This window comes from Amblyomma mixtum, chromosome 5 (assembly GCF_055824585.1).
Source record: "Amblyomma mixtum isolate Tamu chromosome 5, ASM5582458v1, whole genome shotgun sequence".
Classification (NCBI taxonomy): Eukaryota; Metazoa; Arthropoda; class Arachnida; order Ixodida; family Ixodidae; genus Amblyomma; species Amblyomma mixtum.
Window position 1 is genome coordinate 192,672,709 of NC_143016.1, and position 123,075 is coordinate 192,795,783.

At 48.5% G+C, this 123,075-nt stretch overlaps 1 protein-coding gene and 2 pseudogenes across 1 annotated transcript; 1 reads left to right on the forward strand and 2 right to left on the reverse strand.

Moving 5' to 3' along the window:
- Window positions 1-867: 867 nt before the first annotated feature.
- Window positions 868-76,925, reverse strand: LOC149345289 (uncharacterized). The gene is made up of 6 exons (XM_089542744.1): window positions 76,750-76,925; window positions 74,594-74,699; window positions 52,514-52,655; window positions 41,708-41,844; window positions 16,824-16,938; window positions 868-1,135 (listed from the first exon to the last, which is right to left on the reverse strand). The coding sequence occupies exons 1-6, from the start codon at window positions 76,915-76,917 to the stop codon at window positions 922-924; spliced, it is 882 nt and encodes a 293-aa protein (XP_089398870.1). The 5' UTR covers window positions 76,918-76,925; the 3' UTR covers window positions 868-921.
- A 3,955-nt stretch (window positions 76,926-80,880) lies between these two features.
- On the forward strand, window positions 80,881-82,098 carry LOC149345290 (uncharacterized; annotated as a pseudogene).
- A 5,873-nt stretch (window positions 82,099-87,971) lies between these two features.
- On the reverse strand, window positions 87,972-88,551 carry LOC149345291 (uncharacterized; annotated as a pseudogene).
- Window positions 88,552-123,075: the final 34,524 nt, after the last annotated feature.

A 123,075-nucleotide genomic window follows, 5' to 3' on the forward strand; every position in this document is an offset into this window, starting at 1 on the left:
TGTTAGCGGAAAAGGTGCCTAAACGATGAACACGCTGAAATGGGCCGTTTGGTAGCGAGTCAAGAACCTTCATTAGTGCATTGGTCAGTGTGCTTTCTGTTTCTTACCAAGTTTCTGATGAATCTGTCAGTCAATGAAAAATCAAATTATCGCGGCGTTATCTGTCCTCCATATCATCTAAGCATTTTTGTAAAAAGCTATTTTGTGAAGTTACGCTTTCAATAGATTCTTGCATGCCTGCAAACTCATGGCTGAAAGCGTCAAGAACTTTCCCTTTCTCTTCTAGTTCATCTAAACGCTTCTGAACGCTAGTTATTTTTGATTCGATGCTTTTCTGCCCAGCCTTAATGGATTTAATATCTGCGGTGAGCTCAATTTGTGTCTTCTAACTTTGTAATGAGCGGCGTGAACATCTTTGAGCAGTTGAAAAATTACGGTCATCTGTTCTGCAGGATATTCAGGGAGAGATTCAATTTCTGATAGAGATTCAGATCGTGTGGTGGGGCCGAAGTTTAGAAAAGCCATAGAAAAGCAATCACACACAGTTTCACACAGCACCCCTGGGCACGGGAACAGCAGCAAGCCGATGTCATCGCTCTTTTTAGCGTACAAGGAAAAGGTACACACCTGCATCGGAGCAAAGCGGAAATCAAAAGCCATGCTTCTTGCAACGTTCCCGTGCCCACTGAATCCGAAGACGGAGAGGCCGCAGCTTATAAATTCCTTGCGGGCGATGGTTGCAGTTGTCGATGGGGTTGACCGGCCGAAGGCGAGTGATTCCATCGGGTGCGCAGGGATGAAAGAACAACGCAACATTACTGAGAAGAAAATCGCTTGTGCTTTAACTTATGACATTGTAGGGTTTATTCACATAGTTCGAAGTGCCCAAAAAAAGAGCGGAAAAACCCTTCGGCGTTGATTTCACAATGTCAGCAGGAGAAAGCTGAAAGATAGAAATAATAAGGTTGCAGGTTTCGTAATAACACCGATCCCGACAGCGCATAGGGGATCCTCAGCGAATGCTCTCTCCAGTCGTTCGAGTGCTCGCCAGTCCGGCTTCTGCTTGCATCTCTGCACATGACTGGCGTCGCCCGCAGCACATACGCGGAATGTGTGCGCCAAGACCCTGCGAGCGCTGTTAAAACAAGGAGAGAACGGCGGTGTATTACTCTCGACTGGCGAGACTCTATTACTGACAAGAGAAAATGCAGTGGCTGAAGGCGCAATCTATTGCACAGGCCGGCGTGGCTGCGCCGCCCTGTGAGCCATGACGCGGATGAAAACATGTCTGCTGATTCTCTAGAACTGTTCGACCCCTGATAGGTAATCAACTAGGATGTGTCGAAATGAGCAGTACTTATTAACGTGTAAATATATTATGCGAGCCTTACCTCCACCGCACTGCTCACAAACCACTGGCTTGGTACTCACATACACCAGCAGTTCTAAAACAACAGGCCCAGTGCAATGGAAAGGCAGGGTGGGCATTGCGCACACGGCGCAGTGTACCGTAGAAACTCGCCCGATTCTCTTTGCTACTGCATGTGCACAGCTGTTCTCAATACTGAAGCCATTCGTCTGAGCTTTCCATAGGGCATGAAATGCTGCATAGATGTCACGGTCCGTTTCTGACAGGAGCTCGCATGGCTGCGTTGCAAGGTTTTGTCACTCCTGGCCACTTTTCCTCTCCTTAAGAGTACTCTCTGCTCTATTAATACTGACTTCTCTCAAAAATCAACACATGTGTGTAAATCCGAAAAGAATAGCCCTTGCAAAAGTAACGCCTCTTGTAGGACAGCGGCTATAATCGCGCCGTAAATGAGAGTGATTTGAAGTAAGTGCTTTGGCTTTTGACGAAACTTTTGACGAAAGCCAGCAGCATGCTGCTAGCCCCCAAAGTATGCGATAAGGATTATCCTGGAATTAAAAGAAAATAATTTCAGTGTCACACCCCACAGAAAGCAAGGTGCATCATTAGAGCAGGCCATGGCAGAAATTATTTCAATTTATCTACTATATGTGAGGCACGAATCTACTTGTATGGCCACCACAGAAAGTGTTCCGGCGTTCGGCTGCTTAACGGGACACCAAGCATGTGATCCCGGCCGCAGGAGCCGCATGTCGAGGCAGGCGATAATTAACTAGTTACTTGAACGGAAACTGAATCCAGAAATAAACCAAAGCCTTGGAACATGGCAACATGGCTTGACGTGCAGCAAAAGACACATTTTTTGCGAAGAACATTGAACCTAAGTGCAATGGGAACCTGTGGACAATTCCATGCAATTGTCATTCTCAGTAGAAAACTAATTCGCTGAACCCTTCTGGTTAAGGTCAGTTTTGTGCGGCAGAAAAAAACGCGTCCATCACCACGAATCTTTAAACTTAAGTTTATTGAAGCCTGAGGGCAATTTATTCTAATTATCGTTCTCAACAAAAACTGGTTCGCTGCCCCTTTCTGATTTTCTCACGCCTGTGCGGCAGCAACAGCCGCTTTTATCGGCCTCAACATTGAACTTAAATTAAACTGGAACCTGAGGAAACTATTGTCCAGCAATTGTTCTCAGTAAAAAATGATTTCCTGGATCTTTCTGGATACGTTGACACTTGTGGGCAGCAAAAGACGCAGTGGTCGCCACGAGTATGGAACTTAAGTTGAATGGCGGCCTGAAGAAATTCTATTCAATTATCATTCTGAGTAAAAGCTGATTCGCTGGATCTTTCTGGGTAAGCTGACGTTTGTGCGGCAGGAAAGCACGCATTTATCGCCAGGAACATTCAACTTAAGTTCCATGGGAACCTGAGGAAACTTCCATCCAGTAATCGATGTCAGTAAAAATTGATTCGCTGGATCTTTCTGGTTATGCTCACTCTTGTGCGGTAGCAAAAACCGCATTTATCGCGAGGAACACCGAACTTAAGTTTAATGGGAACCAGAGGGCAATTTCATGCAATAATCGTTCTCAATAAAAATTAAATCGCTGGATATTTCTGGTTATGGGGCCGCTTGTGGGCAGAAAAAGGCGCATTTATCACCAAGAACATTGAACTTAAGTTTATTGGGAGCCTGAGGACAATTCCAGTCTGTTATCGTTCTCAGTAGAACCTGATTCGCTGGATCTTTCTTGCTATGCTGGCGCTTGCACAGTAGCAAAAGACGCATGGGGGGAACGTAAAAGCCGTGGTAGAGCACGACAACGCACGCTGCAACATGCTCAACCCACTGCTGACATTACAGGTTTTGCTGTTCTGGCTGCCTACTGCTGAGTGCCCCTTCCCTGAAGTGCCGTCAACCGCTCACAGTGCGGAGGCGCAGTCAACGACCGTGTGCTCGGCAGTGTATTCAAGCACGGACCGAACCTAGGCCGGATACCGCTGCTCGCCTGCCAACCCAGCCTTCATCGACTTCATCAATCCCCAGACCCGCCCACGCTGCATATATACCACGACCGGCCGAATATCACCCAGGGGTACAACACCGCACGCTGCACTATGCTCAACGTGCTGCTGACATTACAGGTTGGTTACAGGAACCATTCCAATGAAAATAAAGCGAGCGACCGCTGACCTGTTTCGGTGTCTTGCCCCTATGTGATCAACTGTCGAGCGCTGTACAAATGTGTTGTGACTGTATATTATCCCAGCTGTTATCCCAATGGTGTTATACCTATCAGGTGACGTGGAGCTCAGGCCAGGGCCACCGACATTATTTGACCATTTATCCGTTCTAGACGCCCTCAAACGCCTTGAGGACGCATGAGTCATCATATCCACTGAGCTAAAGAAACTTAAGGCTAAGCAAGGCAACCACGAAAAGCTAATATCCGCGTAAACAACCTCATTTCTTTGTGGGAATTTTCTCACAAGAAGGAAACAACGGATCTGAAAATAAATGAAACTAACGAAATAAAACTTATTGACGCAAGCAATCGTATGACAACAAACAACTTCCTTTTTTTTTTGTCTTAAAGTCTGCGAAAAAGGAACTTGGGAAGAAACTGAAAAACAGGCGAGAGCCCTTTCCTCCACTGAACTCGGTGTGCAACTAGACGTAGGTAGTATAGCACGTGCACATCGACTATGAAAATACCGTACAGAAAAACAGCGCCCACTCATTAGTAAATTATCCCATTTTAAGACAAAAGAAAACATGCTGTCGTTTGGGCCCAAACTGAAAGACACGGTCTACGCAATCAGAGATTTCGCCCCTGAAACTCGTCTTCTTCGTTCAAAACTTCTTCACTTGATCTGCCCCCAAAAATGTGCTTTTAAACTGCGACTAGACAAACTGCACGTTGGAAAAAAGTGCTTTACTTACAACCCCACTACTGACACGGTGACAGAATGTACGGCACGTGTTCCCAACGCCGATGGAGCGAATGACGCGCAACGAATCATGCTCACAACAGACGTACTTCACCATATCTCGACATCCATATCACATTCACCAGCATAAGGAGCGTAATTCCAAAGTGGGACCAGCTTCTCAGCTTCATCGACGACAGTGGCGAGCACATTATCATTCTAACTGAAACCTGGTTAACTGAAGAATATCATCGATAACGAAGTGCTTCCGCTAATCTTAACTTCACCATGTACTGTCGTCATCGCAGCAACCGTCGATGGGGTAGCGTTCTAATAGCTGTAAGAAATACTTTGCCATCATCCTTAGTGCACCACGACGACGTACTAGAATTATGATGGGTTTGTGTTGTTACCCCAACAGTGAAAGCTATATTTGACGTTTGTCACACGCCACCCGATTGTGACCTATCTTTCAGCAACTCACTCTATCGTTGTATAGCATATATTAGGTATGTAATGAGACGACTCGCACAATTAGTGTGAACGGCCGGTCTTTGTTCAAGCGGTGCTGCTCAGCAGGCCAGCGTTCGCAAGCGCGCACCTATAGTGAACTAGAATACTATACGCGCACCCGAGCTTCGTCAGCTTCGTCTTCTATCTTCTTCGTCTCCTTCGTCGGCGCTAGCCGCTGGGGCAGCAAACCCCGACTCTCTTTATTACAGAAAAGGCGCCATCCTGGCGGCCTAAGGGCTCGAGACGATAGCTGGGTCGTAGTAGGGCTTCAGGCGGTCTAGGTGCTCAATTTCACGGCCGCGGTGGCGATTGTCAGACGAAGGCGTGAGGGGCTCGATCAGGTAGTTAACTGGGGATGTCTGCTGAACAACGCGATAGGGGCCTTGGTATTTGCTCAGCAGTTTTGTAGACTGCCCCGAGCTGGAGGAGGGCACCCAAAGCCAAACCAAGGATTGAGGAACATAAGACGGCGGCAGACCGGGGTAAGCGACGCGGGCGCTTTTCTGACGGTGCTGGTCGTGAGAAGTAAAGGAACGGGCCAGTTGACGGCATTCCTCGGCGTACGCAGCGGCTTGAGAGACGGTGGTGAATTCGGACGAATCGGGGCAGTAAGGGAGTATGGTGTCCATGATGGAGGAAGGCTCGCGGCCATAGAGAAGAAAATACGGGGAAAAACCAGTAGTGGCTTGCGTTGCAGAATTGTAAGCGTAAGTAACGAAACGTACAACGCGGTCCAAGTCTGAGTGATCGGCAGAAATGTACTTGGCCATCATGTCGCCGAGGGTCCGGTTAAAGCGCTCGGTCATGCCGTTGGTCTGCGGATGGTACGAAGACGTCGTGCGGTGAACGATATGACACTCCGAAGGAGGGCTTCCACGACGCCGGACAAGAAGACGCGACCCCGATCGCTGAGCAATTCCTTAGGCGCACCGTGATGAAGAATGATGTTCTGAAGTATGAAACCGGCTACTTCAGAGGCGGTCGCAGCTGGTAACGGTGCAGTTTCCGCATAGCGCGTGAGATGATCAATGGCGACGATGATCCAGCGGTGGCCGGCGGCAGTGAAGGGAAGGGGGCCATAAAGGTCAATTCCAACACGGTCAAATGGCCGGACGGGACACAGTAAAGGTTGCAGAGGAGCAGGTGAGTGCGGTGGTGGGCTCTTGCGACGCTGACATTCCAGGCAAGAGCGTATGTACTGGCGGACAAAACCGTACATGCCCCGCCAATAATACCGAAGGCGTAGGCGGGTAAAAGTTTTTAGCAGACCGGCATGACCGCATTGCGGGTCATCATGACAACTGGCACAAATGGCGGAGCGGAGATGCCTTTGAATCACGAGCAGCCATTTGCGACCATCGGGGAGGTAGTTCCGAGGTACAGCAGCTGGTCACGCACGACAAAGTGATGGGCTTGACGACGGAGCGCTCTAGAAGGGAAGCACGCTGAGCGGTTGGCTAGGAAATCCAGAAGAGAAGTAATCCAAGGATCCTGGCGCTGCTCAGAAGCCATATCAATAGAGTCAAGAGAAGGTGTGAGGCCAGAAATAGATGGTGGGTCAGGCTCAGAGGTCACAGGGGAGCGCGAGAGAGCGTCGGCGTCGGAGTGTTTACGACCGGAATGATAAATGACCCGAATGTCGTAATCTTGTAAACGGAGAGCCCAACGAGCGAGGCGGCCAGATGGATCTTTGAGTGACGACAGCCAACAAAGGGCATGGTGATTGGTAATGACATCGAACGGGCGCCCATATAAGTAAGGGCGAAATTTCGTGATCGCCCAAATAATCGCCAAACATTCTTTTTCTGTGACGGAATAATTAGTCTCCGCTTTTGTGAGCGCACGGCTGCCGTAAGCAACAACGTACTCATTGAAACCAGGTTTCCGCTGAGCTAAAACGGCACCGAGACCAATGCCGCTGGCGTCTGTGTGCAGTTCTGTAGGCGCGGAAGGGTCGAAATGGTGCAAGATCGGAGGAGAGGTGAGGAGCTGGCGCCGCGTTGCAAAAGCTTCGTCGCATGCAGGGGACCAAGCCGACAAGTAGTGGCTACCAGCGAGAAGTTGCGTCAGCGGGGCGATAACGGCAGCAAAATTCTTGATGAACCGGCAAAACTAGGAGCAAAGGCCAAGAAAGCTTCTGAGTTCTTTCAGGGATGTGGGCTTCGGGAAATCAGCAACTGCGCGGAGCTTGGCAGGGTCCGGGAGTACACCATCCTTGGACACGACGTGGCCTAGGATAGTCAGCTGTCGAGCGCCGAAGCGACACTTTTTCAAGTTTAGCTGCAGGCCAGCGTCACTGAGGCAGCGAAGAACACTCTCGAGGCGAAGAAGATGAGAAGGAAAATTCTGGGAGAAGATGACAACATCGTCCAAGTAGCAGAGGCAGGTCTGCCATTTAAGCCCACGGAGGATGTTGTCCATGATACGCTCAAAAGTGGCAGGCGCGTTGCAGAGACCGAAGGGCATCACATTAAATTCATACAGCCCATCAGGCGTGATGAAAGCTGTTTTCGGGCGATCGACGTCGGCCATCGGCACCTGCCAGTACCCAGAGCGCAGATCCAAGGAAGAAAATTACTCCGCTCCCTGCAGGCAATCCAGCGCGTCATCTATACGAGGCAGGGGGTAGACGTCCTTCCGAGTAATTTTGTTTAGCCGGCGGTAGTCTACGCAGAATCTAATGGAGCCGTCCTTTTTTTTCACGAGCACGACCGGAGAAGCCCACGGGCTGTGAGAGGGCTGGATCACGCCGTGGTGTAGCATGTCGTTCACATGCTCATCAATGATGCGGCGCTCGGCGGAGGAGACGCGGTAGGGGCGTTGGCGCAAGGGTCCATGGGTGCCAGTGTCGATATGGTGGCAAACGGCTGCTGCATGACCAACGGTGCTTGAGGGGAGTCGAAGGATGCGCGGAAGCGCTTCAGCAAAGCGATGAGCTGGGCGCGGTGGTGAGGTGGTAGAGCGGCATCGACAGAATGGGAAAACATATCCGAGGAGGACGGGTCGGCGATGTCGGCGGGAGGAGTGAGATCGTTGATGTCATGGGCGGCAGGCTCATCAAGGACAGGGGAAGCGTCGTCGAGATCGATGACACCAACCGTGCCAAGCGATTCTCCCCGAAGTAAAGTGGTAGTGAAAGGCAACGGGTTCGCGACGTACAGGGCACCACAACCACCAGAAAGTGTGAGCACGGCATGAGGGAGCATGACAGATTTTCGGTGCGCACAAAGAGGAGAGGGTGAATAAAGGACAGTAGCGTCAGAGAGGGCAGCACAAGTCAGCGGCACGAGAACAGATGAGAAAGCTGGCACGTCGACGTCGTCAGCGGCGAGAATAGGCGCTGCGGTAACAGGGGAGGCGTCCAGAAGAGCATCCCACAGCGGCGAGAAATTAATTTCAGCATGTGCACAGTCAATGATGGCGTGATGCGCGGACAGAAAGTCCCACCCGAGGATGATGTCATGAGAGGAGCGGGTGAGAACGAAGAACTCAATGGTGTAGGAGAGGCCATGGATGACGAGGCGGGCAGTGCACGCTGCCAGAGGGCGAATGGGGTCAGCGCTGGCGGTGCAAAGCGAAAGGTCCGAAAGCGGCGTCATCACTTTTTTTAGTCTGCGGCACAAGTTGCGACTAATGATGGACACGGCAGCACCAGTGTCAATGAGCGCATCAACAGTAACACCTTCAACGATCACTTCAATAACATTCGTAGGAGCGGTGATAGGGCTTGAGACGGTCGTTGACGGCGCAGTTCTTGCCTCCGGAACTGCGGCGCCTAGTTTTCCGCTTAGAGGGGTGGTGACTGGCGGCGCATAGGAGAGAGCGAACGGCGTCGAGGAGACGGCGACCGATGGCTGCGGTTGTAGGAGTCGGAGCTAGACGGGGAGGGATTCTGAGGAGGCAGAGCAGAAGAGACAGGTACGGAAGGCAACGAAACGTCGTACGTCGGCTGGCGCCCGTAGTCGTGAGAACCGGATCCGCTCGTGCGGAACCAGCGGGCCACATGACCAGCGAGACCGCAAGCATAGCATATCGGGCGGTTATCTGGGGTACGCCACGGATTCATAGGGCGGGGACCGGTACGAGGCAGACGATGGTGAGTGAGTGGCAGTGCAGGGGTGAGCTGCCGCTGAGGGTACACGGTGACAGGTGGCGAATAAGCAGGCAAAACTGGCTGAGGGCGTGGCCGGGCGACTGTTTCTGCATATGTCAGCGGTGAAGTGACCAGAGGGGGTGGATTAGTGGGCGGCAGGCCCTCAGCTACCTGCACCTGGATGACACGCTGAATAGATGGCGACAGCGATGGCGCTGGGGTGGATTGGCAGGTAACTATCGATAATTGACGAGCGACCTCCTCCCGCACAAACTGCTTGATGTGTTGAAGAAATGTCGGCTGATCGTGGGCAGGACCACCTACCGCCAAGCTGGAAAGGCTGTCGTCCGGGGAAATGGCACGTCGGGTGACATGACGCTGTTTGCGGAGCTCGTCGTAGCTTTGGCACAAAGAGACTACGTCGGAGACGGTTTGAGGATCTTTTGACACCAGCATTTGAAATGCGTCGTCCTCAATGCCTTTCAGAATGTGTCGTATTTTGTCAGTTTCGCTCATAGATGGATTGAACCGCTTACACAAGTAAACTACGTCCTCGATGTAGCTGGTGAAGTTTTCGCCGTTCTGCTGGGCACGACTGCGCAAACGTTGTTCGGCACGAAGTTTTCGGACAGTGGGGCGGCCAAAGACGTCAGTCAGGCTGGTTTTTAGAGCCGCCCAGTTAGTAAAATCCGCTTCGTGGTTGCAGAACCACAAGTTGGCGACATCGGTCAAGTAGAAGATGACGTTCGTGAGCTTAACGACGTCATCCCACTTGCTGTAAGCACTCACGCGTTCGTAGGAAGCCAACCAATCTTCTACGTCGGTATCGTCCGTGCCGATGAAGAGCGCAGGGTCGCGCTGACGGACGGCACCGGAACAGACGACAGCGGTGGGAGCGGACTGGGCCGAGGAGTCGGTCGTCGTGGTAGAGCCTGGTAGCCTGGGCATCGTGGCGTGCAGCAAGGGAAGTGCAGGCAGCACCTCCACCAAGTGTAATGAGACGACTTGCACAATTAGTTTGAACGGCCGGTGTTTGTTCAAGAGGTGCTGCTCAGCAGGCCAGCGTTCGCAAGTGCGCTCTCGAGCTTCGTCAGCTTCGTCTTCTATCGTCTTCGTCTCCTCCGTCGGCGCTAGCCGCTGGTGCAGGAAACCCCAACTCTCTGTATTACGGGTATAACGTCCCCATCTCACTTATTGTTCTGTTTGGCTGTTTTAATTTCCCCCAGATTAGCTGACCTCTACTTAGCGTACCTGGTAAATCGTAGTCCAGTGAGCCCAAGAAGTCCCTCGATCTTACCCTTGATTTCAGTCTCCATCAAGCCGACAAGAGGAAATAACACCCTTGATCTCTTCCTGACGCGCAGTTCTGAAGATTTTAAAGGCGTAGCGGCTCTCGCTGGACCCAGTGACCATACCCTTCTACAGATTTTCATATCGCCGCTGCTGATAGTTAGATGAACCTCCGAAAAGAAAATCTTCAATTACAGTAAAGCGAACTTCGATGCTATCAAATTGGAACTTTCACGTTTATATGAGCATTTTTGCGAGCGTTATCTATGAAGAACCGCTAATCATAACTCGAAATTATACAAAACAACAGTGATAAACTTATTTTGTGTTATGCCTTATGTTTCAATGAACGTTTTTTGCTACACGTATTTGTTAAAATGTGTCGCGATTACTATCCCTGATGATTGTACCCCTCCCCCCTTATGTAATACCCTCTTCCGGAGGGCCATTAGGGGTAACATGAATAAATAAATAAATAAATAAATAAATAAATAAATAAATAAATAAATAAATAAATAAATAAATAACAACGAATGGTTTGCCGTAAGCCTGATACCTTTCCTAAACAGGCAAAAGCGCCTCTATCGATCAGCAAAAAATCTAACTGACCTACTACATGGAACCGGTATGATCAGTGTACAAAAACTTATACTGAAAGCATAGCTTCTGCAAAAAATAATATAATTTCGATCTATCTACTTAGAATCCTGCAGTCGACCCCCAACAAATTCTGCCGCATCATATCCGCTAGGTTTCACTCGAACCAAATAGCGCTTATGGGAATTGGTGGAGAAACAGTAAACCATATCAGTGCGTCAGCGTTTTGAACCGCTATCTCGTCCTTGTGTTTTCCCCTGCAAACAACTTTAGCGCTATAACTTCACCAGAATCCTCACCACTGACGATGCCTATGATCCAGGTTGATGTCAATGGTATCAATAACTTTATTGCTTCCCTAAAATTGTCTTCTTCCGCAGGCTGTGGCCAGATCAATGGTAAACTACCAAAAAACACATCAATCAGCGACCTCAGCTCAGATACTATAATTAATATTTAGCCAATCTTTACAATCGAAGGAAGTTCACGATGATTGGAAAATTGCCGAAATAATCCTAGTCTTTAAATGTGGTATCCGCAAATTTGCCTCGAAGTACCGTTCTATTTCTCTAACCAGTGTGCCATCGAAACTGCTCGAACACATAATATCCACGCACCTAATGACACGTCTTGAATCTAACGACTTCTTTTATCCGCACCAGCATGGTTTTAGAAGCCACCTTTCATGTGAAACCCAGCTTGCCGAGTTCATACACGATTTGCTCGAATTCACGGATGAAAACCTTCATAGACGCTTTATTCCTAGATTATTCCAAAGCATTTGATCGCGTACCCCCATTCATTTACATCATCATCATCAGCCTTAGTACGCCCACTGCAGGGCAAAGGCCTCTCCCATGTCGCTCCAATTAACCCTGTCTTTTGCTAGTTGCCGCCACTGTATCCCCGCAAATTTCTTAATCGCATCCGCCCACCTAACTTTCTGCCGTCCCCTGCTAGGCTTGCCTTCCCTTGGAATCCACTCCGTTACCCTTAAGGACCAGCGGATCCTTACATCAAAAGCTTTCATCACTTGGGTTTCCCGTCAACCTATTGTGTTGGATCAAAAATTTTTTTTCAGGGCGCAAGGAGTTCACTTTTATAAATGAAAGCTACTCTCCTTCTTTCCAATGTGACATCGGGAGGCCCTCATGGCGCTTGCCTGTCACCACTAATATTCCTAATTTACATTAATGACCTCCCTTGCAATATAAAATCGGAATTACGGCGTTCTGCCGTAATTCCAATATTTGACTATTCAGTGGCTTCATTTTTTCGCTTTTTTGAAAGTGAAATATTTCCTCAACGTGAAGTCGAGAGTTGGACGAAATCTCCTCTGGTTGGGGCAATTGTAATACAACTTAAGAGGGCGCCAAGCAAAATAAAAATAACAGAAAACAAAAGACGATGTTTCGGCTCCTGTACGGGAGCTTTCTTCACAATGAGATGAAATAGGGAGCGCATTGGGATTAAATAAGCTTGGGCTCCGCCGCGGTGGTCCGGGGTTAATGCGCTTTGCTGCTGATCCTAAAGACGCGGATTCTATCCCGGCCGCAATGGCCGGATCTTCAATCCACTTGTCGGTCTCGGCTCGACACACGTACGCAACTCCACTGACTTCATGAAGAAGGTAAACGACATATCACTGGCCGATCACGAGCGCATGGTTTTGTTTGACGTTCAGTCACATTTGAATAGCGTTCCCGCTGTCCTGGCCATACAAATATGCTCTGCAGGCCTCGAAGCTGGCAAGCCTTTTCCACACGGGACCCCCATTGATGTTCCGGATCTCCGCCGACTCTGATAGTTCTGCCAGGACAACCCTTATTTCTTCTTACAAGGCTGTTTTTACCGACACCTGCAGGCACACCAATGGGCGTCTTTATCTCCGTGGCTGTCGCGAATCTCACTATGAAATCTGTAGAACGGCGTGCCCTTGAAACATTCCCACCACAGCGAAACATTTTTCTTAGGTATGTAGACTGCTTTCTCTTATTCGGAAAGATGCTTTGCTCGCTTTTTAGTCCCATTTCAACAACATAAAAGGAGCGATTTATTTCACCTTTGAAGAAGAGGCGAATGGTGCGTTGCCCTTCCTGGACGTATTGGTAAAACTCAACAGTGTAAATATATCATTCAGCGCATACCGGAAGCCCACCCAAACTGGAAAATACATTAACTTAAAATCTGTTCCCCTGGTCAGCCAAAAGAAATCTGCTGCACATTCTTGTTTAAAGGACAAGACCGCATATGCAGTTTTCGTGAAGACCGGACAGTGGACATTGATACTGTACGGCAAGAACTCGCGTGCAGCGGTTACCGAGCTGCTTTTGTGGCATACGTAGAAAAGCAGCCATCTAGCCTGATGCCTGAAGCATCAGGCTAGATAGCTGCCGTGTCATCCCCTGTGAAACGTGCCGCTATTTAGTAAACACCCGGAATAAGCGAAGCGTTGACGCGCATGCTGCGCGCATTCAAAGTTCACGTTACCCATATCCCGGCAAGAAAACTACGACATGCTCTGGTTAACGTCAAAGACATTCTTCCCAAAGAAAAGTCTTCGGGCGCTGTTTATAGCATCCCGTGTTCCGATTGTGACATCGATTGTGACGTCGATTGCGACATCCAGTAGTGATCATCGGCGAGACTGGTGATTTTAAAAGGCACCTAAAAGAATATTTTACCGATGTTAAAAGTCATGTAGTGCACTGTTATGCTATCGCCGAGCACTCTGTATCAACTCACCACCACATCGTCTGGTGTATAGCAAGTGCTGAAAACTGAAAAGAATCTCTTCCGTCGCCTTCCCCTCGAATCAATGATCATTCAAACGACTAATCGCGCCCTAAATCGCAAAGCTGGAAATCAACCGCAGTATATGCGTTCTCTCTGCGCCCTCTTTTCAATCGTATTTAATCTGGATGCCCAACCTATTTCATCTCTTTGTGAACAAAGCTCCCGGACGGGAGCCGAAATGTCGTTTTTGGTTTTTGTTGTTCTTCCTTTTGTTTTGCTATTTCTTCAACGTATTAGCCGATTTAGGTTACGAATCTGATAATTGGCGCATTTACCGTTTGCATATTCAGATAATATACGGTGCGGAAACAGGGCACCCACAAAGGGCGTTGTTTATAGCATCCCGTATTCCGATTGTGACATCGATTGGGACGTCGATTGCGACATCCAGTTGTGATCATCGGCGAGACTGGTGATTTTAAAAGGCACCTAAAAGAATATTTTACCGATGTTAAAAGTCATGTAGTGCACTCTTATGCTATCGCCGAACACTCTGTATCAACCGACCACCACATCGTCTGGTGTATAGCACACGTGCTGAAAACTGAAAAGAATCTCTTCCGTCGCCAAGGGATTGCACAAAGGGATAGCATCCGCTATGCGCAGTTACCCTCCTCTTTGCGGCTAAAAGAATTCAACTTCGCCGAGGAGCTGTTGGCGTTTTAGGAATCGGTGGATGCGGATGGGATCATTAGGACAGTGCGTTCTTCTTTCTTCTGTGTCCCGCTGCATGTGGTATTCCCGAGACCCCCCAAGAGGGAGGCGGCGAGAAGTGCGTTGTGAGGGAATGGCCGGCTCGCCTGAGCCACCGAATCTCCCCTTTCTTTGGACGGCTCGGCCAAGCACAAAGGCACAGGAGGATGAGTTGGCCGTTTTGCTTTTCTTGAACCAGGGCTCCAACGCCCGAAAACACAGAGCGTCAACAGATCGCGAAACGCCGCGAGAATGAATGCCGCCACTTGCTGAAACACAGTAACGGCCTGTTTAAGTTATGACGCTCGCCAGACTCTGGGAGGTACAGTCGCGGTCAAAAATACACGGCCCACGGCTCCGGCGCAAGGAGCGGCTGCGGGGCCGCACCGCGGCGCTGCTATCTCCGTCGGGCGCTCACTGCGAGGGTGCGCAGAGTGACGACAAAGCTTCGCCCTCACTCTCCCTTGGGCACGTCACACGACTGATAAATTTCAAGTGCGGCGTTCAGCTGTTTCACGGCTGAGCATGGTTGAGCTCAGTACGAAAGATTGCTCTGCAATTCGCGCTGCGTATGACTTTCGGCGCCGCGTCAGCGTCTGCTCGAATATCTCGTTTTCCCTATGTGCTGACCAGCTAAGGCAGGCGCGCATTCGGAAGAGCGCGCGACGCTTGCTGCTGCGAAGTGTCCGAGTTCAGTTCGCATTTCATATTTACGCGCGTCTCGCGTCCATGTACGCCGCGCTCTAGTGCCCGGCGCTCCGGTGGTTGGCACACGTGCGTTCAGGCTCTCAAGTGAGTGAGTGAGTGAGTGAATAAACGTTAATTGACAAAGTGTGATAAGTCCTGAGAAACGTGAGAGCAGTCCTCCGTCAAGGACCCTTGCGGCCTTCACGTGCTGCTACAATTACACAGCGGGTTATAGCCTACAATTTTTCTCTTACGGTGGCAAAATGCTTGTTGGGCGTAGGAGTTTAGGAGGTTTATAGATACAAAGCGGCTGTAGATGGCACAGGACCGGGTAAATGGAGAATTATGGAAGGGACATTTGTTTAATGGTGGGCAGAGCCAGGCTGACTATGATGAAGGTTTCTGGCACGAATTACCGTCGTTAGTTCCGGGGGTTGCTGAAAAAGCAGCAAAACCATTTAATGTTAATTTACCAACAGTGTTTCGGACCCGCATTTCTGCACGTGATCCCGCATAAAGTGCACGTCCAAGTTAGTGCGCAGTAGTGTGTGGCTACCCCTTATTAACAGCTGGAAGCTAAGAGCACATTCCTTTAAAATCGTGTATTCAAAGTTACAAAAATCAGCGCACGCTCCGGCTGCAATAGAATGCACTAATACATGATCACGAACAAAACAAGGCTTCACCGAGTTCACAGAGGGGGGTCTTGACACGACAATAACTTGTTCTGCCATATTTCTTGAGCGCCCTAATGCCCATGCACCAAGGCTCATCATTCGTGGGCGCGCAGTGCATACGAGAGCGAAGCAGTATCGAGGCGGCAATGGTCAACCGCGCGCACACCTCTTCAGTACGGCCGAGCGGCAAACGAGGCAAAGTGGAGGCGCGCTCCTTCGTACTTGTCGTCAGCCGCGAAACAGCTGAATGGCGCACTTGAAGTTCATCAGTCGTGTGACACGCCCGAAAGAGAGTGAGGGCGAAGTTTTATCGTCATCCGATGCACCCTCGCAGCAAGAGCCCGACGGAGATAGCAGCGCCGCGATGCGGCCCGACAGCCGCTCCTTGCGCCGGAGCCGTGGGCCGCGTATTTTTGACCGCGACTGTACTTCGCTGGGAAAACGAGTCGCATGTGAACGCGGTTCGGCGCTTCCGCTTGTAGGTTGCGGCGGCTCCGGCTTGTTTGTGGCCGATAACTGCCCTAATTCCGGGAGACGCCCTAATGCCCTAATTCCGGGTCCTCGGGAAACTGGCGCACGCGTGCAAATGCTATGATGTGTTTTCATGTGTTTTGTCATGTGTTTTCCAGGCGAGAGAGTTCTTGTTACTCAGTGAAAGTGTTGGGCGTGGCACGTAACCAGTGGGCCTATGTGCAATTTTTGAAGCCAGTTTGACAGTCTTTCTCCGCTATGTACGATGTATGTTTCCGCTCGTATGTTTGGAAGATGGTTCTGAACCTCACCAAAGTTGGAGGTCGTGCCATGCGGTCTGTAAGCCAATCATGTATTGAGGTTACCACGACTGGATAATGAAAAAAGGAGGGCCGGCTCCAACATTTTTCAAACCGGGCCCCGAAGCATAGAAAATTGTACTGGGCTAGGTCAGATTCTCTGCATCTTCGGCTATGCCGAGGAAGGAAGATTTCCCTGCATACAGTTCCGCTTTTCTCTGTTTAATTTGAGGTAAATCTCTTGTATATAAATTGCAGTTCAATTCCTCATTACTTCCCATCGTCGCAGGTCGCCATTACATCGTCTCTAACGGGGTACTCCTGGTGCGAGAAGGAAGACAGCCATCGTATCTTTACTGCATCCTTCCTAACTCTTTGCGCGATTAGTGGCCGATGATTTACCTGCAAGCGTCCAGTGGCTGTGCGAAAAAGTCGTCGCCGGTAGAGGCCACTCTGTTCCTCTTGAGGCAATCGAAAAACCTGGGTCCCTTCCAGCAAGGAAGACCTTCAACAATATCTGGGAAGAGAAGTAAAATGGATAATGTCTGAATAATGGCGGTGACACAACTGAAGAGAGAAGACTACAGAAAACTCCCAGCGTACTTTTGAAAGTAGAGTTAAATTTTTTATGATTTCAACACCAAACATCAAATTTTTCTTTTCAAGAAGGCAATGCTTTTGTCACCAGAGGATTGGCCGACAACCCTTAACTGATAAGGCACGTTTCCTTTCCGCAGTACATCATCTTTCCATGGTAAAACTTGAGGATGTTTGTTTCCTACGAACTGCACCGGCGGTCAGTATTTTCTCGCGACCGCATTTATGTGCACATTATGCTAGTGTCAACTACACATGCAGCACGTAAGACGAAAGTAAACATGGATGCTTTGAATGTCCCGTACCTTTCGATTCTTTTGCGCTATGGTGATTTATATGTTGCTGTACTTTCTATAGCACGCTGGGTCTTCCTGCGTGCACAACGGCGCCTATCTATTCCACGTCATAGACCTTATGGTTCCTTGCAATTTTTTGGAAAAAACCACTTTGTTTGCTCAGCGAGGCCTCACACACTACTGTACTTGCCGCTAGCTATCTTGAATATGAAACTGGTTTGATTTTGAGTGCTTGTAATAAAGTGTTGGTTATAACGACTGGATGTTGAGCAGAGCAGACGATTACTGTTATGCATTTCACACCTACCATGGACAGTCCGTTTGTTCGGAAAATAAACTTTTGAGAGTGCGTGTTGTCTAGTTCTTGCCGGGGGGGAGTCACTATTTCGTCTTTTTTGGCAATTATTTTACCACACAAGACATTCTTATAACGCTCCCCTGGGAGGATTTTCGGGCCAAAGGAACCATTTTCAAAACGGATTTAGGAAGTGGCTGCTCGGCCCAAAGAAAGCAACTCAATAGGAGCACCCATAAAAAATTGGTTCTGGCTTCAATAGTCTATGTTACGTGGTCTTAGCGAAGTCTAAGCATAACAGTGCAGCGACTATAGCCTGCAACCATAAGAGCATTAGGGCTACATGTTTTGTAAAAGAATGGTTGCCTAGAGCGCCCGAAAAACAGGTTCTTTTTAATCCAAAACTCCTTTCCTTTTACAACAGTGGTATGACAGGTGTCGACCTTTCGGATAAAACTGTCAACTGCTAAAACATCGGCATTTGGCAAAAAAACTGTGGTTGGCTGTTGACACGAAAGACTTTAAAATTGTGAACTCCTGAACAACATACTACAAATATAACATTATGTACAGCGCGAAAAATGAAACAGGGGAGCAAACACGCAAACAAACAAGCGGTGACTAACAACTGAAAATTTACTGAACTCGACTATCTTGAGAGTACTGCTACAGTGCACTCAGGCTAATGCGTACATGTGGTTTGGTTTGCTGTTTCTGTTGTTTTTGCTGTGTTTCATGTTTTGTGCCCCCGCACGTGCTGGGTTAAAGCCTTTATAAGCACGAGTATTTCCTAATTAATTTTCAGTTGTTAGTCAGCGCTTTTTGTTTGCGTGTTTCTTCCCCTGTCTTCGTTTATCGCGCTGTACATAATGTTGAACGTTCACCAATTCGCCCAGTTTTCGGTTCTGCTTAAATACACTAAATTGCTGGAGACGAGTCTGCAGACCATATTTGCTTTGGTAAGAACGTTACTCGCCACTACCTACGCCTTGACATGCAGCAACCAGCGGTTTGCAGAGATTCTGGCTCAATCGTGTCTGATGCTTCTTAGAAAATGGGAAAGCTTCCCGCGCATATAAGAATAACTGCGTTGGATGTATAGCGGGAAAATATTCATGATGGCCTGCAAGAAGCTTTATATAACCCTGCTTAAAAATCACGGGCATGTTACAAAATTCATGGGTACGGTTAAAGCGCTCATTGAGGCTATTGGTTTGCAGATGATAGCGGAGCTGGTGCGATGAATTATATTGCACTTGGTGAGCAGTGCTTTCACCACATATGACAGAAACACACAGCCTCTGCCACTCAGCAATTCGCGAGGGGCGCCGCGACGAAAAAATGAACCTCTTCAAAAGAAACCAGGCAAGTTATGAAGCTGTGGAAGCCGGAGAGGCGGTGGTTTCTGCGTACCTTTTCAAATGGTCAACTGCGGCGGTAGCCCAGCGGTTGCCCACCTCGTGAGGGGGCCGGATGGGTCTTTCAGTGCATGGTGGTCGGTCCCGACTTCAAACGGGCGGTCGTAGAGGACACGGCGGAGCTTGCTAAGAGCCCGACCTATCGCCAGCCACTCTTTTTCAGTGACCGAGTAATTAGATTCAGCCTTTGTGATGGTGCGGCTGTCATAGGCAAAGACGTATTCAACGAAGCGAAATTTGCGTTGCGCTAGTGCGGCACCGAGGCCTACCCCACTGGCGTCAGTATGGACCTCGGTAAGGGCGGTCCGGTCGAAATGGCGCAGCATCGGCGGGGCGATGGCGATATGGCGCAAGGAATCGAATGCGTCGTCACTCACTGAGGACAATTGCGAAAGGTCAGTACTGGCAGAGAGAATTTGCGTCAGAGGTGAATCAATCGAGGCAAAGTTGCGTAGCCTACGGAAGTAGGAGCGCAGACCTAGGAATCTGAGCAGTTCTTTCATAGAAGTAGGTCGAGGAAACAGCACAGCACGAAGTTTGGCCGGGTCCGGGTGGACACCGTCCTTGGAGACAACGTGCATAGAAGGGTAAGTTGGCGTGGGGCAAAATGAGACTACTTTATCAGAAGGGCCGGTCAAAAGGTGCTTCAAGCGGTAGAGGTGAGTGTCAAAATCAGGCGACAATACGACAATGTCGTCGAGGTAACCGAGACAACTCTTCCGCATTAGTCCATGCAGAATTGTATCGATCATCCTCTCAAAGGTTGCAGGAGCATTACAAAGGCCGAAAGGCATCACAGTAAATTCATATAGGAAGTCTGGGGTTACAAAGGCGGTATTGGACAGTGCGACGCAATGCACTGATTTTAATTTGCCGCTTTTCAATTCATTTCACGACAGAGGAGTAGAGCGGGGCAAGCGGAAGTGGTGACGTCATGCTGCGCAAGCGCAGCTCGTCGGCAGTTGTTGCTTGGCGGCAGATCACACTGCTTCGACGTCCTTTCGTCTGATGTGACGTCATCATCCAGTTTTCCTTGTTATTGAGCAGTTTTTACCCAAATTATAGATTTTTCGGTGATGGTAAGTGCTAAGTACTCTTAATTACACATTTTCAATCTAATTTGACACAAATGAATGAACTTAGAAACACAGTGAACAATCTCGAAGCTTATTCTCGTAGGCAGAACATTGAGATACATGGAATTAAGAAAGCAGACAAGGAGGATCTGGTATCTGAATTGAAGTCACTTGCAAACAGGTTGGAAATCCCGGAAGAAACTGTTGAATGTGTAGAAGCCGTACACAGATTGCCGGCCAGAGATGACAAAGTTCCTGTAATTCTTGTCAAATTCAAGTCAATGAGTGACCGTGAGCTCTGGCTTCGAAAGCGCTACACACTGAGTGACGAGAACATTTACATCAATGAGAACTTAACTGCCTATACTAAAAAGCTACTGTGGCTCGCTAAAAACGCTGCCAAGATAAAATCATACAAATATGCTTGGGCAAAGAATGGACACGTGTTCATGAGGAAAGTGGAGGGTTCTACTGTGATAAAGATACAGAATGAAGACGATATCAACAAACTGCAATGAACATGTGCGAACAGTTTGATTCATTTCCTGAATGGAATGAACACAGAGATCGCGTCTTCACGACGTCATGTTCAAAACCTGTACTCGACCTCGTACATGTAAATATCAGGAGCATTAGAAAGCACTGGGACCAGCTAAATGTCTACTTGTGTCAGTTATTAAAGCATTTAGACGTTGTGGTGTTAACTGAAATAAATGTAAATAAGCCAGAGGCTCTCGGGTTTATATTGCAGGGTTTTCAGTCATTCTCGCTCTGTCGTTCCTCAGGTAGAGGTGGCGGCGTCTTAGTGTTTGTTAAAGATGCATGGTTTGTTGAGGAATTAACTTGCACTTTTATGGCTGCAGAGGTTCTTGCGCTTTCTGTTAGTAATCATGATGAATCTTTTGTGGTTATTACTGTCTACCGTCCGCCTAACTCTGACCTGCAATTATTTCTTTCTGAACTTTCCTGCTTCCTGTGCAAACATTCTCAGAGTAATGTCATATTAGCGGGAGACCTTAACATTAACATTCTACAGCCAAAGAAAAGTGGTGTTGAGGATTATCTCGATTTATTAGCTGGTTATGGCATTGACAATACTATTCGTAGTTATACTCGAGAGGAATTTTCTGGTGCCCGGCTTACTCAGTCTTGTATTGATCACATTGCTGTAAGATGCCCAACATTAGACTTAATGGCTGCAGTGATACGAGAAAAAGTGGCAGATCATTATTTTCAGGCTCTTTGTTTGGTCAGCAGCGAACCTGTAACACCAATGTCGACTGTACGTACAATAACCATACTAGACGACCGACGTGTAAATGGCTTGATCCAGAACTTTGACTGGGAAAGCTTAACAATACATCATCACACGGACGCATATGATTTGCTTGTTAAGAAATTCAACGAAATTTACTCATGTTCCATGAGAGAGGTGAAGCAAAAACTAAGAAACCCTGAAAAGAAGTGGATAACAAATGACATGTTGGCGTTATCGTTTGAAAAAAGCAAGCTTTGGCAACTTTGTAAGAGTAGTCCCTCCGACACTGAGTCGCAGAAGTTGTATCGTACAGTTCGGAATAAGCTTACATCAAAGTTAAGATTTGGAAAGCGGCGGTTTTACTCTGCTGAGTTTGTAAAATGCCGCGGTAGTATGAAAAAAACGTGGGGACTTCTTCATGGCATAATGGGTAAAACTAAGAACAAAAATCTAAATACTGAATTAAGCCGTACCTTTGGCAGCGAAAGTAATCAATCTACGGCGGACTCGTTCAGCGAACAGTTTGCTACATCTGTGAAGGACTTAAAAGCACAACCGCAAGCGCCTCCGGCGCCATACAACGGTCCAAACGTATCAAACTCTGCGTACTTACCGACGGTTGATGACACTGAGTTATGGAATATTCTTCAGGTCCTCCCACTGAGCAAACCTCCTGGATACGATAAGATCAGACTACGAGATGTAAGAAATAATTACAGCAAACTAAAAATTGTGCTCCTGCATATTCTTAACGGTTGCTTCTCAACAGGGGAAATACCACAAGGTATGAAAATATCCGTTATACGGCCCATCTATAAGTCGGGCAAAAAAACTGATAAGAGGAACTACCGACCAATCGCTATATTGCCTACCATTACTATTTTAATGGAGAAAATCGTATATCAGAGCATGTTGTCGTTTTGTGACAGATTTGATATCCTAAATGGCACACAGTATGGCTTCCGGCGCGAGACTAGCACTGTAGATCTTCTAGAAGATTGTTGTGACAATATTAACATGCATATAGATAGAAATGAGATTGTCCTTGGATTGTTCTTAGACTTAACCAAAGCTTTCGACACAGTGGACCACGGAATTCTGTTGCAGAAATTAGAGAACATTGGATTTCGCGGACCTTACCTCATATTTTTCTCAAACTACCTTTCAAATCGTGTTCAGGTTGTGCGAGTCAAAGATAATTTCAGCGACTTCAAACCTCTTCTATATGGCGTGCCACAAGGCTCCGTTTTAGGACCTTTCCTTTTCAATATTTATGTAAATGACTTGGCATATCTTAGACTGAATTCGGTACTTTACCAGTACGCTGATGACACAGCGCTCCTTGTTCCGAATGAGTCGTACAACAGGGCTGCAGAGCTGCTACAAGCGGATGTTAAAAAAGTGTGTGATTGGTTTTCAGGTAACCAGATTTACATTAACAAGCAGAAAACGGCTCTGGTTTGTTTTCGAAATCCGCACAAAAAGGTCACATTAAAGGAATCTGTTATTGTGCACGGTACTTTCTGCCCTAGATGTCAATGTGTTTCACTGCCCTTGTCTGAAAGAGTCAAATATCTAGGTATTCATCTCGACGCCAACATGTCTTGGTCTTTTCATGTTGAGCATCTCATCAAACGACTCCGTGTAACTTCTATGTATCTTTACAGAATGAAATTCAATACTTCTGTTAGGTTGCGTCAGCTTGTGTTTAAGGCTATAGGAGAGTCTATATTAAGGTATGGTGTCACTGTTTATGGCTCATGTGCGTTGTCTAGAAGGAGCCAAATCGATAGATTACTACACAGAATTTCCGCAAACATTTTGTATGGCACGTCTAAGGAGACCTTAGATAGTGCTGAAAGAATGATTGCAGCTGATGTGTACTTCATTCAAGATTTATTTACACATGTAGTAATTAGTAGAAACTACTTTTCTAATAACTTTAAGCTTCCTGTGAACAAACCTAAAATACTAAGAAAAGTAGAGTCGTTTAAGCTTCCCAAGATATATACACACTATGGAAAAAGGTGCCGAATGTTCTACATCCCATTCCTTTTTAACCAGCTTCCAACAAAAATACTATCATTGCAGACTATCAAAGAGGTCAAATCACAAGTAAAATCCTGGCTAGTTACGTCTAGAACCTTTAAAACGGTACACTGACATAATAGCTCGAAACACTTTGAAGGTCTTGTTGATATGTGTTACGAAGCACGGTTGCTTTTTTGTTGTTGTTGTTGTTGTTGCATCCTCATAATCTATGTATTTAACCTACTTTTTCAGTGTGTACAAGTGTGATTGTTGTTCCTATCAATATATGTTTTTTTTCTTTTTTTTCTCTCTTTTATATTGCAAACCATGTAATTTTGTCTGTACTGAGTCTGCACTTTGTTTGATTGCCGTGGCCCGCCCACAAGCGCCCTGTCTTGCGCTTCCGCGGGCACACATACTTCCATGTGTAAATATGACAAAATAAATATGTATGTATGTATGTATGTATGTATGTATGTATGTATGTAAATCGGCGTTTTTGTGCGTATTCTGTGATGATTTTCAGTATGCTGTGACGACATCCGGTGGATGTGACGTCACATCCTTCCAGTCGCTATATCGACGTCCGCACTACATCGACGCATTTCGTTTTCTTTGTTTTTTCGCTATAATTGGCTATAATTACTTAACTAATCACTCTACAGTCATAAAACTTTGCGTCCGGGTTACCTTTTGTACCCTCTATCTGATGCTGGCATTTGTTTTCTCCCATCGTAATTAGTTGCCGCGTTATTCGTGGAAGACAGCGTTACACCGAACGTGGCCTTGGTCGCGAGTATGAGCCATAAAAGGCTTTCGCCTTAATATAAATTGAGCGGCTTAAAATCCTTAACCGGCACATGGGCTTTGAGGGAGGCTGTAGTGGAGGGCTCTGGATTAATTTAGACCGCCTAAGGTTCTTTAACGTCCGCTCACATTGCACACCATACGGGCGCCTTTTTTCTTCGCCTACATCAAACGCGGTGTCCGTATCCAGGACTGAACCATGGTTTTCCGTTGCTGACCACTGATCCACCGCGGCAGATAGCAAAAAGATGGGAATGACTGAACACCAAAGGGCAGAGCTATATACCGGACGTTTCAGTGAACACTTTCAAATATTTTGAAAAATAGGCTTTTTGGGCTAAACATATGGCTTTTGTGGAAAAGTTTTAGCAGTGCTTGCGGACACAAGAAAACAGGTGAATCGTATTAAGTATAAGCTTTTTAATAATTAAGGTTTTAACTTCTAGAGTTAGGCATCTCGCTACAAGTAGAGAATTGTAGGCGGTCTTTAGCAATAGCCATGTCTGTTTTTAGAATTTCCAAAACACGAGTACCCTGGGCGCTGTGGGTCGATTTACTTTTTCGTGTAGTTACGTCCACTGGATAGGGTGCTTTGCCTGCATGCTTTCGAAAGGGCATGTATTTTCGCTAGATGCAGCTAAATGTTTTAGAGACACAGGGGCAAGGTAATTGCGTTTTAGAAATTATAATTCCTGATATGGCTATTACTAACGACCGGCTACAATTCTCTAATTGCACCCAGTTGCCTATTTGCTATAGTTAAAAAGTTGGTTATCAGAGATTAGCTGACCACTTTCATATTAGGAGAATTCATAGGCATTCCGGGGCCCGCCAACATGCACTACAATGCAGAAAAAGCCATAGTTTCCCCCAAAACCTAGTTTTTAAAATTTTAGAAAGCTTTCCTTGAACACCTGTTATGTAAGCCTCAGACGATGGGGTTAGTGAGGTTAAGAGGACAGATGAGGCGTATACAGTACTAAGGGGCGGGCATGTACTGTGCTATCGTGGATTAGCAGACAGACGAGAATAGATGTGGGATTCCTCATCAGTCATGATATACCTGGCAACATGGAGGAGTTTTATGGTATCAACGAGAGGGTGGCAGCTATTGCAATCAGGCTTAATAAGAGGTACAAGCTGAAGGAGGTGCAGGCCTACGCGCCTACATCCAGCCATGATGACCAGATCGTTGAAAGCTTCTATGAAAATGTGGAATCGGCGATAACCAAAGTAAAATCACTCCACACTGTACTGATGGGTGACTCCAATGCGAAAACAAGGTAGGCACGAAGCAGGCTGGAGATAGATCACTATGGCATAGGTTCTAGGAATAACGGGGGAGAGTTATTAGTAGAGTTTGCAGACAGAAATAGTTTACGGATCATGAATACCTTCTTCCGCAAACGAGCAAACAGGAAGGGGATGTGGATGTGCCCCAATGATGACACTAAAAATAAAATAGACTTCATACTGTGCGCTCACCCTGGCATCGTAGAGGATGTGGAGGACCTCGGCAAGGTTCGTTGTAGTGACCGCAAAATAATTTCGATTGTAGCGATTGTAGCGACAACAGAATGGTAAGGTCTTGTTTTAGCTTAGATTTGAAGACGGAACGAAGGAGACTAGTGAAGCGGAAAGCTGTTAACGAGTTAGCGTTAACCCATTATGGAGCAAGAAAAATCTAACCCAGGAATTTTCTTCATTTTTAGCGCACAATTATCCCTTATGAGGAAAAGGAGATCACTGAAACTTTGGTTACGATTTCTTCATTCGTTCTCACGTTACACCGGCGCACTTTTTACAGTACGTTAGCTCATTCCCATAGAAGTTAAGTGTCACCGCAGTTGTTCTAATTTGCGCGGGAAGCTTTCTCCTTTTCAAAGGAGCATCAGACACGATTGAGCCAGTGTGTCTGCTAACCACTGGTTGCTGCATGCCAAGGCGTACTTAATGACTGGTAACGTTCTTACCAAAACAAAAATAGTCAGCAGAATCGCCTCTAACAGTCTAGGTAAATTGCCCAGGCGTTCACAATAGCAAATTTGAGCTTTCGTGTCAACAGCCACCCCGTCCCCTTTTTTTCCCTAATCCCGATGTAATAGCAGTCGACAGCTTCATCCATAAGGTCGACACCTGTCATAAAACTGTTGTAAAAGGAAAGGAGTTTGGAATAAAAAAGTCCTGCTTTTCTTCACTCTTGGCGACCACCCCTTAACAAAACATGTAGATATATATTGCACAGGGACATTCCATATATAGTGACTACTGTGTTGTCCTTAAACTTCAATGAAAGCACGTAACCAGCACTACTGAAGCAAGAACCAATTTTTCTTGGCTGCTTCTATTCCGTTGCTTTCTATGGGCCGAGTGCACACTTCCTGAACCCGTTTTGGCGAAAGGTTCCTGTAGCCCGAAATTCCTCAGGCCGAGAGTTACAAAAATGTCTTGACTGGTATAAAATTTGTAAAAAAAGACGGAATGGTCACTAAGCGTTGAAATCACCTCACGCATCGAACGCACAACACACGCTTCTAAATGTTTCTCTTACGAACTGAAGGACTTTCCACAGTAGGTGTGAAATGCATAAGAGTAATCTGCTCAGCAGAACATCCACTTTTTATAACCGAAACTTTATTATAACCAACAAAAGCCACTTAGATTCACACCACCGCAATATCCAGGATAGCTAGCAACAAGTGCGACAATATATGAGCCCTCGCTGAGCAGGCAAAGTTTTTGTCCGAACAACTGCACGGAAACATGAGGTCTATGACCTAGAACAGATAGGCGCCGTTGTGCACACGGGAAGACCCAGTGTACTGTAGGAAGTAGACCAGGATATAATTCATCACAGCGCGACAAAAACCCAAAGGTTCTAGACATTCAAAGCATCCATTGGTTGACTCTGTCGTTCGTGCTGCTCTATACTTTAAAGTAGCATAAAATGTACATCCTTGGAGCATCGAGAGAATTATAATTCAGCGACATCCGATGCAGTTCATGAGAAAAAATTATCCTGAAGTTTCACTACTAAAAGATGACACACTGAGGAGAGGAAACGCGCCTTCTTAGTAAAGGGGCATCGGCCGATCCCCTGGTGATCACCTACTTGGAAAGAAGAATTCAGTATTTACTGTTGAATTCACAAAAAAATTAACTGCACTTTAAAAGTACGCTGGGCGCTAATGGGTTAAGAGGGAAAGTAGAAGAATCCACGATTTCGCAGCAGAACGGATCTTGCGCTTTAAGTGAAGATGACGACCGTAATGTTGAAACAATGAACAATCGAACAATCGTCTCACAGATATCATAACGGAGTGCGCCGCAGAAGCAGGTGGGAGGATGGTTCGACAGGATACAGGCAAGCTATCTCAGGAGACTAAAGATCTGATTAAGAAGCGCCAAAGCATGAGGATGTCGAACTCCACAGACAGGATAGAACTAGCAGAGCTATCGAAGTTAATAAATAAGAGCAAGGTAGCCGACATAAGGAAGTTTAACATGGAGAAAATCGAGCATTCTGTAAGGAGCGGAGGTAGCCTAAAAGCTTTGAAGACGAAACTCCGCATAGTAAAAACCAGATATATGCGCTAAGAGACAAAGAGGACAATGTCATTAGCAATGTGGATAAGATAGTTAAAGTAGCCGGAGAGTTCTACACAAATCTATAAAGTAGCCATTGTAATCTGAATGTTACTGAGGCAGTAGAGCAAAGCAATGTGATAACCCGCCAGTAACGAAGGAAGAAGTAAAGGAGGAAGTGTTCCTGGTATGCTCACGTGGATCATGTGGTTACCAAAGCCGGTAGGGCGCTAAATTTTATACTGCGAAGTTTAAGGTTTTCGCAGCCAAACCTCAAGAAAACTGCTTTTCCCGCGTGTGTTCGACCTATCATGGAATATGCGTGTTTTGTATGGTACCCTGCACATCAGCTGTTAATTGAAAAACTCGAGAAAATTCATAGCAGAGCAGCAAGGTTCCTCTTGGGCAGGTACGGGCGAAGGAATAGTTGTACAGCAATGAAAAAAGAATTGCAATGGGAACACTCGTTTCCCGTAGAAGAAAATTTAGGCTAAAATTGCTGCACATAATAGTTCACGGAAAGAAGGGGATTGATTTTGCAAGGTATTTAAAACAGCCATTTTACGTTTCTCAACGACATGACCATTCCCGTAAAATTAGAGAGTACCGTACGAGGACGAAGTTGTTTGCAAATTCATTTTTTTGTTAAAAGAGTGCAACAGTCGAACCGGTTTTCCGAAATGCAAGTGTGCTCTGCAAGTGAAGATGTATTTTTTTCCAATCTGTAACCCCCCTGGTATAACGCCTTCGGGTAAATGCGGGGTAACTCTTGAATAAAGAATAAAGCCTTAGGAGCAATGCAAAGGGGGAAAGCAGCTGGTGAGGATCAGGTAAAATCAGATTTGTTGAAGGACAGATGAGATATTGTGCTAGAAAAACTTGCCACCGTGTATGATCTCGAGTGTACCAGGAGCTTGGAAGAACGCTAACATTGTCTTCATAAGAAAGGAGACGTCATTCATAACGTCAACATTCATAAGAAAGGAGACGTCAAGGACTTGAAGAATTGCAGACCGATCAGCTTACCGTCCGTTGCCTACAAGGTATTTGGTAAGGTAATTGCTAATAGAATCTGGACAACCTTACACTTGAATAAACTAAACGATATGGCAGGCTTTCGTAAAGGATACTCGACAACATATATTCATACTATCAATCAGGTGATAGAGAAATGCGCAGAAAATAACGAACCCTTATATATATAGTCTTCATTGATTACGAGAAAGGTTGGTTGGTTGGTTGGTTTATGGGGTTTAAAGTCCCAATGCGACTAAGGCTATGAGAGACGCCGTAGTGGAGGGCTCCGGAAATTGCGACCACCTGGGGTTCTTTAACGTGCACTGACATCGCACAGTACACGGGCCTCGAATTTCTCCTCCAAAGAAATTCAACCGCCGCGGCCGGGATTGAACCCGCGTCGTTCGGGCCAGCAGCCGAGCACCATAGCCACTGAGCCACCGCGATGCGGCAATTACGAGAAAGCATTTGACTCAGTGGAAACCTCAGCAGTCATGCAGGCATTGCGGAATCATGGTGTAGAAGAGTGTTATGCGCAAATTTTGAACATATTTCTAATGGTTGCACTGCTACCTAGTCCTCCATAAAGTCAGCAATAAAAATCCAATAAGGAAGGGTGTCAGGCAGCGAGACACGATCTCGCCAATGCTATTCACCGCCTGCTTGCAGGAGGCATTTCGGACCCTCAAAACGGGAACAGTTCAGGATAAGAGGCCATGGAGAATAACTAAGTAATTCGTGATTCGTTGATCACATTGCCTTGCTAAGCCACTCAGGACGTAACTGCAAAGCATGATCAATAATTTGGACAAGCAGAGCTGAGCTGAATGGTGGGGAGAAAAATTAACACGCAGAATACCAAAGTAATGCTCAACAGCCTAGCAAGGTAACAGCAGTTTGCATTTGGTAGCGAGGTGCTGGAAGTAGCAAGAAAATATGTCTACTTTGGGCAGGTAGTGACCGCTGATCTTGATCATGAGAGGGAAATAACTAGCAGAATAAGAGTGGTGTGGAGCGCATATGGCAGGTTCTTTCAGGTAATGAATAGAAGTTTTCCAATATTCCTCAAGAGGAAAGTATACAACAGCTGTATCTTGTCGCTACTCGCCTATGGGGCAGAAACGTGGAGGATAACAAAGAGGGTTCAGCTTAGGTTAGGGACAACGCAAAGAGCTATTGAAATAAAAATGATAGGTGCAGAGTTAAGAGATCGGAAGTGGGCGGAGTGGGTGAGGGAACAAACGGGGGTTAATGACATTCTCCTCGAAATCAAGAGGAAGAAAGGTCTTAGGCAGGGCATGTAATGCGAAGGCAAGATAACCACTGGTCCTTAAGGGTAACGGAGTGGATTCGAAGAGTGTGCAAACGTAGTAGGGGGTGGCAGAAAATTAGTTGGGCGGATGAGATTAAGAAGTTTGCGGCGATACAGTGGCCGCAACTGGCAAAGGGCAGGGTTAATTTGAGAGACTCGGTCGAGGCCTTTGCACTGCATTGAGCCTGGTCAGGCTGACGATGATCGTTGCGTTGATGATGGGGACCGGCTAAATTTTTTGCCTTCGTTGTTTTCTGCGTAGGTATAGCCATCATTGTTGCGTATTGTTGCATAGCCATCATTGTTTGATCATTGTTGCGTATGCTACGCGAGGAAAACTGAGCTACAATTTTCTCATTCGCCCACTTCATCGCGACCCCGGAACTTTCTGAACGCTTGGCAGCGTTTTCTTTTTGCCTCTTAATACTTCTTTCGCACCCTTGGAGCAGAAAAAAAGGTCTCTTTGGCGTACAGGAGTCGGCCGCTATTGGTAAAAGAGGGTGAATGACTCGCGCAATCTAAAAAGCACACTTACAACCGGGCCGACGACAGAAGCATTCCGTCTTAGGTGACCTTTATGGGTGGTTTGCGGCGCCCCTCCTCGATCATGAAAATTGGCATTACCACGCATCGTTTTTTGCTACCTAAAATATTTGTACCATCCTTCCTTGGTAATTTCGTGACCTTTTCCTGCGAGGGCTACAGGTTCTTGGCTGCTGTTGCTGACTTACCTTTATTTTGAGTTGTATCCTAATACTGAGGTGGCATTCAGGGGCCGATGGCATTCAGCATAGTGCACGGCTCGGGATAAATTTAAGCTGCTCGGTGTTTTCCAACGTGCGCTCACACCGCACGTTGGAAAACACCAAGCAGCTTAAGTTTATCCGGAGCCGTGCATTATGGCAGCCCTTCTAGCCCATGTGGAGCCGTGTGTGTGCGTGCGCTTGCGTGCGTGTTTGCGGGAGCTCCACGAATAATTCGCGAAGTTTATACGCTAGATTATTTAATAACATTCTTGATTTTTGTTTTCTTTGCATTTTTTACAACAGTAGTCCTGATCAGCAGTGGTACAAAGGTATGATGTAGCACGGTATCGCTCAATTGGAGGCTCAAATCGACAACGAAACGTGGGAGAAACTTTACTTCAGTAGCCGAATGGTTAGAGCCACAAGACTGAACTAAACCTTTTCATTCCATTCTGCAGTAAATGTGTGCCTTATTTGTAGAAAAAGGGCAGCAGGCTATTGGCATGAAAAAATCATCTGGGCAAGCGCTAAAATGTGACGCAGAGCTCAGCGCCATCTTTTTGGCAACGGGACCATGGCATGGAAACAGACTCCTCGAAAACGGAAAATGCTGGGGCACAGCTCGGCGCCAACATCTCTTCGGCAATGGGACATTGTCATGGCAAAAGACTCTGGACAAGCGGAAAATGCTGGGGGAGAGCTTGACGCCAAAACCTATTGGGGAATGGGACAATGGCGAGGAAACACACTGCGGGCGAACGGATAAATGCTGAGACAGAGTTCCGCGCCAACACTGCTGTGCAACAGGACAGTTGGGGGGCCTGACTCCGGGCAAACGGAGATGTTGATGCATAGATCGGCGACAACACACTTGGGGGACAGGACAGCGGCATAGGAACAGGCACCAGCCAAACGGAAAACGCTGAGGCACAGCACGTCAACACATTTGGTCAACAGAACAGTGGCATGGGTACACACTATGCGCAAACGAAAAATGCTGAAGCAAAGCTCGGCATCAACGTCTATCTCCTTGAAAGTGGGGCAACGTCGTCCCAACAGACTCCCGCGAAGCAGAAAATGCTTAGGAAGATCACGACGCCAACATATCTTCAGCGATTCTACAATCGAATGGCAACGGTCTCCGGGGAAAGTGGAAATGCAAAGGCAGAAATCAGCACCAACAGTCTTTGGCAACAGAACAGTGGCGTTAGAAGAGACTGCTGGCAAACCGATAAGGTCGATCAGAGATTGGCGTCATCTCTTCGGCAACGGGATAGTATCATAGAAACAGACTCCGTGCAAACAGAAAATGCTGAGACACAGCATGGCGCCAATACTCTTGAGCAACAGGATAGTGGCAAGAGAACAGATACTGTGATACCGTGGAAATGGGAAATGCTAAAGCACAGCTTGGCGCCAGCATCTCTTCGGCAGAGGGACAGTGTCATGGTAAAAGCTTCCTTAAGCGGAAAATTCTGACGCAGTGTTCGGCACCAGCATCTCTTTGGCAATAGGATGGTTTCATGGCAAGAGACTCCGAGCAGGCGGAAAATGCTGAGGCAGAGTTAGGAGCCAACATCTTTTTGTTAATAGGACGATGACATGCAAACAGACTACGGGAAGCGGCGAGTGTTCAGGCAGAGCACGGAGTCCACACTTTTGTACAACAGCCCAGTGGTATGGGTAACGACTATGCGCAAACGGAAAATGCTGAAGCACAGCTCGACTCCAACATCTACCTTCTGGGAAGTCAGACAGTGCCCTGGCAAGTGACTCCCGCGAAACAGAAACTGCTTAGGCAGATCACGGCGCCAAAAACTGTTCGGCGATTGGAAAAGGGAATGGCAACAGACTCCGAGGAAACTGGAAAGGCCAAGGCAGAGATCGGCGCCAAAGGTCTTGGACAACAGGACAGTAGCATGAGAACAGATGGCAGGAAAACCGGTACGGTGAGGCAGAGCTCGGCGCCAACATCTCTTCAGCAATGCGACAACAGTGTCTTGGCAACCCTGTCCGGGGAAGCGGAAAATTCCGACGCAGTGGTCGGCGCCAGCATCTTTTGGGCAGCGTTACAGTGGCATGGCAACAGACTGCGGGCAAAGGAAAAATGCCGAGGCAAAGTTACGCGCCAACACTCTTGTGCAAAAAGGCAGTGGCATAGGGAATGACTCTGAGCATACAGACAATGCTGAGGAAGACTGGCGCCAACACTATTGGAAAACAGGACAGTAGCATGGGTACAGACTATGGGCAAACGGTAAATACTGAGGCAAAGCTCGACCCCAGTATCTCTTCGGGAATAGGAAAGTGGCATGGAAACAGAGAACGGGCAAATGGGAAATGCTGAGCCAGAGCTTGGCGCCAACATCTCCTCGGCAATGAGACAGTGTCATGGCAACAAATTCCTGAAGCGGAAAATTCTTACGAAGAGCTTGGTACCAACATCTCTTTGGAAATAGGATGGTTTCATGGCAACAGACTCCGAGCAGGTGGAGAATGCTGAGGCATAGTTAGGAGCCAACATCTTTTGGCTAATGAGACAGTAGCATGGCAACAGACTTCGGGCAAGTGCAAAACACTGAGGCAGAGCTCCGTGCCAACACTATTGGGCATCAGGACAGTGACATGGGAACAGACTCTGGGCAAACAGAAAATGCTGAGAAAGAGCTCGGTGCCAACATCTCTTTGGCAATGGGTTAGTGTCAAGGCAAGAGACTCCAGCCAAGCGGAAGATGCCGAGGCGGTGCTTGGCGCCATCATCTTTTGGGCGATGGGACAGTGACATGGCAACAGACTCTAGGAAGCGCAAAATCCTGATTCAGAGCTCGCTCGGTGCCAACACCTCTTGGGCAATGTCACAGTGGCATGGCATCCGACTCGGGGCAAAGGGAAAATTCTGCTGCAGCGCTCGCCACTAACATTCTTGAGCAACAAGACAGTGGCACAGGAACAGACTTCAGACAACCGGGAATGCTCAGGCAGAGCACGGCGCAGACATCTCTTCGACAAAGAAACAGTGTCATGACAACAGATTCCGGGCAAGCGAAAAATTCTGATCAAGGGTTCGGCACCAACGTATTTTGGGCAATGGGGCAGTGGCATGGCAAGACACAATGGGCGAACGGATAATTTTGAGACAGACGTCGGTGCTCACACTCTTGGGCAACAGGACTGTGGCATGCGAACAGACTCCGGTCAGACAAAAAATTCTGACGCAGTACTCGGCGCGAATACTTCTTGGGCAGTGGGACAGTGGCATGGCAACAGACTCCGGACCAACGAAAAATGTTGAAGGAGAGCTCGGCGCCAACACGCTTGGGCAACAGGAAAATGGCATCGGAAAAGACTGGGCAGATGCAAAACGATGAGGCAGAGCTTGGCGCCGATATCTTTTGGGCAATGGAACAATGGAATGACAACAGACTCCGGACAAATGAAAAATGCTGAGACAGAGTCCGGCACCAAGCTCTCTTCGGCAATTGGACATTGTCATGGCAACATACACCTGGCAAGCGGAAAATCCTGAGGCAGAGCGTGGCGCCGACATATCTTGGGCAACTGGACAGTGGCGTGGCAACAGAGTCCGTGCAATGGGAAAATACTGAGTCAGAGCTTAATGAGAACATCTTTTCGGCAATGGGACATGGCATAACAACCCCCTCGGGCAAACGGGAAATATTGATGCAGAGCTCGGCGCCAACCCTCTTTGGGAACAGGACAGTTGCATGACAACAGATTCCGGGCAAACGTTAACCGTTGAGGCGGACATGGCAGCAGACTCTGGGAAAAGGGAAAGGACTGAGGCAGAGCTTTGCGCCAGTATCTTTCGGGCAATGGGACAGTGGCATGACAACCCCATTGTACAAACGTAAAATGTTGAGGCAGAGCACGGCGCGAACACTCTTTGAGAACAGCACAGTGGTATGGGAACAGACTACGGGCAAATGGAATATTCTGACCCAAAGCTAGGCGCCAACAACTCTTGGGCAATGGAACAGTGGCAAGGCAACAAACTCCGAGCAGATGGACAATGCTAAGTCAAAGCTCAGTGCCAACGTATTTCTGGCAATGGGATAGTGGCATGGCAACAGACTCCGGACAAGCGGAAAATGCTCAGGTGGAGTTTGGCGCCAATACCTCTTGGGCAGTGGGACAGTGGCATGGCAGTAGATTCCGAGCAAACAGAAAATGCTCAGGCAGAGCACGGCACCAATATCTTTTGGGCAATGGGACTGTGGCATGCCAAAAGACCCCCAAGAAACGAAAAATGCTGAGGCAGAGCTTGGTGCCAACATCTGTTGGGCAACTGGAGAGTGGCATGGCAACAGACTCCTGGCAAGCAGAAATTGCTCACGCGGAGCTCGGCACCAATACCTTTATTTTTTATTTTTCGGACTGTATTTCTTTTTATTTTTTTAGTTTTTAGTTTTATTTTTTCGGACTATAACCGTTCACATAGCGTGACACTCATGAAAAATGCATTGTCATACCACCCCTTGAGACGCGCAGAAAAGTGTCACGACTGAGCCTTTTCTTTAAAATTTTTCACACGAACGAATGCCTAACAAGAGCACTGTTCATTCCACCTACATACATTTCATCACGCGTTGATCATCCGCACAAGGTCGGCATCCCACTTTGCCGCACTACTGCTTGCTTGGCATCTTTCATTCCCAGGACGTCATCGGAGTGGAACCACCTACCTGCAGCCTTACTTACTACTAACAACATTGAAGAATTTAAAAAACGGTTGCGGGATAATTTTGTAGTAGATTAGATAAAATGGTCATTTTATTTATTTTCACGTTGCTATCCTGTATACAGCGATTTCGCCAATTTTAAACATGCATTTTCCTTATTTTTCCGCTTACTGTTGCTAACTGTGTTGTCATTGCTTTGCATTATAGCTTGTGTTATGAGTATTTCTAAATGACCTTATGCCTTAACACTACTTTGTATACTTTTGTTTCTCAAACCTAAAGTTTTTTCGCGCTTCATACTTTTTGCAATATTGTTTACTTGTATTCTCTTCACTTCGAAATATTGTGTAATGATGCTGCTAAATACGTGCGTTAGCTATTGTTTTTAAATAACCCGTTGTGTATATATTCTGTACGTATTTGTAACAGCTCACTGCCTTCTCTAATGCCCTCCAAGGGCCATGAAGGAACCTGAAATAAATAAATACCTCTTAGGCAGTGGGACAGTGGCATGGCAGTAGATTCCGAGCAAACAGAAAATGCTCAGGTCGAGCTCGGCACCAATACCTTTTGGGTAATGGGACTGTGGCATGTCAACAGACTCCCGAGAAACGAAAAATGCTGAGGCTGAGCTTGGTGCCAACATCTGTTGGGCAACCGGAGAGTGGCATGGCGGAAAATGCTCAGGTGGAGCTCGGCGCCAATACCTCTTGGACAGTGGAACAGTGGCATGGTAACAGACTTCAGACAAGCGGAAAAAGCTCAGGTGGAGCTCGGCACCAATACCTTGGACAGCAGCGATGATGGTGCTAAAGCCCTTCTACTTGCTTACGCAGTTGCTTGTGATCGACTGCAACTTCCCTGCTTTTTGCCTGGATTTGCCTGGAGGAGAACCATCGCTGCCAAATGCTGCCCGTTTCCACGGATTCTTCTATGCCGGTCATTGTCCTGCCACTCTGAACTTCGCGCCGTTGGACCATGAATGCGCGCTGCCACCGCGCTGCGACAAGCAAGACGCACCGCCACCGTCATCAACCAGCGTGCCGTGTATAAATAGTCAACCGATGCATCCGCTCGTCAGTGGGCGTGGGACAGCAGCGATGATGGTGCTGAAGCCCTTCTACTTGCTTACGCAGTTGCTTGTGATCGACTGCAACTTCCCTGCTTTTTGCCTGGATTTGCCTGGAGGAGAACCATCGCTGCCAAATGCTGCCCGTTTCCACGGATTCTTCTATGCCGGTCATTGTCCTGCCACTCTGAACTTCGCGCCGTTGGACCATGAAAGCGCGCTGCCACCTGCGCTGCGACAAGTAAGACGCACCGCCACCGTCATCAACCAGCGTGCTGTGTATAAATAGTCAACCGATGCATCCGCTCGTCAGTGGGCGTGGGACAGCAGCGATGATGGTGCTAAAGCCCTTCTACTTGCTTACGCAGTTGCTTGTGATCGACTGCAACTTCCCTGCTTTTTGCCTGGATTTGCCTGGAGGAGAACTATCGTTGCCAAATGCTGCCCGTTTCCACGGATTCTTCTATGGCGGTCATTGTCCTGCCACTCTGAACTTCGCGCCGTTGGACCATGAAAGCGCGCTGCCACCGCGCTGCGACAGGCAAGACGCACCGCCACCGTCATCAACCAGTGTGCCGTGTATAAATAGTCAACCGATGCATCCGCTCGTCAGTGGGCGTGGGACAGCAGCGATGATGGTTCTAAAGCCCTTCTACTTGCTTACGCAGGTCAGTTGCCCACTTTCACTATATTCTAAGCGTACTAGTAATCGCTGTTTACTGCTTGTTCCATGCCCACACACTTTGGGATGCACCGTTGCCGATTGTATTCATGTTGTGAAGTTGCTTTTGTTGTCAGGTGATGTAGAGTCGAACACTGGTCCTAACAAGCAAGGCCTGGGTAATGAGGATATATTAGTTGTAATTAATGACCTCAAAAAATCTATGGAATCGCGCCTTGGGGAAGTAATGGCATCTTTGAGCGAGGTAAAGGCCAGTCAAAAACAGCTAGAGGCCGGTCAAAAACAGCTAGAGGCTAGTCAAAAGCAGCTTGAAGACACGGTGTCAGACGCATTACATTGACTGGCAGCTCTCGAAGCAAAGGCAAGCGATTCTACAGCTCTTCTGGATGGGGCTGACGTGAAACACTTCGTAACTAAAGCTGTTCTTGATGAAAGCTATCTTCTGCGGACACGCCTTGATGAATTTGAAGATCAGTCTCGAAGAGATAATCTTATATTTTATGGTGTCGATGATGCAGCAGATGAAACATGGGCGGAATCTGAGCAGAAGATACGGAGACGCCTTCTGAGCTCATTTTCCCTGGAACTAACCGATGAAGGCATTGCAAGGGCACATCGCCTTGGAGCTTTCGTTCAAAAGAAATGCCGACCGATCGTCGTGAAGTTCGCGTCGTTCAAAGTTAAAGATAGCATTTGGGCTCAGAGAACAAAACTGAAGAATACAGGCGTGTCTATACAGGAGGACTTTTGCAGAGCAACTAGGCTTTCACGGAAAAAGCTCATGGACTATGGTAAAGCAAGTGGCCATAAATACAACCTGCGTTACAACAGGCTGTACGTAAACAAAAAATGCTACGTATATTCTGCCGACACAGATGCCGTATGCGAAGCTGAAGCGCCTAGCGGGCGTGCCTCTGAAAATGACGCAATAGCCCCGCCTGCATCTCCTCCGCCTGCATCAGATACGCCTGGATCAACTTCTAACTCAGGTTCGCCATAGGAAAACGCAGCCGTTCAGGCATTACCGAATCCAGATTACTCGATTCTTTTCACTAACATTCGCAGCATTTTAAATAAACAAGACTCATTGTCAGCTCTAGCCGACACGTGTTTTGCCGGTGTGATTGTCCTGACCGAAACGTGGCTGTCTGAAAAAGTTGATTCTCGGGAACTGTTCACTTGTTAAAAAAATGATAACATTTATAGATTTGATCGCTGCGAGCGTGTTGGTGGTAGTGTTTTGATTGCCGTATCAGATGAAATTGCTTCCTATAGCGTTCCCGTGAATTCTTCACTGGAATTTCTCTGCACTTGCTTACGTTTGAACCACAAGGACGTTTTATTCTGTGTATGCTATCGACCACCTAGCTCACAGCCTTGCTTCTGCGATGACCTACATGACGCCATTAATTCGGTCCTTTCTAAGTTTCCGAGGTCTCCTCTTTATATTTTTGGTGATTTGAACCTTCCCGCAATTTCATGGAACAGCCCCTCTTTTCATCTCTTACGTCCTTTGTCAGAATGTTCTGCATTCATTGAATTGTGTTCCACGTTCAACTAGATCAAATCGTTAAAGAACCAACCCGTGTTACTCAGACATCTGCCAACATACTTGATCTTGTGCTAACCACTTCTCCTGAAACTATATCTTCAATCAGCTTTCTTCCGGGCTTAAGTGACCATAGTGCAATCCACCTAATTATGCCTTCACGCTCGGCTCGCTCTCCAAAAAGATACAAGCTACTTAGGAACTACAACAAGGCGGACTTCCAAGCTATTAATGCAGAGCTCGAGCGCTTTTCCGACACCTTCTTCCCGCAGTTCTAGAGTCGTTCCATTCAAGAAAACTGGCACATATTTAAAACGAAGGTGAACGATCTCATAAATGAATATATTCCCCCTCGTCGCGTTTCCTGCTCCAAACAAGCACCGTGGTTCAGAGTATCGCTAAAGCGCCTCCTAAATAAAAAAAGCGCATTTTCCGGCAGCTGAAAAAATCAATAACTGCTGATAAGTGGCACCTATATCGTGCTGTCGCGTCACAGTACAAGCAGGCGCTGCAGAGCGCTAAGCATGTTTTTTATCATGACACACTGCCTCATTTGCTCGTTTCCAACCCACAAAAATTTTGGAACGTCGTTAATATGCGCAAAAGAAAAGAGGTCCGACTTGGCTCCATAAATAATATCCCGGTTCCCCCTCACAAGTGCTGCATTGCTTTGAACAATACATTTTTCTCATTCCTTTAGTAATTCCGTTGTGTCCACCTTACCCGATATTGCGGTTTCAGAATCTGTTAAGATGGAGCCTATAACTATCAATGATGAAGGTGTTGCCAGGCTTATTCAGAAAGGAAAGCTTGCTTCAGCTGCAGGGGTCGATGGTATTAGTTATAAGTTCTTGAAAAGTACATGTTTATATTCATCTATGATGTTGTCCGAAATTTTTACGCAGTCCATCCGCAGCGCATCACTGCCTGACGACTGGAGGATCGCCAAGGTGGTTCCAGTCCACAAGTCCGGTGACGTTCATAATCCTAATAACTACAGGCCTATTTCCTTAACATCTATTCCATGCAAACTCCTTGAACATATTATCTATTCACACCTGGTTGACTATCTGGAAGCTAATTCGTTTTTTACAGATTCACGGCATGGTTTTCGTAAGCATCATTCATGTGAAACTCAATTAATTGCATTCACTAATGACTTGATTTTCGCTCTGGACCACTCTTCTCTCATTGATTGTATATATATCGACTTTACAAAGGCTTTTGACACCGTGTCACATCAACTGTTACTTTATAAGTTAAGTAAATTAAATATTGATAATGGTATTTTAAAGTGGATTGAGTGTTTTTTAAGTAATCGAAGTCAGTATGTAAATGCTAACGATCATGACTTCCCCATTTCCCCCGTAACCTCTGGCGTTCCTCAAGGATCAGTTCTAGGACCTCTTCTTTTCCTTATCTATATTAATGATCTTCCTTCCTCAGTTACTTACAAAATAAGACTTTTCGCTGATGACTGTGTTTATATAGAGAAGTTACTAACCAAGATGATGTATGCGCTCTTCAAAATGATCTGAACATAATTGGAACTTGGTGTAATACCTGGCTTATGAAACTAAACGTTAACAAATGTAAATTAATGAGAATTACGCGCGCGACTAATCACAACATTCCGTGCTCATACTCTCTCGACGACACCCCACTGACCCAAGTTAAATAATAACAGATGATCTGTCCTGGAAGGCTTACATTGAATATATTACTAACGAGGCCAACCGCATGCTTGGCTTCATCCGTCGTAACTTTTCCCTTGCCCCTATCCCTGTGAAACTACTGCTCTACAAAACACTCGTGCGTTCAAAAATTGAGTACGCTGCTCCAGTGTGGGACTCATACAATAACTCTCTCATTGGGTTGCTTGAATCCATCCAAAATCGCTCTGCAAGGTTCATAATGTCAAATTACTCCCGCCATGCCAGTGTTTCAGAAATGAAAAGAACGCTTAGTCTTCCGGATCTTGCCATACGGCGCCGCATTTCGCGCCTCTGCACATTTCACAAAATATATTACGGCAACGAAACCTTAAAGCAGTCCTTGTTTACTCCTCCGGTGCACATATCGTCCCGCAGAGATCATCAACTAAAGGTGCACATTCCACAGTGCAGGACTGTCCAATATCTAAATTCCTTCGTCCCCAGAACAGCCTCGGACTGGAATCACCTGCCCGCCACCGTCGTCGTCATCAATGATTCTCAGAAATTCAAGGATACTGTTAATGCTTATGAATTCTAACTGTTTATTTGTTTGTTTCTTTGTATTTATTTTTTTGCCTACTCCTCTCTGTAACGCCTGAGCGGCCTTGAGAGTAATAAAATGAAATGAAATGGGACTGTGGCATGTCAACAGACTCCCGAGAAACGAAAAACGCTTACGCAGAGCTTGATGCCAACATCTGTTGGGCAACCGGAGAGTGGCATGGCAACAGACTCCTGTCAAGCAGAAAATGCTTATGTAGAGCTTGGCCCCGTTATATCTATCACGAGCAGATATCGCATCAACGGAGGTAACGCATGTGACAATTTACCATCCGGGCAGCTGATCTGGTGGCCCGCAGATGAGTTCGCAGAAGTTTGTGGTCGCATTCTGCGAACATCATTGACACAGCTCAATTGGCACTTAGCGTAGTTGCATCGTGCTATCAGTTAGCATTGCCGCCAGTTGAACGAAATAACTGTATTAAAACATTTGTGGTGACAAGGGATACCGTTGATAGCTATAAACGTCGCGTATTGCGCTTTCTACAATGAAACAAGTATCTAAACTGAAGTTTTGTGAGTACAAAACATACTTTTTGAGCGCTGCACTACCGACGAACTCGTATACTTACTAGCAAGCAGGCTTCCGTTTCTCTCGCACAAAACTTGGAGACCAGAGGAAATTGCACGCTCCCAGCTATTCAGCTCCTTAATCTCTCTGCACCTTCCAGTATGGTGCTGACGTCTGCATGCCGAGACATGATCCAGCCTGCAAGAAAGTACCAAATACGTTGGCTTGAATCCTTGTGAACGCACATGTTTATTGATGGAGCAGTGTGAACTACTTTGATGAGTCTTTATGAGTTGAACCTCTAATTAGAGTAGGTCCGTTTCGGGAAGACATTGCCGTGAAGCACTGTGATGCTTGTTTAAAAAAACGAATTTATCCTTCTTTCGGTCATGCTGCTCAAACTACCGGCATTACATCTTTCTAAAACAAGCATACACATTTTTGAATTCTTCACAATAGAAGCTTGAAAATCAGCGCTCGTCGTCCTGTAATTTCCGCGCGTTGTCTCAATTTTTGACCTGCTGTCATTACATGTAAGTATATACCAGCACGCGCTATTTGCAACATAATGATGCTCTGCTCTGAACGCAAACATAAGCAGTGAAATTGAGTTACTTCAACCCATGGCATGCCACATGGAGTCACATGTAGGTGCGCAAACTCAAAGCACCCTAGCGGTAGTCGTTGGAACCCTACGCTGTTAGTCGCGACTTTCCATTCTCATCGAATATTGCCGTAGTAGTGGCGCGTGACTGTTCGCGCGCATGCTGTGCATTTATATCTCCAGCGAAACCGGGCGCAAGACTTACACTGTACTATAAGAATGGACATATGTGGGACGGCAGGGACAGGATCCTCTCCGTATGGGTGATTTCTCGCACACGAGCGTCACCGAGACTTGAGAGCATGACTGCTGTGTGCCGCTTGTTTTATTTTTGAGGACAGCCGTCTACAGGCGCTGATTCAAAGAATTTACTTGCTTCTCTGTTGAGGAAGAAAAGTATTTTTGTCTCGTTTACTCTAGGAGTGTAAGTTTTTAATGCATTTAGGCAGTCGCATTGCAAATACGATTGGACTGTACACCGGCTCGTGAAAAGGCGGTGATAAACTCGAAAGAGCTTGCTTAACATTTCCGAGTGAACTTAATTGCTGGTGTAGCTATGCATGTGCTGCTATTTAAAACGAAACACATCAGAAGATTTCATTTATTACTTTCGCTCATCCGGCTGTAATCGTTGCCTGCGTGAGCATTCACATGAATCGTGAGAAGCGAGACCTTGAACTTTCTACAGCACACTTGTGTATAAAGCGCTAGTTGCGACATATAGACACATAGTTGACCTGACGGAAGTTCCATCTCTCAAAGGGTTCCCTTCTCCTGGCCGCCATGCATTTATGTTTGAAGTCTTTGCCTGCTGATCAGAGCAGCATTTGCACGCTGCTCTCGGTGACACAATCAAGATGATATAAAAAGGCGCGTTGCTAAAAATTGGGCACGACTTCGTCGCAGGCTAGTGTCTATGGCATCGTATTAGAGCGCGATATGATTTCAACAAGCGCCAAAAGAGGACAAAACGCGAGATACAAAGCTTTTTAGGCGAGGTTCAGTCGCGAAAGTGCTAGGGCAATTCTGCCCAACTTTATTTTACTTAACCTTTGGCTGTCTATCTGCTCCTGTCCAAATGAAAACAGTCCTATATGATACTCATAATTTTTCGTACCTGCCGGTGCTTTAATGTTTGTTCCCAGTGGCCGCGAAAAGCATCGCGCCAACTGAGTAAGCCACGAAAGTTAGGTCCAGTGCACTGTTCGTCACGGCAGCCAAGTAGGATGCATGCCTGCCGTTGACCAGACCAGGGAAGAGAAAGGGGGGCTCGTCTTGATACACAAATGAAGGAAGAAAACAGTTATTGAAAATTGAAAGCGTATGTGAAGGATTGCTTATCTTTTAATTTGTGGTGTGGATCCATAGGATTATAAAAATTAAATTGCGGTGGCGCTTCAACGTCACGCGCTATGAGGTGAAGAACTAAAGGAAGAGACGCGCAGTGGCTGAAATAAACAAGTTGGAGGTATGCGGCATTAAGCCTCAGGACATCATAACCTTCACTAAATAAATTTGCTTGCGGCTTTTGTGGAAGCAACATCTACACTGCTGACCTGGAACATGGACAGCAACGCTACGCCCCATGACGTTTCCCAAGCTCTAACGTCCCATGTCCTCTCCGTTGACAATTACGTCATCCGTCTCCCGCCCTTGTGGTCGCAGCATCCTGACGGATGTTTCTCAGAAGCCGAAGCACATTTTCGCCTGGCGAACATTAGCTCCCAGCAATCCCGGTTCGGCTGCCTTCAAGCCACGCTGCCCGCCTGGGTCCCGCTCGATGTCCGCGACATCCTGGCATGTCCTCCAGCAGCGGATGCGTAAAACCAATTGAAGGCAGCCATTCTACAACGCACTTTGCCATCCAAACGCAAGCGGCTGCAGGAGCGCCTCTCCGAGTCTAAGCTCGGTTGTCGGCGTCCATCGGAACTTCTTCGGCACATGAAGGGCCTGTTTGGCTACCGCACCGCCATTTTTGACACCCAGCTCCTTCGCGAGCTTTACCTGCTAAGTTATCCTCCTGTTCGAGTCTGCACCTTTCGCCAGTTTGACCCAGCTTCTCGCCATGAGGCGCCTCAAAACTAAATCTTACTCTCCGCAAGCCAATGGTTTGGTCGAGAGGTTACACCGTCAGCTGAAGGCGTCGATCATGGCTTACTACCTTCCGAGAACTGGGCTACTTCCTTGCCAGACGTCGTTCCGAGCCTTCGTACGGCCATCAAGGAAGAGCTCGGATGTGGCTCTTTTCATCTCATCTATGGCACATCTTTGCGTCTACCGGCTGGATTCGTGTGTCCGCCTGCCAAGAGCACCCTTTGTCCTTGTATTGCCATAACTTACGTTGAACGTCTAACCCCTCTCCTGTCCCGTATATCCGACAGACGCTCGCAAGTGCAAGCCGACCTTTGTACAGCGCTATTTCAGAGACAGCACCTACGTTTTCTTACGCGTGGATTGTGCCCATTGTGCGCTTCAGGCACCCTAAGCTGGACACCATCTCGTCGTCGCGCGGGGCGACAAAACTTGTACGCTGCGCGTCAACGTTCACGACACTATCGTCTCCCTCGGCCGCCTAAAACTTGTCCCGTCGACGACATTGTGCATCCTTCCTCAGCTGCCTCCCACTTCTATTTCCGCTTTTTCCCACCGAGACATCTTGCTGCCCTCTTTCACCTCCCCGGAAGACTGTTCGCTGGGCCGACTTCGTCTCCTGAAGGGGAGGCCCTGTGGCACTATGAGGTGAAGAAGTGATGTAAGGGACACGCAGCGGCTCGAATAAACCAGTTTTACTGCGGCTCTTCTGGAAGCAACAAGTTCTGCAAAATATTTACTCTGTTAAAGAAAATTACTCGGAAAGTAGGAGAAAAAACAACCACACGCCGCCGGTGGCATCCAAAACCACGACCTTCGAATTTCGACTTCGGTGCTCTACCAACGGAGCTCCGGCGGCGGCTAACCAGTGCTCTACTTTCGTGGGTATTTATGTTGCGTGCAGCCTAACCCTGAGAGTGTTATCAAGCGCCAGCCTCGTCCACAGCGGCGGACGTAACATATCCTGGCTTGCCGCCAGAATCACGAGGAAAGTTAGCAAATGTTGTGAGTGGAAGCTGTGCGAGAACTCTCTTCTGCTATCTATGGCATCAAAACTACCAGAGCCGAGGCGCTCGTTAAGCTATTTAGCATGCAAGGGAATAGAAATGAGAGCGCATTAGGAAACACATATTGCCACCTAGTATTTCCAGGTGGCGCATACGAAGTAGGGCGACGACGACGAAGTAGGGCTCGCGCCGTGTGGAATCTGTCGCCCAGCTTGCCTGGCTTTCCCTTTCGTGCCTGCTATTAAAGCCCCCTTCGTCAGCAAGTACGCTACAGTCTGGTGGAGGTGCTGTGTACCCGTGCAAGCCCATGCAAGAGACCCCTCCATGCAGCCGTCGCGCCAGCCCTGTACCGCTTGACACCCCGGTACATCGCTTCAGCCGGAGGATCCAAGGACTGCCTTCGGAGGTTCGACCATTAGAGAGCGGCGCTATGCCGACAGCTGCTCGTCCTCCTCTGCAAACCGCTGCTGCCGCGCCATTCCACTACACCTTGCAGACTCCGCGGATTCCCAAGACGTTCCGTGGGGAACTTTTTGAGAATGTGGAGGACGGGCTCCTTCACTTTGAACGCGTAGCTGCGTTTAACCAATGGGACGACGCAGCCAAACCCCGGAACGTTTACTTCAGCCTCGAGGATGGTGCTCGCACCCGGTTTGAAAACCGAGAGGACGTTTTAATCTCGTGGCATGAGTTTCGTCGTCGGCTGCTGGAGGCCTACACAAGCGCTGATCGTCGCGAACGAGCTGAGCGTGCGCTACAATCCAGCATCCAGCTGCCGAACGAAAGCGTTCAGATGTACGTCGAGGACATGACGCGCCTCTTTAGAAGAGCTGATCCGGCCATGTCCGAAGAAAAGAAACTCCGGCATTTGATGCGTGGCGTCAAATAACAGCTCTTCGCAGGCCTCGTGCGTAGCCCACCATCGACCGTCGCTGCATTCCTTGCCGAGGCCGTGACGATGGAAAAGGTTCTTCACCAACGTTCTGCGACTTACAACCGGCCCGTGCATGCTGCTGCAGTCACCGAATCGTTTGCCACCGCCGGGAGCCACCCTGACGATTTGCGCGAACTGATTCGCACCATCGTGCGTGAAGAGGTCCTCAAGTTTTGCAGCCCTTCGCAGTCCGCGCTTGGCTCGATTCCCGCTCTTGTTCGCGAGGAGGTGCAACAGGCGTTCAGGGGTCCTACCGTGGAAACACCACCTCTGCCGGGAGTCTACAGCCGCCCCACCTACGCCGAAGTTGCGAGACGCCCGGCTGCAGCTTCGCCACCGCCGATTCCAGTAACGCCTCCTGAACCGCTGTCCCCAGTTCCACCAGTCCCGTATTTCGACGATCGCCGAGCGCACTTGCGGAAGGCCGATGTCTGGCGCACACCTGGCAACCGGCCACTGTGCTTTCACTGCGGAGAACCAGGCCATCTCTACCGCAATTGCTCTTATCGACGCCTCGGTCTGCAGGGCTTTCGAGCCGATTCGCCCAGACCCCGGTTTGGCCACCGGCCTCCCGCCATTGTAGACTTCCTCGCGGAACAGCGACTTTCAGCCCGTGCACCGCATCAGCCGCGCTCATCTTCTCCGAGGCGCTCTTCCCCGAACTCGCACAGCTCCTCGCGAGCAGCACAGGTTCGCTCGCCGAGCCCTCGCCGGGAAAACTGAGACCAGCGACCTTCGGGGGCGAGGTCGCTGGAAGTCGCTGCGCTGAAGACCTCCCGCCACCGCCGCTACGCTCCGAGCGTGAACAGATAGCACCGTCATCTGACCAAGACAGCTCCGTTTCCTTGGACATACCTGTTTTTCTCGACGGTCACAGAGTCAGTGCATTAGTGGACACCGGGGCCGACTATTCAATTATGAGTGATAAATTCGCGACTCTTCTAAAAAAACTGCTTACGCCTTGTTCTGTAGTGCATCTCCGTACTGCCGGTGGTTATCTCGTTACTCCAAAGGGGATTTGCAAGGCTCGCGTTCAGATTCATGGATCTACGTTCGTCGTCAGTTGTGTAGTTCTGTGCAATTGCTCCCGCGATCTATTATCGGCATTGACTTTCTGCGGGAGTATGGTGCTGTCATCGACCTCCGCCAACGAATCATCACCTTTTGGACCAGTAAAGCGACCCACCTCGCTGAATCTTGCCACCGCTGTGCCGCCCTTCGTGTTTCTGCAGACAGTGTCACGTTACCGCCACGGAGCAGTGTTTTGGTTGAAGTCACCTGCACCGACTTGCATGACGCAGAAGCAGTCGCCGAGGCTAACCGTTCACTCCTGCTTACTCAAGGCATCTGCCGCGCATTGACGACTCGCTGGATAGATTACGGCGCGCTAAGTACTTCTCATACATTGACTTAAAGTGCGGCTATTGGTAAATTGAAGTGGACGAACGGGACCGCGAAAAAACCGCCTTTGTGACTCCAGATGGCGTCTATGAATTTAAATTGCTTCCTTTCGGTTTGTGCTCCGCTCCGGCTACGTTCCAATGGATGATGGACACCGTTCTCACAGGCCTCAAGTGGCAAAGCTGTTTTGTTTACTTGGACGACGTCGTAGTTTTTTCGGAAACATTTGACCAACAGCTCCAGCGCCTGCGGGCTGTCCTCGAAGCCCTCCGCTCGGCAGACCTTACCCTGAAGCCTCAGAAGTGTCATTTCGGTTACGAAGAGCTCAAATTTCTGGGTCACGTTGTGAGCGCTGAGGGAGTGCGGCCGGACCCCGAAAAGACTGCCGCCGTAGCACGTTTTCCCGTTCCGACCAACAAGAAAGCTGTCCAGCGCTTCCTGGGTCTCTGTGCGTATTATCGGCGCTTTATTGCGGACTTTTCCACGATTGCTGAGCCGTTAACGCGCCTCACCAGGAATACCACCTCCTTTGTCTGGGCCACTGAGCAACATACCGCTTTTTCTACGCTACGCCAGCGCCTTCAAACACCTCCCGTTCTTGCGCACATCGACGAAGATGCCGATACCGAGGTCCACACCGACGCCAGTAACATCGGTCTTGGCGCTGTCCTTGTTCAACACCAAGAGGGCCTTGAGAGGATTACCTCCTATGCTAGCCGTACTCTCTCCCGCGCCGAGAGCAATTACTCCACTTCTGAAAAAGAATGTCTTGCGGTCGTGTGGGCCACCATGAAGTTTCGCCCTTATCTCTACGGCCGCCCATTCAAAGTGGTCACCGATCACCACTGCCTATGCTGGCTGGCAAATTTGCGACACCCATCTGGACGCCTGGCACGCTGGAGCTTACGGCTCCAAGGAATTTGACATTACTATTGTCTACAAGTCCGGCCGCAGAAACGAAGACGCCGACACACTGTCGCGTGCACCAGTTGATCCTGGCGACGCAGCGCCCGATGGCAACAGCGGCTTCCTTGGTACGCTCACCACCTCCGACCTACTGACCCGGCAGAGGGCGGACTCGGAACTTCGACCTCTCATTGACGCCCTTGAAGCTAGCGATACGGCTATACCTCGCCACTTCTCTCGACGTCTTGGCTCCTTATGTTTGCGGCAAGGCCTCTTGTACAAGATGAACTCGAGAGGCAACGATAGACCTTACCTTCTGGTCATTCCAGCCGATCTCCGACCTGACGTTCTTTTCGCCTGCCACGATGAGCCCACATCTGGCCACTTGGGCTTTTCACGTACGCTCGCCAGAGTGCGGAACATGTATTACTGGCCGGGACTTTCTACTGATGTCAAACGCTACGTTAAAAGCTGCCGAGAATGCCAGCGCCGGAAAACGCCACCACTTAAGCCGGCGGGTTTTCTCAAGCCCGTTACTGCCCCTCGCGCTCCATTCGACTAGATCGGCATGGACCTCCTCGGCCCTTTCCCTTTGTCGCAGGGCGGCAATAAGTGGATCATAGTTGCTACCGACTATTTGACTCGCTACGCCGAGGCCAAGGCGATCCCTCGTGGCACAGCTTCAGAAGTCGCAGAGTTTTTCATGCACAACATCGTCCTGCGACATGGCGCCCCTTCGCACGTGATTACAGACAGAGGGACGGCGTTTACAGCGCAGCTAATCGACCACATCTTTCGGCTGAGCTCCACAACGCACCGAAAGACCACGGCCTACCATCCGCAGAGCAATGGCTTGACCGAACGATTGAGCAGGACCCTTGCGGACATGTTGTCCATGTACGTAGATGTCCAACACAAAACTTGGGATGAGGTCCTGCCGTATGTGACCTTCGTCTACAACACCGCCCTGCAGGAAACTACGCGCTTTACGCCGTTTCGTCTTGTGTACGGACGTGAAGTGCAGAGCATGCTTGATGCCATGCTCCCGTGCCCAGAGGATGACCAACTCACCCCAGACGCCCAACAGTTTGCCCAACGTGCTGAAGAAGCCCATCAGCTGGCCCGCGTGCACATCGGGCAACAGCAGAGCGCGGAGGCGCGCCGTTACAACCTTCGCCACCGACAGGTTGACTACAAACCCGGTGACCAAGTCTCGGTGTGGACTCCTGTTCGCCGCCAAGGCTTGTGTGAGAAACTGCTCTGCCGCTATTTTGACTCTTACAGAGTGGTAAGGCGTGTGAGTGAGGTTAACTATGAAGTGGTTCCGGGCGGTGCTGCGCAACCGCGACGCCGCCAGCCCGACTCTGACATTGTGCACATTGTGCGGCTTAAGCCGTACTATACACGGTAACGCAACCGTGCTGATGTTTTCGCGCGCTTCAGTTACGACACTTTGCTTGTTCTTTTGTTTATTTTTCTTTCACCCTTACGTCGACAGCGACAGCGCTCTTTTTTTTTCTTCATAAGGGGGGAATAATGCCACCAGGTGGTGCATACGAAGTAGGGCGACGACGACGAAGTAGGGCTCACGCCGTGTGGAATCTGTCGCCCAGCTTGCCTGGCCTTCCCTTTCGTGCCTGCTATTAAAGCCCCCTTCGTCAGCAAGTACGCTACAATATGAAGAAAGCCAGCAGTCAGCCTAACCGGGGAGCATATTGCGGAATGTTCCTATATTTTAGTGCGAAAGTACTTTTGACCTCAAAGCTTGAAAAAGCCTGTGCGGTGAAGCCTCTCAAGTTAGTAACGTGATGCGGGAAATGGCGAGAAATAAACGAGACTTTGATTGGGGGTGACCTTGGCCAATTTGGAGAAAATGGCTGGCCGTTTAGCACCGCCAAGCAGGGAATATTCTGCGAAAGCATAGTTTTTTTTTTGTTTTTTTTTTGTTTTGGGGGGGGGGGGGGGGACGGACAGCATCACCACATAGTACCTGAAAGCGCATTTGAAGTGTGCACTTGCCCAGGGGCCAGTTATGCGAACTTTTCATCGTGAATGCCAATTTACCCAATGTACGTCGCGGGCCTATCCTCCAGTGCCGTGTTTCTGCAGCAGTATTCTCAACGCCATGGCGTGTTGGTCTAGTGCGTCGTTTCTGTCACAACATTGTCCATGCCAAATCATGCAGCATACATCTCTCTGCCACTACCGCTACATGGCTCCAAACGCGAATATTAGTTTGATGCCAGTATTAGTTGTTTTGAAGAAGACGATGTGCATTTCACAGCGTGAGAGTGTGTTGCAGTTTAACTCGACACGTGTTCGGTAGCGCAGCTGATCTGCTCGGCGCCGCCACGTGTTCGAATCCCAGTCTCGAATATTTATTTATTTTATTTGGCACAAGCCTACCAAAGCCGAAAACACACAAACAACGCAAAATATTGCTCGGGGCTGACACATCAGAACCGTGCTTGCGCACTAGTAAAATAAATATTGCCGCGACTGGGTTTCGAAACCGCAGCTGCGCCGACAGATCAGCTTCGCTGGCCACTGCACGCAAGCACTATGCAATTGACCGAAGCCGATCACGCCTCGTGTTAAACTGCAGCACACTCTCGTGCTGTGCATTGCACATTGTCGTCTTCATCCACTTCCATCAATGCGGAAGTCACGAAAGGCAAGGAAACGCGCTTTCAATCACGCCTTCAGGTACGCGGGGGGGGGGGGGGGGGGGGGACCGACACCATCACCACATAGTACCTGAAAGCGCATTTGAAGTGTGCACTTGCCCAGGGGCCAGTTATGCGAACTTTTTCATCGTGAATGCCAATTTACCCAATGTACGTCGCGGGCCTATCCTCCAGTGCCGTGTTTCTGCAGCAGTATTCTCAACGCCATGGGAATACCCCGGCAATTTTAGTTTTTGCGTCGTTGATCAAGGGGGTCTAATGGCTGTCATATTTGATCACATATTCAGAAAGTACACGGAATACAACTTCATTTAGGTGGTAGAATTTGAACCCACTACCTCTGAATTTCGCGTTTGGTGCTGTACCAAGTGAGCTACGGCGGCGGCTTTCCATGCTCTACCTTCATGGCAATGTTTGCGTATAATGTAACCTTTAAAGTTCATCTCTGCGGCAATCATTTCATCGCTTTTTACTAACACCTACCGCAGATTCATTTACTATTTCCGAACCCTAAGGCCTAAGCAAGACTGAATGTCTGTATCGACGTCTGTTTAGGTACTGCCACAGTCTAATAAAATGTGTTCAATTGCTCCTACGGAGTTACCAGACACTGGAAATGTGTCATATTGTTTAAATTATTTTTTCCAGCAAGCGTTCCAAGACACCCTGATCTCGCTTCAGAGTTCAGCGCTGCCTCTTGAATTATCTTAGAACGATTTTTTCTTGCTTTGTCTTCTAAAACACCAATAGGAAATATGAGCCACATGTCATATTCCACGCCAAGCTTTCTCCGACGTAGAAAAATTGATTCCCTCTTATCAGCGGAGTAAGCGCTCGTATTCATTCCATGCCTGTATCTGATATATTTTAGCAAGGCTCACCGATTGGCCTTAGCTTGATTTCTATAAGGTTAGTTCTGACTCTGCTTGTATTTCTCGCAGGAAACGAAATAATAAATGAAATGTGCAGGAAATGGTAATCTTGGTTTTGGTTTTACGAACGTTGTCGTTCCGAAGAGACTAAGACCAGTAGGGACGCCGTAGTGGAGGGCTCCTGATAATGAACACTTACCCTAGCTAGTTTATTGCGCGCAATGTATGAAGCCTTGATTCTTTTCAGCTCATTTACTCGTGTGTATTCCCTTTATTGCCGCTGTACCCCTGTTTGTAACGCTGTGGCACTGACTGGAAAATATTTATTCTGCAAAAAAGAGCGCCTCACAAAGTTGGGTACTCACGAGCATAGTTCTTGATAAGACGTGGAAAACTGTGTCAGCCCGGGCGACGGAGCTCGCAGTCTCTCCAAAAAATCCGCCACGCCGCGCACGAGACAGTTCGCCACCTCCCGATCCTCGCACAGTCCTCCTGCTTCTCTCGGTCCTGGTTTCCGTCGCATTTTGCGTGAGAAAATAGGACATCCAAAACAGTGAGAAACACTGTTCAACGTGCTGGAAAGCAAGAGTGACAATGTTGCCGTAGTCGTACGGCGTTAGCTCATCAGTGCTCTTTCTTCTATATTGCCCCTACCGGTGTCTGCAAGCCCTCCGCCATCGGCATGAATTCCCCCGCCCTCAGCAACTCTCGCACCTCCCCCCACTGGGAGCCAGAAAGTAAAAATGCACCTAGGGCACGCAAGGCTGATGTCCTAACCAACACGTCATCGCTGCGATGGCCTAGTGGTTAAGAGCGTCCACTGCAATACGTCTCCATTGATACCTACGAACGCGGCACCTCTCACCGCGGCGGTGGCCGGAGTGGTAGTGCATCAAGTCTATTGTATTTAGTGGCGGCAAGCCGAAGAACCAAACGTGATGAAAGAAGTCGGTGCGTATTTAACTGCCCTGTGCCAGGGCTAGTAACTCGATTAAAATAACTGATTACACTATTTTAAACAATTCGCTTGGATGAAGATTGTCTCTGTTGTAATACGTGAACATCACTTGTATTACAGGCTTCAAAAGCTCAAAAGATCCGTGTTCTCAGAAAAAAAAATGACGGTCGTTTCAGTAGTTCGGCCAAATGCAAAATTATGCGCGCTAGCAGTGCGGTTTTCCCTTAGGATCTGCTGTTCAGATCCAGTGTTCCGGATGGGAGTTGTTCGGATAGCGATAACGGGTTATGTCCTTATAAGCGGAATTGGTCATGCTCTTCATTAAGAGATAGTCAATTTAAGATGCGCCATTGCTCTTGTGTACCAGGTGCTGCCGTCGGTGGTGCTTGGATTGCTTGGCTTAGAGTGCGATCCAGGTTGCCCTTCCCGACCAGCCTGTTACCATGAAATGAGCTGCCGCCTGACACGGTGAGTAGGCTCCAAGGTGTGCGCGTGTGTGTATATACTATATGCCGGAAGTTTAAGCGAGCACTTTCAAAAATTTTCAAAGATAGGATTTTTGAGGTATAAATATGGCTTTTGTGGCAGTTCACCCCTGCGCAACGATGAGGCAACAGTTAAGGAGAAGCTGGTAAGGGTGGGGGTGAAGAGGAAGGCCAATGAAACACGTCCGAAAAAAAGAAAAAAAAACAAATCAATCCTTTCACGAGCACTCCGTACACAAAAAGCAAAAAAAAAACAATAAAAAGAAAAGCGAGAGACAAGGCTAACAACCAATCCAGCACCAGAAACAAACAGCACTGAATGGCAAGTACAATGTACCGTTTGTTTCGGCCGTCCGTTTCTGGTGTTGCATTTGTTGTTAGCCCTGTCTGTCTCTTTCCGTTCTTTTTTTGAGGGCAAGAAGTGCTCATGGGTGGATGGATAAAAAACTTGTGATTTTTGCCGATGCCCTATTTTCTACTCTGTTGGGCTGCACTACACTCACCTGTGAGTGGCATTTTGCAGACTAGTGCAATTAGGTTTTTTTCTTTCTTTATTTTTTTCGGAGGCCTTTCGTTGGCATTCCTCTTCCCCCCCCCCCCATCCCTACTAGTTTCTCTTGAAATGTTTCTCCTCGTTGCGCAGAGATCAAGCGCTTCGCACTTGTTACCAAAATGCGGTAATGAGCGACACCTCCAGGGTCACTCGCCTGTCTTTCTAAGAAAGCCATGAGGCGGTGGGGGAACAGAATTTTCCCTTCCCCTCCTTTTTTTATTTTCTGTCGTTCTCTCCATAGAAAAGCCTGCATCCTCGTTAGGGGTTCGCCTTTTGAAGTTGTCAGCTATTCTCTTTTTCCTTTCTCGTATTTTTCATCCTCCACCTCCCCTCCCCCCCTCCCTCTTTGCCCCCTTTGTTTTCATTGGTGTATTATGCTATTCCTGTACCTTGCGCCTGCTTTAAAACTTGTGAGTTTCGAATGCAGCAGTACACTCGAAAAGGCTGGTCCTCCAGCCGAAACGTAGCGAATTAAATATATTTATGTTTTCCAATCACTGGTGTAATTATCTTGTAATGATCAATCAGCTGCCATGAAATATATATATATATATATATATATATATATATATATATATATATATATATATATATATATATAGGTGGCGAGAGCATGAAGTACTCTACTGCTTAAAGGAGTATATAGCGAAGTATACGCTTCGTTAGAGGAAACATATTTTTTGAACTCGACGTTTCGATTGGAAGACCGATCTTTTTCACTCTTGAGGATCGGTCTTCCGATCGAAACGTCGAGTCGAATATGTTTCCTTTAACGAAGTGTACACTTCGCTATGTGTACACTTCGTTAAAGGATCAAAAACAAGTGGCTCACCGGAGTTAAGCGAAATCAACGACACATTGCTTCTGGTTGTGTGGCGCTAATCGGAGAATTTTTTTTAAATTACGCTTAATGAGGCCGCTAGCTAAGAATAATTATGGAAATATTCTCTTGTTCACTTTATGGTCACATGCGTTCTATTATGCGGTAGAGGGGGTTCAGAAAGAAGTTCCGCAGTTTTTTGGACGAACTATCTCCTATTTGGTCATTTTTCCGGTATTTAAAGAAAGCCGGCGAAATATGGAAAAAATTGCGGACATGGCGCGAAAAAAAATTACCAAAGAAACTTTGAATATCCCACTAGATGCGAACCACAACGCTTTCGCCAAGCACACTTTAGAATTTCCAGTCGTCGCATGCGCATTCGCTCCTTGTTCTTCTGGCTTTTGGTGTTGGGGAAATCGGGCATCCACTGCCGCTTCCCCGAACCGCTTGGCGCGGAATCACTGGGCCGCTTCAGGTTCATGCGTCTCACTCACTCCACTGCAACGAGACGTCTGGCGAAGGAGCGGCAGTGCAGCTGCCACCGCCGACGCGCGCGCGCTCGTCCTACCGCTACTCTGTGACGTCACGGTTTCTATGCACAGCGACGCCCCTCACCGGCGCGTCGGTTGCTAAGGAGGGGAGAAGGTTGCGCCACTGCGCGAAGAAGAGGCCGCAGGTGGCACGTTTCCAGCGCACGGATGGACACCGCGGGTATGAGCCATAAAAGGCTTTCGCCTGAAAAGAGCATGGCGCGAGAGCGTTATTGGATTAGTGCCCATATATGCGGAATTGCCATTCTCTGAACCTCATGTGGCTGATGCTACGTACGGTGACGCGGATGCACGGATAGGCAAACCATTTAGAAGCGCTGCCAGGTCGCCTTGCCGAAACGCGCGCGTTCAAGTTGCAGTCTTCGTTCGTCGGCACATCGTTCTCAGTAAACCCGATACCACGAACGCCAGCATAGCTTCCGCGCCAAACGAACGGGCAGCAAGCCGCAAGCTTCGTGGTCAACGCGCCTTGGATGTGCCCTGCGTTGTTCGCTGCTTACCGCGTGATTCCTGCGTCCCCGCACGGCCCCACTGCGCCCTAACGAGACAAGTGGGTCGCGCGTTATCCGTCGCGCGTTATCTGTTGAGGCAGTGGCATACATTGCGAGGAGGAGGAGGTGGGAGTGGTTTTTGTGGGAGCCGCCTGATAGCGCTACTTGCGGGCCAAGCGGAAAAGAAAAGTAGCAAAAACGTACTTTGCTACTTGCCGAACTACGACTTTTGTAATTTCCATGCTCATAATTACTAATATACACCACAGTGCGTGCATCTAAAGCACCCTTCCAAGACAACACCGTATTCACTAGACACGCCCTTGTTCATTCTACACCATCAAGCTGGCGTTGCGGACCCGGACTGTACAAGGTCCTGTACATGGGCTCTGGGAGAACAATATCACAAAGATCACAGTACAACTTTTCCTTTTAGTTTTGTAAAAATAATCGCTAGAAAAACGCGCAGAATGGAACCTAACACTTGCGACAACATTTTTGTAGTAACGAGAAATTCCATTCGAGAGCTCTTCTGTGGATACAACAAACTCCGGCAGCAATCGCCTCCGCCTCTAATTCGTGCACGGTGCGCAAGAACGTGTCAGTGATGTCGCAAAAAAAAACAAACAAAAAATTTGGCAGTGGCTTAGCTCCACTATCAGAAGAGACGAGGCTTGGGCATGTTGGTATGACATACTTAAGGGAAATAAATAGCGCACAAGAGAAGACGGGACAAGCGAGGAGACACAGACAAGCGCTAACTTTCAACAGACGGTTTATTGCAAAATCGGAAGCATATATACACATGTCCAGGTAGGCAACAAAGAACATGATCGAAGATAACATGAACAAGACACACACCCCCTCGACAGCCATCTGCTTATCGTGCCAGATATGCAAGCTCTTTTTTCGACAAATTAACGGAAGGTTCACTGACACAATCCGGTCCAAAGCGCACGATGTTCGACGCTTCAACAATCTCCCTGGTAAGTTGGTCGCGGTGATGATACAAGATTACAGTATCTTCAAAAATTGGACTGCAAGGAGGGTCACAGTCACATGTCTTACAATGCAATGCCAGATGCCCGTCGACACCACCTCTGAATTTCTTCGCGTGCTCTTTTAGGCGTACGTTGAGGCATCTGCCCGTTTGCCCGATGTAGAATTTACCGCAGGACAAGGGGATCTTGTAGACTACCCCCAGCCGACAATGGACGTAGGTCTGCCTATGTCTGATAATACAGTCGGGTCTACGCATTTTGATCGGGCAACTCATTCTGCACAATCTCCCCAGCCTCTCAGGAGCCGTGAACACGACCTTAACATGAGATCGTTGACCCACCTTCTTGAGGTTGTGTGATACCTTATGCATGTAAGGTATCACCGCCAACTTTTCTTTCTCTCTTCTATCCTAAAGAAAAAGAAAAAAGTAGAAAAGTAGAAAAGTACCTTACATGCATAAGGTATCACACAACCTCAAGAAGGTGGGTCAACGGCCTCATGTTAAGGTCGTGTTCACGGCTCCTGAGAGGCTGAGGAGATTGTGCAGAATGAGTTGCCCGATCAAAATGCGTAGACCCGACTGTATTATCAGACATAGGCAGACCTACGTCCATTGTCGGCTGGGGGTAGTCTACAAGATCCCCTTGTCCTGCGGTAAATTCTACATAGGGCAAACGGGCAGATGCCTCAACGTACGCCTAAAAGAGCACGCGAAGAAAGTCAGAGGTGGTGTCGACGGGCATCTGGCATTGCATTGTAAGACATGTGACTGTGAACCTCTTTGCCGTCCAATTTTTGAAGATACTGTAATCTTGTATCATCACCGCGACCAACTTACCAGGGAGATTGTTGAAGCGTCGAACATCGTGCGCTTTGGACCGGATTGTGTCAGTGAACCTTCCGTTAATTTGTCGAAAAAAGAGCTTGCATATCTGGCACGATAAGCAGATGGCTGTCGAGGGGGTGTGTGTCTTGTTCATGTTATCTTCGATCATGTTCTTTGTTGCCTATCTGGACATCTGTATATATGCTTCCGATTTTGCAATAAACCGTCTGTTGGAAGTTAGCGCTTGTCTGTGTCTCCTCGCTTGTCCCGTCTTCTCTTGTGCGCTATTTATTTTCCTTAAGTAGCTCCACTATGCCAGGATATATAAGTAGTGTGAGGTGAGGGCGAGGTGTCCACTTCTCGGTGGACACCTGAACCAGAGGGAAGGCGCACAACTGCCCTCTTGGAACAGTGGACACCTCAGCCGTGCTTTGTGCCAGAAACGTTGTGCCGACGTTGTGCCAGAAATGCGTCACTGAAGCGATAAGCGATCGGCGTTCATTGTGTTCACTGGCGCTGGCGTTGTCAACGCTTTACACTCTGATCATTCTGCGCTTCTGAGTATGGTCTCCCATTCCTCTGATTTATTATTTCTGCCATATCCTGAGGCCCTGGGGCATCTCCATAACATGTGTTCGAGTGTAGCGGTATGCCCGCAGAACTCGCACAACTCCGCATCCTCCCTCGTGTCACCTCCTGTGCAGCTCCTCCAGAGCGGGGATGCGAAGTTTCTAGCCTCAGCCGAGCTAAGCGATCTATCAGGAGGAAGACAGATCCTTTTGCTCTTTTTTTTTCTGATTGTCTGTGCTGCCATTATTAAGGTGGAAGCCTTTAATGCCTCATCGTTGTAAGCAGGAGCTGTCGACAGAGAATGTAACGCTTTTCAGTTGGCCGAAACGGTCGTCACGTCACAGTGCGCGAATTTCAATCGGAGCCAATTGTGCTTTGGCTACTAACCATGCAACCAATTAAAGGGGTCGTATAGTGATGCTCCAAGTACGTTTGAGTTTAGTTAATTGCTTACTTAACTAATTAGTCTAATTAACCTTTCTAGTCCGACCAGATAAATAAATAAAACCAAGTAAGAAATTTGCCGAGCTTGGGAATCGAACCCCGGTCTCCGAAGTGCGAGTCGAGCACGCTTCCACTCCGCCATGCCAGCACGATGGTTTGGAATGAACTAAGGTGCGTCTAGTGAATACGGTGTCTTCGTTCACTCCCATCTTCCTCCCTTCCCGTTACGGTGAGGTTTAGGTGTCCACTGAGATATGAGAGACAGATACATTTCCTTTCCTCAGAAACCAATTCACCGACGAGCAAGGCGTAATTGTCCGCGTTTCAGATTGGTCCAAATTGTCGTCACGTCACCGCGCGCGAATTTTGACGGGTGTCCACCGAAATATGTGAGACAGTTACTGCGCAACTTCCTTTCCTCAAATACAATTTTCGACTAGTGTCTACTCAGATATGTGAGACAGTTAATGCGTAATTTCCTTTCCTCAAATACAATTTTCATTTTCTTCATTACGGCCCCTCTTTCTTCTTTCACTCACACTTCCTCCCTTCCTGTACGGTGCGGCTCAGGTGTCCACCGAGATGACAGAGAATTACAGACCATTTCCTTTCCTCAAAAAGCGTTGCGTTCGAAGGGCAACGCATCGCGCCCAACGGGTGGTGGCGTTCCTTGGACTCCGTGGCAGCGCTACAACACGCTGTCGCGTTCCACTCCTAAAGGCGAAGCTTAAGCGTCATTAATTGGCAGTTAATTATTGCACCAACAAAATGTGCAGTGAACAATCACATAGCAGAATGCAGCACTCAGGCTTTCGCCTTTCAGTACTTTAGCCGCTAAAGTTCCTGGTAATTTTTTTAAAGGTGCGGGTTTCCTCTTTAGTGCTGAATTCGTATGGGGTGTCCACGGCTCCCCGGGGTAAACAGGAGCGGGAGAGCCTGTGGGCGGCCACGTTTCCAACCAGACCTGAGTGGGCTGGGGACCAGATGATCAAAATATTGTGGACTGGGATGAAGTCTTTTAGATATTTAGCCGCCATTTCGTGGATGCATTCAGTGCCGACCGTAGCATACAGCAATACGCTACCCGCCTGGAAGCAGAAGCTGCGCGACTATACCGTTGCTACTCTTCCAGCTGCGACGCTGCCCCTCCGCGGACGCCTGCGTGCGGGCCCGGAGGGGCAAGGGTCTTATTCTTGGGGAAATAAAGTTTCTTCACTTCACCGATCATTTTAAGAAAAGGAAGGCGAGCGCGCACAGCGAGGCACACCAGCTGTGCGTAGTGACGTCACTTGCTCCTCGCGCATGTTCATTACGGTCGTGCAAGAGAGCACGCGAAACGGCGAGACTGTGAGCAATGTAGCTCACGCTACAAAAACGGTTCCCCAGATGCCTTAAAAAGAGGTGCCCTAGTCCCAGCCCCCCGGTCTTTGACCCGCCGGAACAGGTGCGTTCTGCTGTAATATTCCCGTTCGGAAGCCCGTATGAAGATGGCTAAAGTCCTGTGTAGCTTTTGAATGTTCACACGAGAGCATTGCAAAACCTGTATTATATACCAGAGCTTGCTAATATAAAGACTGCAGACTGTAGCCCTGGCGAAAATGGAGAGGTTGGTGCCTTTCCATTTCCCAGCTCTGTCATATGCGTCTTTAGTTTGCTCTTTAAAATATTCCTCGCTTTCGCGATCAGCATCCAGCGGAACGCCTAAATACTTGCCTGGGGTCCTCGCCCACGGTACGTTCACGAAATGGCCCGGTTGGGATGGCCACCATCTATGCCAGAGTCTAAGGCATTTACACCAATTAACTCCGCTACCCGTGCTCTACTGCGCATGCGCGGCAAGGAAAGGAGTAGTAGGGTCGCGGTGTATAAATTATGGTGATGCGGCGGTGGAAAAACCGCACTCTCATGGCAGCCAAGGAGAGTGCGGCCGACGCTGTGCGGGTGGCAGAAACTCGAGTCGTCGAACCCCGAGGCATATTCTGGCACAGCTGAGCTAAGCCACTGCGAATTTTTTTGGTTAAATTTCATGTGCCAAAGCCAGGCGAAAAAAAAATAATGGGTAACGTGGGGGAGTGGTTAGCGTGCTCTTCTCGCACTCCGGAGGACCTGGTTCGATTAAACAACTCGACCAATTTCCTACTCGGTTTCACTTAATGCTTCGGTGATTTTTCGCTCATGGCCAACGCCGCCGACGACGACACCGGCTTTTCTGGGACTCGGAGCCCTTAAAGCCCCGTGACAAAACTGAAAAAAAGTGAAAAAATGGCTGAGGCTTAGCTTAGGTTAAGCCTAGTCAGATGCGAAGCATATTGTCGCCGAGTTGCACATCGAGCACGCCGCTTGGCTAGACGTTCTTCACGCTCATCATCAGTCTCTGTAGCACGCCGCAACTTTTGCTTCTCATTCCAACGAGCAGCCCTGTCTCCAGGAGGCATCTCTATCCCGTGTACGCCTAGCAGAGGCAGGCGCACCCCCTTGTATACCGCCGCTCCAGCATCACGTGTTCACTACAGCGCACCTAGCGGCAGAAGCAGGAAACACATTGGTCGCGACGCCTCGCGCGACGGCGCGAGCTGGGGCAATACCTCCTAGAAAAACTTCTAGTAGGTATTGGCTGGGCCCCGCTTCTCATCTGCTGTGACGTCACGCACCACGTGGTCATCCTTGGTCACGACGCCTCGCGCGACGGCGCGAGTTGGACCCCCGTTTTTCATCTGCTGTGACGTCACGCATCACGTGGTATGACATGGAGGTCACGAAAGGTCAATGGTAACGACACCGCCGCGCTCGAGGAGCTGGGTTGGGCTATTTTAGTATGCTTCGCATAAAAAATTTGCTGGGGTTTAGCTTTGGTTAAACCTGGTAGGTTACGTAAGCGTTCATAGCGTTCCATTCGGGATCATCGCCGGTTGTAGACGATTCGGTTTCGATAGAGGCGCGGTGCACCCGTGTAGCAGCGTCTTGAGCGCGCCGCTTAGCAAGGCGCTGTTCGCGTTCTTCATCTGTCTCCGAAGCCGTTGTCGTCTCCTGGCTTCGTCAAGCCGACGTAGCTTCTCTTTCTGTTTATGAGGCGGCATAACGACGTAGCCGCAAGCGAGCGAACGCATTTTATACCCCGCCCCCCTATTCTTCAGCCTCCTCTCTGCACTCCGCAGCTGGCGAGAGCGCGGCGAGGGCAGCGCCTCCCTCTCGGCAGCAGCGCGGCTACAGCTGTAGTGCGCCGCGCCTCACGCCGCCATTCAAGGTCAAACGTGCCTCGCGGCCGCCCCGACGCAACGGGCTGAAACCTGTCGTCATATTGCTTACGCAATAAAAACCTCGATCGGTGCTTTTGTAGCGCTATCTACAACTTATCGAAATGCAATTTTATTAATTTATTGAGGTTTAACGTCCCAAAGCAACTCAGGCTTTGAGGGACGCCCCTTTGAAGGCCACCGGAAATTTCGACCACCTGGTTTTCTTTAACGTGCACTGACATCGCACAGTACACGGGCCTCTAGAATTTCGCCTTCATCGAAATTCGGCCGCCGCCGCCGGGATCGAACCCGCGTCTTTCGGGTCAGCAGCGGAGCGCCGTAACCACTGAGCCACCGCGGTGGGGTGCAAACGAAAGTGACCCGGAAGTGAATAATAAAATTTTCCATAATAAATCTAAAATAAATAATTAGTGTAATTTAAAAAAATACTAAACCGTACTTATTTCCTGTCACCTAGCGGCGGGGCGCCAGTTTTTTCAAATCCTTAGTTCAAGTTACGTTTAACACCCAGAGCCGTCGTGGTGGCTCAGTGGTCATGGTACTCGTCTGCTGACCCGAAAGACGCGGGTTCGATCCCGACCACCACGGTGGTCGAAATTTTCGGAACCCTTTTTTACGGTGTCCCTCATAGCCTTAACCCCTTTGGGACGTTAAGACCTCACAAACAGTAATTCACCCTATGTGCTTGCGTGTGTGCGTGCGCGCGTGTGCGCGTGTGCGTGCGTTTATATCCATACATTGGCAGTTTACCCAACGCCCGGTCAGCAGCCTGCCACTCATATGCTTGAGACAAACACACAGACAGGCAAACAAGCAAACACACAACGGCTGAACGCGGGCAATGCTCACTATTCCTGCTAGCACACTGAAAATGTCAGTCGATATGCGAAATCAGGCCTAACGCGCATATATGCACTACCATGATATTGCCACGTATCATTGTAGCCTCTGTTCGTTCGCGCTTAAGACCGCAGGAACGGGGCGTTATCATTTTTGTTCGTGACGCAAGACGCGACCAGACTAATCTCGATTAATCACGGCCATGAAGAACCCCATCTATGTTTTTCCAGAATACTGTCGTTGATTTTGACCTGTTGTCTGGAAGTTTCCTTTCAGGCTTTAAATTTAGCGATGCAGCGAGCGGCGCGCAATCATAGTTCGATGACTGACGAGCTAGCTGACATGCTGTTCAGTTCTTATGCGGGCTCAAGTCAGCCCAAATAAAGAGCTTCGTTTGCAAGTCTTCTTGCTGTCTTCCTGACCGCTGGACTGAGTGAGTGGGTGGGTGGGTGGGTGGGTGAGCGGGCGGGTGGGCGGGCGGGCGGGCGGGCGGGCGGGTGGATGGGTGGATGGGTGGATGGGTGGGTGGGTGGGTGGGTGGATGGATGGGTGGATGGATGGATGGATGGATGGATGGATGCAGGGATGGATGGATGGATGGATGGATGCAGGGATGGATGGATGGATGGATGGATGGATGCAGGGATGGATGGATGGATGGATGGATGCAGGGATGGATGGATGGATGGATGGATGCAGGGATGGATGGATGGATGGATGGATGGGTGGATGGATGCAGGGATGGATGGATGGATGGATGGATGCAGGGATGGATGGATGGATGGATGGATGCAGGGATGGATGGATGGATGGATGGATGGATGCAGGGATGGATGGATGGATGGATGGATGCAGGGATGGATGGATGGATGGATGGATGGATGCAGGGATGGATGGATGGATGGATGGATGGATGGATGGATGCAGGGATGGATGGATGGATGGATGGATGCAGGGATGGATGGATGGATGGATGGATGGATGCAGGGATGGATGGATGGATGGATGGATGGATGGATGGATGGATGGATGGATGGATGGATGGATGGATGGATGGATGGATGGACGGATGGATGGGTGGATGGATGGATGGATGGATGGATGGATGGATGGATGGATGGATGGATGGATGGATGGAGGGATGGAGGGATGGAGGGATGGATGGATGGATGGATGGATGGATGGATGGAGGGATGGAGGGATGGATGCAGGGCTGGATGGATGCAGGGATGGATGGATGCAGGGATGGATGGATGGATGCAGGGATGGATGGATGGATGGATGGATGGATGGATGGATGCAGGGATGGATGGATGGATGGATGGATGCAGGGATGGATGGATGGATGGATGCAGGGATGGATGGATGGATGAATGGATGGATGCAGGGATGGATGGATGGATGGATGCAGGGATGGATGGATGGATGGATGCAGGGATGGATGGATGGATGGATGCAGGGATGGATGGATGGATGCAGGGATGGATGGATGGATGGATGCAGGGATGGATGGATGGATGGATGCAGGGATGGATGGATGGATGGATGGATGCAGGGATGGATGGATGGATGGATGCAGGGATGGATGGATGGATGGATGGATGCAGGGATGGATGGATGGATGGATGCAGGGATGGATGGATGGATGGATGCAGGGATGGATTGATGGATGGATGGATGCAGGGATGGATGGATGGATGGATGGATGGATGGATGCAGGGATGGATGGATGGATGGATGGATGCAGGGATGGATGGATGGATGGATGGATGCAGGGATGGATGGATGGATGGATGCAGGAATGGATGGATGGATGGATGGATGGATGGATGCAGGAATGGATGGATGGATGGATGGATGGATGCAGGGATGGATGGATGGATGGATGCAGGGATGGATGGATGGATGCAGGGATGGATGGATGGATGGATGGATGCAGGGATGGATGGATGGATGGATGGATGCAGGGATGGATGGATGGATGGATGGATGCAGGGATGGATGGATGGATGGATGGATGGATGGATGCAGGGATGGATGGATGGATGGATGGATGCAGGGATGGATGGATGGATGGATGGATGCAGGGATGGATGGATGGATGGATGGATGGATGCAGGGATGGATGGATGGATGGATGGATGCAGGGATGGATGGATGGATGGATGCAGGGATGGATGGATGGATGGATGCAGGGATGGATGGATGGATGGATGGATGGATGCAGGGATGGATGGATGGATGGATGGATGCAGGGATGGATGCAGGGATGGATGGATGCAGGGATGGATGGATGGATGGATGGATGCAGGGATGGATGGATGGATGGATGCAGGGATGGATGGATGGATGGATGCAGGGATGGATGGATGGATGCAGGGATGGATGGATGGATGGATGGATGCAGGGATGGATGGATGGATGGATGCAGGGATGGATGGATGGATGGATGGATGGATGGATGCAGGGATGGATGGATGGATGGATGCAGGGATGGATGGATGGATGGATGCAGGGATGGATGGATGGATGGATGGATGCAGGGATGGATGGATGGATGGATGGATGGATGCAGGGATGGATGGATGGATGGATGGATGCAGGGATGGATGGATGGATGGATGCAGGGATGGATGGATGGATGGATGCAGGGATGGATGGATGGATGGATGCAGGGATGGATGGATGGATGGATGGATGCAGGGATGGATGGATGGATGGATGGATGCAGGGATGGATGGATGGATGGATGCAGGGATGGATGGATGCAGGGATGGATGGATGGATGCAGGGATGCAGGGATGCAGGGACGGATGGACGGATGGACGGATGGACGGACGGACGGATGAACGGACGGACGGACGGACGGACGGACGGACAGATGGATAGGAGCGCCCCCTTTGAAACAGGGTGGTGGCAATTGCCACCATACGCAGCTTTTTTCCCTGTATTTTTGTTTAACTATTGTGTAAATTGTCAGTAAAATTTGCCCTTTTCTTTCACTGCGGTTTCCTGCCGTCACTACAACGTGACATCTGGTGAAGGTTCTGGGTAGCCTTCCATGTTCCGGACACCCTCTGCAAGTCGTGACGCCAGCACTTTGAGGCATTCACAACAGGACCTTACTCCAGTCCACCGCGCAAGCCGGCGTCTGCTAGGGGACGCATCTGAGTTCCGGACTTTGCCGAAGCCTACCCGGAAGCGAAACCAAACAGCAACGTCCACCATGAACTTGTCCCAGACGTCGACTCCAATCATTCTGCAGCAGCCCCGGATGCTATCAACATTCCACGCTTCGCCTGGCGCCGATCCCGAAGAACGGCTGTAACAGTTCGACCATGTGATTACCTTTAACAACTGGGACGATGCCACGGAATTTAGGTACATCTTCTTCGCCTTGGAGGGACCAGCAAGTATCTGGTATGAGAATGAGGAAGCTATCCTTACAAACTGGGAAACCTTCAAGGAGCAGCTTCTGAAGACTTTCACAAACGTCGTGCGGAAGGAGAGAGCCCAGAATTTGATACAGTCTGCCATACAACAACCAAACGAGACCGTTGATGTGTACACTGAGGAGATGAAGCATCTCTTGCGGCGTGCCGACGCAAGCATGAAGGAAGAAGAAAATGTAAAGCTGCTTATGCGAGGAGTTAAAGAGCAATTCTTTGCGAGCCTCGTCCGCAACCCGCCGAAAACCGTCGCGGAATTCGTAGAAGAGGCATCCACCATGGAAAAAACTCTTGATGTCCGAGCCCGCCAGTATGACCGCCAGCAGCGCGTTTTCTCAGCAAGCTGCCTGGACACCGCTAACAGCGATAACCTGGGGGAGGTTATACGTCAAGTTGTGCGAGAAGAGCCCCGACGATTGCTGCCAACGCGAACGCAGCGGCAGCTTACATCTCTCATTGACGTCATCCAGGACGATGTTCAACAGGCCTTGGGTGTGACGCCACAACCACGCAGTCTCCGGAGCCCCCAGTGATGACTTACGCCGCAACAGTGCACTGTCCTGCACCTTGACGACGGGAACCAAGTCCCTATCGCCCTCAGCCAGCTGCGTTGGACTACCACCCTCTCGTCCCAGCCCGACCGTCATACGAGCGTCGCACACGGCCGAGGAAATGCGACGAGTGGAGAACTGCCGATGAGCACCACCCACTATGGCCATAGAGAAGAACGGGCATCCTAGAATTCTCTTACAACTTCCCACAACCCCGACCCGGCCAGCGACTAGCCGAAATCCAGGAGTTTTTGCGTCGGGAAGAATTCCCATCGCCGAGCCGCCTATCACGTTCCCCGTCGGCATCGCCACCGCGCTTTGTATCTCCTACGCGAGGCTGCGCGGTGCGTGGACGCTCCCCCAGCCTCCGAAGGTTAAACTGAATAAAGTAGACTCTGAAGGTGAGCTTGCTTCTAAGCGCAAGAACAAAGATCCTTCATCGACGAAAACGCAAGACCATGCCTCAACTATAACGACGACGACGACGCGGTCAGGCTTGAAGTCAGCCTGAGGACATCATCATCATCATCATATTTTACCGTTCTCCCGAGAAGTACCGTCTGGGTACGCCCACCGCAACCTCACTATTCAACGTAGCCGAGATCGGACACCGAAGACAGTATGCTATACGAGAACGCGAACAAGTGACCTTGAAGTTACGGTCTACGGTCACGCGGTTACTGCCTTGGTCGACACGGGAGCTGACTACTCCGTCATGAGCGGGCCACTCGCTGTCCGACTCAGGAACCGCTGATCCGCACCGCAGGTGGTAACTTTACTACGCCATCAGGACGCTGCACCGCGAGAGTTACAGTAAATGGGCGAACCTATGCTACAACCTTCCTGGTCCTACAGGAATGCTCGCGAGACGTCATTTGGGAATGGACTTCCTGAATGAACATCGGGCGATCATCGACCTTCGATCTAATTCGATCAAGCTTTACATGGGCACAGCCATACCTGCGGCGACGAGTGTGACTCATCACGTTGCCTTAAACGTCCTGAATGAAGCATTGAGCGTGCCGCCCCGATCAAGTGTCGTCGCCTGCATAGGCACTGGAAACACTGAAACTGCCGAAGGCATCGTCGAGGTGAACGCTCAGTTACTCCTGGATCGAGGACTGGGTGTCGCAGGAGGAGTCACTTCATTCCGAAATGGCCAAGCCCAGGGCGGCTAACCAACTTCACCAAAGAATATCGGCATCTAAAGAAACGTTCGATGATTGCTTATCTCAACGAGCTCGCAGATATTACAGACATATTTGCCCTCCCCGACCAACCCGTAGAACCATCTGACCAAGGCCATCAACCGATGTTTGATATCAACCCACCATTACGCCGGAGCAGAGAAGACCAAATACGCAGTCTTCTTCAAAGGTACAGCAACTGCTTCTCATCAGCATCGAATGTGCGACGAACTCAGCTTGCCAAGCACCGCATTGTCAGACGAACACGCCCGACAACTGCGGCGTATTGCCGCTAGAACGCTAAGCTACCCTCAAGCAAGTTGAAGAAATGGTTCGTGACAACGTCATCCAGCCATCGAGGAGCCCCTGGGCAGCACCAGTCGTTCTAGTGAAAAGGAGAGACGGCACCCTCCGCTTTTGCGTCGATTACCGCCGCCTGAACAGCATTACGAAGAAGGATGTCTACACCCTCCCCCTCATCGACGACACACTGGATCGGCTGTGCAACGCTAAGTACGTGTCATCGATGGACCTGAAGAGCGGCTACTGGCAAATTGAAGTCGACGAAAGAGATGGCGAGAAGACTGAGTTCATCAGGCCAGACGGATTTTTCGAGTTCAAGGGGATGCCATTCGGCGTCTGCTCTGCCCCAGCGACGTTCCAGCGAGTAATCGATGCGGTGCTCGCAGGCTTCAAGTGGCAAACTTGTCTATTTTACTTCGATGACGTTCTTTCCGTCTCCTCAAGCTTTGAAGACGACCTCACAAAGCTTCAGATAGCGCTGGAAACAAACAAGTATTCAGGCCTAACACTGAAACCACAGACGTGCCACTTCGCCTACGAGGAGCTGCTGTTTCTTGGTCACGTCGTAAGCAAGGATGGAGTTCGCCCAAACCCTCAAAAGACGGCTGCGATCGCAGAGTTTCTACAGCCTATTGACAAGAAAGCTATATGCAGACCCTTGGATTGTGCCCTTATTACTGGCGATTCGTCAAGACCTTTTTGGGCATCGCTGAACCTTTCACCCAACATACCAAGCCTGACGTGCCTTTTAAAAGGGAAAGACCGCAAGTGGAAGCTTTCAAAGAGCTGAAATGACGCTTACAGTCTCCTACTGTGCTCGGGCACTTTGATGAAAACCCTTAAGCCAGAATTCATACCGATGCAAGCAGTGTAGGCTTCGGAGCGGTCGTCGTTCAGAAAAATGGTAGCTAGGAGAAAGTTATTGCGTTAGCCAGCTGTTCACTGTCGAAAGCGTAAGCCAACTATTCAAAGGCCGAGGAAGAATGTCTCGTCATTATTTGGTACACGTCGAAATTTCGCCCCTACCTATACGGACGACCATTCAAGGTTGTCAGCGATCACCATGCTTTGTGCTGGCTGGCGAATTTTGAAGATCCCTCCGGCTGTCTTGCTCGTTGGAGCCTGCGTCTTCAAGAATTCGACATGACTATAGTCTACAAACCTGGCCGCAAGCATTGCGACACAGACTGCTTGTCGCGAACCTCCGTCGACGCAGCACCGGAAAAGGAAGACGACGACGCTTTTTTAGGACCGCTACGCGCCAGCAGTTCCGCGCAGCAGCAGCGCTCGGATCCTGATTTGCAAAGCCTAGGTGATTATCTGAAAGCCAAGACCGCGTCGCCTCCACGAGGGTTCAAGCGGCGACTGTCGTCCTTCGCCTTTCATAATAATGTCCTCGCGAAGAAGAACTTTGCGCCCAACAGGACTGTACATCTTCTTGTCGTGCCTAAAAATATCACGCAAGAAATTATGCAGGGATATCTTTATGAGCTGACTGCAGGACATCTCGGGATTGCTCGGACGTTGTGCCGCATGCAGAAGTACTATTGGCGTTAAAATCAGTGCAGGAAAATGTTTCCGTGTTGATCTGCAGTTAACTCTGTCCTTTGCCAGCTGCTATCACCCTTTCTCCACATATTTCCTAATCTCAATTACCCATCTGACTGCCACCCATTGATGCGTTCACCTCCTTTTGGAATCCACCCAGTTTTATAGTCTGGTATTGTTTATCTCTTGTCTGCATCTATTGTTCATATCTTCTCTGTTCATCTCTTCTCAGCCTTACCAGCTCTTGTCTTGCTGTTGTTTAAAGGAGCAGAGGCACGAAATTTAAACACTTACAATCACAATTTATTTACTGCCCATAAGTAGGTACATTGTAGAAAGTTTCAGCCACCGGCGCTGAGTGGAACATATGATTTTAAATATTGGCCTAGGAGCCGCTTCAACCTTTCTGGGTTGGAAGGAACAACATCAAAATCACCTGTCAACACCCAGTGCTTGTTGACGATTTAAATTGGGGGCTGGTGGGATAGTTGGCAGAACCTGTTGGCATTGCACCAGACTCTCACGCTTGAAAACCCTCTGTTGTCCTTCTAGATTCACTAAAGCAGCACTAACAATGGTCAAGTGTTCAGTGATGTGAACGGCTTTCTATAGACTGACACCGACCAGACTTTGGGCAGTTGCCCAGCCAGGCCTTGGCGGATAGCTGGCAAATGAAAACTTGTCCCCGATGAGACAACAAACTCAGTAGCGTCTCTGATTTATCCGTATGTCGAGCAGAAAGAGTAATGTATATACTGCACTGCATGTGTTCTCGAGTCGGTACCGATGAGGGATAAACATCACATCCTTAATGTGTAGTCATTGCCAGTCTCCTTCCGTGAGGAGAAGGCTTAGTGAGTATGTTTGTGATGATGATTGTAGAAAGCGAATTCTTATATCCTAGCATATGAATCTAGTCAGAAGGGCAGTTTTGGCAGCAGCGGCCTGAAATCAATGGTTGGTTGCATTGCAGAACGCACCTACAGTGAATGGGACGTCACGATACTAGATGAGGTGACCCTCTGCGGCGGTGGGTTAATTTGGGAAACACAGACTTATGAAGCTTAGAACATTTAATTTCGTCTTATTGATTGCCATAGTATAAGCGGTGAAGAATTGCAGTTCATGATTGAGGATATAATTACTTAGCGTAGAAATGAAGACAGCTAAAGGAATAGTCAACACTCTGAAAAGTGAAGAACATTTTACGATAGGCAGTGAGGCACTGGAAGTGATAACGGAGCACATCTGAGCCAAGTCATGCACAGATACAGAGCATTTGAGAGGAATGGTTGGAAGAATAAGGACCGGGTGTTAAATAGGACGGCAGACAGAAGCTACGAAGAGCACCTTGCAGTATGCTAAAAAAAAAATTAAACTTCTTTGCCTCTGCAAAGCTGTCAGGCAAAGTGTTGCACACTATAAAAGGCTTAAAATTGCGAACAGTGTAGTGAACCACTGAAAGAAAAATCGTAGGGTGAATACTAAGAGATAGGGCGAGAGCTGTAGGGGATGGTAAAAATGCGAATTAAAATCTCAGCTGAATTCATGAATGGACATGGTCAGGGTATGCTTTTTAAAAGCTGACTGTCCTTTTTGGGTAGTGGAATGGTCGCTGAGTGCAGGCTCTTCTTGCCTAATTTATGAACGTATTGCTTTTTTTATGTTCCTTAGCCTGCCATAAGCTGTATATACTGTTAATGAATTTTCATGTCTAATTAGATGGCATTGATAGACTAAACAAAACTCTAAGTCCTTCTCATCAATGCACACTCCCTCTGAATTGAACTTTGTCGACCCCGTTAGTCACCACTTTGATGCATGTCAACTCAAATAAGAGCTGTCATGGTGGCTGAGTGGTTGTGGTGCTCGGCTGCTGACCCCAACGATGCAGGTTCGATTCCAGCCATGATGGTCGCGTTACGATAGAGACGAAATGCTCGAGGCTCACGTAATGTGCGATGGCAGCACACTTAAAGAACCTCGGGGTCAAATTATCAAGAAACCTTCAGTAAGGACTCCCGCATAGCCTGCGCTGCTTTGTGATGTTAAACCACATAAAACCAAGCAAACTTGATGGCTACATCATTTCTGAAAATATGTGTACATTTATATTTATTTTCTAAACCTTGAGAATTTTTTGTGCCTCTTTCCTTTCGTAGAACCAAAACTGAGCTAGTTGGTGCATATCTTTCTTCTGTTTCCGTCGTCGCTGCGCTGTTCTTTACTTTTCCTTTCGTCTTTCCCTCTTTTGTCCTTGACAATGCTGAGTAGCAGGTCGCTGCTTTTAAATGCCAGCGAAATATTATTTTTCATTTCATTACAGAAGTGTCTGTCTCTCTTTGGCACTGCTTGTTGTATCTGCCGTTTAGTGTTATGCACAAATATTTGAAGCTCTGCGAGCTATGGCCTGGCTAATAAGTTCTGTATTCAACTACTCTGACAATACTTATTGCCCTATCTATGCAGACTCCTTTTGTAATCTTCTACCTGGCGCAGAAGTACTGTAAGCTGCAGGGGTAAATATCTTTTCAAGGCAAACTTCTCTGCTATGTGCATAGATTGGGCAAGCTAATGTACATACGAAGCTCATAAGCTTGCAATTATTTCCATAACCTTCTGTATGAGGCGGTGATTTACTGGAATACTCTGCAAATCTTCACTGCAATTACTTTTGCATAATATATTGAGATACTGATATACTTAAGTTTGGCGTAAGCGAAAATCTACTGTGCTCAAATGAGTGCAAGGCAGCTTGTATTTATCAACCAAAGTATTTGCAGATTTCTGCATTTTGCTAGCTGGCAAAGATAAAGCAAGGATGGCACACTTCATTAATGTCCATGGGGCATTCTTGCAAAGTTCAGTGTGTTTGTAATTTCTTTCTTTTCATGCAACATAAAAAAGTCTTCCCTTCGCACTCATGTCTGAGACAAAATACTGAACACTTCAACACTTTAAAAATGACGGCCATTTTGCTGCTCCACGGAATGATAGCTGGCTGCAGCTGTCGTTGTGGCATCGCAAATCCACTAGGCAATATTTACACCTATTCGTCATGCGACAAGCCACTTGCATGCCAAAACAAACCTCTTGAAAGTACAGAATCGAGCAGTTTCGCCCTGGAGGGAGTAGTACTAAAGCGAAAATAATACAAGCAACCGCTGATGGTCTGCTAGTACAACAGGATTCCAAGAGTTCGAGAATGGCAGTGGAAGTCCAAACCAGGTGTAGTAGTGAAATTTGACTAGTAGCGGATAGGGATGCTGCAGTCTGTGGAGGAAACCGGCAAATTGAAGACTTATGGCAATTTTTTTTTACCAGCAAAAGAAGACGCATACACAAGAGAACCACACATGACAAGGGCTGGTAAATGCCCTAGTCCTGTATGGTTTTCTCCTGTCCATGCGTCTTCTGTGGCTGGTAAAAAAACTTCCATAAGGCTCCAATTTGCCGCTGTCCTCCACAGACTGCAGCATCCCTATCCGCTACTAGTCAAATTTCCCTACTCTACCTGGCTTGGACTCCCACTGGCCTTTTCAAACTCTTGGAATCCTGTAGCCCTAGCATATCATCAACTGTTGGTTGTATTATTTTAGCTTTAGTAAAATTTCACTAGCAGCGGACAGGGGTCCGGCAGTTTATGGAGGACACAGGCAAACTGGAGACTTATGGAAAAAATTTTTTTACCAGCCAAAGAAGACGCATACACAAGAGAGAGCCATACAAGACTTAGGGCATTTACCAGCCTTGTCCTATGTGGTTCGGTCTTTTGTATGCGTCCTTGGCTGGTAAAAAATTCGTTAGCATGCCATACCATCAGGCCCACCATTCAGCCTTGCTTATGGAAGAGGCCGTAGTCTTTTTTAAGTACACGGTTCTGGGCTTGGGATGCAATGTATAAGCCTGGTTTCTCCCAATTTTTGCACTCCGAAATATTCTTAAAAATGAGGTCAACTTCTGCATGCAAATGTACCTGAAAGAAAGTGTAGTTTGCTGGTGCACAAAGGTTATGAACCATTGGAGAGTAGGGGAATGTCTCGTATTTCTTCCGAGGTATATTTTTAACAAATGCTGGTTATTTTAATTCCTGTTCAATGCTTCTTGTTGTTTGTCGAGTTGCATATAATTTTATATTAAATTTCGAACTACAGGTACCGACTTGTATTTCATTGCAATAATTATACCCATAATTTTCAGCCCTGTTTGAAGGTAGGTGCGCATTTTGTATGGGTGCTTTGAAGTCAGAATGGTGGATGAGTATTCTTCAATGGAACGAAGGCAACTGGAGGGACTGTTTGTTACTCTGTCACCCAGCCAATACTTCTCCCAAAGGACCAGTAAGCTTCTGAGTATCTATGGCTCAATGCTCGGAGCTTTGATTTCCCTACGAGGCTGTCTGCGTTAACCGGTGCAAGGCCAGCAACTCGGAGCTAACAAGCATTTGACACCATGGAACTATACACAGTCGTTCTGGGGCCGTGAGAAAATCATTGTTAACGAGGTCTTGGTAAATGAAGTTTACTCGAAAAAGCTAGGGTGAAATAAGACTAATTTTGCTTACCGAAAATGCTATTTTTTCTTAGTCATTGACAGAACAGTTTTACCTGATTTCCCAGAGGCAACCCGCAGAAGAATGAGGAGCAACAGGGAAGAGCCGGCCTTGTTGAACATGGTCTCAGGACACCAGTCCGAACCCGCAGAGGCGACGACCTGTAAACGAGAGCCGGTACGGCGCGCATGTATGCAAACGGCAGTGCCACAGGTGGGATCTAGACATGGACAGCTATTGTTTGCCAGATGCAAGGTTATCTTTTGGAGCGTGTTTGGCATCAGCTTTGACAAGATGTAACTAATCAGACACTAGATCCAAAGCAGGCTGCTGCAACGGACTTTTTCTAGTTTCAGGTTGAGCCCTCGCTCGGAGCAGGGTTCTGGTGTACTCTGACACTACATTCTGTTTCGATCTCTTGAAACTAGTTAAAGGTTTGACACGAAAAAAAAAAATTCAACCTCGGGGTTTGTCGAAACTGCATGTGCTTTTTTTCTGCTCACATCTTTATGCAAGCCAAAATGACAAAATTCTATTTGCCGAGATATCACGACATGGTTTGATTTTCTTTGGTCAGCTTGATTTAAGATGGGATTCACACGCTGAAAAACCAAGAAACCCTGCACATGCACGTGGGCTCCATTACTTGTCTACATTCAGTTGTTCAGTTTCCATTTTTATTCCAGACAAGTCAAAAGGCTGGCCAGAGGCATTTCCACTCGGCGATTTCAGGTTAGAACAAAAAATAAATAAAAAGGAAAAGAAGACATGGATAGGCAATACAGGCATTATAATAACAAGAACTCACCAGTATGGTGTCTTTATTATTAACACACACATAAAAACATTAAGTTACTTGATCATATTGGTGTGTATTTTTTTAGGCCGTAATCTATTCATCATTTTCAAGGGATATATTTTTGACGCGGTTATATGACGCGGAACGAGTGCATAAACTAGTGAGAATGTATCTGTTCAAATATGAAGATACTGGCCTGTCATTTTTCCAGTCGTTGACGTACCGTTTCTAATAGATGGAGATGATGTTAGCATTCTTCCACGGTTTCAGTAGTTTCGAGGTCCTGAGATACTGCGCGCACAGGGGGGCAAGTGTTCCTAGCACGATCTCCCCACTGCGCTTCCCTGAATCAGCAGTTACCTGACCCTCATCTGGCGCTATTCACCTTCGCGTTGCTTGCATGTACAACATCCCTGGGCAAAGAGTTGGAATATTGAGTACTGTAAGGTAGTGTTAGGGAAATATTGAAATCAGTGGTCCATTCTTCCGCTGTGTCGCAAAGTCTTTGTTTCAAAGCTAAGTTTTTCGATCACTCGCATGGAGCTGTTAAAACTGCCATAGAAAACCAATGGGGAACGCTTGTGACAATCGCAAAAACTTTAATAGCAAGAAAATGTAAGCCTGTCCTCGGGAGATCTTGGGATATATTCATTGTTATAGTATAACATTACCGTATATGAAAAAATTGCGTTCATAAACTCTTTCCCGTTAAAAATGCTTTTGTCCAGAATTGTTGTGTATGAAAGCTTTCTTCTCCTTGCCGTTCGTTATCCGGGAGATGTCCAATAACTCCGCACCCCTGGCTTAGTCGTTAGCATCCTGATTATTTTGCCGCTTTGTAGATCTGTGTATAATTGTTCAGCTACTTTAACTATGTTATTAATATTGGGTGTCACATTGCCCTTATTGTCTGTAAGGGCAATGTATTGTCTGTAAGGGCAATGTCTGTATTAGATTTGTGCTAAAGGTTAATTTCTTGGGGACCGCATTTAGGCTACCTCCCCAGTATAGAGCCTGATCAATCCTCTCGATATTTTTATGTCGTTGACTTCACGCTTATTGAATAGCTTTGAGAGTTCTGCCATCCATAGTCCACCTTTGGGATTAGAGGCTTTCATACTTCTGCGTTTATTAATCAGCTCTTTCGTCTCCCTAGAGAGCTTCCTAGTATCCAGTCTAGCTACACTACCGCGTAATTCCATTGCACACTCCATAATCATATATATGAGATTATTGTTTATCTCCAGAACACTAAGTTATCATCCGCATTTGTCTGCTTATGCCAGGTCTGCTTATGCCAGGTAACACGGGTCAGAATCATCCTGAACGGTGGCACTGTTTTTCTCGTGACATGACTAATCTTAGCTCACAATGAGACTGGCGGCTCTGCAGAGCGCCCTGGACGTGCTTACGTTCGCCGGTGACGCCTGTCGAAGACGGCCAGGTTGAGGGGCTCGGCCTGCGGCTTCAGCGGCGGCGTGCAGCGAGTGCAGACGCTGGCTACGTCGCCCGCGCAGAATCTGCGGAGAGAGCGCGACTCTCGTCTTTCCGTTGCATCCTGTGGCAGCGCGTGATTCCATGCCATGTCGGGATCCTGTCTACAATGAAACAAGAGAAGCCGCGCGGTGACGACGAGCAACATAAGTTATCAGGTATCTCCGCGTTGGACGGCGCGGGGTTGTGGCAAGTATGCTTTAGCTGCTGTCGTGAAGAAAGGAAGTGGTGGGCTGCGGCTCTCTCGGGTTCTGCGTTTATCGAGTTTATATATGAATGTGATCGGAAGATGTTACGAATTTTTTTTAATAATACAATTTTCATTTTGTTAAAAGTTGTTAATGCTTCGCCCAGATAAACCTTATTTTAGGTCCGAATGTGAAAATCAAAGTAAACCTATCGAGGATTTGTTCCAGCTGCTCAGGCTTCTTGATTTCGTTAGGAAGAAGCACATAATTCGAGTGAAAGAATTAAAGTTTTTTGTCATTGCTGTCTACATGAAAATACCCTAAAACTCGCCGGCCAAACACCTCATAGGACGTGCTAATAAGGGAGTCCCTTTGCGAGCTTACAACTGAACTGAGTGCCCGCGGGCAGCCTTAACAGTAAGCAAGCGGTCTGCACCAAAATCTATTCATCACCTCGAAAATGCCGCGGCCTCCAAAGTAGACGTAACTACCATTTCTTTCCCCTGCGACACAGGAAAGTGGCTGTTCTTATATGTGAAAAACAAACGGAAATGATTGCAAACTGCACTGTCAACTGTGTCAAGTACCGTAAAGTGATATTATCATCTTTGGTTATTTAATGCACAGTTGCACGTTTAGAATGCTCCCAGAAGTGAAAATTCATGATGAGGTGCATACCAGCGATGGTTCTAGCCAAAACTTAGTGGCAACTCACAGGGGAACATACCTCCACATTTGCGGCCAAAAAGGATGTAATGTGCCACTTCCAGTACATTTGTTGCACATTTCCAGATCTTAGAGGCAGAAAATTAAGCCCAAACAAAAAGTCAGTAGTCCCATGAAGGGCTGAGAAAAGCTTTTTCGAAAGTAAATACATGAATTCATCAGCAACAGAAACGATACAGCTCATTATCTTCGCAGGAACTCGCTAACTTCCCGGGACAAATGATTTTCAACAAGAAATATATAATGGCTGCTCGCTTTCTTCTCTCTCTCCCTCGTGCCACAAGATCCGGAGTGAGAACGTTTTGCGCTTGTACTAGCTGTTTTGAAACCAAAAATGAGTTTCTTTCGCACAGCCCAAAAAAGCGGTTAATCCCGCATCTCTTTCGGCGCCTGGCGTCTCTCGCACGTGGCCTGTCGCCTCCCTGTCGCAGGCTGGTAACAGTGGTCTGTCTTTTTACCGCATCGTTGGAAATGGCGGCCACTAGCTTATCCCTCTTCTAGCAGTTCCCCTGCTGACGCCCGACTTCAACAAGCTGTGGCGCAATCAATTCCGACTGCGCAGTTTTCGCTGCACCACTGTCAAGCTGTGGTGCAGTAATGGCCTGCCGCCGCTCTCCCTGCTTCCTCTCTGCGTGGAGGCCATCTTGCATACCCTCATGCGGGCTGCCCCCCGCCGTTTTCAGGCATTCCCTGAACGCGGCGGGTTTTGATCCCATCACTTTGATGTCGTGATGGGCTTCGTGGGATTCACGGCAGCTTTCATACGCACGTCAGCGTGCCCACGCAATGCGGCGCGTCGCAGGTTCTCTGGCAGCTTCACAGCCCTGCTCCATTACGCCCCTGTTCCAGGAGGGGTCAGCGGCGGCGGTGCTGGTTGAAATGGGCGACTCCCAGCGCTCACCCTGCACACCTCACTGCCTCCGACGACTGCGTGTGCTGTTGGTGGCAGTGTGGCCGTCCACTAGGGTCATCGGCGCGAGGGACCTTCAGCGGGCCACCACACTCTGGCTGCAAGTGTCCGTGGATTATCCCGCTGTACTAGCTTCGGCGTCACACAGCTATCCTGGCACAGGAGCAGTCTGTGTTGTGTCTGTGTCGCTCATGACCCCCTCCCCCCTTATGTGCCCTGGATTAACTATGGCCGATAGGATTAGTTTCAATACCTAAGATTAATTTTTCTTTGACCTCCCCTCCCACATCGTGCCTTGCGCGAGCCCAGACTGCTGGGTGTGCGCCATGGCTCCTTCCGCAAGACGTACTTCCGGTCTACCCTTCGCCCTCGGGCGCCAAGGAGAGTATTATCCCCTCGTTTAGTCACAAACAAATAAACCTTTTGTGTTCCTGGGCTCTAACGCATTTAATTTATACCCGTAACTTTCCCGCTCGAATTCCGGGTGCCACATCTTGGTATATAAATAATAATACATGAACTAGCTGCCACCATACATTTTACACCCCACAAAAACTTAAGGTAGTCTGAGGTCTCACCAGTAAAATTTCGCACAAGCATTACAGAACAACCACATGACGTCCACAAAACTTGCTACGGATCATAAATGTAACGGCAAGATTTGTGGTCATATAACTTTCGTAAGATATACGCAGCGTCTAACACACTACGAGAAGCATTTTGTTAACGTCCATCAATCTCCACTGCATCTCGTGAGCGTTGAACCTAAACTGGTATATCCCTCGGAAATAAGTGGTTGGGTAGGCAGCTTGAGAAGATGAAGCGCAAAAAATAAGACGCGCGAAGAAATAACCACGACGGGACATGCTTATGTCTCATTGTCCCTACTTCGGCGAGCCGTACTTTTCTAACTTAAAGGCACCCTTTAAAGGCACCCTTTTACCGAAAATCCGGTGTCAATGTTGTCGGCATCGGCGTTGTGAGCGAAAAATCACGAGCATGGTTCTGACAGCTAGTCCCCAGATGGCAACCTAGGCGGCAAAAAGCCACTTAGCTGGCGGGACCGTTCCGCGTCATTAAAGCCTACCCACCGAATAGTGAGCGCACTGCATACCCTGGCAGGTCACCGTTAAATTAATGATTCGTCGCTCGAGAAGAGCAGCCTGGTCGCACAAGCACCACCGCTAAGAGCTCTTGCCATTGCAGGGAAGTGGCGCTTCGCTTAATCTCGGCACTATGGCGCCATGAGGGGTATCAGGACTCCCATGGATCTATGAATGTAAAGTAGAAAATTGCCGTCTGCATATATCGAAATTAACCTACTCCGCTATCGCATCATACCTTTAATGACAGAGCTTAAGTTCCCTCTCTAGTTTTTCTGTTCTTCATCTTCTTGATATTGATACAACTCAGAAGTGGAGGAAGAAGTGCTTCGCCACCTCGCTTGTGACCGCTCGTGACCGCTCGGCAGTCTGGAACAGTTCTTGCGTTGCTAACTGTGTGCCGTGTAATATTCGTGACAAATCTGGTGGAGGTGCGGGATGCATTTCCAGACCCGCGTAGGCTATCGCCACAGTTCACCAGCGCCGCGACCGCCGCCTCCGTGGAGCGTCCCCTGAATTCGGACTCCTTCCGGCTGCAACCAGGGCGACGCAACCTCGGTCTTCGGAGGCACCAGCTGCCATGGCAACTGAAACCAGGCTCCCGGCGCAGATCCTCTGTCACCAGCCACGAACACCCCCGTCGTTTCATGGCGACGTGTTCGAGGACGCCGAGAATTGGCTGGAGATCTTCGAGCGTGTTGCCGTTACAACGGCTGGAGCGACGACCCTAAGCTCCACAATGCTTATTTCACGCTTGAAGAATCTGCTCGGACATGGTTAGAAAACCATGAAGCTTCGTATATGTCCTGGGAAGCCTTCTACCGCAATCTTATAGCCACTTTCCCGAATGCAGACCGTCGAGAGCGAGCAGAAGCTGCGTTACACTGCGTTACACCAGAAGCGGCACAACGAGAGTGTACGCATGTACTACGAGGACATGACCCGCCTTTTTAAACGCGCGGATCCCAAAATGACGGAGGAGAAGAGGCTTCGCCGCCTCATGAGGGGTGTGGCGCAAGAGCTCTTCGCACGACTCGTGCGCAGCCCACCGCGCACTGTGGCAGAGTTGGCAGGGGTGGGTTCGGTGGCATTGCCACGATAAGGTCATAAGGCTGTGGGCTCGGTGACTGCACCTCAGCGCAGCCATCCAATCCGCTAATCTTTGCGATGCAGACGATCAACCAGCTGTTCGTCAGCCTACTGTTGCCGACCTTGGCAAGCATTCTTTGGGGGCGTCGTTTGACTGTGCACCACCATGCTCCAGGGACGAGCCGGGACGCTACCGCTTGCCGCTCGTCAGCTGCCCACCCCGGATGACTGCTGCGACAACAGAGGAACAGTGGCTGCCGGCGCCGAAGGAATCTTGGACGGCCGCATCATCACGGACATCAACAGCTTCGCCCCATACAAAACCGCCACCGGCACCGTTCTGTGGGCTCGGTGACTGCACCTCAGCGCAGCCATCTAATCCGCTAATCTTTGCCATGCAGGTTAGTAAATCATATGCCTTATTTGCCAAAAGATCAAGCAGTTATGTTCTGGTGCAGTTACCGAGCCCACAGTGCTGTCTTGCCATTGCCGCCGAGTGTGCCTCTGTTGTTCATTCTTTGCTATTGTTATCAGGAGATATCGAAACTAACCCTGGTCCTAACGACAACAGTGCAGTACTCGCGGAACTCCAGAAACTAACCGCAGGCCAAACACAACTAATAGCCGAAGTTCAGGGACTGAAATCCCAGCTCACTACTACGGATAAAACCATAACCGATTTAAGCAATCGTATGGCCGACCTCGAAACACACTACCAAGCACTACTTCCCCTTCGAAACGACATTGAAAAGATGCACGCTGACACAAGCAACATGGCGCGTATAATCCAGGAACTAGAAACCCGCATAGATGACTCTGAAAACAGGTCACTCCGTAACAATCTCATCTTCTATGGTATCCCTGACACTACTGATAGCGAAACATGGGCAGAATCTGAAAAACTAATCATTGATGTTTGCCGTAATAACCTTCAAATAACTGGAACCTCACGAGACAGAAAGAGCTCATCGCCTCGGTCGTTACTCACAAGATAAAAATCCTCCCATAAACGTGAAATTCACAAGTAGCAAAACTAAAGAATCCCTCCTATCAAATGAGCGAAATCTGAAAGACACGGTTTATAGTGTTGGAGAAAACTTCTCGCATGCCGTTCGTCACGCGCGAAAACAACTTGCTGCATTTGCTAAAGCCAGGTCTGCCAAATTTTCCTTGCGATATAAAACACTTCACATCGGCTCGAACCGTTATATTTTCGACACTTCATCTAACACCGTAAAGCAAGTCGCGTAGCAATCGTCCCTTCACCCTACACCAATAAAACGCCAGCGCGCGACACCCTCAAAAGTTCTCTCGTTTTCCGTGATATTCACTAACATCCGCAGCTTCCTTCCAAAGCGTGAACTCCTATCCAACGTAATTTCGTCATCTAGGAGCAATATACTTATACTAACTGAAACTTGGTTAAACAGTAACGTGTCCGACGCTGAAGTTTTAACTGGCTTACCCGAATTCAACGTCTACCGAAACGATCGAAAAGACTCACGGGGGGGGGGGGGGGGTGTTCTTGTTGCAATTCACCGAGGTATATCATACTCTATTGCACACGTCAAATCTGATATGGAATCATTATGGCTAATTATTCGCACTCCCCCTGTAAGAGTACTTCTTGGCGTTTGTTATAGGCCCCCGCAGTCAAATCCAAACTTCTGTCGATATCTGAATGATACTTAAGTCATCTTGTTGTTAAATACCCAAATGCGCGCATTCTCCTTTCCGGGGACTTCAATTATCCGGACATTGATTGGCAGAGTTTAGGCACTTCCTCATTAACATGCAATACAGAGGCCAAGAACTTCATTGATGTCTGTTTAAATTTTAACCTCACACAGTTAGTCTCGGAACCTACTCGCGTCACGCATGCAACCGCAAACACCCTTGACCTAATACTAACTAATAGCCCTGAGTACCTATCATCCATTAGTTATCTTCCAGAAATCAGCGACCATAAAATCTTCCATGCTGTATTTTCATTTACCCCGCTCAGAAGCACCCATCCAGAAAAACAATAAATCTTTAGGATAAAGGGAATCACGATGCAATAACTGAAGACCTTAACATGTTTTTTTCAGAGTACCAATCCACATTCGACACTCACTCTGTACACGAAAACTGGTTGATATTCAAAAATAAGTTAAATATGCTCTCTAATATGTTTATCCCCAGGGTATCTTTCCAAATAATCGCAATAAACCATGGTTTACTAAGCATCTAAAACGTCTAGAAAACAAGAAGAAACGCCTGTTTCGTACAGCCAAACACACTGATAATCAAGCCGCTTGGGAAAAATACCTTGCATCTGAGAAATCATACTTACTTGCAGTTCGTAGCGCCAGGCGCTCATTTTATCACACTGACTTACCGAAGCTACTAATCAGCAATCCTAGACAATTCTGGCAGGTTTTAAATCCTAAGCACAGTCATGATATTACACTAACGACTTGCACGAAGCGGTTACTGACCATGAATGCGCAAAAATATTTAATAACGCATTTGCATCTGTTTTCACTGGTGAATTTGACATGCCTTCACAGTTACCATCGCTCAACACAGAAGCCATCATGCCAGCTATCACATTCTTCTCAGATGGCATCGCTTCCATAATTGATAACATGAAACTCTCATCATCAGCTGGTATGGATATGATTAATACAAAACTGCTGAAAAATGTGAAATCAACATGTGCAGCCTACTTATCTTTGATTTTTTCGCAATCGCTCTCTTCAGGGATCATTCCAGATGACTGGAAAACGGGGAAGGTCGTTCCAGTCGACAAATCAGGTAACAGAGACTCCCCCATGAATTATCGCCCCATTTCATTAACTAGCGTACCCTGCAAAATCATGGAACATGTCATCTACTCTCAAATTATAAATTTCTTAGACTCAAACGATTTCTTCTATTCTTCACAACATGGGTTTCGTAAGGGCCTCTCTTGTGAAACCCAATTAGCGTTGTTCCTTCACGACTTGCACACTAATCTTGACCGTAACATACAGACTGATGCCATATTTCCAGATTTTGCGAAAGCTTTTCATTTCATTTCATTTATTGAACCCTCAAGGCCAAAGGCATTAAAGAGGGGAGTTGTTACAAAACATGAAGATACATAAACAGATGCAATGCATGATACAAAACAAAGATTATATTCCTGTTATACAATGTTAGCTAGTGCAGAGCGAAAATGCTGGTTATCACTTATGTCGACGATATCTGCGGGAAGGCGGTTCCATTCGGGTGATGTACAGTCTTTGTCAAAAGTAACCGGGCTGCACGTTTTTGTTCTCTGTTGTGCATTAAACCTGTTATGCCAGCCCTCAAGCTCTAAATGTCTGTATGGCAAGAAGAACCCCTGTTCTCACCTTCAAAGAACTTTGTGATCTTTAAGGAAGCCGTGAGGGCTCTGTTATACGAATGAGAAGCAAACAATGCAGCCTGGTTACTTTTGACAAAGGCTGTACGAGGCAAGAAAGACTGAAATGAAGTTACAGTGTTACACGTTTCAATGCCAACTTTGTGACGATGATCAATGCGGTTTGACACGTATCTGGGGGAGGAAATGAGGGCATCATGTAGCATGGGATGATGGTATAGTTTATGAAAGAGGCTCAAACGAATTGTCTGCCGGCGGGATGCTAAAAGAGGCAAAGAAAGATTAGTTTTCATGCTTGTTACACTTGCGGTACGGTTAAAGTTGGACAGGATAAAGCGAGCAGCGTTATTTTGAACTAGCTCAAGCAAAGTTATCAGTTTATCATGATGGGGATCCCATATGGCGGCGGCGTATTCCAGATTAGGACGTATTAGTGTTTTATAAAGCAATAATTTTAAGGAAGACGGAGTTTTGGAAAAGTTACGGCGGACATAGCCCAACATGCGGTTAGCTTTGTTAGCAATGTACTCAATATGGCGCTTCCAGTTAAGGTCAGCAGAAATATGAACACCCAGCAATTTATATGAAGTAACCGCTTCTAAGGGAACGTTATTTAGGTAGTACACAGGCGGAGCGTTGGCACTTCTTGATATTCGTATAATTTTGCACTTATTAGTGTTAAGTTCCATAAGCCATTCATTACACCAAAGAGAAATGTTAGAGATCACGCTGAAGAAGGTTAGCATCGTCGGGGGATTTTATTTCGCGGAAAAGTCAGCAAACAAAAGAATGTTAGATGATGCAATGGAAGGGAGGTCGTTTATGTAAATAAGAAATAAAAGGGGTCCGAGCACGGAGCCTTGTGGCACGCCCGAGTAAACTTCGCTGAAAGGTGAGTTAAAATTATTAGCGGAAACGAACTGCGATCGGTTAAGAAGAAAGTATTCAATCCATTTCAGAACGCTGTAGTCGATATTCAGTTGGGTTAGCTTTAAAAATAATAAGCGGTGACATACCTTGTCGAATGCCTTAGAATAATCAAGGAAAATGCAGTCAGCTTCTGATGCGCGATCTAAAATATGATGAAGTTTGATAGTGAAGCTGGCAAGTTGGGTTTCCCAAGAAAATGACTTCCGAAAGCGGCGCTGTGCGGGTGTAAAAAAAGGAATTAGACTCGAGAAAGTTCACAAGGTTAGTGAAAATGACGTGTTCTAATAGTTTGCAACAAGTACTAGAAAGCGAGATGGGGGCGATAATTTGTAGGGGAGGTTCGATTTCCTGATTTGAATAATGGAACCACCTTCCCGACTTTACATTGTGTTGGCAGAATGGAATTATCGAGAGTCTGCTAAAAAATCTTTGTTAGTATTAAGGAGCTAGAGGCAATTGTATTTTTTTAAATTTAGCATGAATGCAGTAAACCGGGCGATGAATGAAGTTTTAGGGCATCAATAAGTTTAGCAACGCCAGATGTATCGATGAGAATTTGAGGCATAGAAGGGTAACTATACCGGAGTGGAACGGGATGTGTGCTGTTTGATGTGCGCGAGAAGTTCTGAATAAAGGTTTTGTTAAGTTCTGATGCGCATAGATGAGCCGGGATAGGGTCCCCTGACACGTCAGTTAAGTTAATAGAATCTTCGGTATGTGGGTTGATGACGCGCCAAAATTTTTTAATGTTAGTAGATAGCATGGATGGTAACGTGTTGGAAAGGAAGTTATCTTTTGCTTGCTTAAGTGCAGTTGTATAGGTATCAGCGGCAGTCTTGTATGCGTCCCAGTGTGCCTTACACGGTGATCGCCTAGCTGTACGATATCGGCGATTTTTTCTGTTAGATAGGCGTCTTATATGGGCGGTGTACCATGGGGCTTGAGGATTAGAAGTGATGGTGCGTCTTGGAATATATTTCTGAGTTAGTTCGTGAACTTTGGCCGTAAACATATCCCAGTTAGTTTGCAAAGAGCGATCGTCAAAGTTTTTCAGGAAGTTTTCAGAAAACACTGATAATTCATTGTTAATGGCATCGAAGTCTGCTCTAATATAATCTAGTATGGTCTTTTTCTTTCTTGCAGGTTTAGGACAGGCAGCGTTAATGCTGCAAACAAGCAAAGAGTGATCGCTTATATTAGGTAAATAGGTGATGGCGGAAGCAAAGTCGGCTCGATTGGTTAGGATCAAATCTAAAGTGTTGGCAGTGTTGACAGAGATTCTGGTAGCATTAGTGACTAATTGGGTAAATGAAAAAACGGAGCATAAATCTAGAAAATCACTGGCATCGGATGAAAATTGAGAAAGGGTGGGAGGCTGGGTATCCCAAGAAATATTGGGAAAGTTAAAATCACCTAGCAAAAACAAGGAAGCCGATGGAAATCTAGTGTGTATTATGTTAAGTTCGTCGTGAAGCTCGTTAATAAACGAGCGCAAAGAAGAAGGAGGGCGATAGCATACGCCGAGTATTATTTTCTGATGGTGTAAAGTAACTGATGCCCATACAGTTTCCAAGACGCTATTAGTGTAGATGCATGATGACGGTATGTCTTTCGAAATAGCAAGGATTACGCCGCCTCCCCGCTGAATAGTTCGGTCATTGCGATATATTGTGAAGCTGTGTGCGTTGTGAAAAATTTCGTTATTGTGGATTTGATGTGATCGCCAAGTTTCAGTAAGTGCGATGATATGTGCAGAACAGGTGTCGATAGTCGATGAAAGAGGTGTTTACTTATTCACAATACTTTTGATGTTAGTGTACAGAATCGTAACATCAGATGGTGATGAATGACCACTGCCCCTCTCGCGCCCCTAGGACGCAACAAGTGGCGAAGCGTCTGATCCTTGGGGCACGTGTTCGGATGACAGCTCGATTTCATCAACTGTGTCGTTGGATGGATTGTACATGAAGCATTTGCCGCGTATGAGTAGCTTATTGTAGCGAATGCGAAATTTGGGTGATCCCGGATAGCCAATTCCAAATTCGGTTAGTTTCCGTCTCGCAGTTCGAGTAGCAGTTGAGAAATCTTCGCTTATTGATATTTTGTGTTCCTTGAAATCATTACGATGAGATAGAATTAACTCTTTCACTTTGTAGTTAGTAAATGTGGCAATGATGGGTCTGCATTTGTTAGCGGAAAAGATGCCTAAACGATGAATACGCTGGAATGGGTCGTTTGGTAACGAGTCAAGTACCTTCGTTAGTGAATTGGTCAGTGTGCTTTCTGTTTCTTGCCAAGTTTCCGATGAATCTGTCAGTCCATGAAAAATCAAATTATCTCGGCGTGATCTGTCCTCCATATCATTTCGGCGTTTTTGTAAGAAGCGGTTTTTGTGAAGTTAAGCTTTCGATAGATTCTTGCATGCCTGCAAACTCATGGCTGAAGGAGCCGCCGCGGTAGCTCGGTGGCTATGGTGCTCGGTTGCTGTCCCGAAAGACGCAGGTTCGATCCCGGCCGCGGCGGTTGAATTTCTTTGGAGGAGAAATTCGAGGCCCGTGTACTGTGCGATGTCAGTGCACGTTAAAGAACCCCTGGTGGTCGAAATTTCCGGAGCCCTCCACTACGGCGTCTCTCATAGCCTTAGTCGCTTTGGGACGTTCAACCCCATAAACCAACCAACCATCATGGCTGAAGGTGTCAAGAACTTTCCCTTTCTCTTCCAGTTCATCTAAACGCTTCTGAACATTAGTTATTTTTGTTTCGATGCTTTTCTGCCCAGCCTTAATGGAATGAATATCTGCTGTCAGCTCAGTTTGCGCCTTCGAACTGTAATGAGCGGGCGTGAACATCTTTGAGCAGTTGAAAAATTACGGTCATCTGTTCTGCAGGGTCTTCAGGGAGCGATTAAATATCTGATAGGGATTCAGATCGTGTGGTGGGGTCGGGGTTCGTTTCTATGTCGCCGGAACACAAGAGTAGAAAAGCCATAGAAAAGCAATCACACACAGTTTCACACAGCACCCCTGGGCACGGGAACAGCAGCAAGCAGATGTCGTCGCTCTTTTTAGCGTACAAGGAAAACGTACACACCTGCATCGGAACAAAGCGGAAATCAGGAGCCATGCTTCTTGCAACGTTCCCGTGCCCACTGAGTCCGAGGACGGAGAGGCCGCAGCTTAAATTCCTTGCGGGCGATGATGCAGTTGTCGATGGGGTTGAACAGCCGAAGGCGAGTGATTCCACCGGGTGCGCAGGGATGAAAGATATGTTGCCGGGGCCACTGTCAGGCAGTGGCGTAGGTAGCATCTGAGCTGAAGGGCATGAGGGAGATAGCGATTCCGGTATCAGCCAGGTGAAGAAGAGCGTCAGCGTAACCTGCATCGGAGCAAAGCGGAAATCAGGAGCTATGCTTCTTGCAACGTTCCCGTGCCCACTCATACCCCGTGCCCACGATAAAATTCCCCACCGTCGTTTATTAGTAAAACTTGCACAGCTGAACTTACATCTGTGGAGGCCAGTGTTGAGGTCGCCCAGGAGGCGACCACGGCCACGTTTATTTGAGGCTGCCTGAGAAGAGGTAGTGACAGAGCAGCGGCCGCAGCGTCCGGCGAGGCCGAAGTCCAGAGCGTTCTCCAGCCTGACTGCCTTCCCAGACTACCGACCTGAACTCACCGGCCTTTCGTTCCCAGTTTATATTTTTCTTTTGTTCCACCCTCTCCTCTCGTGTTTTCTGTCCCTTTCGCACAAACCGGACATTCGTGCTGGGTGGGGGCCTCTGTAGCGCCACCGCTTCGGCACGCGGAAGACGACGAAGCGGTGGGCACGCGCAGGAGAACGCCGGCTCGCGCAGGAGAGAACGCTCTGGAGTTCGGCCTCGTCGGACGCTGCCGCCGCTGCTCTGTTGCTACCTCTTCTCAGGCAGCCTCAAATAAACGTGGCCGTGGTCGCCTCCTGGGCGACCTCAACACTGGCCTTCACATCGTGGTTACCCGGAGAGCCGCGCCTTCTATCCCAGCGGCGTCCCAGCATGGCAGGCTGGCAAGACCTGGATTTCAACCCCCCGCTTCCAGCGTTCCGGCCTGCAGGCGTCGGCGGGTGGTTCGCCCAACTGGAGGCTGCGATGTACTTGAACGGCATTACCATCCAGCCGTTTAAACACGCAGTCCTTTGCGACATTCTCCGCCTGACCTCCTCTGCCGACTCACCTGCCCTGCCTCGGGATGCCGGCCCTACGACGAGTTGCGCGCTGCCGTCCTCGTCTACTACGGCGCATCATACTACCCGCTGCCGCTCCATGATGAGGCGGACTCGCTTTCGCCACCTCCAGCGCCTGCGCCCGCACCAGCATCGCACTCGTCTCCGGCTGCATCCTCGAGAAACAGCACGCCGCAACCGTCACTGGCCAGTACTCTGCCGCCCCAGTCCAGCGTCTCCGGCCCGGTTGCTTTAACAACGACCGCACCCTCGAATTCCTGCCCTCTCGCCAAGGACCTGGCTCAAGACGAGTGGCAGCCACCCGAGCTTCTCGACCCTTCACGTCTGCAGCTGTGGCCGTTCCGCCCGCACAGCCCTGTAGTTTGGTTTCTGCAAGTGGACGCTCAGCTACACATGAACGGCGTCCGATCACAGATCTGGCGGTACCTCCTCGTGAAAAGGGAGTTGCCCGCCGATCTCTTTTCCCAGCTTGACCTTCCGCCGCCGGGTGAACACCCTTATGATGACTTGAGGGACGCCTTCTTCAAGTTTTTCGGCGCAAACCTTCCCCGTTCTGTATCCCACGCGGTACAACAAGCTTCGGCTCTAGTCGCCCATCCACGTGCGAGCACCCGTCCCCCGGCTCCTGCCCAGCCCTGCTTGCCAGCTGTGGTGCCTGCCTTGGGACTACCACCAGAAGAGGTCTCTCTCGACACGTGCCCCTTCTCTTCGGAAAGTAACCCGACCTGCGGCGCAGCCCTCTCCTCGTCACATGTTCGCCTGTTTCCTCATGCCTCTCCCCGGTGAGCCCATCTGTCCTTCCTGTCGCGGAGCACGCATGCACGCCACACCAGGACCCTGTCGCTGCTAATGCGCAACCCGCAATGCTTCCCACGGCTCCCTGGTCATCTGGCGGCTTCGCAAGTGACTCTGCCTCTGCGACAAACGAGACAGTCGCCGAAGGTGGCATGCATGCGACATGGACGCGCCTCAGCGGGCCCCCTCCAGCACGGCCTGTCGTAGCAGCACCTGCGCACCCCGTTCCTTCCGACGCTCACGTGCCGGATTTGCGCCCTACTCCTCCATCCACCGCTGCCACTACCCAAGCAATCCCGGCTTTCCAATCAAATGGCAGCCGCCCGTTGCTCGCTCCGCCTACGCCTGCCTTGCCGTTTCTTCGCCGCCTCGAGCGCCTGCGCCGTCGCATCCGCTACTACCACTGCTGTTGCCACAGGCGGCATCATCTACCACACCCGCTGGGGCGACGCACTAAACAGGCTTGCAAATCTGGACGCTGGTGTATCTTCAGACCATCATCGAGCGCGCTGTCAGCCCTACCAGTTGCCCCCAAGACTTGTTCCCGGCCATCCCGTGGACGTATCTTGGATTACGTGAAGGCCAGTGTTGAGGTCGCCCAGGAGGCGACCACGGCCACGTTTATTTGAGGCTGCCTAAGAGGTAGCGACAAAGCAGCGGCGGCAGCGTCCGGCGAGGCCGAAGTCCAGAGCGTTCTCTCCTGCGCGAGCCGGCGTTCTCCTGCGCGGGCCCACCGCTTCGTCGTCTTCCGCGTGCCGAAGCGGTGGCGCTACACATCCTAACATACTACAGTGGACTGAGCAGTTTCTCACTAATGGTTCTCAATCAGTCCTTGCTAACGGCCACCTGTCTAACAGCCTCCCGGTTACATCAGGCGTTCCGCAAGGATCTGTACTCGGTCCATTACTCTTCTTAATATATATTAATAATTTACCTGACCACGTTTCCTGCAGTATTCGAATGTTCGCTGACGACTGTGCTATTTACCGCACTATTAATAACTCTCGTGATCAACTTAGTCTTCAAACCGATCTTAACAGCGTACTTAATTGGTGTAACAACTGGCTCATGTCCCTAAATCCTCATAAATGCAAACTCTTATCCTTCTCTCGTCGCCATAGCCCACATCGCTTGCAATATTCCATTTCTAACACTTCGATTGATTCAGTATCATCTTATAAAAAAAGGGCCACAAATTGGGCTTATGCCGCACGAGGCGGACTTATGGTTGCTTGGCGGGGGAACTTATCACTCATCCGTCAAGGCAACTGTTTGGTCTAAGACCCTTTTCCCAAGCATTTCACCCTAGAAGAGCCGAGCACCAGGCCAGGGGAAATCTTGTACCCATTAAAGAAACAGGTGGGTACCCGGCGGCACTGGGGATCGAACCCAGCACCTCCCGATTGCGAGGCGGATGCTCTACCACAAGGCCACGACATAGACCTTAACATACCAGTGGATGCATTATTTTTGGATTTTGAGAAAGCTTTCGACAAAGTTCCCCATAGACGGCTTTTTCTTAAACTTTCACGACTGAACCTTAACCCTCTCATTCTTCATTGGATATGAAGCTACCTCACTAACCGTCAACAGTTCGTACATGCTAATGGACACTCCTCCCCCTTGCACCCCGTTGTTTCTGGTGTGCCACAAGGCACAGTACTCGGCCCTTTGCTTTTCTTAATCTACATTAATGACTTGCCTACTGGTATCACTTCTAACATGCGATTGTTTGCAGATGACTGCGTAATCTACCGGCCTATCACTAACACCAGCGATCCCGAAATATTGCAAGCAGACCTGGACTACATCGAATCTTGGTGCAACAAATGGCTCATGTCTTTAAACACTAATAAAACATCGTTAATTACATTTCATCGCAGGCAGTACTTTGTTTCACCAAATTACTATATCTCTGGCTCCGTAATTTCCGCTGTTGAATCTTATAAATACCTTGGTGTTACCATTTTTAATTCCCTGAACTGGGCGTCCCACATTTCTAACATTACTAAAGACGCCAACCGCGTGCTCGGTTTTTTACGTCGTAACCTGCGTCTAGCACCTCCTTCTATAAAACAGCTTACCTACATAACACTCGTCCGTCCCAAATTTAGTACGCATGTGCAGTTTGGGACCCTCATCAGACAAATCTTTCTCTCGCCCTCGAATCCATTCAAAATCGTGCAGCAAGATTCATTCATTCGAACTACTCCTATCATTCAAGTGTCACTAATATGAAGTTGCAATCTAATCTTCCATCCCTCGATTCGCGACGCAAAATAGCCAGACTATGCCTTTTTCACAAGTTTTACCACTCATCACTTGGAAGCTGTGTAATCGTCCCTGCACATCGAGCCTCTCACCGCCTTAACCACGGCAAAGCAGTCTACCCGCCATCAGCACATGCCACTGCGCATCTGAACGCTTTTTTCGTTCAGACAGCAAAGGACTGGAATCACCTTCCTGCCGAAGCAGTTCGCCACATCCATCCAGACCGCTTCAAGTCATTCATCGAAAGAATAACATAACGCCTGTAATAAGCCCACCCCTCATGTAATACCCCAACTGGGGCATTTGAGGTATAATAAATAAATAAATAAATAAATAAATAAATAAATAAATAAATAAATATGTATCTAGGAGTCACCTTGTCTTCTGATTTATCTTGGCGCACCCATATTGGCAACATCATTTCCGCATCGAATAAAACACTTGGTTTTCTCAAGCGCCATCTCCGCCTTGCCCCTCAACACGTAAAATTACTCGCATATAAATCGCTCATCAGGCCAAAATTAGAATATGCCTCGGCCATATGGATTTATCCACTCTTCATATTCATATGAAGTCAGCATTTCTTCATTGAAAGCATTATCAGGACTACCGCCCCTTTTGTTCCGTCGTCGCATTTAAAGTCTAACCCTTTATCACAAATTATTCCATTCCTCCCTCAATCGGTCACCGTATATCACAGCAGCCGCACGCATATCTCACCGCACCAGTCATCCCCTACAAGTTGCCCGGCCGCCATCGCATACTGCCACCTTTTCTCCTTCATTTTTCCTTCGAGGAGCAACGGACTGGAACGGCCTACCCCGTGATGATGGTGATGATGATGTCCTCAGGCTGAATGGCACATACCTACGGCGGGGGACATCGTCAACATCGCTTCATCTTCTACTTTTCAAGAACATGTAACCGATCACCTTCAGTTTTAAATAATATTCCCTGTTTTGTTTGCTCATTTCATTAAAATCCTACCCCTTATGTAATACCCCCGATACAAGGGGGCCTTTAAGGTAAATAAACTGAACTGAACTGAACTGAACTGATCTTGGCCATGCAGGTGTTTGCTTCCCTCGTCACCGAGATCCTTTTCTTCGCCCTGCTGCCTGCCCCTTCGGACGCCATTGCTCCCAGCGAGCCATATCGTTCGGAGCCTCACGGTTGCTCCTTCTGTCAACTGGCTGCAGCTTGGAAATGTTTACCAGCGCCGCAAACGGAGCATCTAACCATCGATCGACCCTGGCCCGCCGCATGTACATCGATGACAACCGACGCGCCTACTATGAAGCTGTGTCACCTGCGCACGGTGCCCTGTGGGCTCGGTGGCATTGCCACGATTTAGGTCATCTAACCCGATGATCTTCGCCATGCAGGTCAGTCAACCCTACTGCGTTTTTACCAAAAGATCGAGCAACTATTGTCTTCTGTAGCTGCCGAGCCCACGGTGCTGCCTTGCTGTTGCTGTTGAGTGTGCGAATGTTATTCGTTCTCTGCTATTGCTGGCCGGAGATGTTGAAACAAACACAGGCCCCCAAAGAGTTCTCGAAGAACTGCAAAAGCTTTCTGCCGGTCAGTCGCAGCTAATCAGTGAGGTTCAGGGACTCAGGAACCAGCTCACGTCTACCGAAAAAACTATTGCCGACATAAGTAAGAGACTGGCTGACCTTAAAACACTCCATCAGGGCATAGCTGCCCTAGGAACTGAACTAGACACAATAAGCGCTAACGCCACTGAAACAACCTGTCAGATTTCTGAAATAGATGCCCGCATAGACGATGCCGAGAGTCGTTCACGACGAAACAACTTAATTTTCTACAGCGTCACAGATGACAATCCATCAGAAACATATGCCCAATCCGAAGAAACAGTCATCCGCCACTGCTATGACACCCTGAAGTTGACAATTGATCCCAAAGAAATGGAGCGTGCTCACCGTCTTGGACGCCACTCAACCGAACATGTTCGCCCAATAATAGTTCATTTATCCTCCTTTAAAACGAAGGAGCTAATACTTTCCAAAGGCTCTATGCTAAAGGGTACCAACTATAGCATTGGCGAGGACTTTTCACGCCGGGTTCGTGCCGCACGGAAACAGCTCGTTGCATTCGCCCGAAGCAAAAAAAAACAGCATTTTCATTGCGCTACAAAACACTGCATATTGGTTCGAAGCGTTATGCATTCACGAATCCTCTCAGACGGTCCAAGAAATCTCATAGCAAACGGCTTATCATCATGCAACCGTACGTCCATTAAATAGTCCTCGAGATAAGATTCCAAATCTTTCTTTTTTCATTATCTTCACAAACATATGCAGCTTTATTCCCAAGCGCCAGCATGTTTTTAATCTTGTTTGCTGATCCGTAAGCAGCATACTTATACTGACTGAAACTTTGCTAGCAAGTGACATAATCGATTCTGAAGTTCTGTGCGACTTACCAAATTTTAACGTGTTTCGGAAGGATCGCAAAGAATCCCGAGGCGGAGGTGTTCTTATTGCCACTAACCAACAGTTGCCCTGTTCCATTATTAACATTGGTTCGGAGCTTGAAATATTGTGGGTAATTTGTCGTTCCGCCCCCCAGTTGATCATACTAGGTGTCTGCTATCGACCTTCCAGCAATAACCCAGCTTTCTGGCGTAGCCTTGGTTGTTGCGTAAACCAACTTGATACTAAGTACCCTAACACATGTATCCTTCTGTTTGGCGATTTCAACTAGCCTAGCATAAATTGGCAGAACATAACACCAACAGGCAACGCAGAAATAAGGAATTTCATTGATGTGTGTCTCAACTTTAACCTCACCCAATTAGTACGCGAGCTGGTCCTCTACGCGAGCTGGTCCGATCGGTCGTCAGAGAGGAACTGCAGGCATTCCGTACGCCGTCCGAGACGCCATCTTTCCCGTCACTGAGTGAAGTTGTCCGGGACGAGGTGCACCTAGCAGAATAACAGCACCAAATTTCTGAGTTTCCTCGCCAGCATGATGCAAGGCCCACGTATGCGTCCGTCCTACGTCAGGCCCCTGGGTATCACGTCACTGCCGCGACTCCAGCAGTGCTGTCGCCGAGCACCCCTCGTGGCCACGCTTCGCCAGCTTACCAGCGACCACAGAAGAGTGAAGTGTGGCATGGCCCGGATCGTTGTCCCCTCTGCTATCACTGTGTCAAGGCGGGTCACCTCTACAGGGCCTACGCACATCGCCGCGTGGGCGTGCGTGGTTTCGCGCCGGACGACCCACCCATGCCCACAGAACGGGCAACGACTGCATGAGATAGCGTATCATCTGTCGTCGCGCCAGATCCAAATCACGTCAGACCACCGCGAAGCTCGATCCCCGTCTCCCAGGCGCTACCGTTCTCCAAGCCCCCGTCAAGCAGCAGGCTACTCCGGGCGCCGTTCTCCCAGTCCACTCCGGGAAAACTGGTTCCAGCGGCCTCTGGAGGCAAGGCCGCTGATGCCGGGACTTGTGAAGATCCTCCTGCGCCACTACAACGCGACGATGTTTCTCCGGGAGCGAGTAGCGTCAGCATCCGACGCGATACCTCCGATTTGTGCGTCAAAATTGATGGAGTCGACGTGACCGCTTTCCTGGATACTGGTGCCGATTAGTCTGTCATGTGCCTTGCCCATGCCTTAGAACTCAAGAAAGTATTGGCGGGGTGGTCGAGGCCTAGCATTCGCACTGCTGAGGGTCACCTGATTATCCCCGCCGGCAAGTGCACAGCTCGTGTCGATGTCCGTGGTTTTGTGTACGTCTGCGAAATTGTAGCCCTTCGTGAGTGCTCCAGGGACTCGATCCTCGACTTTCTCCAGACGAACGGTGCTGTCATTAACCTGCACGAAGCAAGGGTCACGTTCTCGACGAAACGGGCCGTGGCACCCTCTGACACAGACAATTCCGGCTTCACTGCTCTGGACTTGTTGACGACGACGTAATGGTGCCTCTGAAGGAACCAGCGCAAAAAACACAACGGACAAGAAAAAGGCGGAAGATGACGGACAGGAGCGCTGAACTTACAACTTTATTTCGGAAGTACAGATGCAACGTATATATACAGCCATGTCAGGGGGGGGGGGGGGGGTACTACACAAGGAAAGCAAGAACAAGTGGAATCTACAAGGTCATGATGAGACAAGCGGCACAAGCAAACCAAACATCTTAATATGACACGTGAAGGTGAGAAGTTTCAATGGAGGCAAAAAACAACAGGGAAAAAAAACGCCAGATCTCGTGAAGACATAGAGTTTCTTACTATTACCTAGAGGGAAAGCTGGCAGCCCGTCTATGGGAGTTTGCATGGCGACCCCTCGAGACCACTTCAGCCACCATGGGCGCTCAAAGCATCATGGGGCGGTGAGCTACTTGTTGCGGAACTGCAACTTTTGGCCAAAAAATAATAGAAAAAATAAAGCTGTTTGATAACTACAAACGTACTAACATTCAATATCTTGTCTAATGATAGCAACAAACGAGCAGAAAAGCATTTAAGTGCAAAGTTTGCCCAAAATAAAAGATGACTAGCTTTCCTATTGGCCAAGTGATGAACACTAAAAAAATTAATATTTCGTAATTAGCAGGCGCACTTTTAAAAGTAAATATGTTTTAAAAAAAATGTTGTTGCTTAGATACTTTAAGATGTTTTTTAATGGCATTTCGGAAAAGTGAAACCTTTTATTGGCGTTGTGTGTCGTCGCGTTTTCACTACTATGGGTTTTGCCCACTGCGTTCGCGGGAAAGTCGTCTGCGCACACACGAACAGCGTTTTCGAAATCAAACGTCTTAGTAGTGCCACTCCATATTTCCGAAAAACTACAACTGTGCCGCAACAAGTAGCTCACCGCCCCATGATGCTTTGGGCGTCCATGGTGGCTGAAGTGCAGCGCCGCCAGCTTTCCCTCTAGGTCTTAGTAAGAAACTCTATGCGTGAAGATGAGAATTGATACTGATAACAAAAACCGATAAAAACAAAAAGGTAAAAACCAATAAAAGCGATAAAAGCAATAAAGTTAACAGGGCGATGCAAATGAAAAAGATAAGATGTCAACAAGTAACACGGCAAAAATACTAACAGCTAAAATTAAAAGACGACACACTCAGAGAGCGACACTGAAGGCTGGCTAATGCACTTTTCTTTTAACGCAGCTATTGTGACTGCCTCAACTATTTCACGGGGCCTCGTGTTTCTGATTGTGGCTATTACCCGAGTTTTTTCAAAGTGCGGCAAAAAACCTGTTTCTACATCTTTGCAATTCCGACAATGGATACCAATGTGACGGCACTTTTGGACATTTGCGTTGTAATCATGTTCTTTTAGTCTTTCATTTAAACAACGCCCTGTCTGAGAAAGAACTCGCCTATCTGGCACAAAACTCGAGGCACTAACATTTTAACTATCCCACCTTATGCAACCGTCTGTTTTCCCGCGATGTTTTCTTAATTTTAGCTGTTAGTATTTTTGCCGTGTTACTTGTTGGCATCTTATCTTTTTCATTTCCATTGCCCTATTAACTTTATTGCTTTTATCGCTTTTATTGGTTTTTACCTTTTTGTTTTTATCGGTTTTTGTTATCAGTATCAATTTTCACTTACGAGATCTGGCGTTTTTTTTCCCTGTTGTTTTTGCCTCCATTGAAACTTCTCGCCTTCACGTGTCATATTAGTTAAAATGTTTGGTTTGCTTGTGCCGCTTGTCTCATCATGACCTTGTAGATTCCGCTTGTTCTTGCTTTCCTTGTGTGGTACGTACCCCCCCCCCCCCTCCCCTGACATGGCTGTATATATACGTTGCATCTGTACTTCCGAAATAAAGTTGTAAGTTCAGCGCTCCTGTCCGTCGTCTTCCGCCTTTTTCTTGTCCGTTGTGTTTTTTGCGCTGGTTCCTTCAGAAGCATGTATTACCAACTAGCCCAACAACAAGTGTTGCTCAAAGGTAATGGTGCCACCCCGGTCCAGTGGGCTAGTTCTCGTGAGGAATAATTTATTCCACGACTACGAAGGTGTCGCTGATAGCCACATATCCCTGCTGCTCGAGAAGGGAGTAGCCGTCGCTCGCGGGCTCGTCCAACTACAAGACGGTTGTGCTACTTTGCTCCTTACAAATTTTGCCAACGAGTTGCAGCACCTTGCCAAGGGCGTGGCTGTTGCCTTCCTGCATGAATTTGCCGTGTTGCCTCAACTGTGCGCCCTGGAGACAAGTCCCCAAGACTAGGCCCCACCATGCCTTGCCCTTCCGTCCGTCAGAATCAATCCGGACTTGGCGCCTGAGCAAAAGGCTCTTCTCTCGGCACTTATAACCGACTTCGCGGGTTGTTTTGCCACTGCCACTGCCGTCTGAACAGGACAGAACTCCGTCAAGCGGATAGCCGCTTTTTTTCTCCCCTCCTCCATCAAATTGCATTTGATTTCGTGGAAATAAAGGATTATTAATATTATTATTATTATTATTATTATTATTATTATTATTACCTTTACTCTTCAACATATTTATTAATGATTTTACGCACGTCATCTCAAAATGTCTAGTATTTCAGTACGCCGATGACACTGTTTTGCTCTCAAAACATTTTTCCTACGACATGGCCATCCTTAATCTGCAGAATAGTGTCCACAAAGCCATGACCTGGTTCAGTGATAACTGTTTAAAGGTTAACGCCTCAAAAACCCAACTCGTTTGCTTCAGATCCCCTCTAAAATTAACAGTAATAAACGCACCAGTTTTTCTACATAGCCACAACTGTCATCCCTGTCGATGCACGCCGGTCGCCTACACGAACTCGGTGAAATACCTGGGAGTATTCTTCGATAGTGATATGACATGGCACAATCACCTATCGCATATCTGCAATAAGCTTAGGAGCGCTGCTTGGTTACTTTTCCACATTAAATCTATCGTTCCGTTTCAAATAAAAAAAAAACGATTGCGCATGCTCTAGTCTACAGCACTCTCAGATATGGGATCACTGTTTTTGCTTTTTGCTCCACTCGATGGAAAAACCGTGTTGATTCTTTGTTAAAGGCCATATTAAGAAATATAGCCTACAATACTCCAGCAATCGCTAATCCTAACATCTTTTCTGCACTTCGTCTTCCATGCTTCTGGAATCTGTTCGTCCAAACTGTGGTTTTACGGCATATCTGGTTTAGTGAATTTAAAATAAGTTACACTGCCCCCCGAAGCCTTCGTAACAGTGTTCGCTTTGTTGTTCCGCGATCTTCAACAAGATTCGGCGAAGCTAGGCGTTGTGCTTATGTGCCGAAAATTTTGAATGATTTGCCAGATGATGTATTTTCGGTATCATCAAAAAATGCATTAAAAAGCATGCTTGGTTCTTTGTAAAGTGTATGTTCTCATTTCTGTAATCTGTACGCGTTGTCTGTTTTGATGTTGTTGTTTTTTTTTGTATATGTGTGTGTGGTTCACCACATGTTGACATTAATCGTCCCAAGTGTTAACCATCATTCAACACTTTTTTTTTGTATGCTGATTTGAATTATTGCACCCTCGTCCGCTGACTTAGCCGGGCCTAGTCCCTCAAGCCACTGCTGGCTTTGACAGGCCCGCTCCTTGATCTATGTATCATTATGTGCAATAAAACATTTATTATTATTATTATTATTATTATTATTATTATTATTATTATTATTATTATTATTATTATTATTATTATTATTATTATTATTATTATTATTATTATAAGCACCAGGATCGGTCGTACGCCTGTCGCAAAGCATCGCATCATCACCGACGAGACTACACCACCCGTATGCCAGTGCCCATACCGCGTTTCTTCGACGGAACGCGAAGCCATTAAAAGGCAAGGGGACGAAATGCTCTCCGAGGATGTCATGCAACCGTCGACAAGCCCATGGGCATCACCGGTGGTGCTCGTCAAAACGAAAGACAACACCTTCAGATTTTGTGTCCATTACCGTAAACTGAACAACGTGACCAAAAATGACATTTACCCGCTCCCCAAGATTGATGATGCACTCGACAGACTACGTGATGCCCGGTTCTTTTCTTCCTTAGATCTCAAAAGCGGCTACTGGCAGATAGAGGTGGACGAGCGAGACGGCGAGAAAACTGCTTTTGTGACGCCTGATGCACTATACGAATTTTAGGTTCTCCCGTTTGGACTGTGCTCAGCGTCGGCGACTTTCCAACGCATGATGGACACTCAAGTGGCTCAAGTGGCAGACGTGCCTCGTATACCTGGACGATGTCGTCATTTTCTCGCCCACCTTCGAGCAACACTTGCAGCGGCTGCGCACAGTGCTCCGGGCGCTCCAATGTGCGCAACTTACGATCACGCATGAGAAATGCTATTTCGGTTTTGAGGAGCTTCGCTTCCTCGGCCATGTTGTCAGCGCGCGCGGTATTCTCCCAGATCCCGACGAGACCGCTGCTGTCTCCAGTTTCCCGCGTCTTACTGACAAGAAGACTCTTCGACATTTTTTGAGGCTGTGCTCTTACTATCGACGATTCGTACCAGATTTCTCCAGAATAGCTGAACCCTTAACAGCGCTGACCAGAGACGACACACCCTTCTTGTGAGGAAGCGACCAAGAAGATGCTTTTGTGGATCTCCGCCGCCGCCTGCAACGTCCACCGATACTCGCCCATTTAAATGACGCCGGAGCAACCGACATACACACCGATGCTTAACGTAGGCCTTGGGCTGGTCCTGGTACAGTGGCAGGATGGCGCCGAACAAGTCATCGCTTACGCAAGCCGTACACTTTCGCGCTCGGAGTGCAACTATTGAACGACTGGGAAAGAATATCTTGTGGTAGTCTGGACCATCAGTAAGTTCCGCCCATATCTGTACGGAAGACACTTTCGCGTTGTTAGTGATCACCACTCGTCATGCTAGCTGGCCAGCCTAACAGATCCATCTGGGCGGTTGGCGAGGTGGAGCCTCCGTTTGCAAGAGTACGACGTAACGGTCGAGTACAACTCGGGGAGGAAGCACCAAGATGCGGATTGTTTATCACGCGTGCCAGTGGACCTGGTTTCCCCGGAAATCACTGAAGACTTCTCTTTCCTTGGTGCTGTTAGCGCAACCGATATGGCGCAGCCTCAAACGGAGGACACAGAGTTAGCGCCGCTCATAGCGTGCCTGGAAGGCTGCGATGATCTCCGCGTTTCTCGTGTTTTCCTTCGTGGGCTCCAGTCTTTCACTCTGCAAAACGGCGTCCTCTACAAGCGCCACTTTGAGAGCAACAGCGTAACATTTCTGCTCGTAGTCCCGTCACAGTTGCGACCTGATATCTAGAGCGCCTGCCACGATGAACCATCTGCCGGCCACCAGGGGCTCAGTCGTACCTTAGCAAGGATTCGGCAGAGGTACGACTAGCCCAGATTACTTCCATTAGTGCGAACATACTTCAACACCTGTCGCGAGTGCCAGCGCCGTAGGACGCCTCCCTTCAAACCCGCTGGATTTCTTCATCCCATAGCATAGCGCATCCGAAGACGCCTTTCCAACAAGTGGGAATGAACCTACTCGGCCTTTTCCCGAAGTCAACCACTGGAAAACTTTGGATTGCTGTCGCGGCGGATTATTTGACGCGGTACGCTGAGAGAACGGCGCTTGCAAACGGAACTGCTGTCGAAGTAGCTACATTTTTTGTACACAACATCGTGCTGCGTCATGCCGCTCCTGCGGTAATCATTACTGACCGTGGAGGTGCTTTCACGGACCGCTTGACTCAGGCAATCCTAGATCTGACCCACACCAACCATAGGCGTACAACAGCGTACCACCCACAGGCAAATGGTTTGGTGGAACGCCTTAACAGAACCCTGGCCGAGATGCTCTCCATGTATGTAGATGTGAAGCACAAAACATCGGACCAAATTCTCCCATACGTAACGTTCGCTTACAATACGGCCCTGCAGGAGACAACGCGGCTCACGCCCTTCTAGCTTCTCTTCGGTCATCCAGTTATTACTTCCTTGGATGCCATGTTGCCCGTCGACCCTCAGTGTGACCGAGAACCAAATCTTGACGACGCGAGTTTCGTTCAGCGGGCTGAAGAAGCACGTCAACTGGCCAGGCAGCGAATACACCGTCAATAGCACGCCGACGCTGACCACTACAATATCGGACGGCGATTTGTTACCTACGAGCCAGGCGACCATGTGTAGGTTTGGAAACCAGTTCGTCGCCGTGGGTTGTTTGAAAAATTACGGCGCCGATACTTCGGACCTTACCGTGTTCTCCGCCGCATTAGCGACGTGACATACGAAGTTTCGCCGGCAACCCCAGGCCGCCCATCGCGCAGACCACCGCATACGGATGTTCTGCACGTCGTTCGTATGAAGCCGTACCACGACCGTCCTGCTGATTGTACTTGACGCTGAGTGCCGCCGGTTCTGTATTGTGATAAGTGTGTTTAACTTTCCGTGTCTAACCGCTTTTCCCCTCCGTGAAAGCGGGCCGCATCGAGGCGATGCTGCAGAGGAGGGAGCAATGATACAGCTCAGAAGTGGAGGAAGAAGTGCTTCGCCATCTCGCTTTTGACCGCTTGGCAGTCTGGAACAGTTCTTTTTTTTTTATTCGAGAAGTCTGCCTTGAAGCATAAGTTGAGAAAAGGGGGAGTGGAATGTAGGTTACAGAAAGTTAAAAGAAGGAGTGTAGACCAGTTTCGGCGAAGTACTCGCATAGGCTGCTGGTGAAGTGATTGTCCATAGTCCACTTCACATAGTCCCCGTCGCGGTTCCACCACAGGCCGACCTCCCTGAGGAGCCGTTTTCTAATAGGGGCCGTCGCTGGGCAAGTCCATAACAGGTGCCGCACATCACAAATGTCTGGTGCAGCGCCGCAGTGAGGGCACCTGTCAGTTGCTGGCAGATATTTATCACCCCACCGATAACGGACAGATGGGGTCAGGGCCGCCCCTGCCCGAATCCGGCGCACTGATACCTCCTCCTGCCGAGTTAGACTACGGGGGAGAGGGTGCGAACACGGAGGAATTAGAGCGCGTGTTCGCTGGCGCAGAGCTTGTGAATCGGAGACATGGGACAGGAACGGATCTGGGGGAAGAGGGGAAGGTGGCGGGTCGTCTGATGTGTCAATGTGAGTCATAGCATCTGCTTGAATGTTATGTGGATCGTGAGCATGACCGCGAATCCAGTGTATGCGAACAGTACATGGGTATTTTGCGCAGAGTAGGTGAATTGATTGTGTAATCTGGAATGTGCGTCGAACAGCCTTAAGCTGTTTAAGGGCGGTGAGGGAGTCTGTATAAATATGAACTGCATTGAATGTGGGAACGAGCGGAAGGGAAACAATGGCATTGTAAATGGCTTGAAGTTCCAATGCCAGGGGGGTACATGTATCTGCGGTGTACATCGCACGAGAGTTGAGATGCGGATGGGAGAGACTATATAAAGCAGTAACTCCCCGCTCTGCAGTATGGGATGCATCGGTGTACAATATGCACCCTTCAGGCAGATGCGCGGCTGATACCGACGGGGAAACAGTGGGGCGATTGTCTGTGAGCTGACAATACGACCACGGAGGGAGCGTCTTTAAACGATGAAGTTGTAGAGACTGTTTGCGAGCTCTGTTTGCCACTCGCTGGTCGATGAGTTCACTGAGAGTATTAATTTGTGCGAACTCCTGAAGCACGGGTATGGGTGTCAAACGAGGCAAAAATGTTATGGCGCGCATAGCCTCACGATTGATAGCTTCCAGGGAGTCCCACTGTCTGCGGGTGAGACGTTGAAATTGTGCCTGATATATTATCCGTGGCTGAAGGATAGAGCGCACAAGCTGGCGGGCCGTATGAGCACGTGCGCCACCAGATCGCATGGCTATGCGACGAATCAGACCTATAGTAGCGTGAGCTGATTTACGTGTGGCTGTCAGCCAAGGGGTGCCAGTCCCAGAGGTATGAAGGAGGAGGCCAAGAATACGAACAGTTTCTACCTGAGGAATCAGAGAACTATCTACTGTAAAGTTTAAAGGGACAGCTTTCCGTAAGCCGGCTTTGTTTCCAATGCGAATGAAACATGACTTAGTAGGCGAGAGGGTTAGACCCAGAGGTGGGAGGCGAGATGTCAAGACATCTAGCGCATGTTGGAGGGCCGACTGATGGATAGACGCATCTGGGTGACAGCACCACAAGGTTATGTCATCGGCGTACGCAAGCACACGGATAGAAGGGATGGTCTCTAGGGCTCTAATAAGAGGAATAAAAGCCACATTGAATAATGTGGGGGCGAGAACGGAGCCCTGGGGCACTCCTCTATTGGAAGTGAAGTTACCAAAGGGCGTTCCATGGACCCGTACACTGAAGGTTCGATTTGTTAAAAAGGCATGAATGGATAGGAGAAACCGGTGAGGGAGACCAAGAGTTTGAAGGGAGGCAAGAATGGCAGAGTGGAGGATGTTGTCATATGCCTTTGTTATGTCTGTCGCGATCACCGTTCGAACGAGGTGACTCTGCGGAGAGTGGTGAAACACGTCAGTAGCCAAAGTAGCAAGACCATCCTCCGTTCCAATTTGGGAACGGAAACCTATTTGGGAATCTGGGTAACAATCGTGTGATTCTAGCCACCACGACAAGCGTGCGGCGAGAATGCTTTCGTAAAGCTTGCAGATGGTAGGCGTGAGAGAAATTGGACGAAGGGCCGAAAGAGATAGTGGAGGCTGACCTGACTTGGGTATTGGGACCACAATAGAATGCTTCCACTCTCCAGGGATGACACCAGAACGCCACACTTGGTTGAAAGTATCCTGTCGGGTTTGCAAAGCAGACCCATCCAAGTTACGGAATAAAGAGTTTGGTATGCCGTCGTGCCTGGGAGAAGTGGAACAGTTCTTGTGTCCCAAACTGTGTGGCGTGTAATATTCGTGACAATATTCCAGATATTACGAAGAGTTCCTTGCGAACATTTTTAGTAGATTTCCTGTTTAATTGGAAATATCTTGTTTTGCAGTTAACTGAACCCAACACTGACATTGCATACTGCCACGCGCCACGCAGCCACCGCGTTAGAAGACAACGAAGCACGCGGGCATCTTGTGAAAGGGGGACGAAGGTGAAGACGCGCGAAGGACTCCCTTTATCTCTACCCGTTCTGCTCTCGTTTGGTGCGGGCGCCACGTTATTCTCGTTAAGCACTATTTGCGGCTACCTTCATGATTACATCATTGCAACGGGCCGCTTACCCTGTTAAATCCATATAAAATTCCACCGAATGTCCAAAAAGCGTATTTTATTTTATTCTGAAATATCCAATTTGTTCATTTCTTAAAGATTTGTAACAATTCATACATATTTTCTAATTTCAAACATTGTACTATTTTACTTAGCTTTTTTTTCCCGCACATATACCACCTTGGCATTCACCACCGTACCTTGGCCAATCCCCCCGCGTGGGTATGTGCCATTTTAATATGGTGAAGAAGAAGAAGACGCTCGCTTGGCGGCCTGCTCAATTTCCTGTAGTTGGTCCAGCCTTCACCTTTAAGTAAACCATTCCTACCGCCACAATATTTGCTGCATGTGCTGGGTACGCCGTCCTGGAACCCCTGGCAATTCGTCGCAACCAGCGATTAGTCCGCAAGTATAACCGCTGGAACCCGACTTTTGTTCTTTTTCTTCCTTTCCCTGAGTGAACATGGCACATACTCACGTGGCGGGATTGGCCAAGGTACGGTGGTGAACGCCAAGGCGAGAAAAAAGCCGTGAGGCAGCGAAGTAGAATACTACAATGACTGAAACTACAAAAATATTTTAATTGTTGAAAAGTAGAAATATAAATATAAAAATATAATTGTCAGAAAATTTAAATAAAGTAAACAAATATGAAATACCAAGAATACAATAAAAATACTCTTTTCGGACATTAGCTACAATTTATGTATGATTAACAAGGTAACCGACCAGTTGCCATAACGTAATCAAGAAGGCAGCAGCAAACGCTACTTAACGAGAATCCCTTGGCGCTCGCACCGAACGAGAAAAGAGCTGGTAGCGACACAGGGAGTCCTAATCTGGAAATAGGGATCTCCAAATATTGCTTTCTCTGAAATGCGAACCACCGGCAAGAGAGGAGAAAATGTTCTATTGGTTCAACTTCGCCACATGAGTCACAAAGGTTTGTCGTATCGAACCGGCGTCTGCATAAGTACAAATTTATGTTGGGGATGCATGGCACAAATGTCATTGACACCTCACTCAGCCTAGATTTACGCGATCGGACATTCCATGGGTAATTTAAGTGCTGAAAATGCAAGGTATTCAGCAACGGGCCCCTCAAGCTGGCTGTGATATGTTTCAAGCGCTGGAAAGGGGAAGTCGCCAACAGAATGAGTTGAGGAACGGGATACACTACACAGGCACTGAGAGCTGGCCTTGCAAATAAAATCAGTGACCTCGTTAAAATGGACACCCGAATGACCAGGTGCCCAGACAAAACAGACTTCCTTAATGTGCGCGGAGCAAAACACCTAAGGGAACGATTCAACAGAGAGTTTCCGAAAGTTTGGAGAGAGACTAAAACTGAAAGGCGGTCTGCAAGGAAAGCAACCCGTTCTATTTGCCTCTGAAACTCTGGGAAACGCTGAGAATAATACGGGAGTATAATCAGAGATACGTACGAAATAGCTAAAACCAGACCCTGTAAATATATCCCAATCACCGCCTTCTCAAAGCTCCCGGAGGCGTCAGTGGAGAGAACAGTATGATGAGGAAAATCCTGTAGGTTTACAGCAGTAAGATCGTTTAGGAAATTTTGGGCATATATTTTCCCATGAGACTGGAAAATATGGTCGTAATAGAAGACGGGGTCAGCCTGCTGTTGGGACTTTGGCATCCCACCGCTGTCACCACTGTTAGGACTGGGTGTCCGAGCCAGGAAACGGTCGAGGCGACGGTGAGTCAAATGACTTTTATGTACAGTATGTACAAGGACTTTTACATGGTAGAACAAGGGCCAAGAGCACCACGGGCTAGCACAAAGAAGGGCGGCCCTGGCGGCGAGCGTAGCTCCGGCGTGATGGCTCTTCTGCTGCCCGTCTGCTGCGCGGGTTCAGCGCGGCTCCGTTTTTAAAGCCGCCGGTGTCCGTTGAGGCAGCCAGCAAATCCTCCATTCAGGTCACGGCACTGGCCACCGTTCAAATTAGACTAATTAGGGAACGGGCGGCCGGCGAAGCGCCGCAGGTGTTCGAGCCGACGGAGAGGAGGGGGAGGAGGAAGGGTCCGTGCCAGGCGCCGGCGAGGCGGATGATTCACCCTGCAAGCCGCGACATGTCCGAGAGAGTCTCGGCCTGCTTTAAGCGACGGCGGGCGCGCAGCGCTGGTTTCCAGGGAGGCCAGCCAGCGAAATGTGGGCGCCGGCACAACACTGCGTATAAGCAAATCGTTTCAAAGAGATCAGAACAACTTGAAGAGGGGCTAACAGGTTCTGCGGGAACCTAACTTGCGGAAGCTGATAACGTGGCTAATGATTAAAAAAAAAACGTGTCGTTGGGAAGGAAAAGTGGGTGCATTAACGCGGGGGGCCAGGTCAAAGGACCTGAGGAAAGTACGCGCAGTGACAAGTTGTAAGCGAGAATATAGGTCGGGGACACGGGCACTCAGATAAAGGAGGGCGTTTGAAGCTGATTTTTGGAGCCCGAGGCAGAGCCATAGGGCACGCCTTTCCAGTAAGACTAAGGGCTGGAGCTTGTTGTTCAAGCTACCAGACAACAGGACGCAACCGAATTCCATAATCGGTGTCATATAAGCCTTGTAGAGGAACATAAACGTGTCACGACGCATGCCAAAGTTTTAGAGCGCAGCTCTTTGGCGCCCGTTTCTGCGTTTCGCGGCGTCGCCGTCGCCGTTGCCGTCGCCGTTGTAACCAGCAGTGGACACACTTCAAGCTGCGAAACCAATGGAGCGGGAGCTTGGAAAGGAGAGGGTAAAAGCGCAACCTCCTCCCCTCCTTAGCAACCACCACGCCGGTGGGGGGCGCAGCTGTGCATAGCAACCGTGACGTCACACAATAGCGGTAGAACGATCGGGCGCGCGTCGGCGATGGCAGCTACACTGCCGCTCCTTCGCCAGACGTCTCGTTGCAGTCGAGTGAGTGAGAAGCATGGCTCCGAAGCGGCCCAGTGATTTCGCGCCGAGCGGTTCGCGGAAGTGGCAGTGGGTTGACCAGAAGGCTTTCGCCAAGCACACTTTGGAATTTCCAAAGTGTCTTCGGAATTCGGTATTCGTTGTCCCTCGAAACCAGCCTGCAGCCGGGGCAGTGCGCTGCTCCAGCTGCGCGCGCTCCTGGCGCCATTTCTGCCGCACGCCCAAGCCTAAACGCATAGCCACCGGCCTTCGCCACTGCGTGTAACCCCCCTCCCACCTACCCGCTTTCTTTGTCCGTGGCGGGGAACGCGCGATAACGCGCGGTGTTCTCCGGTTGCCGAAGCACCGGCTCGGCACCAGCGGATCACGGTGCGTGCATCCCAAGCCGGAACGCAGGGCCACATTAACTTGACTCGCTAGCAGCGTCAGCGGCATCATAGACCTCGTCTTTGAGAAGCAGGCATTGAAGTTGAAAGTTCATTAAGGAATTCAAACAAAGTGACAAGCGTATACAGCGAGAGGTCCCATGGTACAGCACCGCGAGCGGGACCTCCCATGAAGATAAATTTCAATAAGCAACAAAATAGAAAACACACAACACATTAATTAGCGACGGAGAGAATAAATATAGGTACATAGTGTAATATGAGTTACTGAAAAAAATATTAAATACAAACAATATAATACAGGAGAATGTACAATAAAACACTCACTGATGCCGTGATACATACGATCAATAACAAAAAAAGAATCACACACTGAGAAGGAAAATCTGTAATTTGACCCGGAACAAAGAAAGCGTATTAGTTAGATGTCTAAGTTAAAAGAGTTCCAAAATGATATGGATGAAAAATGAAGGCATTGTTTCCCGTAGTTAGTTCTGACCTTGGGTAGTAAAAAGTTATTACGCAGCGCAAAACATGTGGCGATGTTGTTTATGATCATGCCGGGAGAAAATATGCTTCGCGGGAGCTGATGATGAAGAATTTTAAAGAATAGGATACCAATGTTGTGAAAATAAAGGGCCGATTAGGTAAAACGTTTAAATCTATGAACAAAATGCGTGAGGGTGACATTCGAGGGGTATAAGTTATAATGGGCACGGCTTGCTTTTGCACTTTTATCAAAGGCCAGAGATGAATGATAGGCTGCGTTAAAAGGCCTTGGTGGGCTAGTTGGTTAAGCATCTTGAATAAACAGCGCAAACGACGACAAGTACAAGAGACAAGGAAATAGACGACACAGCGCTGACTAACAACTGAGGGTTTATTGCTGATCATACAGGTATAAATGCATAGATGTCGGCAGTGTGGAAAGATATAAAAAGTGCAAAAAAAACTTAATTGTGACACCAGCAACAGAAGCACGCTAGAAATCAGCAGAGATTATCCGCCCCCAGGAGTGACAGCTCTTTTTGCAGCAGTGGAAGCGAAGGACTGCTGATACATGTATTTACCTGCTTCAATGTGTTGTAGGCCTCGATAATTTCCCTTGCAGTTTTTTCCCAGTTTTTGGCAATGACTGTAGTTTCACGATATAGCGATAAGCACTGTTTATTCTCTTTCTTTTCCCATTCACAATTCCGGCAATGAATGCCGAGGTGACCGGAAATTACTTTAGAGACTTTGTAGCTGCGTTCGCTCAGCCTTTTATTAATACATCGTCCCGTCTGTCCAACGTACTGCCTTCCACAGGGCAGAGAGATGTTATAAACAACCCCTTTATCACAAGGGACGAAGCATGTCTGATGCTTAGTTGTGCACTTAGCCACATTTCCTTTTACGGCAGAAACCAGCCAGACGATCAGGCGCAGAAAACAGAACATCGACACCTGCTTTTTTCCCCACTTTTTTTAGGGAGAAATTCTATGTATTCATGGAATCACAGCGACACGTTTGCTTTGCGACACTTGAAGCCGTGCAAAATCGCGCCGCCCGTTTCATTCACTCCCAATATTCATACGAAGTCAGTGTGTCATCCCTGAAATCACTGTCCAACTTACGAAGTCTTTCTTGCCGTCGTCGCGTCGCAACCCTATCTCTTTTTCATAAATTTTATTACAGCTCACTCGGCCATGAACCATACATCTGCGCACCTCCGCCGCGCATATCACATCGCACTGGTCACCCCCTTCAAGTTACTCGTCCACGTGCCCGTACCGTAACCTTTTCCACCTCCTTCTTTCCACGAGCCGCGTCAGACTGGAACGGCCTCTCCCACTCCGCTGCTGCTATCACCTGCTATCACTCTTCAACGCCAACATTGAACTTCATATGTCATCGTGAAAAAATGTACCAATTTATGATTAACCCACCCCTTATGTAATACCCCGAAAGGGGCCTTTAAGGTAAATAAATGAAATGAAATGAAATGAAAAAAAAATTGTTGTCCGATTCCTGGCCGTCCCGTGTGGCTGATTCTGACCTGCTTTTTTTTAGGGCCGACTCAGCCACTGACGTAATAAGTTCTAGGGGGTACCCTGACGAGAGCAGCCTTTTTACCTGGTGTAGAACGTTGGAGTGCAGTCTGTAGTAGCAGAATTTTGTTAGTGAGCTGTTTAAGCAGGACCCTATGATGCCCCTCTTAATGAGCTTCTAATGGCAAGAACCATAGGGAAGAAGGGGCTTGTTACCTCGAGGTTCGAAAGCCAGGCAAACGTGACTAGGGGTGAAGTACAAGCCATGGTCCAGAAACTTGATGCGGTTGTGAACAGGGGTTTCATAAGTTATCTCAAGAGGGGAGAGAGCGTCAGGAAAAATGAACAGAGTACAAGACACCTCAGCTACAGACTCCAGTCTAGAGCACTCAACAAAAACAAGGTGGACATCGACAAATCGAAATGTTTTTAGGACCTTAGTTTTCCGAAGGCATTCTTTGAGAACACGGTCGCATCTGGCGAGATAAATGTCACTGAGTATGGGGACGATACAAGAGCCTATGCATATGCCGTTTTTTAATGAAGATGGATGAGTTCCGCAAAGTGAACGTTGATTGCAGGTAAAGGGAAAGCAGATGCAGAAACCTTGCCACAGAGATTCCTGACGCGTTTTGAAAGGCAACCACGCCGTGTTGGTCAATGCATTCACTGACACTAGTTAACAGTTCGTCATAGGGAATCGAATCGAACCAGTCTTTCACGTCAACAGAAAAAGCTAAAATTGCATCAGCATTTTGCATCGTCAGGAAGTCAGTTACTTGGCCCAAATTTTTTACCCGGAAAGAGTGGCGACAGAAATCACGGCGAGTTGCCGTTTAATGAATTCAGCGAGGCACTTCTGCCAAGTACCCCTCTCTGAGACAATCACACGAAGCGGGCAGTCAGAGTTGTGCGTTTTGGCAGGAAAGAACATATTAAGACTTAGTTTATCGCTATTCGCAATGTCCTGAGCAAGCTTAGTGAGGTTGTAATCGTTGCAAAGTTTTTTTGCACGGCTCCTTGCCTTCTGTAAACATGCCGTACTGCATTCCCTGAACACGGCACACTCAGCTTCGCCTGCCAGAGCCAGCCAAGCCGATTGGTACAGATGCACTCAGGATGGCGGGGACACCCTGTCAACACCAAGGAAGGAACCCAGGCGCGCACCCGTAAGGGAGACTGTCGATTTTCTGAGGGGCAAGTCTCTAACCCTGTCAGAGTCGGATAAAGAAGGGGAGTTCGTTGTAATGCCCAACGAGTGTTTCCTGTCAAAAGCAGGCGAAGCGGTGTGTGCCGTGTTCAGGGAATGCAGTACGGCTGCAGTAATATCGTAATGTCGGCAGTAATGTAATGTCTGTAATGTAATGCAGTAATGTCTTGCTGCTCAGTAGGTAAATCGGGAAAAAGTTGAAGCGATGTCTTTCGTTCGTAGTGCACTTTGTGGCATGTTCCTGGTCCGAAAGAACAATCCTGCGAACAATCCGGAGCCCTGGAATGGGCAGAAAACATCCAGTCTTAGCATGCAAATAGCGAAGCAAATTTACTTGCATTTGTGTACACGAGCTGTACTCTTGAATTTCTTTGAAACAATTTGCAGAGAAAATTTTTGTATTTAGCTTGACTGCGTATTATAAACAAAACCAACAAATATCTATGCTCAGAGTAAAAATAAAGAGTTTCTTTTTTTCCCTTTTCATCGCCACACAATATTAACGCACACTTCATAAACGCTAATGCATGCGTAGTGGGCAGCTTAATACGTGCAGTTAGCGAAAGCCTGACCAGTAAAGGTAATAGAAGGTGTTGCACCCGAAAAGTATGAGGCCGTCACGATGAAGGAAATGATTGGTTTACTGGTCGGAGGGCTAGAATGTAAAATGAGGTTCAGGCGAATGGTGCATCTCGCCGGCACGAGAGACCAGCCTATGCGGAGGAACTTAGGCGCCATCGTCTTCGGCATAATAAATGAATAATAAAATAAGCCTCTCCCGCACCACTACTGTATCGCGGGTTCAAGCCCATCAAAATAAATGAATTGGCCCGTAGGCAATTGTAATTTCACCACCCGAAGGTGGAAAGAAATCAATAAGGGAGTACTACTACAGCTACCCACAGCCGGGAGAGCGGGCCCGGGGAGGCTCCCCTGACCTCCCCTGGGAAGTAGCGGGAAGGGAAATGGGACATGGGAGGGGAATGAGGACAGCGGTAGGGGAATGAGGACAGCGAGTTTCTTGCTCTGATCCTTCAATGGCTCGACTCCATTACTGGCCTGCCTGGCCAGGACAGGGAGAGCGTCGAGTTTTCCCAATGGTGCGGCCCCGCTCACGGGATGCCCGACCACCCACCATACGCAACGGGCTCCGACCGCCGAAGACAGGAAAACCTAACACGGGGTCAGCAGCTACTCAAGGGCCCCTCCACGACTGGGTTTGTTTCAAACATGCCGGCTACCAACCGACGAGGGCTTTTCACGGTTTTTCAGACTCCGGAAAAATGTGTGATGAGTCCGGCAAGCAGAGGCTGCTACAGTAGCCCCCCCTCACCCCCCCCCCCCCCCCCCCGGAAGTGAAGGAGTCCGGTGAAGCTGGGAGCCGGAACGATACTTTCCGCTGTTGAGAAGTAGCGGGGAAAGATGGCAGAGGAGGGCAGCCGGCCGGTTGGGGCAGAGAAACCTCGCATATAGGCACAGTGGGCGGGGTGTCTTGTGTGAAGGCTGGCTTCAAGCGGTCAATTGAAATGGTGTCAGTGCGCCCATCAATGTCCACGATGTAGAACTTCGGTGTTCTTCCGAGTACACGGACTGGGCCATCGTTGAGGCGCTGAAGCGGCTTGCAGACAGAGTCTCGGCGAAGAAAGACGTGTGTGCAAGTCGCTAGTTCGGATGGAACGTGTGAAGACGGCCGAGACTGGCGTGGGAGATGTGGCGCTCGGAGATGACAGCAACAACGGCGGTGCTGCGTCACGTAATCGGTAGGTTCATGGACGAATCGGTGGATTCGAAAAATTGACTAGGAAGACGCAGGGGCGAACCGAAGACAAGCTCTGCTGGAGTGCAACGAAGATTTTGTTTTAGCGCAGCAAGGAGGCTTAGCAGAACCAGTGGTAGGGATGCAGTCCAGTGGGTAGTGTCGAGTTGGGCTTTGAGGGATGTTTTTAGCGAACGATGGAAAGGTTCGATCTTGCCGTTGGCGATGGGATGGTAAGCAGTAGTTCTGATTCGTGAAGTGCCAAGTAAATTGGTAAGGTTATTAAAAAATGGCTGAGGCTTAGCTAAGGTTCAGCCTAGTCAGATGCGAAGCATATTGATGGCTAGGCTTGATAATACATGGCTTTCTTTGGCTGAACACTTGGTCATTTTAATACAACCACTAGAAGTGTAGCAACACGTGACAACAATTTCCGAAATTGTCAACCTGCATCTCGCATGCTGCCGAGCCGCATATTGAGCACGCCGCTTAGCCAGACGTTCATCCCGCTCTTCATCGGTCTCGGTGGCACGCTGAAGCTTTCGCTTCTCGTTCAAATAAGCCCTGCTTCTAGGCGGCATCCCAACACCTGGCCGCCTCGTAAGTGCCCGGAGTTGTTGTTGTTGTTGTTGTGACTGAGAGAAGGATGAAAAGGAAATTGCACGGGCCTGCTACTGGCTCGAGCCAAGCCACCACCGCTGCCACGTGCAGATAGAGGAGAGTTAAAAGATCAGAGGAAGGAGAGAGAGGAAAGGAAAGACGCGCGTCGCAGCAACAACTGCGTCCGCCGGAGCGGACGCTGCTGAAAAAACAGATGAGCGGCCGAAGCCGCGCTCGCCGAAGCTAAGTGCCCGGAGAGCGAGGTGAGCTACCATTGACCTTTAGCGTGACCACGTGACACCCCGTGACAACATAACGTCACAGCAGAGGAGAGATGGGCTGCCGGCTCGCGCGGTCGGCCGCGGCGGTGGAGGCTCCACATCAGAGGCGCGGCGGCTGACCACGTGACAACATGACGTCACAGCAGAGGAGAGATGGGCTGCCGGCTCGCGCGGTCGGCCGCGGCGGTGGAGGCTCCACATCAGAGACGCTGCAGCTGACCACGTGACGCTACAGCAGCGGTATAAAGCTGAGCTTCCCTCGCTCTCCGGGCACTTAGAGCGAGGGAAGCTCAGCTTTATACCGCTGCTGTAGCGTCACGTGGTCAGCTGCAGCGCCTCTGATGTGGAGCCTCCACCGCCGCGGCCGACCGCGCGAGCCGGCAGCCCATCTCTCCTCTGCTGTGACGTCATGTTGTCACGTGGTCAGCCGCCTTATTTTCAAACTAACACAGTTTGAAAATAAGGCCTTTGTTATTGGTGTCTTCGTGGATTTCTCGAAGGCATTCGATTTAGTAAACCACAGTGTACTCCTGAAAAACTTGGAGCGTTGTGGTATTCGTGGACTGGCTCAAATGATCCTGAAATCACATCTTTCGCATAGAAAACAGGCTGTAAGCATAGACAATGTGACATCTGAACTAAAACTTGTTACTTCTGGCGTTCCCCAGGGTAGTATATTGGGACCATTACTTTTTAATATGTACCTAAATGATATCTCCAACATTAACTCCGCCGCTAAATTTATTATCTACGCTGACGACACTAGCATCTTTTTTACTGGAAATGATCTTCATCTCCTTGTTCGGGAATGCAATGACACCTTGAGTGAATTACAAAAGTGGTCCGAATCCAGATACATGCGTATAAATGAGAAGAAAACAAAAGCTGTCATATTTCGTCCTAAAAACAAAGTACTTCCTTCCCCCATCGAGATTAAACTAAACTCGCGACGTATAGACATAGTTGAACAATTTAAATGCCTTGGAGTAGTTTTTTCTTCCAGCATGTCTTGGGAACACCACACGGACCATATTGTCACGAAACTGGCTCAAATAACCGGAGTCATAAGTCGGCTCAGATACGTCATTCCAAGAACAGTAAAGTTACTCCTCTACAATTCACTTTTCTACTCCTATTTAAACTACTGCCATCTAGTGTGGGGCACAGCTACGGTTAGCTGTCTTCAGCGTATCTACATTTTTCAGAAAAAGTTTCTTCGTCATGTTTACAATGTCCCCTGGGACTCGCCAAGCAAAGATCTCTTTCTACAAAGTGGTGTGCTAAAAATACACAACTTGTATAAATATCGCTTGAGTGTCCGGTTTAAACTCGAAACACGTAGAAATGTAAACCACATACGTAAACTTTCTGAACTACATACCCGAGATGCAAGCTACACAACAAGGTATGCGGAGACATGGATAGTCCCGACCCCACGGTTAAACTCGGGTAGAGAACGCCTGCAGTTCACTCTTCCGTCCCTGCTAAACGCGTATATATATAATAATTTTGACCTTTTCAGTTCGTCAAACAGGTCTTTGCGTGCTTTGTATGCTAGCATGTAGGATTTTTGTTTTGTGTTTTTTTTTCTCTTTTTTTTCTTTGCTGCCATTACCTGTGTCTACCCAATGTGAATATTGTGTCAATATTGTATAATGTTCTTTCGTTTTTTCTTGTATTGTATACTTGTTATCACGCTTTGCAACTGCCTTTTGTATTAAAAGCCTTGCTGTCAAGCTGCTGCCAAGCGAAAGGGGGCTGCGGCTTAGTCAAGCTGTTTCTCAGCTTTTTCTGCGCCTCCGCTGTCTGTATCTTTACAAGGCAGAAATAAAGAATTTGAATTTGATTATATAGCCCGCAAGTGATAACAGGCAGCTCGCACCGCGCATGTCAGCGACAGAGACGCACCATCATATACGTGCCTGATACATCTTTTCGCGGGAACAAACAAAAACAGTTGCAGCAACAGCGCACTGATTAAATTCCTCGTCATAGCAAAGGCGTTGCGGGGCCCTCCTTGTCCGGTACGATCTCCTTATCGCTGGTGGCTGCACGGCACCCGGAAGCGAGCTTCCCGCTGTATTGGCCGCGCACGGTGGTTCCCCAGCAGTCCTTTGTGGCCCTCCCGAGACCTGCGATGCGAGGCAGGTACCAGGTGACGAAGGCGAGGCAGGTACCCGGGGGTTGTCGATTGGCCTACTTGTGTCGCCACCGTCGTCACTGCTCATCTCGGCATACCGCTCTCGCGTCTCTACGAGATGTCGCCGGTTACGTCGCAGAACTCGTCCATCTTCCGTTAGAAGCTGGTACGACCTTGGAGCCGGAGCGCTTACTACCCTCGCCTTCCGGGCCCACGTTGTAGTTCCTCGCAGCCTTACCACGTCGCCTCGAGAAAGCTTCGGCAACGGTTTGCCCTGCGTTTTCTGGCGATGCTTCTCTACCTTGCTGCGCGGCACTTCTTCAAAGTCGGGAAGGTTGGCTCGCAGGCGTCTCCCTTGCAAAAGTTCCCCCGGGGATCGGCCGTCTTCGAGTGGTGTTGATCGATAGGCCAGCAGGCTTTGCCAGAAATCGTCCCCGGAATCCTGGGTTTTCTTCAAGATGCGTTTGACCACCTGCACACCTTCTTCAGCCAGACCATTTGACTGAGGGTAATGGGGACTCGAAGTCACATGTGTAAAGTCATAGTTTTGTGCAAACACGGCTAACTCGTGGCTCGAACATTGAGGACCATTGTCCGTGCACACTTCTAGTGGCACGCCATACTTGCGATGATAGCGCTGAGTGCAGCAATTGTAGCCATTGCACTAGTGTCCTGAAGTTGCTGCACCTCTGGGAAGTTAGAAAATGCATCGTAAGCAACCAGGTACGAGTCTGCAGCAAAGAAAAAGATGTCCACTCCCACCCGGTACCATGCACATCGGGGAGTTGGCCGCATGAAGAGGGGTTCATTTGCGTGCGCGTAAGCGAATTTCCTGCAGGTTGGACAGCGAGCTGCCAGAGAAACAATCTCACTGTTAAGGCCCGGCCAGAAAACAAGACGACGTGCCCTCTCTTTACATTTTTGCATGCCAAGGTGTCCCGCATGAATTCTAGATATAATTTTCCTTCGCATGCTCTTTGGTACGACCACTTTGGAGCCTTTAAAAAGTATTCCATTAACCACAGAACGGTCTTGTGTAAAGGGCTTCAGTTCACCCTCCACTGGTTGGCCCCTTGACAGACTTTGCACCACGGCTTGCAGACAGTCGTCGCACGCCGTTTCTTTCTGCAGTTCGCGCTGCGTCGTTGGCGTCGCCATATAACCCAGGGATTCGACAGCGTGAATTTCCACTTCATCCATGCCAGTGTCTTGCCGGCTGCTGCTGTTGCCATCAGCCGTGGATCGTGATAACATATCTGCTAGAACCAAGTTCTTGCCGGGAATGAACTGCAAACAGAAGTCATACATAAACAAGCGCAAAAAAAATCTTTGCAGTCGAGGTGGCATGTCATCGATTGCCTTTTCCGCAATTGATAAGAGTGGCTTATGGTCAGTTTCTATTAGCAGTTGTCGCCCGTAGACAAACTGATGGAACTTTTCGCAACCAAAGCAAATGCCAAGGGCCTCCTTTTCAATTTGAGCATACCTCTGCTCTGCTTGTGTTAAAACACGGGACGCGTATGCCACGGGTCGCCATTCATCAGAATGACGTTGCAGAAGGGCCGCCCCTACCCCGTTCCGCGAAGCGTCGCATGTAATCTTCGTGTCCCTTCGAGCGTCAAAGATTGCGAGCACGGGAGCGGTAGTCAAAACTTGCGTTACGCTTTTCCACTGTCTAGCGTGGTTTTCAGTCCACTGAAAATCGGAGCGGCATTTGATAAGATCCCTTAATAACGCCGTTCTTTCCGACAGCCGTGGCACGAACTTCCCAAAATAGTTGAGGACACCCAGCATACGTTGAACCTCCGCTTTGCTTGTTGGTTCTGGCATGTCAATCATTGTTTTAACGAGCTGTGCGTCAGGAGATATGCCATTTCCGGTTATTATGTCGCCGAGGAACTTTACTTCGGTCACACTGAACTTGCACTTCTGCGCATTGAATGTCAACCCCGCTTTTTCGACCGCTTTCAGGACAGCTACTAGTCGGTCATCGTGCTCTTGTCTCGTTGAGCCCCACACCAGAATGTCATCAATATATATACTAGCACGCCTGGCAGCCTGTCTAGAACTTGCGTCATTGTTTGGTGAAACACTTCCGGTGCAGATGAGATTCCAAACGGCAACCTCAAAAATCGGTACTTCCCAAAAGGTGACGAGAAAGTACATATCTTTGATGTTTCTTCGTCTAGCGGTATCCGGTGGTACCCCGAGTTAGCATCCAAGGAACTGAAGTACTTCGCGCCCGCCAACTTAGCTTCCAAGTCTTCTCGTCTCGGGAGGGGAAAATGCTGCCTCTTAATGTGCCGATTGATCTGCCTGGGATCCATACAAACTCGCAAACCACCATCTTTTTTCTTGACGACAACCAGTGGACTTACCCAGTCAGTAGGCTCATTCACTTTGTCAATGATGTTGGCTCGTTCCATTCTTTCGAGTTCCTTTTTGAGAGGCTCCTCCAGCGCCAAAGGCACCCGGCGGGCTGGCTGCACGACCTGTACTGCTCCAGGTTCCAGGACCATGTGATATGGCTGCTTCAAGCAACCAAGCCCTTCGAAAATTAGCCTATAATTCTTGAGAGAACCATGTTTAGGAGGCGTATTTATAACATTCACGGCACGCTGAACCAGTCCCAAAGCTTCACTGGCGTCCATTCCGAGTATAGGCTGACGACCGTTTTTCACAATGAAAAGCTTCACTACCGTGTGGGAATTTCCAACACGTACAGTTTCCGACAATGTCCCAAAGCACGTAATAACGCCGCCGTTATATGCCCGTAGTACTGTGCTCGTCGGAGTTAGTGCTCCAGCTGACGGCAGTTTTCGACAGACTGAAAACGGTAAGAGGCTCGCTTGCGCCCCTGTGTCTATTTTGAAGGCAATTTCCTGACCGCCGACTTCAGCATTTACAGTCCACTCATTAGTGCCACTTTTAATTCCTACGTCTAGTACGTCGAAGTCGTTCTACGGAAGTGTGTCGACTTCGCTCACTTCTTTTGACTTCCTACAGCAGACAGCAAAGTGGTGAAATTTACCACACACGCAGCACCTTTTACCAAATGCTGGGAATTGCTTTGGTTTGTGCTTGCGATTGCTCTTTCTACACTGCCATTGCTCCCCATCGCACTTGGGCTCTTTACTCTGTGCATGCTGCAAGTCTGTGCGCCGCCTTGAAACAAAATCCACACAACTCTCTTCTTTACGCCACACCTCTTTTTGTTGCGCTACTGATTCTGCAATTTTGCACATCTCCTCCGCTTTTGCTAACGCCAATCCTTTCTCTTGAACCATCTTCTCCCGTAATCTAGGACTGTTGGTACTAAAGACGATCTGGTCTCTTACCATTGAGTCGTGTAACGTCCCAAAGTTGCATTGCGAAGCTTGCTTCTTCAGGTCACGTAAAAATTTCTCGAATGGCTCTCCTTCCGCTTAGTTCTTCGTGCGAAAAAGATACCGCTCATGCACCTCGTTGCTCACCTCTGTGCAGTAGGCGTCGAACTTTCGTATCAAGGTGCTGTAGTCATCCTTGTTCTCGCCCGACTCGAACTTAAAATTGTTGAACACATCCAGTGCCTCGTCACCGGCGATGCTCAGCAGAAGCGCAGCTTTCGAAGCCTCACTTCTCGGTTGGTCCTTGACTGCCGACGCTTGCAGGAAAATCTCAAATTTCTGCTTGAACCGCTTCCATGATGCCGAGACATTCCCTGCCAGACGCAGCGGTTCCGGTGCGACCAGCCGTTCCATGCTTCGTCCGCCGTCGGTGTAGCAAGATCGTCTTAGCCACTTCTGACACCATGTATCCGTGTTGGAAAGAACGTGGCAACAGCATGATGTCCAGAACAAGAAGAGCGTGCGTTTATTGAAGCGTGCCGGTTATATAGACCGCAAGTGATAACAGGCAGGTCGCACCGCGCATGTCAGCGACAGAGACGCACCGTCACATACGTGCCTGATACGCTTGCGAAGGTCCATAACTTCCGAGTCATGTTGCTGTGCTTTTTGCGATGGCGGCAAAGTCGATGTTCGGTGATGGAGCAGCAGAGGCGAGGGAAGCAGTAACACGCGACAGAGCGTCCGCCGGGGCATTGTCAAAACCCTGCATATGTCTGATGTCGGTCGTGAATTCTGCCACGTACGAAAGGTGACGAATTTCACGAGGCAAGAATTTAGCGCTCCCCGATTTTATGGCAAAAAGTGGTTTGTGGTCGGTGACGGTGTGGAAGTGCCGACCTTCTAGGAGGTGCTTGAAATGCCGCACGGACATGTACATGGCAAGATGTTCATGGCCGAAAGTACTGTAGCGGCTTTCGACAGCGGAAAACTTGCGGGAGAAAAACGATAGAGGGCTCCAAGCGCCATCCACGAGCTGGTGTCGCCCTGCTCCAACGCCGGAGTCGGAGTCGTCGGCCATGAGGCGTAGGGGTGCATCAGGGCGCGGATGGGCAAGGAAGGCGAGGTCGGAGAGTTTCGCTTTGGCGGCCTCGAAAGAATCCACAGGAGCTGAAGACCATGTGAGTTGTGCGGAGTTTGTTTTCTTACCTTGAAGTATGTCTCTCAATGCTTTGAGGAGTGCAGCGCAGTGAAGGATGAAACGGTGATAAAAATTGATAAGGCCGAGAAATTCGCGGAGCTTGCGGATTGAGGCAGGCTGCAGAAAGTCTCGAATGGCCTGGACTTTTGATGGGAGAGGCCGGATGCCGGAGCGGTTGACACGGTGACGAAGGAAGTCAAGCTCCGACTTGCTGTTATGCGGAGGTCGCAGACTTCGGCGGTAATCTCAGGTGGTAGCGACGCAGCGACGGGATGAAACTTCCGCGCCTGGCTAGTGATGCGGCCAATAGTGAACTGGCTGTTGACCTTAGCGAGCCAGAGCTTGTATCAGATTGCAGTTTATCAGCTCGGAAGCAAAGCAACTTTCCCCTTTCCTCCTCCCAATTCCTTTACCTCCTCTCGTTCCGTGGTCTTGATAAAGGCCCGAAATAAACCGCCGAGGGCACTTTTCGTGGGTCGGCGTTGCACGTTGCTGCAGCCAGAGCGTGTGTCTTTTTAACGCTTGATACATGGTGTCAGAATTGGGATACAAGCCGCGCCAGAATGGATGTTGTCAAGCCTCCAGAACCGCTACACCTGGCAGGAAACTTACGAAGAAACTGGCAAATGTTCAAGCAAAAACTGGAGCTTTTTTTCACGGCAATGACTACCACGCCAACCAGGACGGAAACCGCAAAGACCGCAATCCTTCTCAGTGTCGCTGGGGAAGAGGACCTCGACATCTATAAGGACTTCTCCTTTGCACAACGTGCGAATAGTTAAGACTACCAGACCGTACTGCGAAAGTTTGAGGAGTAGTGTGCTGATGACGGGAACGAGGTGTATGAAAGACACGTTTTTCGGCTTCGTATGCAGGGTGAAGGAGAGCCATTTGAGCAATTTCTGCGGCATTTAAAGAAGTAGGCGAAGCTGTGTGAATTTGGCGTGCTGGAAGAATTCATGATACGATATAAGGTTGTTTTTGGTACTAACGATCCGAAGATGAGGGAAAAAATGCTGCGAGAAAAAGACCTAACGTTGCAGAAGGCACAGGAAATGTGTAAAGAGGCCGAGGTGTCAGCGCAGCAGAATGCCGTTTGGTCGAAAGATACCCTGCAGGTAGACTACACCCACAAATCTGCGCAGAAGCGGAAAGCTTTTCGTTGTCGGCAATGCAACAGAATGCGTGCAGAGAAGGAGTGCCTGGCGTATGGAAAGACATGCTTTGCCTGCAAGAAACCAAACCACTTTGCGGTATGCTGCACGCGTCGCCCGAGCCGACGGATAGATCAGGTTCAAGAAGATAAGGCAGAGGACGGGTTCGACATTTTAGATATCGATGTTTGTGGCATCGAAAAAGGGGCCGGTGCAGCTGAAACATACGTGGCCACGAAATCAGGTTCAAGGTGGACACAGGCTCGCAAGCGAACATGATTCCTAAGATTGTTTACCGCCGTCTCAAAAAAACTCCGAGCCTCCAACAAAGTACGTTATTCGTGGTGAAGAAAGGCCGCCAGGCCATATTAGCACTGCAGGCATGTCAGCAGTTTGGGTTAATTCCAAAAGCTGTGGATTCGGTGAAGTGGACTAAGCAAGCACCGG

Coding starts and splice junctions, on each gene's coding strand:
- LOC149345289 (XM_089542744.1), bottom strand. CDS start 76,917: ATGGAATCACGCGCTGCCACAGGATGCAACGGAAAGACGAGAGTCGCG. Junction 41,845..52,513: donor TCTTATCAAGAACTATGCTC/GTGAGTACCCAA, acceptor ACTTTCTTGCAG/GCTGGATCATGTCTCGGCAT. Junction 1,136..16,823: donor CAGCCACTGGACGCTTGCAG/GTAAATCATCGG, acceptor TTGTTTTAACAG/CGCTCGCAGGGTCTTGGCGC.